The following is a 144,179-nucleotide window of genomic DNA, read 5'->3' on the forward strand; positions in this document are numbered from 1 at the left end:
GTTCACGGAGCTGCAAAAGGAGATCTCCACTTGCCATCCTTGATGCCTTGTAACCTGGACCAAGAGCCTCAGTTAGACTTCGAAACTAGAAATGGGGAGATTGTGCGTACCTGTTTATCTGACTTTTCCGAATGAATGACGTGAAATCGTCAGAAGTTGGGTCTTTGTCGTCCAAAAAACTGAAATACATCTTCGGTGCGCCCTCTTTTCTGAGGGCGATCTGGGAGGGGAGGGAAGGAACTAGCCATAGAATAATGTAATTTTCGGCAATAACGCCAGCCACCCACTGTGGAGCTCTACAAGGGGACGCTACAGGGCTGTAAAAACAGGTCCTGCAAACGGCAGCTGTACGTTATCACTATAACCAAATATGAGATAACCTAGGTTGGCTATTCACAGAAGATTAACCTTTGCTGCCTGGAAAAAGTGGAAGTAATCGGAAGCCAGGAGAAGACAGGAAAGATGGAAAGTGAGGGAAAGACGAAGGTTGGTGGGAGAGCGAGAGACAGGAAAAGGCAACTACCGATTTCCCCCATGTGGGTCAGTCCGGGGGTGCCGTCTACGTGAAGCAGAGGCCAAAGGGGGGTGTAGCCGCTGCCGAGGGGCCGTAAAGGTCCAAACACCCGGCATTGGCTCAACCCCCAGGATCCCCTTTTCCCCGGACACGGCTAAGCGGCGCACGGTTAGACGCGGGAGAGTGGAACCCTCGTGGGCTCGGGTACGTGGTGTCGCAACACACCAAACGCCTGCTGACGCAGACGCCCCTACGGGGAAGGCATGTGGCACGTATAAATAAATAATAAACTGCACGTTATAAAGCCACAGTTAGGTTCTTGGCCCTCCGTAGAAAAATCGCAGCGAACAGATGTCCTATTCTGTGGTCTCGGAATAGGACACAAATTTGGGACCCACAATTTGCTACTTACTGGAAAGGAACCTCCAAACATTAGTAGATGTGCAGAGAGGCTGACTGTCCTCCACTTCCTACTGGAGTGTCGGGAGGCCAAAACTGAGAGAACGAAATATTTTCCTCTGGCATACCACTCTTGTGTCCTATTTCACCAGGGCAATGCTTCTTGGTAAAGAACCGCTTCTTACCAGCAATGCAGTCCTAGGTTTCTTGAATTATGTTGCCCTACACGTTATCAGTTCCATACATTCGTAGCGCTTCCTCTCTTCAGAGGATGCCGCAGCAATAGCAGTGATGTATAGAACATGCCTCCAGGCTCTTCTGTCTGAAGGGCTCTAACGAGGCAGTGGTGCTCTAGTCAGTTTTAGCATCTGCGATTGTTTTTTGTATATCGTATCATTCTTTGGCAATGCACCATAAAGCTCATAGTACACCTCATTTCTCGTCGCCATAATCTTATTACACGTCGATTTTAAGCACGTTAGAGCGACCATTTTTAAAGCCCCTTTACAGCCACGCCACACCAACTTCATAGAACCCATACCTACACTGCTAACTCATTACCACGGGCATGGCGCTCTTCGGCCATACCTGGACATTGCGCCATTAAACTTCAAACGTTCATTCGTTCAAGGTTTTGAGGTTGTGGAAGTAAAGAGGGAAATGAGAAGGTGTAGTGGTTTTGAACGAGACGGGATCCACTTCAATTACAGGCTTGGACAAGAAGTGGGCTGGCGACTTGCTGGTCGCGCTGTTGCTTTTTAGGGGGCCCACGGCGCTCAGGATGCCAGAGTCGGTAGTAATGAAGAAGGTCCCCTAAGGAAACCTCAGAATAGCATCGCCCTCAACAACAGAAAAAGGAGGAAAGCAAGAAAGAGAGCTCGCCATGCAATACGACACATAGAGGTTATGTGTCGTATTATGTGTCGTAACAAATAGAGGTTATGCGGTTACGTACAGGCACCCTAGATCCTCAGGAGAGCCGCCAGTCATTGATAATTATGTTTGGGAAGGGTGCAACAGAACTAAGTCGGAAAGAAGGAAAGGAGAATCGCCAGGAGGGAGCCAAGTGGAAAAGAGTCAATTAAATATTTGAGGATTACCTTTGGTTACTTGTACAACGAATGGAAAGAATACTTGGCTGGGCGTAAAGTATTTGTGGGCCGGAATTAATTGCACAGAGAAGAATCAAGAGTTAGTAGAATGCCTAAGTGCTGAAAGCCTTCGGGAATGATGCTGAAATTATTCTATTAGGGTACATGGATGCCCACATACAGGATATAGATGGCTATGCCTACAACAACGGGAAGTCAATGCTATATATTTGTGAGCAACATAACCTCGTTATCGTGAATACAGGGCCTGAGCGTGTATGGTACACCACGTGGGAAGTGGGAAACCGGCAATCGACCATTGACTACTGTCTGATGACACAAGGAATTTATGATAAATTCAGAGCAATGGTTCTTGACGAGGAAGGGTATAGTGGCATAGGGAGTAACATAAACCCATCATTTTGACAATGGGATATGTAGTTGGGAAAGAAAGCACGGAATGCAATATGGCCAGCCCAAGTTTGAACGCTGAATGGATAACAAATATAGTCACAAGTGTCGAAGAAGAACTGGGCGAATGGCCAAGTAAAGAATGGGAATATAGTGAGCTTCTAAGTGTAATAACGACAGACATACGGAACGAGAAACAACATGTTCGTTTGACAGGAAAGAAAATAAACGGGAAAGCTGGTAGAACAGGGAGATACCACAAGCGATCGCCGAACGAGAGAAAGCATCTCGAGAGCACAGGCAGGCAAAAAAAAAAGCGCAATGTCCGCAGGATGAAGTAGCCAGAGAATGGGAAACATATCGGGAGAAAAAATATATGGAACAAATACTGGTGCAAGCAAGATAAAAGCTAAAAGCGAACATTGCTTGTCAGAAATACGTGATAAAAAGAAGGCCCCACCCATAATATTTTGGAACGACATGAAATTATTAAGCAGGAAGTCTTGAACAATACAACATATTCTAGAAGATCATGGAAAAAAATTGGAAGGGGACGCGGCATCAAATTACATCCGAAAAATAACAGCCGAGTCTTTCCAAGGCAAACACGAAGTTGTATTTGAAGAAAAAAAGAGCATGAAAGAGAAGCGGAGGGACAACGAGCTGCTGCTGGCAAATTTCAAGTGGAAGAAAGCCGAAGAGAAAATTCCTAAGCGCACAGTCACAGGACTAGACGAAGTTTCCGTTAGGCTGAATATTGAAGTAGGATCAAAAAAGTAAGGAAGCTCTGGTGAAAGCAGTGGAAAAAACTTTAAAAGATAAACAAATACCAGACAGTTGGCGACAAAATAAAATGAATTTAAGTTATAAATGTAAGGGGGGGAGAGATATAATTTACTCGTATAGACCGTTGACCATTACATCGGTAATATACAGGTTGGTAATGCAGGCAATTCAATTAAAGCTGCAAGCATGGGCAGAAAATAATGAAACTTCGGGAGAACTTCAGTATGGCTTCAGAATAGGTAGCCGTTTGGATGACAGCTTATTTGTTTTTACTATTTGTATTGAAACACGAAGAGGAGAAAGCAGACCATTATATCTGGCCTTTTTAGGCATTACAGGAGGGTATGACAACGTATACTGGAACATTTTGTAGGATAATCGGGAAGGGGAAGGCTTAGGCGACTATTGTCCACAGCTTTTGAGAGACATTTACCTGGAAAATAACATTTGCGTTGAATGGGAAGGAATCAGGATCGAGGAGAAATTTGCTATGAACAAGGGAGTGAGGCAGGGGTGTCCTTTATCCCCACTGCTGTTTATGAAGTACATGGTGAGGACAGAAAGGGCGCTAGAAGGAAGTCATATCGTGTTTAATCTCTCGTAGAAACAGTTGGGTACAGTAGTAGAGCAGCAGCTTCCAGGTTTATGTTATGCGGACGACATTGTCTTGCAAGATAACAAGCAAAGTGATTTGTAACATCTGGCTAATATCTGTGGGCAAGAAGGCGAAAACTTAGGTTTTAAATTTAGTGCCATAAAATCAGGTGTTATGGTATTCAATGAAAACCGTGAACAGACAGTTGCAATAGAGCGCCAGGAAATACCTCGGATAAAAGAATATAAATACTTTGGTATATGGATAAACGAATGCAATAGATATATGGAAACATACGGAAGCACAATCACAGTAAAGAGGAAGAGAAATGCAGCCATAATGAAACACACAGCTCTATAGGGATACAATAGGTACGAGGTTCTCCAGGGTATGTAGAAAGGTGTAACGGTTCCAGGACTTACTTTTGGAAATATGGTTGTTTGCTTAAATCAGGGGGACAATCAGGACTCGATTGCAATCAAAATTCAGTGGGACGCTTTGCATTCGGCCCTCACTGGAAGGCTATACAAATGAAGCTGTGCAGGGTGATATGGGCTGGACTAGTTTTGAAGTGATGGAACCTCACAGCAAAATTGATTATGAAAAACGACTGAGGAAAAAGGAAGAAAGTAAATGGGCTGGGAGAGTGTTGGAGAATTTTGTACAGGAAGAATATTGATTCACGTTGGAGGAAAAGGAATAGAATTTTACCAGCAAGTATGCGGTCTGTAGGGTGAGGAACATAGCAACAAACAACGTTAAGTGGAAAGTCAGAGAGGCTAAAATAATCTAATGGTTGGCGGCAATGGAAAAGAAACCTGCCATGAGTAACTAATTAAGAGAAAAAAAACGAAACCAGGAAAGAAACAATATATGGTAGCTCAAGGGGAAGCTCATTGCTTATCGAAGCGAGGTCAGGATACCTTAGAACACGCACCTATAAAGCTAGATGTACGAAGGAAAAAGAAACATGCGCTTGTTGCGGTAAAGCTAGGGAAACGATGGAGCATGTTTCATTAGAATGTGAATATATCTGAACAGCGGTCTATCTAGCCACCACTGGCCTCCTTGAAGCCCTTGGGCTCAGCAAGAGCAGTGGGAAAGTAAAGATGTCCGCAATAAAGATTAGTAAGAGGTGACTGGCCGATTGGTGGAAGAATAGTAGGCAAACGACAAGCAACAGACATGAACAAAAACAAAGGTCACAATAGGGGGTCAAAAAATTTGGTTATGAGAATTCATCGTTCTTCTTTCCTTATTTTTTTCTTCTTTAACCTAAGTAGGACATAATGCAGTATAACAGCAAGAGGTTGTTGGGGCAACCCACCGCTCCGTTCCAATGGGGACACTCACAACATACATCCATCCATCCATCCATACATCCCCATCGCGGCCCATGGAAGAGGCCGTACCAGAAAGCCCGCGTTCGTGCATGGCATTTACCGCGAGCGTTTCGCGGTAAGCGTTATGGTTACATATGATGCAGTTGCCGGTAAGCGTGAGAAGTAGTCGGGGATCTTTGTATGCTATCGCGTTCCACTCTTAAAGACGAAGCTTAAGCGTCTTACAAATCTTTTTGGTATTATTTTTTCAAAATATTTAGTTACTGGAATAGTTCTTGTGTTTCATGCTTCCATGCCGTTCAAGCGAATTCACCGACCATTTCCTTCCGATATTTCTTGCGTGTCCCTTAATGTAACTTAAAAGTAATTTCGTGAGATGGAAAAAAGTTTAATTAATTATTTTTTTATTTTATTTATGAATGGATTTGTATTCTGGGTGTTCTTTAGACCTCGTAAGGTAGGCAGACTATCGGTTAAAATTTGAAAGTGCTTGGGACCTGTTTGATTTCATGTACATCTTTCATGCGCCGAGATCTAAAAATATGCAGCTGCCACATAGCTGGACAGAACCAAGATAACAGTGTTTGCCGTCGCTTGGAGATGTTCAGATTGTTTTGCATTCCGCCTACCTACATAATTAGTGTTAATTAGTTAATCAAGTTATCATATACTATAATTAGATTAAAACCGTTAGTGATAAAACTGGAGAGCAACATGAAATTCCCGATACATATTTCTGCTGCTCAATGCGTGCTACATACAACTGTTTTTCCGGACGTGAAACAAGCCCGCAAATACACGCAAAGATGCCGCGCGACTGGCCGCTCGAGGCACTTTGTGTGTATTTGCGGGCTTCTTTCACGATCGGAAAAACACTTGATGTAGCAGGTACTGAGCACCAGAGAGCTGTATCGCGAGTTTTTGCCGTTGTTATACAATTTCCTCATTGACAATTTTCATATAATTATGACATTTGAGGTTCCTAATTGATAAAGACTTAAGTATCTAACTTGTCGGTATGCAAAAAAATATATAATTCGAGTATCTACAAACAACGGCAACAAACATTACCATGGTTCTTTCCAGCTGCGTGCTATTTTGCACATTTTAAAATCTTTTTGCATGATAGTCGGGACACCCTGTATATTTTACTGCTTTTGATATAGTCGTGGTCTCTCTTTCGCGGTTGCTCGAATATTCCGGAACGGAGAAAAGTTCCTGATCTAGAATTTCGCCTTCTTTATTGATAAGTACGAGTAAGAATTGCTGCTCCCGTTTTTTCCCCTAAGCACGCATGCTCCTGTATGCTGCAGCTCTATATATTTCTTGCACGGAGCAGCGATTTCCGCGGTGCCAACCACAGGCGTGTCAGCAGCCGCTGTGTCCCATTGAGAAACTACGTTTCACCAACCCAGCGACTCTGACGATTTACACACAGAAAAACCTGTTCCAGAACAACACAAACGTGAAAGGAAGAGTTCCCGCGAAGCTTCTTCATAAGTGCCCGAGGGTGAGCAAGTAAGCTGCCGCGCTACCAGGTCGTACGTTTTGAGTTTTGCCTGCTGTGCGATGGTGGGAAAAGCCTCTCTATTTTTTGCGTACACGTAAAAATGTATACTGATGTTTTCCGCGCAATAATATGAGCAGATGTGTGAGACAACTCTACTCACAGCACGGTTATCAGCAATATTTATTTGTGATAAGCTGATTCCAAGATATGCGATGCTCTTGTTGGGCGTTCTGTCCGTCGCTGTTGTGCCAATCTGTCATTTATATTTAGTACGAGAGTATGCGTAGAATATCTTCATTCCCTGTTAATACTGTGAAATGATTTGTAGCAGGAATTCCTTTCTCTACTCTTAGCGTTCTTTTTTGCAAGAGCTTCGTTTGTAGATACTATTTCTGAAGAGCTTAGCCAATGGTGTATCTCCAATGCACGTGATTTCGCCTCCTCGCTTCCACTGGGAAACCTGAAAATAAGGCAGCAATTTTCTACGTTAGACAAAAACAACCATTATAATCTACACCAAATCCTTGTGTCGTGGTACTTGAGAAATGTCTCAAGTCACGTAACTAAAGAGAACATGTTTGCAGTTCGGGTTTTATGGGTCAGCGCCCGTACATAGAAAGATGGGTTACGTGGTTCGACCTCAGTAAAAACAATCATGCGCATATTTACCACAAATATTTGCCTATTTGCAATCAGTGCCCAGCTCGATGCCTGAATGCCGCAAGTCAAAAGATTTTTGCAGCTTGACCAAATGGTAGCGCTACTCGTGCTACTGGTACAGGCGTTTGGCAATGGGCAATTTGCCTTTTGTTACTTTTGTCGTTCATTATATATTTATGATTTATTTGTGAAAGCATTTAATTATATCATGTAGTATATTACTGTTTTCCGAGCTTAATAAATTTATATCGGAGCGACATACGCAAATAAATTTATTTTTAGCGATAACGGCTGCAACATGTTGCAACTGAAATAACCTGTCACTTGTCTCATAAAATGTGGTTTTCTGCAAAGATCTGCGTTAATAGTTCTTGCATTTCGTGCATATAACAACAGGTTGCCAGTTTTAAATACACAGAGCAAATACAATCGGCAAGACCCATCTACTCTGAAAATTACCTGAACAATTAGGCACGGGCTGATGTATGGCTTATGAAACCAATATTTGCAAGTGTAAATCACCAAGGATCACACGGGTGATTGAGGTACCTGTTCGTGGTCCAAATTCTTGTAAAACCAAGTGTGCCGTTCTAGCCCATTAAGTACATTGACGTTCAGATAATCGATATTTTTCACTGAAACGCGCACAAGTATGCATGTCACAGGCAATGCAAACTTTTTCTCGTATAAGCTTTTCTGTTGCTCCTACTGCGTGGAGGCTATTGTAGTAAGAAAGCCTCGTCCAGCGAAGCAAATTATTTTAGTGTGTACGATTGAAAGACCAACGAAAGCAACACAAAGCACTTATTCTGGGCCTCAGTGTATTAAATGGCGTTCTCCTTCATTATTCTGTACATGTGAATTTCTACAAACCACTCTTAATGAATGAGAAGTCAAATCTTCCGAACCATGGCAAACGAGACCTTATATCTAGCCAATCTGCTTTTCAAAAGATGTGCTACCCAAATGACAACATGAAAAGGAATATTGGTCTCTGCATCAATATACTTTTACAATTTGTACCTTGAATTAAAAGAACATATTAAATAGTGGTTAGTGGATCTGTAATTTGAACTAATTTGTGTCGAAAGGGGCAACAGACTTTAGTCACCTGTCTTCCGTCGTGTCTATGACGGATGCAAAAGTACTATTACGGATCACTTATTGTAATGAGTACGTAAATGACGGTTATAATTCCTTATAATTTTACTATGTATAATCCACCCTGTATAAAACGTGTGATAGTTACCGTTCGAAAAAAAATAGATTAAAATTAATTCCCTTTATTCAGTGCCAGCTTTGGTAGTCGAAGAAGGTGCAGCTTCGCCCATAATGCGAAGTCGTCACATAGCAGCGGAAGCGATGTTATGGGGAGTAAGTCTTGCGTTGTTCTGTACGATATTGTTCCAAGTTTTTGATTTCAAAATATTTTACGTTTAAAAGTGTTCGGCGTGCATGGCGCACAGCAAGTGTTATTCTAGCGCTAAGTTTGAGCCCAGTGCTAGAATAACAGAATATCTAGTTTTTGGTTTATGTGAGAATTTCCGTTCTCGACTGCCCACGTTTGTGCTGCATTCGGCCACCGTCGCCATGCCTTTCATCAAGCGGTACATTTAAAGCTCGCGACCGTGAGCTGCGTGGGATTCCTCTTCACCGCAACTGCGGGGCAAGAATTCTGCTGTCGTCATGCTGTTTATGCAATGAAGCCGTCGTCACATCATGGCTGTCACGCCGTCATCCTCGTCGTCATCATTCCATGGTTGCCACACCGTCTTCGTTACGCTGTCGCCCTTACTTTGTCGTCATGCCGTCGTCATCCCACCGTCTCCGCTGTGAAATCGCCGCGACGCCTCTGTCGTCGTCATTCCATCACCGTCACACCGTCGTTGTCGCTCCGCGGCCGTCATTCCATTGTCGTCATGCTATCTTCGTCAAGCTGCAGAGGTCACATTGCCATCGTCAATCCGTCGCAATAATTTCTGCTTCTTGATATTGCAGTGGTCACACTGTCATCTTCATTCCATCATCGTCACACCGCCGTCGCCAAGTCTTAGTAGTAGCCGTATTCTTGTTGTCATTGCGTACATGATCGCATCACGCACAACTTGACGTCTGGGCAGGTTTGCTCCACGAGGCTATCTCTTTGCATAAGCGATACTCCTGCTATGGTAAGTAGGTAATATCATTATTTCACCACAGTTTAATTCGGAAGCGTAGTGAATAGACTTGGGTCTGTTCATGACGGTGGCCTTACCAGTGGACGGTTTGGCAGCGGGCAGTATTAGGGTAGCGGTAGTTTCACAGTAATTGCTTAATTGAGATGTCTTTCTGCTTCTTGAATTACTTTGAAAAATAAGTTCAATGTTCCGAAGCTTCCAACTGACGAATTATTCGCCCTCGCTCTACAATCTGCTAGCCTCCTAGTTAGCTCAGGCGATGAGCGACCACGCTGGAGAAGTGGTGGTCACGGATTAACTGCCCGGACCCGTGGAAATTTTAATCATTTCCAAAGGTGTCTTTCTGAAGCAAGCGAATACCTTAGCTTCATTGTATTCTTGGGCGGATGAAAACACAACCGTTTTCTTGAGCTCTTACTTCTAAAAGATGAGATCCGCTGAAACCCAATCGAAATGCGCATGTTAACCCTTCAACTGGCAGATGAACGATATTTTTGATTAAGAGAAATTTCAGCACGAGCAAGACGAATCTAGATACTAGTCTGTACCTCAAAATTTGCCTTGATTTTGTCACCTCCTCCCGCATTCGTGTTAACAGAAATGCTTATAGTGAGCGCCAGCAGATGTTTTGGGAAAATTTGCCGGTTTCGTCGCTCTCCTGAGCGCACGTGGTGGCCACGTTCTCGCCGCTGTGAAAGTTGTTTCGCTTGTTTAAGCAAGCTCCCAATTCTCTGTATAGAGGTGCCGCCGGAGCAAACACACTGACTGTGCCGAGGAAACCATATGCCGCCTTGAGGAAGACAAATCCACTTGTCTAAACCTTGGTTCCCGATTTCCCCTCGTTCTCGTTTTGCTCGATCATCGTGAATTTCCATCTCCCGCCTTCCCCGTGTTGTTCCTGACCATCTCAAAGCACTTCTGGTGTTAGGGATCTTGTAGGCGATGTTCGGAGACGCTCAATAAAATTGTTGAGCTGCGAATTAAAGCTTGAGGAAGGCTTTTCGTTCTCTGCACCTGATGTACCACCTTCGGTGGCCTTTATGAATTACAAGCAGAAATTATTGAATGAAGATTGCATTTAAATGAAATAGAGGGCTTGAACCGCATGTTTGAAATCTTGTTTTGTGCGAACCACATAAAATATTTCGGGCAGCTTGCGCAATACTATGAAAACGTCGGTTTGGGACCTTGTAGTAACTGTGACATTGTCGCGCTCACCGAGCGGTGAACAAAACGGTAATCTACTGTTCAACGAGAGGGCAGGGAAACGCAGCGCAATATTTTCAGTTTTCCCTAGCCACTAAGAGCCTCATTTAAATTGCGATAATGAACACTATCTTATAAATGATACTACGTAGAATGTGCACCTTAAAACGTCAAAGCGTTCAGTAGGCAGGAAAAATGTCTTTTTGCTGGCTTTGTAGGGATACCTAGTCTATAGCATTAAAGCCATTACTGTAGGCTAAGCTAACTCACGCTTCTTCGACCACCACGAAGTTTTGTATCGATCCCCGTTATTAAAAAGCCATGGCGTACTGTCAGCGAAAAAAAAATAAACAAGAAATAAACAGACCACGGCTTAGGTGGCCGGAGTGGCTGCGGGGCCACACCGGGACTCTGCTATCTCGCTCCGCGCGCTGACGGCGAGAGTGCCTCGACTGACGCCAGACTTTGCCCTAACTTTCACGCGGGGCCTAGTCACGCTTGAGAAATTTCTAGTGCGCCGTTCGGTTGCTCTGGTGCTGACGATAGTGACGAAGGGGACTGCCGGTTAGTCTAGTAGATGGCGCTGTCGCACAGTAGCGGATTAGTAGCGGATGGCAGCCGCCAATCAAACCGTGGCACTGAGAAGGAACGAAGACCCGTTCTAATTGTTGTTTTGCTTATATTCACCTTATTTTTCATATTAGTGCATGTCGCCGGCGTCCACCACTGCTAGATTTTATGCAACGTAACGCAAGTAGCCACGACGGCGGCTACGGTGACGCGCGCTCTTTCACGCCGGCGCGATAGGTTACAGGCGCCAAGCTTTACTGAGGGCACGCCTGTCGAGATTACTTTTCCGACATTAACTCCAGCAGTGGGTTTAATATTTATGTCAGCGACGCCTCTGAAAACTGCTTCAATTAGTTACTACAATGCGTACGCCGTTATGAAACTTTACAGAAGTACGGCCAGGAACAGGTAATTGGGAAGACGAATCGGAAAGTGGTCAGTTATAAAAGTTTTTTCACGGGAACATTCCATGGCTCGAAGGGGTCCTCAGTCCCATGAAAAGTTGCTGTCGACCGCGATGGCTTGGCTTACTCGCCTTCCCATCGAGAGCACCGCTACTACAGCTTCGGACGTCCGCGCAGCGCTTCCCACTCTTGTCGCCAGCGCGCAAAGCGAGATAGGAGCGCCCCGCTGTGGCCCCGCAGCTGCTCTGGCCACCTAAGCACTGGTCCGTTTACTTTTTTGGTCCATATTACATACGAGAAAAAGGTGAAAGACTTTTATGTGCCCAAATCTAGAACATGAAACAAATGTAATGTTATTATTATTATTATTATTATTATTATTATTATTATTGCTCGAACACATGATTTAAGTATCACTATGTTCATACATCCTAAGCGATGCCACTTCGCATTCGTGACTATATCAGCAACGTTCCGTCTTGCTCGAAGTGTTTGGATGGCTTGGTATTTAAATAGGAAAGCAGTTTTCGCGAAGAACGAGCGGGAAACCAGATCTTACCATGCGGTTAAGGCTGGAAAAGCAGAAAACGCCCTTATTCGATGTGACTGACCACTTGCTGTGGTCCTCGCGGCTTGAAAATATTAGGGATCCGAACTGGGTTTGCACTTTGACGACTTGTACATCAGTGACACTGCGCTTGTGTGCGCAATACATGTCCTGGGCGCCACCGGCGCCATTTTTCCAAGACTGAACGGTAATGCTGTCGCCCACTTTGTCACTGAGCTCTTGCGTATAGATGTCTGCAAAACGTGTAGTAGAAAGTTATTAATAACTACTACAAAATACATTCTTACACACACACACACACACACACACACACACACACACACACACACACACATATATATATATATATATATATATATATATATATATATACATATATATATATATATATATATATATATATATATATATATATATATATATATATATATATATATATATATATATATATATATATATAAGAGAGACAGCGAGAGAGCCAGTAATAACGGAGCGAGATTATATTTGCAGCGCAAATGCAAAAGGAAGCATTTACCTTTAGTGTTCATGAGGAAACAACGTTCTCTAATTCAGCCAGATTTTGTACACTTAATTTCTTCGGCTCTATTAGAATTATACATGACAATCAGTGCGGGCACAGAAAGCTGCCTGAAACTCAAGCTCCACCATTTCAGATGAAATAACGTAGTGCAGTGGTAAAGAATTGAGTACTACGAAAGAACCACCTGTAAAAATTCACCTGCTATTTGAGAACATTCACATGTAGTCATGCGCAGGACCTGGGCATGACCTGGGCCCCACCCGCCCCGCGGGCCAGGCTTGGTAAAGAACTACTTGGCGGACCTGGGCCTGGGCCTGTCTCTGATTTGACGCCATAGGCCAGGGACAGTTTACTGATAAACCTATAGGCCGGGTCTTCGAATACGTGCGGGCACTCTACATAGATCCGAGGTATGGTGTGAAAATTTAAAGGGACAATTTAGAAAAAACTGGCTGTTAATTACCTTAAAAACGAGATGAAAAAGAGCTTTAATTCTGTTTTGTTTGATTTTCTTATGTAAAAGGTATTCTAACTATATTTCTTGCTCTCTTACTAAGAACAAGCTCTGTTATCGCGAAAGAGAGAGATTGAACTTTAATAACCGAAGGCGAGTTGTTCGGTCGCCTTCCTTGCGCATGGCCTCCTCAGTCCACGAAGCCATGTAAGGAGTGCCTGCCTTGCTTTGTGCACAAACTGGTACTGGTCGCCATGGTTGAGGCTGGTGAGCTGCTGGGTCGCCGACTGCTCTGGTCTGGAGCGCGGGATAAGGGCGATGTTGGTGTTTCGTTTGCGTTCCCATATACAGGGTGTTTGACGTGCGTCAGTACTTGCAGTCCTAAGTGTAGAATAACTGAGGTTGTATTTATTGCCCCGTTAGAAAGTGTTCTTTGGTACTGCCATTTGCTAGGCATTGTTATGCTTTCCAAGTTCGCTTGACGTTGTCTGAGTTATGGCGTCCACTTTCGAGAGCTTCGGGTGTCGCGGGATATAGATTCTTTTCTACAGTCTGTGGTGTGCGAGTATGTCCGTGTATTCGCGCGGCACAGGTTCGCCTGAAGAATTCGCTGTTCTGTCTTCTAGCGAGGTTGCCCGGTTAGTATGTTCTCCAGCTGCAGCATGAGCTGCCTTGTTGCATGCTAGGGACGGGTGTCCTGGCGTCCAGCCTTTGTAGAGTTCGGGTAAGGGATTAGTGTGTTCGAGGATGCGTAAGGCGGCTGTCGATATTCTGCCAATCGTATAATTGTTACACGCTATTTGCGAGTAGGTCAAGATCGTGACGTAATCGGCTGAGTTATCCATGATGGCTAACCTCTTCCTGGTTGTCTGTGCCTGCTGCAGCGTGTACCATGGCCGCTCCATGTTCTTCCTTTAGTATGTTAACTATACTAAACCAGTATGCCTGCCTGCCTCATTACTTGGTTGAGTCGGTGTACCTGGCCGTTTCGTCTTTCCCGTTGGAGCGCTGCAGAGCGCGCACTCCTCCCTCTCTTCTTGCTACGTAGCGTTCAGGGTGCAAGCTTCGTGGGACAAGAGACGCTTCTATTTGGTTCCTGATTTGCAGTGTCGCTGCTCTCGACAGGGCCTGGCTGTTCCCTTACGAAAATGCCTATTGACATTATTTAGAACACCTACCCACTTTCTATTTACTTGACTGACAGTCTATTTACATTTACATTCTAGTAACATTTGTTCATACACTGTCAAAATACTTCATTCTTACTTTTGTATAAAGAATATTTTAAGTACACTGTTAAAAAATTTCCTTATTAGTTTTCTATAAAGAATATTTTAACTACACTGTTAAAATACTTCCTTCTTACTTTCTATAAATAATTTTTTAAGTACACCGTTAAAAGACTTCCTTTTTACTTTTTTATAAAGAATATTTTTAATACACCGTTAAAAGACTGCCTTCTCACTTTTGTATAAAGAATATTTTCAGTACACCCTTAAAAGGCTTCTTTCTTACTTTTGTATGTAGAATATTTTGAGTGCCCCGTTAACTTATCTTCTAGCTTTCGTCTAAATAGCAACTTTAGTACTCCGTCAAAAGGCTCGTTACTTTTATGTAAAGAGCGTTTTACTATACATCACCAAAATATTTTTCTGAAGGACACGTATCCTCAGTACGTCCACAGCTCGTACGGTTTGCCAAAAAATATTTAGAATGGGAAGTAACTTGGAGAGTTTTGATAAATTTTCCTAACACACATTATTGCCGATATATGACATACTGAGGAATCAAGTTCTTTGTATTGTATTGACACGTGTACTTGGTTGTCTTTCTCGGGCGACAGGTTTCACCGCCTAACAAATGTTATCGTACAACGCAGGACGCGCCTGCATGTAGCGGAAGTTTCTGGAATGTTATCGATGCTTCCATCCGCTGTCTGTGACCGAACCTTGTTTAATCTGATTGCATGTGTGCGCGACGCGAATAATGTAGAACATTGTGGAAGGCACGCGGGTCCCAGCGATTACTCTGGAACATTCGACCACTGATGTGTAAAAGCCGACGTGCTTGACCCGCTGACCAGATTTTCGACGACTGCCCACCGTGTTCGCCGCTATCGTTGTGCTATAAGTGTAGCCTGTCTTTGTGGGCACAGGTTCGCCCAATAAAAGTTAGTTTCGTATTTTGCAGTATTCCTGCTGTGTTCTTTATACGTCACTCCACGTGACATTTGGTGGAGGTGCTTTTCGTTCATGTACCAGGGGCCCCGGACAAGCCGTAACCCAAGCGCGGACCTCAAAGAGAACACCAACGTAGTCCCGGACCATCGAGTAAGCCGCCGCCTTCAACAGCTGCCCCCGGAGCACGGACTTCTACCTGACAAGACCAAGAAAATTGTGGCCAAGGCAACCCCAATGGTAGCCGCAGCGTCCCCCATCGTGCTGAAGCAGCCCAGGGAGCCTACGACGTCCCGCAGTTCAACATTCGAGGACCCGGAAACCTGGCTTGAGACGTATGAGAGGGTTTCTGCATTTAACAACGGGAACAGCGACGACAAACTGCGACATGTCTTCTTTGCATTGGAAGACGCTGCCAGGACGTGATTCGAGAACCGAGAAGCCACCTTAACGACCTGGGACGTTTTCTGAAGCGGCTTCCTGCAGACATTCACAAGCGTCGTACGCCGAGAACGAGCCCAAGCACTACTAGAAACCCGAGTGCAGCTGCCTAATGAGACCACCGCGATTTTTACAGAAGAAATGAGCCGCCTATTCTGCCACGCCGACCCGGAAATGTCCGAGGAAAAGAAAGGCCGCCTACTGATGCGTGGTGTAAAGAAGTAACTTTTTGCCGGAATGGTAAGGAGCCCACCTAAGACCGTCGAAGAGTTTCTTCGAGAGGCCACCAGCATCGAGAAGACACTGGAAATGCGGAACCGGCAATTCGTCCGCCGCACGAACTCGACAGACTACGCCAGAGTTCAGTCACTGGCCACCGACGACCTGCGCGAGACTATCCAAGCGGTTGTGCGGGAGGAACTACAAAAGATGTTCCCTTCATCACAGCTTTAAGTGGCTTCAATTGCCGACGCCGTCCGTGAGGAGCTCCAACAACTCAGAGTAGCCCCTGAATCACCGCAGCCGATGACATACGCCGCTGTAGCCTGCCGTCACGTACACACTCCGCGCCCACGGCAGGGCCCAGTGACGACACAGTTCCGTCGTCCGCCAGCACGCCAACCCATCGCCCCACGCAGCATTCCAAGGAAGACTGACGCTTGGCGAGCCCCCGACCACCGTCCGCTTTGCTGTCACTACGGAGAAGCCGGGCACATCTACCTTCGATGCCCATACCGGGAGATGGGACTCCGAGGGTTCACCGTTAACGCTCCGCGACCAAAGATTGGCGAACGACCTCGCGATATCGCCGACTACCTCGCCGCCACTCAGTGGAGCCCTCGACGAGCGTCCCTCCCGTTCGCCGTCATCAGGCCGCTACCTGTCGCCGCAGCGCCGACCATAGACCGGATCAGCCCGCGGCCGCTCTGCGAGCCCATATCCGCAAAACTAAAAGCAGCAACCGATGGAGGTGCGGTAGCTGTTCGTCGTACTAACGAAGATCCTCCGCCGCCCACGAAGACGAGGAAGAGACCATCTCGACGACATAATGACGAGACGCCGCTGTCCCGACCAAGTCAGGATGCCAAGACTACACCGACGAAAGACGACGATGCGACGTTCCAACTTCAGTTCAACACGACGCAGCCGTGATCCGTCGCCAAGACCTAACTGCAACGCCAGACAAAGAACCACCCACCTCGAAGTACTTCTCGACGGCCACGCACTGACCGCCTTAGTGGACACAGTGACACAGGGGCACATCGCCGCCCAGTTGAAGAAAGTTAAGACTGCATGGGAGGCCCTCAAATTAGGACCGCTGGAGTACACCTCATAACGCCGACTGGAATTTGCACGGCAACAGTTACCATTCACGACGGGACTTACCCTGCCACCTTCGTTAGCCTCCAACAGTGTTCACGAGACGTCATTCTCGGCATGGACTTGCGGAACCAACACGGCGCAATCATCGACCTGAAGTCGAAGTCAATAACACTGTCAGAAGATCAAGCGATACCGCCGGAAAGCCTTCCTAATCTCCGCGCCTTGAGTGTGCTCGAAGATCAAGTGAGCATCCCGCCTCGCTCCAGCATTGTTATTTTGGTCAGCACCGAAACGCCCGCTCACGTAGAATGCGTCATTCAAGGTGACCAACGTCTTCTGCTCGATCGCAAAATTTGCGTCGCAAGAGAAATCGCTCAACTGCACGGAGGAAACACGAAACCGTTGCTGACAAACTTCATCCAGGTGTTCAAGCACATGAACAAGGGCACGACGATCGCATACATCGAGGAAATTCCGGAAAACAGCAATGCGTTTGTCCTCTCGGATTCCGCCGCATCTACCCCGACGACCTTAGTTCCCGAGCCAGACTTCGACATAAATCCAAATCTTCCCGCGATTAAGCAACAACAGCTCAGAAGTCTACTTCGACGATACGACGAGTGCTTTTCGACGTCATCAAGGATTCGACGAACCCCAGTCGTAAAGCATCGCATAATAAGTGAAGAGGGCGCTCGACCTCTCCGCCAGAGCCCATACCGAGTTTCGACGCGAGAACGCGAAGCTATAAGGCACCAAGTCGACGAAATGCTGCGCGACGACATCATCCAGCCATGCAAAAGCCCGTGCGCATCTCCTGTAGTCTCGGTGAAAAAAAAAGGACGGAACCCTGCGTTTCTGCGTCGATTATCGTCGTCTGAACAAGATCACGAAGAAGGACGTATACCCCCTCCCACGGATAGACGACGCACTGAATCGGCTCTGCAACGCTAAATACTTCTCGTCAATGGACCTCAAGTCTGGCTATTGGCAAATAGAAGTCGACGAAAGAGATCGCGAAAAGACGGCCTTCATCACCCCAGACGGCCTCTACGAGTTCAAGGTTATGCCATTCGGACTGTGCTAGGCGCCTGCAACGTTCCAGCGCGTGATGCACACGGTTTTAGCAGGATTGAAGTGGCAGACCTGTCTCGTTTACTTGGATGACGTCGTCGTCTTCGCCGGAAATTTCGACGATCACCTGAGGCGGCTTGCAACAGTACTAGAGGCCATCAAGTCATTAGGGCTCACTCTGAAGGCGGAAAAGTGCCGATTCGCTTACGATGAGCTTTTGTTTCTAGGCCACGTCATCAGCAAATCAGGAGTACGCCCCGACCCACAGAAGACAGCTGCCATCGCAAAGTTCCCGCAGCCAACCGACAAGAAGGCAGTGCGCAGATTCCTTGGCATGTGTGCCTACTATAGGCGCTTTGTCAAGGACTTCTCACGCATCGCGGAGCTGCTAACACATCTAACCAGATGTGATGTCGAGTTCAAGTGGGAAACGCCGCAGGCCAATGCATTTCAAGAACTCAAACGACGCATGCAGACACCGCCGGTACATGCACACTTCGACGAGCACGCCGATACCGAAATCCACACTGACGCCAGTAGCCTAGGCCTCGGTGCCGTCCTAGTCCAGAGGAAAGGCGGACTTGAACGCGTGATATCTTATGCTAGCCGGTCGCTGTCAAAAGCGGAAGGCAATTATTCTGCGACTGAAAAGGAATGCCTCGCCATCATTCGGGCTACATCAAAATTCCGCCCTTGCCTATATGGGAGGCCATTCAATGTGGTCAGCGACCATCACGCGTTGTGTTGGCTAGCTAACTTAGAGGACCCTTCAGGATTGCTGGCGCGAAAACATTCAGATGCCGATTGCCTATCACGCGCCCCCATTGACCTGCCGCCGCAAGATGACGAGGATGTCGATGCCTTCCTTGAAATTATAAGCGCGGAAGACTTCGCTGAGCAGCAACGAGCGGACCCGGAGCTAAAAGGCCTCGTCAATTATTTGGAAGGGCACACCGATGTTGTCCCTAGGGCATTTAAGCGCGGATTGTCTTCGTTCACGCCTAAAACAACCTACTAGTTTCTTGTTTCTTCTTCTTCCTCTTCTTCTTGTTTCGTCGGCGCTGCGTCCAGAAGTACTGCTCACCCTACATGACGATCCGACCGCTGGGCACCTCGGTTTCTCCCGGACGCTATCGAGGATACAAGAAAGGTATTACTGGCCACGCCTAACCGCCGATGTCGCCCGTTACGTCAAGACATGTCGAGACTGTCAGCGACGCAAGACACCACCGACAAGGCCAACGGGATTACTACAGCCGATCAAGCCTCCTTATCGACCTTTTCAGCAGATCGGGATGGACGTGTTGGGAGCGTTTCCGACATGAACTTCCGGAAATAAGTTGATCGTCGTGGGGACGGGCTATCTCGCCCGCTTCGCTGATACAAAAGCTCTACCGAAAGGCAGCGCAGCCGAAGTGGGGAAATTTTTCGTCGAGAACATCCTGCTGCGACATGGTGCTCCAGAAGTCCTCATCACCGACAGAGGAACGGCTTTTACAGCAGAGCTCACGCAAGCCATTCTGCAATACAGCCAGCCAAGCCACAGGAGAACAACTGCCTACCACCCGCAGACGAATGGACTCATGGAGCGCCTGACCCTCGGCGACATGCTAGAAATGTACGTCAACGTCGAACACAAGACCTGGCATGCCGTCCTTCCCTACGTAACATTCGCTTACGACACGGCGGTGCAAGAAACAACATACCGTATTTTCGCGATTGTAACCACCCCCCGATTCTAAGCACCCCCCCCCCCCCCCCTCTATTTTCGTTGGGAATAATTGGGAAAAAAGTTTGCATGTGAATCGAAGCACCCCCCTATTTGTTAGGAAGAGCGTGTAGCCAAGGCCGCCAAGCGCACTTGCTCACTCTGTCGTCGAGCCGTCGGAGTCCCGAGGTGGCACGGCGTCCGGAGCGCGAGTACGCCGTACAGCCGGACTGTACGGCGAAAGCTGCAGAAAGCGTTCCCATCAATCATTGCAAAGAGGATTTCGGACGCGTGGAAGCGGGTCCAAGTGGACGGTGTGGTCAAATCATTTAAGAAGTGCTCGATCCCAAACCACTTCGACTGAAAGGAAGAAGACCTGAGGTGGGATACCGAGAGCAGCGGTTCAAGCGGTGCGACGAACTCGAGTGGCAGTGATAGTATCTGAGCATCCGACACAATCGGTGGGTTCACTGTCTGCACCAATTTTTCTCTTGAATCTTTGCAAAACAAAATGTTATTTTCTCGCACCCGTCTAGTCGTGATGTCGCAGCGGAAAGAGGGAGGGGGTGGAGGGTCATTCTAGATTTTTCGAATCTAAGCACCCCCCTCACTTTGGGCATCGCGATCATGAAAAAAAGGGGGTGCTTAGAATCGAGCAAATACGGTAGATCACGCCGTTTAAGCCGGTTTACGGCAGCAACCCGACGACGACGCTCGACGCCATGCTGCCGCACGTCACTGACGCAGAGAATCTTGACGTCGCTACCTTTCTCCAGCGCGCCGAAGAATCCGGACAGCTGGCGCGCCTACGGATCAAGAACCAGCAGCGTGCCGACACTACAATCTCCGACTACGCTTTGTCGAGTACGAGCCCGGCGACCATATTTGGGTAAGGACCCCAATACGCCGACGAGGACTCAGTGAGAAACTATTGCGACGCTACTTCGGACCCTACAAGGTCATCCAACGTATTGGCGGACTGGACTATGAGGTCATGCCAGACGGCATTTGGCATTCGCAGCGGCGCCGCACACGATGTAATGTGGTCCAAGTGGTGCGTCGTAAACCCTTTTACGGACGCTAATTAACTTTCCTTATTTTGTTGTTTTCTTTGGTACAAGTGACTTTCTTTATTGCTTTCGTTTGCAGCATCGGGTCGATGCTTTTTAAGAGGAGGGTATTTACACGTGTACTTGTTTGCCTTTATCGGGCGACACGTTTCACCGCCTAACAAATGTTATCGTACAGCGCAGGACGCGCCTGCATGTATCGGAAGTTTCTGGAATGTTATCGATGCTTCCATTCGCTGTCTGTGACCGAACCTTGTGTAAGTAACTTTATTTCGGTCCAGAGAAGACGCAGGGGAGACCCCGCGCCACCCGGCTAGTCCCGCTTAGGAACCGCCAAGGCGAGCTGGACGGCCCGATCGCGGGCACACTTGACGGCCAGGGTTTCGTCATTGAGTTCGGGGCTGCCCAAGAGCGCTGCCCAAGAGCGCAGCCCATCTATCGTAATCTGGTTGCATGTGTGCGCGACGCGAATAATGTAGAACTTTGTGGAAGGCACGCGGGTCTCAGCGATTACTCTAGAACATTCGACCACTGATGTATAAAAGCCGACGAACTTGACCCGCTGATCAGATTTTTGACGATTGCCGACAGTGTTCGCCGCTATCGTTGTGCGATAAGTGCAGCCTGTCTTTGTGGGCACAGGTTGGTCCAATAAAAGTTAGCTTTGTCTTTCACAGTATCCCTACTGTGTTCTTCATACGTCACTCCACGTGGCGATATCACAGTTCCAACCCAAGTCGGTAGAGGGTTCTTGACAGAGTGCCACAAAAATCGTTAAAGAATGGTGTTGGTAAACTGTTAGAACTAATCTTTTAAAGGTTCTACTCGACAACGTGAGCGTGCGGTGACGTCAGCACACTTTGAGAAAACATGCTTGCGCTGCACCACATGACCGGTGTTATAACGTAGTACTGTGCAGGCCGCGCACCAGTTGCACAGGTTTATCCTGGCTTAAGGCTTGTTAATTAAATGCGAATTTAGGCTTGAGCAGTGACCCCTCCCGCTTGCCGCAAGCATGCGGTCGTGCGGAAAACTGCACATTTCGCACAATGGTTCACAAATTTTGTAATACACTAGGCTCGCACATGCAGTGTAAACCGAAATGTGTGTGCCACTCCGAGAAAATTGCAAATTTTCACCCGACCAAGTGTGTGCGGGCAGGCGGGTGGTGTGGCGTGGGGCACGATCGTAAATCGGCCCTTACCATGCACTCCTATTTCAAGGCCACCAAACAGCTTTACAACGAGATAATCAGATCAGTGCACTCCGCGATATAAGTAGTACGCCCTAATCTGGTACGTGTCCGCACAGTAGCTCGACGATATTTGTTTAAAAGAAGAATAAGAGCCGAAACTCAGGGTAAGACGGAGCTAGAACGTTGCCGCTCAAACATCCAAAAGGCTGCAAAATACAGCTGCTGCTGAGTGAGAGCGAGTGTTGACCTGAGTAAGCGCACAGGTCGAATTTAAAGAAAAGCTGCTCTTTTCAAGTGAGTCCTTTCCGTGAAAAAAGAATTAAATTATCCTTACTGCATAAAAAATGTAGCTTTGTTCGCGTCCCTATTCGCGAGCTTTCGTCCCTGCCTCCTACCGACGGCTTTTGCACAATAAAGGGAACAAATATGACGTTGCATCAAAGTTAAGGCAACGTAACTATGTCAACTGATCTGCTTTACTGTGATGGTAGCTTGCTGTGTGAGAAAACAGAACGAAAAGGAATAATTACGCACTCTTAATATTCAGGGATTTCCATTCATAACACGGCGACAAAATTATGAGCTCCGACAAGGTGTTGCGGTGCCCTTATGACATAGGTAATTACGGCATTCCGGATACCAAGAGCCAAGACAACAAAGGCCATGCTTTTGCCGTGCTTCTGGCGTCAGAAAACCGGTAAGTCATAGCCGCCACGCTTCGGACGTATATTTGACTATGCAAATGCTACTACAATATTCTTCAGATTTATTTTGCGCTCGGCGCCATGAAACAAATTTTTCTCTTTGAAAGCGGCAAGTGCTAAAGGATGTTTTGCGCAAAATAGGATAACCTCCTAATTTACCCCATATGATTTCATTTTTCTCTTTTTATTACGTTTGGAGAAAAAAGTCGGTTTTCAGAACAGTCTCTGTCTTGAAAGATAAAACTATACAACCCCTAAATGCGCAACAAAATTGAGCCGGCGGTCTTGTCAGGTTCCTTTTCAACATCGGCAGTAAGGAGCATTCCTCGCTATAAATGCAGTTTCCAGAAAGAGTTGCGCACACAAATGCCCGCCACATCTTTCACCGAGAGGCGATGATTGTCTAGGTTCCAGTCAACCCTCGAAAGGTAAGGGGGGGGGGGGAGGCATGGCTCCGCGTAAAGAGCGTCTTTAGTTTCGTGGTGGTCAAGGCGAAGCGGGTGGATGGAAAGAATGTCACATGCCTCTTTCGCGCATGCGCACAAATTTGACAGTGGTCCGAGTTAAGGCAAAGAGGGAGACCATTGCAATGGCCATCATTTCCTCTGCGACGCCGGCGTGGTATGGTCGGAGCGATGTAGATACGTGTTTGGTCGCGTATTGTAGCAGAAATCTGGCTTTTTTTGCTGCTGTTTATGCTTATGCTGTGTTGTAGCTGATTCGTCCATGCACGCCAACCGGCAACGTGTTTGCGGAGCCCTCGTCGCTTTCTCTGTTCCGTGATGTGAACGTTTCTGCAGCTGCCTTGGCAGCTGTGGTGCAGTGTCGTATGAAGTGATGGTGATATAATATCGGCACTGTCCGTGTTTTTACCTGCACACTACACCAGTATCGAACAGCTGCTCCTCAAGACGGAACTGCGCCGAAGTCTTGTCTGTCTCCAACTTATAATAAAGGTATGTTCTTTGCAATCGTTTTCATCAAGATATTATTTTGATGCTATCTTGATTTCAGTTTCTTATGCCGCATTTTGGCAAGTTACTTTAGCGCGAACTGTAATGACGTGAAATGTTTTCATAACGATTTTTTTACACACTTGAATAACACCGCGTCATGCGGTTCACTTAAAGTTGCTTTAAACACGAAGCGTATAGACATTACGTTTTCACAGCGGTCGTGATGACTTAATCAAACAATCAAATATCACACGCGTGTGATATTTGATTGTTTGAACGAGGCGCGTGGGCGCCATCACTCTAGGAAAGAGGAGTAAGAACGAACCGGGCTCGCGCTGTGTATGTAACCGGTCAGTGCTGCAACCGCTGTTGTAAGTATAACCTGTAAATAGTTGCTCGTCTTACTGACTTGTCCTTCGCGTAACAATCTGAAATTGGTAGGAAGTCTAAAGACGTCCTATGAACACGTTTCTATGGGGAGTTGGTGGCCGATGGATTCTGGGGTGTTACAAGTGCATCATTAGGATGTATAAAAACAGTTGGCAGGAGTTCAACTGAGTGTTGGTAGGCTCTAGTAACAATAGTCTAAAGACAGACTAAGAAATTTTACTTGGAAATTTTTATAAGTGTTAGCGCTTTTTTGCGATTGCACTATTTCATGGCACTCGAGAGAATTGTTGCGATTGTGCCATTTTGCCGCTTTTATTGCATCGCAATGACGACTGCTTCATAGAGGCCACAGAACATACAGATAGATTTCGCCTTAACAGCAGTCACGGTGCCCTTCACGAGCTCTATGCTGTTCGTGCGCTGGTGCGATGGGCTGGTATGGCAGTGCATTTCCCACATTAAGTTATTTTGTGCCCAAGTTTGAATGCGCGCGTTTGAGCATTCAGTTGTGCTTCCACCTAAGCCTGCTCTAAAAACTATCTACAAGAGCCATTTCATTGTGATAGCAATTAGGATACCGAAGGGGCGTTCGTGCCGCCGAGGTTGAGCTGCCTCGATCGTGACGCGCGCGAGCAGCCCGCGCATGGAGAGGTTCGCTTTGCTGCAAAAGCGGCGAAGCCAAGTCCCCCTCACGCAAAGTATGATACCGGGCTGGCTAGTTGTTCATCGTGCTTAACGTTGCGTAAACAAAATGAATCATCGTCCCAATTCGCTTAATTGACTATGCCGTAGCTAGGACAGCGCTCTGGCTTCTATACAGCTGCCATTAGCGGTGTGCGTTTACACATGATCTTTCATACTAAGAAGCTGTGTGCATACGACACCGTGCGGCATACACTGGTCTGGCCGGAAAGAACAGTAAACGTCAAGCTAAACCTAGCGCTGCCAAACGCCAAAAGGTTTACTAGGTTTCCGTCTTTCTCGTCTCGTGCACGATAGAGGTGCGTCGTCAGTGACGCCGTTGTCAACATTATCGCGCTACGGCGTAGTGAAACTACATGTAGCTGTTAGAGCGTTGTTTCTGCTGCGCAGCAGCAGTAGTCTCGCGTTTTGGGCACCGCCATGTTGCCTACGCGTATTGTTAAAACAGCGTACTAGGAGCTAAGGTGCAGCGCTAAGCCTCGTTACAGCTGCCAACGCTTCGTCTTCTGACGAAACTGTTACATATTGAACGAATGTGCGCAATTATTGGAGTTAACAACACAAAACGTACGCAAGAGTTCTGCACACTTGCGTACAATAACATGCATTGGTAGAAATTTTAAACCCAGGTTTTGCTTCTGTCGGCTCTTTCAGTTTAACTGTTCCTGTGCTTTGTAGGAACAAGTTGTTCCCAATGTTTTATTGCCACTGCATGTAGTTTTACTGCAATGGCTTAAAATCGACCGCCGAGGCAAAGGTAACCTTAAGGCATGTACAGACCAAGATTATCCGGTGAATCCAGGCTAGGCCTGTTCATATAGTCCGAGGCCCGGGCCGGGTCTGCTCGTGTATACATGGGCCCGGGCTTCATGTGGTGCGATAGGGCAGGGCCAGGGTCGCGAAATTCGGCCCGTGCACTGCTCTAGTCGTACATGCGTACGGTCTCATCCTTCTTTATATTGCTCCCCGCGCTGTCCCTACCCTACCGCGCTTTTCTGACGCGCGCACTGATAGTGGTTGTGCAGATTCACCGTGCAGAATAGTATCCCTTTCGGAAGGCTACTAGCATAGTTCCTGTGACGGTGCTTACAGCCTGCATATGGCCTTCCGGTTGGAATGCTGTCCCCCGCAGACGGCGACGCGTGCGGTGCGACTCACGCGTAGTCCTTAAAAGCTGATTGTGCCTCTCTAAGTGAGTGAACGAGAATACCTTCATAGATTTCTAAAGAGTTCGTGGCAAATAACCGCTCGAGGTACCGATTGCAGAAAAATGATGCTCCGGTACGGCGTTTGCGCTGGAACGATAACATGATATCATTGATCATTCGCTGAAAACGACCACCAGATTAAGTTAGCCTGCACTGTAATTATGTAAAATATGTAAATTACCTAGAGTCGTGCGAACCTCTCACTAGAAGCGAATGAAACCTAGGCCCCCTGTCTCTGTGGGCGCAGTTCACCTAGTCTTCCCAGTGCGGCTACGCCACCTATTATTTGAAGGCCGTGTGAGAACTCTTGAAGGTATATGTGTTCAGTTTTGCCTGAGTTGTGCGAGTAGGGGCTTTAAATAGACTTGGTTGTGGCGTATTGCCTGGACAGCAGTGTTGCAGTGGATGTTTAGTGCACCAGATTTTGAATTTCCGTTTTGCGTGAGCTGGACGGTAAACCTACTTAAATCTATATTGTCTTGTAATACCCACTCTGTCAATCCAAGTATACTGTATGGCCCAGTACGCTGACTTAACCATCACGATTGATTTACACTCGGCCTCCTTTATCGTTCAGTTGATGACGCAACTGTGCTGTTTATCTTTATGTTTGATCAAATTTTCCCCTCTTCCATGCTGGCAATACTAGTTTTACTCTTCGATAATACAATGCACTCCTTAATATTTTCGTAAACTCCACATTTCACATATAAAATCTTTGGCTGTTTTTCACTTTCACCCGCTAGGGAGAACCACCGTCCGGGTGGTCTGCTTCCCTGGTCATGCACGCTTGCTGGCCGGAGCGTTAGTATACTCTGCTAGCTTCTTCGTGCGCATTCTTGTAATGTGCAGTATTCTCCGAGTCAAGCCGGTTTTCTGTATCTGCTTCTCTACGTTGAAGGAACAGGGCCTCGATGCGATCTCTCTCCGCTCAGAGAAGAAGAGTGCATTGGGGTGACAAAGCTAAAGGCGTGGATATACGTAGTCCGGCGGAAGGAAAGCGCGGTTCACTGCGTGGAGCAGTTACGCTACATCGGCGAAAATTGGACGTTCTACAGTCTAGCGTGGCTGTCGCGGGGATGTAGCATGTCCTATCTCACGCCGGAGCCGCTGGAGCAGAGTGCGTCACGCACTATTTTGGCTGACCAGCCCCATGGTGGCCTGTATATAGTTCGAGTTCACAGGAGCGATCTTGTTGAGTTTGCGCCTTCGACAAACAACAAAACGCTCGCTCGCCGCGCACTTGCGCGTTTGCACTGCGGCCGGTCACGTTTACCATGCAGGGTTACGTTTTTGCGACTTTAGCGTCTCCGACACGACGGTTCCGACTTCACCGGCAGCTGCCTGGTACTCTGGGAGCGCTGGACTTGTCGACCGAGCCGACAACTACCGCCATCTGTAGGAAACGATGAGGTAGCTGAGGCTCGGCACGGCCTGACTAGAGGGGCATACCTTCTTGGCCGGCCGTGTCATCGGCGTAAAGGGCGCGTAAAGTTACGGCCAGACAGGCCGAAATCCTGCCGTGGTAATGTTTCGTCCATTTCGTCCTGGTGGCATCGCATTCTTACATGGCTTGCCACAGCATCTGCATCATGGCCAACGCGTCGCGTCTCCTTCGTGACAAATGCAGCATGCGGTTCCTGCTGACAGCACTTCTGGCCCTGTGTCGCAACGGCTTTGGTTCATCTACTTCGACGGGTCCAATGTAGAAACATGCGAAATGTCTGTAAGATGATGCACAATTGGATATGATCGATTGAGAATATCGCCCCTGAATACAACTTACATTAGCTTTTTGTGCACCATCACGGCTTATAATACTTATAGCTTCACGAGAAAGCGTTTCAAAACTAGATCCTGCATAGGAAAATGAGTGTGCTCGCTAAATGTAGCTTACGTAGCTTCATCAAATGCAGCTTTCATGCTTTTGTGCGCGTAGGTTTCAGGCGTGGTGCAGGTTTGCGTTCTGAAAGGCGGGATAGGAAATGTGTTCGACATTCCGCTACGCAGCGTCAGGTACTGCACAGGCATCGCTCGTATTCCAGTAAGTGCTCGATCACCCGACAGCCAGGCAACGCGTCGTCATTCTTGCAACAGCTCAAATCACGTTTCACTCCATCAACTTGCATATCACCCATCACCTTGCATATGTTGAGCGACCGACGCGCGTGAGCGCCTAGGCGCAACTGACAGGTCATTATTCGTGTACGTTTCCAAAACGTTCGCCTTAGCCGCATCATTGCCGCTCACCGCCAGATGCACGCGTTGCCTGCTTAGGCGCTATTTAAAGGCTGCCGATAAAAAAATTATCCAATTATCAGTGCTGCCGCTTCGCCAAGAATACATTGATAGTATTTGCTAAGCATTCATGTGGACTTTAACCCAAGTGAAATTTCGTTGCAGTTGGCCTTTAAGCACATGTAGGGAATGCACTGACCAGAGAAAAACTTTGGATGCACAGGGGTAACATAGCAAAAGATTGACGCCTCTGTTAATGTACGGCGTAAGATTGCTACTAGCCAAAATATATGCCAAATATTAGTGTTGCGTCAAGTAATGGCTGTAGTTAGTCCGGCAAGCTACGTTTACAGTTGCATGAATACAATTTCTTGAACTATTGGATAAGTATGTGTATTTTTTAAACAAGTTAATCGAAATTGAAAGAGCGGTTTGTATGATAGCTCCACATTTTATCGCTGATTTCACTGATACCTTCCTTTGTATGTTGTTTTTTTTATCGGAAGGAACTGCTTATGCAAGTTACGCGTATTTTCTTTGCCGTATTTTAGGCGAGCATTTTTGAACAACGTCACCGTAATCATACGAGACTTTCTATACTAGTAAACTTTACTTTCTCAACTGAGATTCGACGTGCACCACTAAAACGTTATGAAAACCAAAGAGACACTTATGTCCCACGGCGTATTGTACCTTTATTCCATTTCGGCGACTTCGCAATGGCCAAAACGGGTCTCTTCTTTCGGGTTAGAAGAATGTCGACTTGTAGGTCGTGAAACTTCCTCATGTAATTCCTCTTCAGTAACCCAGAAAATGTCGGGAATGCGTCCGTCCACGGCAGGTAGCGTGTCTGGTACACGTTGGCACCCTGGACTTGAAGGTGGTATGCTGCGAAATGTGTTTTTATAATACAATGTTGTACAACTGTCAGTCGGCCTAACAATTCAAAAATTCATATTTTCTAAGTTTATTCTCGCATGGCCGGACACGTAAGAGGAACCTGCCTTAACATTATTTGAGTCACGGTATGAAAGTGTGCGCAATTTATTTATTTACCTATGGCGCACGCAGAATGAATATGCCTATAGCATGACCACGCATTGAATAAAGGGAGCCTTTATAAGTAAAGATCGTAGGTTATCTGTAAGCTCCTATGGAAATATAGCATCACCATCAGCCTATTTTATGTCCACTGCATAACGAAGGCCTCTCCCTGCGATCTCCAAATACCCCTGTCCTGCGACAACCGATTCCAACTTGCGCCTGCGAATTTCCTAATTTAATCACCAAGCCATGTTTCCTGTTGTCTTTGACTGCACTTCCCCTCTCTTGAAACCCATTCTTTAACTTTACTGGTCCACTGGTTATCTGGTCCACTGGTTACTGGTTATCTATCGTACGCATCACCTGGCCTGCCCAGCTCCATTTTTTTCTTTTAATGTCAATTAGAATATCCGATATTACCGTTTTCTGTGTGATCCATACCGCTCTCTTCCTGTCTCTTAACGCTAGGCCTAAGATTCTTCGTTCCATCGCTCTTCGCGCGGTCCCAAACTTGTTCTCGAGCAAAGTTGTTGCCCCATATATAAGCACCGGCAGAATACATTTATTGTATACACTTATTTTCAATGATAGTGGCAAGCTTCGAGTCAGGATCTGGCGATGTCCGCCGTATGCACACCAAGACATTTTTATTATTCTATAAATGTCCTTCTCATGATCAGGGCTCTCTGTGACTAATTGACCTTCGTAAAAGTAAACCTTCATAGACTCTAAAGGCTGATTGGAGATACCGAACTCTTGTTCCCTTGCCAGGCTACTAATAATTATCTTTGTCTTCTGCGTATTAATCTTCAACCCCACTCTTATACTTTCTCTCTTAAGGTCCTCAATCATTTTTTGTGATTTGACCCCAGTGTTGCTGAACAGGATGATTTCATCTGCAAACCGAAGGTTGCCGAGATATTCGGTGTTGATCCTCCCGCTAAGCCTTCCCAGTTTAATAGCTTGAATACTTTTTCAGAGCATGCCGTGAATAGTGTTGGAGAAATTGTGTCTCCCTGCCTGACCCCTTTCTCTTTAGGTATCTTTCTACTTTTCTTGTGGATAATTAAGGCAGCTGTGGAATCTTTGTACATATTTTCTAAGATATTTACTTATGAATCCTGTACTCCTCCATTACCTAATGCCTCTATGACTGCTGGTATTTATCCTCCTGAGACCCCGCTATGGGGATTTGTCCAATATATTGGACATTCAGATATGAGACAGTACTCCTGTGACAAGGCTTTCATCCTCATAAAACCGCACTGTACAACTTATTGGACACCTGCTTGCGCCATCTATGCAGCATTGATGAAAATACATTGTTCAAATTCTCGCCGAAACAGTTTCACAATGGCGGCATTAAGCGGCGCGGCGTTTTACGGCAGCTGCCGGAGAAGTAAGCACTGTTTCTCGTATTTCGACCTGCGTTTAGGGCATATCTTTGATTTTATATTAAAGTTAATACAACAGCGTACGCGCAGAATACAAAATTTTAACTGTTGGCGCGCTTACCTCTTTTTACTCTTCCTTTGATTTCGCGTGTCCATTACGTTGGACACTAGGACTCAACCCGGTTATTTTGACCGCGCTTTTGCGATGGCCTTGTTATGAACAGCAGGCGAGTACTGTTGGCGTTTGGCGGCTTGTGGACGAAATCGCGTCGCTTTTTTTCTTCGGGGGACCGGCCTCGCGTGTCTGATGAATTAAGCCAATAACGTTTCTTTTTTCAATCCATGGCTTGGACCCGCAAGCCACCTACTGTCGCAGGTGGTCTCATAAGGGAAAAACATATCAATGTCCCTCTACCAGATATTGTTCGCATGTACAACTTCAACATGGGCGGTGTTGACAAGGCAGACCGAATGATAAGTTACTACATGATAAAAGCAGGCGTCAACAAGTGGACAATCAGAGCCATCTTTCACCTCTTCGACATTGCCCTCAACAACTTCCGGGTGCAGAACAGGCAGGACATACGCTCCCTAAAGAAACAGCGGAAAGAAATTCTCAAATATATGCAGTTGCACCAATCTGTTGCTGAGACTCTCATGGCTCAAGGGAAAAAGCAGGATGAAACGGAGAGTGAGAACGAAGCCGAGTCGCACCCGCCATCAAAGCTGGCTCGGCTGTCTCCTCGAGAACGCCAAGAGCACTACCCACTACTCAATACTGGCAGACACTGCAAAAGCTGCCCGTTGCAGACTACAGGGCTGCGACATGAAAACAAAGTTCTTTTGCACCAAATGTCGCCTCTTCTTCTGCATCACCAAGGACAAACGTGTTTTGAAATTGCCCACGGGAAGTGAACACAAGAGCAAAATTTTTTTTAAGCAGAGGAATGCTCTTCTTATGTACTTTATTGACTACTTTGCCTTTTGAGTTACTAAAATATTTTTGCACACGAGTTTTGCGTAATATCTGCGGTACGTCATTACGTGCGCGCTGGGTGAAGAAAGACCGGGTAGCATCCCAGTGTCCAATATATTGGACATCGCGCTGAGCTGAAATTATCACGGCTATTGAAAAAACATTTAACACTTTTCACCTTCATAACCATACTTATTTATTCTGAAAGTTTGGGAAAAATCTGTGCACCCAAATGCATCCCGGGTCTCAGGAGGTTATACTGATTCAAATGCATGTTCGCAATCTATGAAAGCCATATAGAGGTTTATTGTACTCTGCATATTTCTCGATGGCCTAATTGATGACATGGATGTGATCCATTGTAGAGTATCCCTTTCTGAAACCTGCCTAAAACCTTGGTTGACTAAAGTCCAGTGTTGCCCTAAGTCTATTTGAAATTATCTTGTCGATTATTTTATGGAATACTGGACGGAAGCTAATGTGCCTATACTTTTCAATTCTTTAACGTCTCCCTTTTTGTGGATTAGTATAATGGTAAAATTCTTACAGTTCTCTGGAACCCTGGAACTGGTGAGACATTTTGTATAAAGGACCACAAGCTGTTCAAGGATGATATCTCCTCCATATTTGATTAAATCGACTGTTATTCCATCTTCTCCTATCGCTTTTCACTGGTTCATGTCTTGCAAGACCCGTCTAACTTCATCGCTAGTTATAGGAGGGACCTTTGTATCCTGTTCATTAGTACTTCGAATGGAGGTAGCGTGGCTGCTCTGGGTACTGTACACGTTGGTATAGAAATCTTCTGTTGCTTTTCCTATATCGTCGAAATAGCTCTAGCCCCTTCTTTTCTTTCAGTGCATACACCTTGGTTTGTTCGATGCTAAGTTTCCTTTTTACTGTTTTTATACTGTGTCCATTTTTTACTGCTTCATCAGTCTTTGTCACGTTTTAATGTCGAATATTACTTACTTTCTTCTTGTTGATCAGTTTTGCCAGTACCGAGAATTTTATCTGATCTATTGAGTTGGACACTTTCATTCTTTGTCATTTCTTTATGAGGTCCATCGTTGCTTGGCCGAGCTTACCTACTGGTTGCCTTGGTTCCTTAGCTCCTACGTCAACTGCTCCTTCTTAAGCCAGTCTAGTTACGGTTTCGTCCATTACCTCTATGTCATTTTCATCCCTCTGTTCTAAGGCTGAATATTTTTTGCAAGCACTAGCCAGAATTCGTCTTCTCTTACCATCACTGCATTTAGGTTGCCCTGTTTCTTCTTGACTAATTTCATTTTCTCTCTTCAAATGGCGAGAAACTCTAGACCTCACTAACCTATGGTCACTGCCCTCTACTCTACCTAACACTTCTATATACTACACTATGCTGGAATAGGCAGACAGTATGAGGTGTATTTAATTTCTTGTTTCACTATTACGGCTTTTCCAGGTGCACTTTCTGTTGCTATGCTACCTGAAGAAGGTGTTCATTATTCGCAGCTGATTCCTCTTCCGCGAATTCTACCAGCATCTCTCCTCTAGTGTTTCTAGAATCGATGCCGTGGTTACGAACTGCTTGTTCACCAGCCTGTTTTTTGCCCACGTTTGCGTTGAAGTCGCCAATGACTAGAGTATATACTGAGTTTGCACTTCTCTCATCAGTAATTCAACATCTTCATAAAACTGTCCTTTTTTTTCATCCTCATGAGCGGAGGTTGGAGCGTAGGCTTGTAATACCTTTACCCTATACCTCCTATTTAGCTTCGTTACGACTACTGCTACCCTTTCATTGATAGTGTAGAATTCGTCAACGTTGCCCGCTATTTCCTTATGGATTAGGAATCCTACCCCGTATTCCTTCTTATGTGAGATTCCTCTATAGCAGAGGACGTGACCGTTATTCACTACTGAATAAGCGTCACCAGTTCTGACCTCACTAATGCCAATAATATCCCACATAATGCCTGACAGTTCCTCAAAGACTCCTACTAAGCTAGCTTCACTCAAAAGGGTTCGTGTGTTGAACGTTGCCAGGTTCAGTTTCCAGAGGCGGCTAGTCCAAGTCCAGAGATTCTTAGCACCCTCTGCTGCGCTGTATTTCTGGCGGCCGCCTTCGTCGGATGCACCGCAGCTGCTGGGAACTGAGGGCCGTGGGTTGATTGAAGAACTCGTTCGGGAGGTAGTGGCTGAATACTGCACCAGGGAGGCCAACTCCTCGTCTGGTCAGGGAGTGTCTGTTGTTGAAGCTCAGTGGACCTTCTTAATATGGTTGCACCTGTACTAGCATAGCCCCACTGGCTGTCGGCATTTTATGCCTGTGTCAGGCGCCATTCCAAGCCTGGATATGCAGTGCACTGGAATAGGAAAATATGGCCAAAGCGAATATTCTTTTTTTTTACTTGATGTGGGAAATATCAATGTGAACCTTCGCAGTCTATGGCAAATGCTTAAGTGTAGAGTAAGAAAAATCCAATGAAGTGCTGCTGAAATTATGCAAGTAAAAAAAATTTCCGACAATAGCACAAATATAGGCAGAGCTCTTCTATTTATTATAGGATTTTGTTTTACTTGCATAACTTCGGCAGCACTTCGTTGGATTCTTTTTTATTCTACGCTTAAGCATTTGTCATAAACTTAGAAGGCTGACATTGATATTTACCACATCAAGCAAAAAAAGAAGATTAGCAAATCACTAAAGGCACAACTTTAGCAGCACTTTGTCCTAAAACAATAGCTTGCTTTCGTTGTTCACAGTAAGTATGGCTTAGATCACGAGCCTAGTACAACGTTTAGAAATATTCATAGAACTGACCGGTTCGAATACTGTTGATATCTCGCGTGGACACTGACTCTTGCGCTGCTGAGGATAATATGGTTGCGTTCTAATATAGGAACGGTTATGTATCCCAAGCATGATCATGAGCTCTTATTGAATGTCGCCGATAGCCAGGCAGCCACCTACAGATCTCTCGAATTGGCTCTTCCTTACGGTAACTATTGGCGTTTCATTGTATCACACCGTGGTATGGTCGGCTGTTAGTTGCGCTTCTCTGATAATGTCGACCGTCTCTTTCAAATGCTCTCCCTGCCCTGCATATTTTCGACTGCATATCGATGTTTCGGCAGAATCTTTCCGGTATTGCCTACGTCTACTGAACCGCCATTCCTTTCACATGTCTAAAGATACCATATTACTCAACAAAGCGCGGACAATACTGGTAAGAAAACATGTCAGGCGATGTGGTGCAAACTCTTCCCTGTTACACACATCAAGTTTGTATCTGTTAATGATGTTAAATTGGAAAACAAATTAAGCTTAAGGCTCCACAAGAACTATACCTCAGCGGCCTACGGTTCCGATAGGATATTGTTCTCTTCAGCAACGTTGGGGATCATTTCATCAAATAATTGATGACTAACTTAAATAGCCAACCCCTTTGTGCATAGTTACAAGTGAAATGTTAAGTTATTTATTTTTCAAGCTATTCAAAAGTGTATTTTGCTAGCACGAGGATTCGAATGGAACCATTGGCATGAGCAGAAAACTTCCAGATGAAATAAAAAGGCCTAAACCACGTATGGCAAGCAATATTGAGTCACTAAGACGTCTTACCGTAATTCATATAAGTAAAGGTATGCAGCCTGAGCATTCTGCTAGGGCTAACCAATAGGGACGCAACTCGGAGGATAACAGAACCGGCTGCGAAAGATCTCGCGCGGCTAGTCTTGCTACGGGTGCTCAGTGAGACAGTTCTCAACAAAAGATGCCGTTTTGCCACAGTGGATGCACTCAGTTTCTTGCACGATGCAAGAATAGGACGCGCAGGCCACCTCGAGTCGTAAGCGGTGTAGGAGCGCTTCTGATGTGCTGTACATGTTCGTGCTTACATAGAAGCAAAATAAAAAGGGGCAAATGCTACACGATAAAGACGACTTCCCACGAGCACCAAGCCACATTGCACAGCATAACTTGCATCGAATGCGGCAAAGACGGCGCCTAGCGTCCGATAGCTATAGGCCAACAGATGTCCGCGTGTGTATTTGCCTCGTAATGTAGCAATCGTGAAACAAAGCACTGTGGGGCTACCATAAATACGAAATGGCGCGACGAATTTGGAAAATTGTAATGGTGCCACCTATAACGTTTGTGCAATTCTGCGCTATATATCAGAAATCTTGTCGGGGTTCGAGATGTACCAAAAGCGGTGGGCCGACTGGCTCTAGAGGCCCACGGCAAAACCTCAGTTGAGGGAGTGCAAAGTTACATGCATTGGGCTTCTTTTGAAATGTGAGACTTGCAGAGCAAGATTAGTTTTGAAGAAAGACTAAGGAACATGGATGAAAACAAATGGCTGACTAAAGTGCACAAATATATGTCCCTCCATAGCGTGGACGCGGCATGCAGGAATAGGTGAACAGAGTTGGCAACCAAGCACAAAGTCTATTAAAGCGCCAACAGACAAGCTGAACTCCTTAAAAAGGAAGTGACAGAAAGAGAGATGGTAAATTGCATGCAAACCATGGAAAGAAAAGAGCCATGTATATATGCAAAAATGGCACAAAAAAAATCACGAGGGAAAGTAAGTGTAGTAGCGCAAAGGGGAGTGGCCTTGCTCTTTGAAGCCCGAGCTGGCTGGAATCCACTGTAAATGACCTAACCACATGATAAAATGAGAGTATTAGTGTTTTAGTAATTTCATACGACAGTGAGAAAGAGCAGCACTGAAAAAAATGCGTTAGTGCCACTACGACTCTATTACAACCAAAGAACATGCACAAGATTTGTACAGCATCACATCTTCAACAAACTCCACAGCTTCAAGAAGCTGCCATTGTACAGCTGTCACTGTGGATGACGTGGGACAGTCAAGAATGTTCTCCGTCTCATGCGCCGGAATGTGGAAAAGCAGCCGTCGAACTGGTATTTCTTCATTTATTAAGTTTAAAAGTGAAACTTTCTTATAACTCATTTAAGCCGGCTATATTACAGTTACCAGTCACATTGGCAGATGGATCATGCAGAAATACTAGTTGACCCTGCACTATGTTTTTTTAGCGAATGTTCTTTTTCTGTTCGCATGTGCTATACAGCCAGAAATTAGGCCTTTGGATGTTATGGAGTTGACATCGTTTCAGGACCTGGAAAACGCAACTCACAGAGAAGCTAGTCAAGGTGTCAAATATAGGTTGAATTCAGTTGGACGACGTTATGCAAGCACGACCCCCGCAAGTGACGTACGTCCCACGCGCACGCAGGTGTGAGGGAACAAAGCATACAACTTTATTCTCCAAGGCCGTCCGCCAAGCGCAAGTCCATTATTCAACTAAAAAAATGTTTAAAGATAACTTGCGTCAGAAAATGTGTAAAGGACGACTTAAAAACAAGCAGAAGACACTATAGCTTGGTATTGTTATCCGAAAGTACGAGAAAACATAATTCTGTTACGCGGAAACTAAAACAGAGTCCCCCCTTCGAGCTGCCGCCTTTTGGTGAACACGCCACTAAAGATCCAGACCAACTAGAGACTAACAGTTCTTCTGTAAAACAATTTAATGAATTACCTAGTAATAGGATGTCTGACTGAACACTACTGCAAGATGATCAAAGTGGCAGACGGGCTGAAAATATTTTACGGTCCACCAACTTTGATAAAAAAAAAAGAACAGCTTGTGCACTAATAGCAAAGCGCATACAAATTCAATTGCTGACAGAAGAGCCCATGGCTTTGAAAACGAAAGTCGGGAGAAGCGGTGAACGCTACGCAGGCAAGATGTAATATTTGTCGCTTCTGTTGCAACACGAAAACAGACGTATTGAAGTAGAGGCGGTGGGATCCTGCTAAAGAATATCAACATCACGGAGCTTGAACTTCAGTGGTGCGCTCACACACCGATGCGAAAGCAGCTGATAAAACTCAGCAATCTGATATGACATCAACATAGCATATGGAAACAGATTCATTGGTGGAATCACAGTAAAAATTGGCTGCATGCTCGCTGTCGGCTTGCTCTTGCGATATGTAGGAAGGAGGTGTTTTTTGGCGAATGATTGCTTGTATTGCTCACTGGGGCAGTATTTGATTTAATAATATTTCGGCTCTGATACAACTGCCCTTTTCACCATCAAATTATAGCGAAAAGAGTGCGTTTGCGTATCAGTAGGTGATGAGACGAGCGAGCATATTTCATCGAAAGCCTATCAAGACGTCCATGGTAGACATTTCACGCGCTGGGCAACACAAGTAGGGCGTCCGAGAGCTGCAGGGGAACGTAGGTGCCCTTCCTCAATTCGGCGAACGTGCAGGCTACGAGAGCGACAGTGTAAATGTGGTGTGCTAAATACGAAAAAGAGACAAGCGTCAAGCCTGCACTTAGCCTCCCTTCACGTAAGATAGAACGGCGTACGCACTCGTCGGAAAGAACAGGATGTTTTGCTAAAGCTAAGCTGTCTGACTGCGATACGTAGGCGTATTTAAGCGAGCTCTTTTTCCAGAGCGATAGCGCAGAACTTTGTGAGTGGTGCAAATCGCTGAATGAATGTCGCACCTCCGAATAGCTAACGAGGTGAGAAGCGCCGGGAGAGAAGCTTTTGACTACCTCGAGCGCATGTAGTTCCTAGTTACTAGAACATCTACGTTGCAATCGTACTGCAATACGTTTTCGCACATATGCGGACGCAGTGACCTCGTATTGTAATCTGTGAGGTGTAAAATTTTCCTTGCCTACTAGCTATAGTTAAAGACACTATTCATTGCCTGTTCTATCTATCAGCGCCTCTGGAGTGACCTATCTTCTCAGCTTATGATTCCGCTCTCTTCCTCGTTGTCGGGTTTTGGATTGAATTCTGATATAAGTGACCATTCACGGTTGCTTTTGATCGCTGACGCATTCGTCAAAAGTGCTTTCATCAGAACTCCAATTACTCACGCCGTCCTAAGCGATGCGCATCTTTTGCTTGCTCAGCTACAAAATTGCCTGTCTGTGGCACACTCCAAATGATTGTAACTGAGACGCCCATAAAAACAAAACAAAGTATGGCATGAACTAGGTTATGTGCGTTCACACACATTCTATATTGACATGCTAATTCCCATTTAGTCTCGTTAAGCACAGCTGAAACGAGAAATGCGCACCTCGTTCCTTTTTCGCTTACTTATTCATTGCATAGACAAGGCCAAATAAGAGAAAGTGAAAGTGGCGCGGGTGCACAAAATGCTATCTCTGAATGTTCTTTGCATAACTGCATGCATGTTGTCCTTTTGTGTGTTACTACTTGTGTGTGGGCAAAGTCCGAATTATGCACCCAGTATATTTAGGAAGGCAGCAAAATACAAACGTTGACAGCATACATATTTTTTCCACCGTTCCCAGAGGAAACGTGATGCACAGGAACAGCTGGCCATTCTCTCGACCGTTGGCAGGATATTCATAACCGTTGTTCACGTCATCCACGAACCTTGGAACGCTATGCTGAAGCCACACTGCGCCCATGTCCAATCCTTTACCTGCCAAGAGCACGCCTGCAACATAATCAGGAATGCTAGTGGCTTATTTTTTTTCTTTGCTGAGCTCCAAAGACATATCTGTGGTAGACTATGAAAAAAAATCGCATAAGGTCTCTAATTTGCATAAATAGTCTATAATTTTCCTCACTTGGCTTCCAAGTTACCTTGAGAGATGGGCACAACAACATAAGTGAATAAAATTCAAACTCGCATGCAAAACACTGGCGAACATGGTCGACATTCTGTACCTGGTGCTGTTGCTAGCAAGCAAAAGTAGCCTTTAGTTAAAAAGCTCAAGAGATGCCGCCTACCGACAGTTGCGGCGATCCATTTCTATTTCAAAGGAGATTGTGCCACGACTACGAACTTGGACAATCGTCTACAAAAAATTGGCAGTCACATTAGCCTACGCTAAAGAGGATGAAGGCGAAAGCCTGCACGCTCCCGAGATATTCATTACATTAGTTGACATTTTTATTCTAATGCGTTGTTGCTTTTTGTTTTTCCCGCCGAAGGTTGTAGGTTCGAGTGCCCTAATTACCTCCCCCAAATTAACTGTGTTTTAATGAACTTCGTCCTAATTACCACCAACGGTCGTGGGTTCGACTCCCAATTTTGGTGCCATAACACCAGACGGCCTAGTTTTCGCAACGCCGGACGGTGAAATTTCTGTCCCATGGGCCCTATCTAAGGATTTCGCCTTACAACAAAACACAGCTCCGCCGGTGGGTTCAAACGATTGCAACAACTGAAACGACCGTACCTACGAGACACTGTGTGTTGTACACGGGCGCGGCGGCTAACTCAGAAGGAGGACAAATAGCCCTCTCAAGTCCGACCCACGCTGAGATCCAAGCTACTCGCAGCTATCAAACGGAATTTACAGACCCTTCATTATTTGAGCTGCAGGTTACACACGATGCGACAGAGATCCTTGTCAACTTACTTAACATATACGGAACCCCCATCTATACTAAGAGCCTCGGCGTAGTTAATCATCTGAAACAAGTAACAAAAACGTTGTGTATTTGAGGAGATACACGAAATTCACAAAGCCTACAAGTGTCAACATTGCTGTCCGCTGAGTGCAGACGCATGGTCTTGACCACCACAATGACCTTGTAGGCCGCATTGCTCACTCTTTCTTGACACCCGTAACTCTTCCTCTTTTCCTTCCCTCTGACCCCCGTTGTGTTCTCATTGCCCGAAAATTCATCCTACACGCGTGTCCTCAACCTCCCTCGTGTCTGCTCCTTTCCCCACAATGTTTATCGTGCGGAGGAAATCTCTCTCCGGAGGCTTCGGGCCGGGGCGGCCCTTACACCAGCCATCACTTGTGCTTGGGGTCAACCATACGAAGGCATTGTCCAGTGACCGGCGTGCAGTTCCCTCGTGTCTGCAGCGGATGCCGGCACCTACTTAGGACGTCCTCTGGGACAAAGACTATTCGTGAAAGTGTTCTTATATGTGTGAAATCGCACAGTGATCACGTCGAAGACTACGGAAGATGGATAACCGACAACAGATTTTCTAAGTCACTGTTGCAGTATCTCTGTGAAACGGGCCTCCATGCATATGTTCAGATTCATGATGACGTTGTTGCGCGTGGCAACCCAAGCGAAATATCTCCAAATATTGTTTCTTAATGTCAGCTTAAAGTAATGTTTAAGGTATTGTGTACGATTGCCCTCCAAAATATTATTTCGCTATCATTTTCGATCACGTACACTTGATTCAAATTAACGTTAATGTTTGTGCCATAAATTCATGAATGCCTATTTAGCCTACAAAATGTAGCTAATATTTTTTTTTACTGCAGAGGCACTATTCTTTTATAACTGAATTTAATTTTCTTATGTTTCCTTTTTTCTCACTTGCCTGCCTTTGACGCGAACTCAGGCCAGAGGCACTTGCTTATTGGAAAAGACCAGCAAGTTCTCGGTAAGTCCTAATTTTTTGCAAATGACCTCGGACGCGTAAATTTTGACCAGCGCATGCTGGCTGCGGGAAGCTGAGGAAGTGCTATTTTCTCGGACTTCTGGCATGCCTTACCGCTAAAATACAGTCACATGCTCTATAAAGTGGCCCTATAGCACATAACTTTCTATATATGCGATAGCTAACTCGAATTTACCTCTAACTACTCCATTGAACGGTTTTGGGCAGGAGCACGTAGGACTTCAAAAAGCAATGCACAACTACACTTTCTTTTTTTTATTAATAACATACATGCAGGTACACCGGAGCACCTGGTACCACTTAAATGTCAGACAGCTGAGAAGAAGGGGAGGAAAGCCGCTGCTGTGCAGCTTGACACTGCTCCTATTCCCCAAATAAGTCCATCAACAGCGGCGGAAAACACACGAAATAATAAATGGAGCAAAGCGCCACATATTTCTTACAGACGTGTTGACAAACAACATGCCAGTGCCGGCATCAACCTAGAAAAAGTAAACCAAATGTCGTAACAAAGAAAGCAAGAAATAAAGAGACGGCAATGGTTCGAACACTACAAGGAAAGTATGTCGCAAAAATGCTGTTCTACCATCGCTATACGATATATTTTTTATAACTCAGGTTAAAAAAAAAACCTGTTCAGAGTTTTTGGCAGTGCTAGAATATGTGTATATTCAGGATGTCTCGTTTTTGTAATGAGTGAAATTTACCACTAGATGTGCATTCTCACATAGGAATACCATTCTGTGATGTACTTGCGACTTATGCAACTGAAGAAGAACCGTTTCATAAATGCACGTAATTTTTATGACCCTGAAGCCTTTGAAAAGTTGTTCGAGGCTGACGAGAATGATACATTAGCTACTATTCTGAGTGCACCTTCTTGCAATATTGCTAGCCTAATATTTGTTGTTGTCGTAGTCGGCCATAATAAATGAGAGTAGTTAATGTTTGAGTCAAAATGAGGATAGTATATCAACAGCTAAGTTTATTTGGGCAACATAAAGTGCAATTTTGTCAACACACCTACAGTTCGAGAAAGCTTGGTTTCTAGATGTTGAATATGCATGTTGCATAGCATGGCTTGGTTAAAGAAGATTCCCATCGTGTTTACATCCCATATTTCGATTATATTATTAGAAAGAGAACGACAATTGTTCATTGAGCAGCTAACATTCCTTGCCCGGAATGATATGGCTTTCGTTTTCTTTTGTAAATTTGTAATTGTAAAGAAATTTGTAACGCCCAAAATCGGCATTGTGATGCCGCCGCCAAATTCACGTCTGCCTCTCAGTTCTTGGGATTGCTAAGAAGGCAAACACGTCAGCGCTAGCCCTGAAGCAGTTGTCTCTGCTTCACCTGCACGAGTATTATTTTGGCCGCACACATATGTACGCGCTTGGCTCCACCGATTCCAACAGCTCCACCGGAACAGTGGTTGTTCTATCGGATGTTCCATCGGATTGTTCCATCTTTGCAGTTTAAATACTCTCACAATGCCATGTCGATAGCAGCAGAACTTGCGGATTCTCAAGGTGCACTTATTACGTGCTCCAGCAGCCACTAATCATCAGCGGGTGCCTATGCCACTCTCAGGAACAGATTCTGCGCGGCAACTTCAATCACTTGCTCGACACATCGCACTTCCACGATGGAATTCACCGGGTTTCGCGACCTCACGCTTGCACTCTCTTTACCCTAAATTACGACTTCGCCTGCCTACCGTCGCGGACAACTTTACAACTAGCGGACTCTACCGTCGCGAAACAACTTTACTGTGTCGCATGTGGTTGGGCGTCATATTTACAAATTCCTATTCATTCCGAATAGGAATGGCCAACAGTGCGACGTGCAATTTGTGCGGGCGCGATGAGACTCTCTAGAACACCGTCTGGTTCAGTGCTCATTTTTTGACGCCCAACGACGTAATTTAATGGTAAACTCAGCCGATTAGATAATAGAGTGCTCTTTGGACGAAAAGAATCTGGGACCATGGCCTATGTATTCTTGCATGCGGAAAGCTACAAAAACACTTCTGCAGTTCTTGAAGGCTATTGGACTGTACGAGCACTTACAACAGTAGACATTCCTCTGCGACTGACTCTGTGAATGACTGACTCCTCCCTCCTTTTTATCTATTCCCCTTTCCCCACCTCCAAGCGCAGGGTAGCCAACCGGACGTCCTTGGTTAAATTCCCTACCTATCCCTTTTCGTTTCTATGTTTCTTCTTAATATAGCGTTCCTTTTATGACCGTGCGATTTAAGAAGCGAGAAATCATCTACATCCACGGTGTCTAAATTTTTGATGCAATTTGTTTTTTAGAGAACATTTCTCTAAAACTCTCAGCAGTCGGATAAGTGAAGCGTTTTTCCTTCTGAGAAATGTAATACGAACCCTTTGAGTGTCCTTGTCTTGTGCCGTTAAACTTGTGTGGCAGCTGGTCATTGTAAGCCAAGTATGCAACGTTCTGCAAAAATAAAATTATGATGAGTACTTCAGTATGAAAATTTCATCAGGCAGATTATATGTGCACTTTGTTAGTCATTTAGAGGTACCTTGTCTGTAGTTTCACAAAAGGCTAACCCCTGATGTCTGCGTGTGGGTGCATTCAGAAGATGAGACAATGATTCTTTCACCGTACCTATTACCTTTGTAGAGAAAAATATAAAGATATATGCATATTTGTTGCACACGGTCAAGTCTATGTGAAGCGAAGCTTAAGTAAAGCGGCTAACGGAATGCTCTACAACTAAGCGCGACGTGAACAAATTTCTTTACTTTCCGCCTATGCAGCATGTAATCGCAAGGAATGATTATATTTTTCCAGACTGAAGCTGACAACTTTATCGTTATGCAATGTTTATGTTATGTGCTCCAACATACCCATTCTGGAGGATTATCCAAAAACATGCAGGCACCCAGTGGCATGTACATACCGAATGGTGAAATAAAGAAAAAGTAAACCGAATAATATTTACCATTCTTTGAATAGCTGAATATGCTTCAGAGATATCTGCGAGCCAAAAATATGTGTTTGGCTTTTGCGTAGAAATCGTAGTGGGGCATGCCTATTCTGGACGATTGGCTAAGAACGCGCACAAACTCAGTGTCACGTGCTGAGTGGCTAATTGTAACAAAAATATATTATATGAAAGAATAGATTCAATGTAAAAGACCAGTCCTTTAACAGATGTCTGCTTTGCGATGCCTGTGAGCAGACATTACACCGTACCTTTCTTCCTCGATTTCTGGTGTCTTTCTTAAACTATATAGAACATTAATGATTCGTGGCAAGTAGCATGTCTCTAGACCTTGAGCTAGACAACGTGAAGAGGTTCACATTAATTGCAAAAGAAATCGGAATACATAACCGACTAAATACAAGAATGGACAAATGTACTAATTGCCATTCTGTTAACTATCTTACGGCACATATTGTGATTGATGAAATATGATATGAAATATGAAATTATGAAATATGATGAAAAATTATACATGGGCGTGCTACTTACTTTTGGGCTTAAGTGCATAAGACTATATTGTTTAAAAAGTAAGAGGAGCAAGAGTGCACGTTTAGTGCAGTTATATGCGCTTGATATATGCGCCTATATATCTCGAAACCCGTGCCATTCTCAAAATTACTTCCAAGTAGATATGCCACGCAATCTCGATGGTTGCAATTCGTAATTTGCAATATGTGCAATAAATTAATTATTTAAAACAAAAGTAGTGAGTATTTGTTAATAAGTGCATTATGGCATCTCGATTTCTCGTGAAGGTAATGTCCGCTGCTCCGGGTAATCCAGCTCAAGGAATGTAAATACGCTTTCTCTCGCTGGCGATTTCAAAAAGTGCTGTATATTTAGAAAATAAACGCTCCGGGTGTTAAGGGTGTATATAGGAAGGAATTTTTGCTACACTGATCAGGGGTGCGCATCCTTTGTTATCATCATCAGCAGCAGCCTGGTTATGCCCACTGCAGGGTAAAGGCCTCTCCTATACCTCTCCAACTGCCCCGGTCATGTACTAATTGTGGCCATGTTATCCCTGCAAACTTCTTATCTCATCCGCCCACCTAACTTCTGCCGCCCCCTGCTATGCTTTCCTTCCCTTGGAATCCAGTCCGTAAGAGAGAGAAGTGGTTCTTGTGGGGAAGGAGAAAAGGCTAGCGCTATTTTCTGCAACCCATGCGGGAGCACGGCTCAGCAGGGTAGAGGGGATGGGGTTAAAAGAGAGAGGAAGTAGGATGGAGAAAGGGGTCCGTAACCCTTAATGACATCTTAGTTGAAACCAAGAAAAAGAAATGGGCATGGGCCGGACATATAATGAGGAGGGAAGGTAACCGATAGTCCGTAACCCCTAATGACCATGGGTTACCTTCCCTCCTCATGACATGTCCGGCCCATGCCGCATTTCTTTTTCTTGGTTTCAACTAAGATGTCATTACCTCACGTTCGTTCCCTTACCAAATCTCCTCTTTTCTTATTCCTTAACATTACACCTATCATTCTGCTTTCTATAGCTCGTTGCGTCGTCCTCAATTTAAGTGGAAGCCTTTTCGTAAGCCTCCAGGTTTCTGCCCCGTAAGTGAGTACTGGTAAGACACAGCTGTTATATACTTTTCTCTTGAGGGATAATGGCAACCTGCTGTTCATTATCTCAGAATGCCGGCCAAACGCACCCCAGCCCATTCTTATTCTTCTGATTATTTGAGACTCATGATCCGGATCAAAGGTCACTACCTGCCCTAAGTAGATGTATTCCATTACCACTTCCAGTGCCTCGCTACCTATCGTAAACTGCTGTTCCCTTCCGAGACTGCTAAAAATTATTTTAGTTTTCTACAGATTAATTTTTAGACCCACCCTTCTGCTTTGCCTCTCCAGGTCAGTGAGCATGTATTGCAGTTGGTCCCCTGAGTTACTAAGAAAGGCAATAAAATCAGAGAATCGCAAGTTACTAAGGCATTCTCCATTAACTCTTATTCCCAATTCTTCCCAATACATGTCTATGAACACTTCCTATAAACACGCTGAGAAACACGCTGCGCTGCACTACAAGTTTTGCATTACCTTTCCAGCTGAATACGTCTCCACCAGCTAGGAGCCTAACGGAAGACCTCGTGCTCATCGGCAGGACATAGCCACTAATCTACAGCCACGGCTACTTGTTACCTCCGGCATGCTGCGCCAAAAAAAATTCACAGCCATCAACGACGTGGGAGTTCTTGCAAGTGAACTCGCACACAGCAGCTGGGACGAGGCCAGCGAGATCTGTGACGCCTTTCGCAAACTGGACGCTGCAAAACTTTGTTAAACAAAGAAAGAACCACAACACGGACGATGGAACATCGAGTTGAACACGTCATTGACCGAAGTGCTTTGTTGCCAAGCTATCCGAAAGTCCCCTGCAGGGGCGTCTGCGTCATCAGACGTTTCTGCAATGCGACACCACGTACTCGAGCACGTGAGGGTTGGATCCTCCCGCGTGTAGCCGTGCCCGGCTTATCCGTGTCCGGGGAAAAGGGGATGTTGGGCATTTAGCCGAAGCCGGGTGTCTGGGCCTTTACGGCCCCTCTGCGGAAACACGCCTTTTTGGCCTCGGCTTCACGTAAACGGCACCCCCGGACTGACTGACCGGAGGAAACTCGGTAGTTGCATGTTCCCGTCCTCCTCTCAAATCTTCGCCTGTCTCTCATATTTTCAACATTTTCTGCCTTCTTTTCTCTTCTTTTACTTAGAATTCTACAGGGAGCAAGGGTTAACCTTGTGGGACATAACCAAGGTAGGGAAAACACCAGGAAGGCGGGACACGATGAGCAAGACGAGAATGATGATGTGTGGTGTTTTATGGCGCAAGGGCCAGGCATGGCCAAAGAGCGCCATGAAAAAGGTGATGTTAACGGTGTATTGTGAATGGCATAGACAATGAATTAGATAATGAATTTCTCATGGTATATGTGACTTGGCTGTAAAAATGCCTAAAATTGGTTGCTGTGGATGGCGTAAAATATATAGTTACTAAAATAATGACACTGACTAAGTAGTGCTGTCAGCTATGGTAATGGGGTTTTGTTAAAAGCATGATGCAATAAAAGATAACATTGATACTTTAGCTTCTAGAAAGCCTTTGAGTACAGGAGCTGTTATCCGTGCGCTAAAAATTCCCTGGCCAAATGATTTCCAGAGTGTCTGTTTCAGCTAAAAACTCTAAGACAAGTTTCGGATTAAAAAGCGGTTCATTGCTAAGAAAAAATTTCGGGTGAAGAGGAATATTTTCGCGATATGCAGTAATGAAATACCTTTTTCTCTGTGCTTCTACTGCAGGGTATTGAATAAGAACGTGCAGGACTGTGAGATTTTAGCCGCACTTACTACAAGCCGGAGGATACCCCTCAGTCAAGAGGTAAGAGTGTAAGTGTAAGAGCCGTAAGTGTGTCCTATTAATTGGCAAAGAGCGCTTCGTGATATCGTGATGTTCTCTCCGATACCCAATATCCTAATTTGAGTTTTATAAAGTGCAGTTTATTTGATATCTGAGAATTCCACTGTTGCTGCCAGTGTATTTTCATCTTGTGACGCAAGTATGCTTTAAGATCTGTGGCTGGGATGGGTGTGTTTATGTCCGTGTCACTAAAAGCTACTGAAGTAGCTTTCTCGTCAGCAGCTTCGTTGCCTTTTATGCCACAGTGACCAGGTACCCAGCCTAGGATGATCGTTTGTTTAGCACTATAAGCTGAGCACAGCAATGTATACAGTTCATTAAAGACAGTGTTTTTATGTATACGTACATTCATTAGGGCTCGGACTACACTCAATGAGTCTGTGAACACAATAGCCCTAGTCAGATTCGTTTGCTTGATGTGCTTTACTGCAGAGAGTATTGCATACGCTTCCGCTGTAAGAATATATGTATGTGGGTTCAATGTACCGGTTATTAAAATGCTGGTCCTAGTGCTGTGTAAGCAACACCACAAGGAGACTTAGATGCATCCGTGTAAAATTCAGCACAAGAATACTTCTCCTGAAGCTCAAGAAAATGTGAGCGTATGTGTGCCTCAGGTGCTCGTTTTGATATTTCTGCAAACGACACGTCACATTCGATAGTCTTCCACTCCCAAGGCTGTGGAAGCCGCGTAGTTGCCATTATGACATTCTCTACAATCGACGCGCCCGTTTCTTCGGACAACGCCTCCAACCGAAGGGACAGAGGAGGTCTAGTGCCTGGGCGGTTACGGAAAAGCCTAGCCGTAGACAGGTCGTGAATAACTGAATGACATGGATGATGGAAATCTGATTCCACTTTGAGGGCGTAAGAAAGACTTAAATATGTTCTTTGAAGATGTAGGGACCATTCGTTAGATTCATCATACAGACTTTCTACGGGGCTAGTCCTGAACGCAGCAGTAGCGAGACGGATACCCAAGTGGTGGACGGAATCAAGCATCTTCAAAGCACTAGGTGTGGCAGAGTTATACACAATGGCTCGGTAGACAAGGCGTGAGCGCATAAGGCTTTTGTACAAGCTCAAGAGGCATTGATTTTATTCACTCTGTTCCAGGCTTTTCGTTCGTCAGTATAAGAGTTTATGCTAGTAATATATCTTTGCCAGCTCTCCCTTCGGGCACGGCGCCGCGTTCTTCTACCCTCATACTTTATTTTCTTGAAAATGATCAAATTCTCCGTAGTTGGAGAGTCTCGAAGGTTGTTCCAAGTTTTATTTTGATTTCTACGCGCTTTTTTGCAGTCATCGTTCCACCGTGGAACACGTCGCTTACAGGACGATCGATTTGTTACGGGGATACATATTGACGCCGCTGCAACAATGAACGCCGTGAAATGTGCCACTGCATCTTCGATAGAAAGATTACAGATATAATTCCAAGTCAAATGTGTCAGCTCCCTGTATCGTGTCCAGTCGGCACAATCGACTTTCCACCGGGAGACATGTGGAGAGCACTCATCACCTTTTGTTAGTTTTATGACAATGGGGAAATGATCGCTCCCGTAGGGATTCTTAATTACGTTCCACTCCAGATGCGGCAAGAGTAAAGTCGATGCAATGCTTAAATCGATAGATGAGAATGTTTTGTTTGCGACACTGTAAAATGTAGGTTCTTTCCCATTAAGCAAGCAAGTATCTGTAGTGAGGAGGAAGTTTTCAACTAAGCGTCCTCTGGCATCACAACGACGGCATCCCCAAAGGGTGTTGTGTGCATTAAAATCTCCAACGACTATGTACGGTTCGGGCAGTTCATAGATAAAGGTGTGAAATTCTGTTTTTGAAACTTGGTAGTTCGGGGGGATGTATGCACAGGTAATTGTGATCAGCTTATTAAACAGTTGTGCACGGGCTGCAACTGCCTCTAGAGTTGTTTTAAGCTGTAGTTGCCGACAAGCAACACCCTTATCTACTATTATTGCCACACCGACAGACGACGTGAGCGCGTCGTTGCGGTCTTTTCAATAAACGGTATACTGCCGGAGAAAGTTCGTGCTTGAAGAATTAAGATGTGTTTCTTGGACACACAGCACCTTTGGACTGTACTTATGTAAGAGTTCCTTAATGTCGTCTAGGTTGTGGAGTAAACCCCTGACGTTCCATTGTATTATCTGTGTATCCATAATGTATGTGTTTTGTGCTGTGTGTCTAAGAAATATAGATTAGATTATCTCACGAGACCTTTCCAGGCCCCGTCAAACGAAATCTCTCTACCTTCCGGACGCGCTCGAGGGAGCTGCGCCGTTCCTTTGGCGTCTGAGACGCCGGATTTCTGCTCGTATCCATCACCTCGTCTGAGGCGGTGGATTTGCTAAGTCTTTAGTAAAATGTGTGTGGGGTGGTATATATTGTGAGCAAATGGTGATGGTTTTGTAGGATAGAATAGTGACAGCTAACTGATCTGCTAGATTTGCTAAGTCTTTAGTAAAATGTGTGTGGGGTGGTATATATTGTGAGCAAATGGTGATGGTTTTGTAGGATAGAATAGTGACAGCTACGGCCTCTAAAGATGTATTTAATTGGACATTTCAGTTAGGTGTGCCGCCCTGCACGACTATAGCCACTCCACCTGACAAACGGCTGGAACATTCGCGGTCCCTTCGGACAGCGGTGAAGCCTCTAAGAAATTGACTGTGTTTAGGGCCTAAGTTTGTTTCCTGTAGGCAAAATGCGACTGGCGAAAACTTATTAGTTATGTCTTTAATGTCACCCAAATTGTGAATCAGTTCTCTACAATTCCAATGCACGATAAAAGCCATAGTGGCAGAAGTGAGAATGTTAATTTATATATGTGTACTAAGTAACTGTAGGTGACATTTATTAGCGGAAATGTACTATTGGAAGAACGGTAACCGTTCAGGTTACCGGACCCTTTGTTCGCGTAGTTATTGTGATCTTGTCTTTCTTAGTGCGCTCCAAAGGGCGCTGATCTTTTGGAGTCGATGACGCCGGAGTTTTTTTGTCAACCTCTATAGCCTTCTCCGAGGCGCTGGATGATTGAGAACCAGGCGCTGAGACGCGCGTCTCAGGCCTGGGTGTTCGATTTATCCTGGGGCCCTGTGGAACCGGGGTCTGCCCGCCGGTCTGTGATGATGATGATGGAGCAGCACTGGCTGCTGCCACGAAGGGGACGGATGGAGTTGCTACTGGGCCACTGTCTGCGGTCCCTGTAGACTCCTGAGACCACTGCGGTGCTGTCCCCTGTCGCACCGCACTGGCGTAGGTTGTTTGAGGTAAGTGTGCTAGTTTCTTTCTTGCTTCATAGAAAGAAATCTTCTGTTTCACCGTAAGTGCAATTATCTCTTTTTCTTTCTTCCAGGAAGGACAAGATCGTGAATATACTGGATGATCTGCTTTGCAGTTTGCACAGTGCGGAGCAGCATTGCAGTTCTGCGACTGATGGTAATTGGCGCTACACTTTGCACATGTTGATTTACCTCTGCATGATTGCGATGCAAGTCCGAACCTCTTGCACTTGAAACACCGCCTCGGGTTTGGGATATGTGGTCTTACGTTAATCTTCAGATAGCCTGCTTGAAGTGTAGTAGGCACAATACTGGTACCACAGGTAAGTATAACGTGTTTGGTCGGGATTTTTTCGTTATTTCTTCGGAGAGTTATTCTTTGACCCTTGATTACATTCTGTTCTTGGAAACTTTCCAGGAGTTCTTCATTGCTCAGGTTCAAGAAATCTTCTTCTGATATTGCGCCCCTGCTTGTTTTAGGCGAACGGTCTGCTGAAATTGTTACTTTGGTGTCACCGACACTGGCAAGATCAGCGAGCTTTTCTACTTGGTCTTTGGTTTTGAGTTCAAGGAAGAGGTCCCCACTTGACATCTTTGAAACCTTGTATTGCTTTCCAATTTCTTCTGCTAGGCAGTTTGCTGCTAGGAATGGGGATATTTTTCTCATTGGCAGAGGTCCTTCACTGTGGATCACATGGTAGCGTGGGAATGTTTCTACGTTGGTTTTTAAGTGAACTAAAATATTGCTTCGGTGCGCCCTCTTTTGCTAGGACGAACTGGAAGGGGGGGAGGAATGCATTTGCCATGTCATTCTTAGAATATTCTGCGGCGATGGTAGCCACCCACCACCGAGCCCAACAAGGGGACGCTACGAGGTTAGGAATATACCTGTATACGCCAGCTATACAACGCCGCTCTAACCTAATATATGTACCCAAGTTTGCGTAGATACACACGGTTAACCCTTGCTGCCTGGAAAATGAGAAGTAAAATGGAGTGAGTAGAAGACAGGAAAGATTCAAAGTGGGAGAAAAGGACGAAGAGTGGAGAAGGGGACAGGAAGAGGCAGCTACCGATTTCCCCCGGGTCGGTCAGTCCGGGGGTGCCGTCTACGTGAAGCCGAGGCCAAAGGGATGTGTTGCCTCCGCCGAGGGGCCTTAAAGGTCCTGACACCCAGCATCGGCTCAACCCCCAAGATCCCCTTTTCCCCTGGTACGGCTAAGCCACGCACGGTTAGACGCGGAAGGGTCCAACCCCCATGTGCTCGGGTACGTGGTGTCGCAACACACCAAACGCCTGCTGACGCAGATGCCCCTGCGGGGAGGATGAAAAGGCTAGAGAGAAAGACGAAGATTGAAGAGGAGGACAGGAAAAGGCGACTGCCGATTTCCTACAGGTGGGTCAGTTTGGAGGTGCCGTCTATGCGAAGCCGAGGCCGAAGAGGTGTGTTGCCTCCGCCGGGGGGCGTTAACGGTCCGAACACCCAGCATCGGCTCAACCCCCAGGATCGCTTTTTCCCCAGACACGGCTAAGCCGCGCACTGCTACACGCGGGAGGGTCCAACCCTCGTATACTCGGGTACGTGGTGTCGCAACACACCGAACGCCTGCTGACGCAGACGCCCCTGCGGGGAAGATGAGAACAAGGTTATATAAACTACGTTATATTATATTGGGCTATACTAGTGTCGTACAGCTGGTGCTTGCAGGGCCTTTGTATCGTATGTTTTCAAGCGTCCCCTTGTTGTGTTCCTGGTCGGTGGCTGGCGTTGTTACCGAATGAAGAGTAGAACGAAGCTGTATATGGCTAGCCGATTCGTCCGTTCGTCCGCCCAACGCCTTTACGCCGAAAACTCCTCCGGCACAACGCCATGCACATGCGCGAAAAAGAAAAGGGAAAGGTGCGCGATTTGCTGTGCCAGTAGTGACGTCTTTGTTCTCCGTCGCAGCCGAGTGCTCCGAAATGTGTAGGCCACGCGTCATACGTACTCCTGAGGAGTAGGCAGCTTTCGATCAGCAACGCCGCGAGCAAAACCGGGAACGAGCTCGATTACGACGTGCCGATGCTGCTGCATCCCGGGAACAATAACAGGCTCGTGCAGCCAAGTCAAGCTGCAACTGCGTACCGAGGATCCGCCATCCTACGAAGCCGTCGTTTAACGAACCGTGGAGATTACACCAGTGATAAAGGCAGGGGCCCCACGTTGCAGCTTCGCTGGTTAACTGTCTGTACAGAGTTCAAGAGCGGTGACTTATTATGGCGTTATCTTTCCTCGCGCTTCCTGATCGCCTCCAGAAGAAGAGGCGCACTGAAGAAGTATTCAAATTTTCTGGCAAACGAATAGAGAACTTTCTACGCTACCATGTGATCCACAGCGAGAAGCAGGAAAAAGAAAATGAAAGTCATATTTCTTTTTCTTGTTTCAAAGTGCTTGAAGGTAACTATTGGCACAGGCTATAAAGCTACGAAGGTGGTGAGCAGTGACCACCTCTTGGAGCTCCGCGATAATTAACAGCACGATAAACTAAAAAGTTTAGTAGCCTTTAGAGACGTACCAGTGACTAACCCCTTACAGTGCAATGAACACCATCCGTGGCGTAATCTCAGATGACGACTTGATCGAACTGACTGAGATTTAAATATTAGAAAATCGGATTGACGACAACCTCATAAATGTCAGCTGAATCAAAATTTAGTGCTACGGCAAGGAAATCCAAACGAAACACTTTTTCCTCGCATTGGATTCAAGTGTGTTTCCCGACACCATCGAAGCAGGTTGTGTAAAGATCTGGGTCAGGCCGTACATTCCCACCTCTCTCGGATGCTTTAGAAGCCACAGATTCGGCCATAGTTCACAGAACTGTCGGGGACGACTGGCAAGTGGTAAATGCAGCGTGAATGAATATTCAAACTGAATCTTGCAAAAGTACCATACATTGTGTGCACTGCAATGGGGAGCCCATCGCTTACTAACGATCTTGTCCGTCATGGAGAAGAGAAGGAAATCCTCCCAATTAAAGCCACGACTTCCAGCGGCTGTCCGGCTCACATACAGTGAGCCCGCAGTGACGCCATCCGCCCCCTCGCCGGCTGAAGCTAGCGCTGTTCCGCCGTCTGAGAAGGGGCCACCTACCTCCGGTATGGTGGCCTCAAGGGTCTCGTACCTCGACATAAGGCCTTCCAGGCGAACACACCGCTCCAAAGAGTGGGTGTCCAGCGCTTCCCTAGATTCGATGGACACACGTCCTGTGCAGACAGTGCAGCCAGCACTGAGGAAGGGCGCGAGTCTTAGGACGGTGCTAAAAGAGACAAACTCCGCATCACAGGGCCTGGAAAGCGCTCGGGGAGCTAATTGTCTGTTTCATTTCCTTGAACACACAGCGTAAAACTCTATTAAAACAGACAAATTCTAGAATGAAATGTGAGAGCCATTCTCCACAATCTTCACAGCGTTAAAGAACTACTACACAACTTTCGTTCAAAAGTACTGCGTGTTCAAGGAACACATTTAAAGCCTACACAAGAAACCTTCTACGGCAATATGCCATATTTCGGAAAGACTGTGACTAGACTAACGCCTGATCGGGTGTTGTAACAATAATGTCTATAGACAAGTCTGTAGCAGAAGTGTTGAAATCTGGGCCAGTTGGTACATAGCTGAAGGAAAAAACCAATCAAAAAGTCGTGGTGTGAACCTCTCCTCTTGTCCTTTGTGTTCCTTACTGTTTTTTTTCCCATGAAGTCCGTACCTTTTCAGCATTTATCCCTAGAGACGCCTTTGGAGGCAGTACCAGTACGGGCAATTCTTTTGAATAGGCTGATTACAGTCTGCTTTTTAAATATTAGTCCTCATTACAAACTCAGTAAGAAATATTTCTCTTGTCTCATTCACCAGCTGCGAGAGCCCTACGTACATGCGGAAGATTTCAACGCTCACAACACCTAAAGTCCCTGCATCTACGCGCCACCGCCGCTTTCTTAAGTAGCGACAACCTTTGTGGTGCGCCGCCTTCTTCCCTCACACCAAATCCGGTTCCGGTATTTCCGGTTCCGGCATTTCTGGTTTAAAAATTTCCGGTTCCGGCGTTTCCGTTTCCTGGAGTTGCGCTGCGGGAATTTCCGCTTTGACTGCTGTTAGACGATGGTGAGACGCCCGCGCGTGCTTAGCAGAGCTGTGGCAGTCACCATAAGAAGAATGCAAAGGGGACAGGCTGTTTTATTCCGCTGAAGTAGTAGCTCGCGGTCACTGTTGTCCAAATGCACGAAAAACGGCAGTGATCTCCAAGCGCCCTGGCACTACATTCCACTGTATGTTGTCGCTCGTGCCACAACCCGTCGCAGGTTGACGCGAAGCAGCGAACACGAGCAGATCGCTGGTTACAATAGGCGGTGGTTCTTGAATGGAATCGCATTCACAGTTTCAACCGCAACTCGTGCAAGTAAAGCCTCTCCAGCGGCGCGAAACTAAACAACGCTAAAAAACAAAGTGTCACTTCCACTCGGAACAGGAAGCTGCAGCTACGTAAGTTCCGCTTGACGCCGGAAGCTAAGGGGGTGAGTGGGAGAGGAGCGTGGAGGAGGAGGGCAGGTTGGCGGTACTTAACCTGGTCGGCGGAAACGTGTATGGAGGGGCTTTAACAACACCCTTTAGGGAGACTCCCTGTGCAGGGCGAGAGGTCGCCTTATAGAAAATTTTCATGTACACTCTGGCTCATGTCTCTTTAATAAAAAAGAAAACACCTGATACAATCTCCATCACATTAACCACTCACCTAGTGACTTACCGCTTGGATCTTCTAAACATTTTGCCAGCATGGTATGAACTGCTATCGCTAACCCTTTGGCAGCAACCATTTTTCTATGATACTGAGCCTTATAAAGCAACAAGACTGTCCTCCGCATGCCCCTCAATGGAAGCTGGCCTCCACCGATTGGGATAATTTTACAGAATTCACTTATCACGAGACTTTAAGCACGATTTTATCGTGATGACCCGATGACATATTTTACCGCTTTTATTATAGCTGCAGCAGAAAAGTTCATTCCACAAACAAACGATCATTTATGTACGACTCGTGTTCCTTGGCGGAATGAAGACCGCAAGGATGCGCGAAAGAGACAAAATAAGACATGGGGTAAACTGTGTCGATACACTAATGTGGAAAATCTAATCGAGCCTAAACAGATTAAATCACAGAGGCGAAGACGCGGCGACAAGCGAAGAGGGCCAGTTGGGAGAAGATTTTTTCAGAAATTAAATCCTCTACACAGGAAACGAAAGTGTGAGATGGGCTTGGAAGGTTATTTATTTATTTATTTATTTATTTATTTATTTATTTATTTATTTCGGATACTTTCCTGGCCCGAAGGCATTACAAAATGGAGTGGTAAGATAAAAAAACAGTACATAATTTACACAATAAGAGGTATTACGAAACGGCAGAAAATACAGCAGTCTTGAAATTGCCAACGTCAGAAATGGCAGCGATAAAAAAAATAAAAGCGATAAAAGGGCAATCAACCCAATCTTTGCCTCTGCTAATGGACAATGAAAATAGCTCGGAAGACCAGCGTAAGGCTTTCTGGGAGCACTTCAAGCATGTATCCAGCTTAATGAATTATACACTGTCACTCCGTAAACCCAAGGAACAAATAGAACGCATGCCATTAAATCGTAACTGCAGACTGATCGAACCTTAAATCGCCCTTTCACCATTTCCGAGTTAAGAACATCTTTAATGAAATTGCTTTGAACGATCGAAATAAGGACCACTAGTTCACAATTCGAGCGTGTTCACAGGCTTGGCAAGTTCACCGAAGGAAAGAACAGGCCGATTATTGCAAAACTAACCTTCAAAGACAAGCAGCAGATTTTGTCTTCGGCACGAAAGTTAAAAGGAACGGCATTTTGCATCAGCGAAGATTTTTCTCCTCCAGCGACACGACAAGCAAGGCGAAAATTGGTGGGCTTTGCCAAAGTCCAAAACAAGCCTTTCAAAGTATCAGTCAACCGTCTGCGTATTAACAAAAACACCTACATATATGATATCAACACTGACTCAGTTGTTCTAGCTAGCAGATAGCTAAAGTTTAACACGTGCATGCAAGATCTGAATAAAGCTGAGTCACACCAAGCCATTTGCTCATTATCGATATCACTTGTAACATCCGCAGCCTACTACCGAAACGCGATTCGGTCTGTTCTTTCCTTGACGACAGTGACTGCTACATGCTTGCCCTTACCGAAACGTGGCTATACCCTGACATCACCGATAGCGAAATTCTGCCTGACCGTAAGAATTTTCACATATACCGAAATGACCGCACAAATAGGCAAGGCGGAGGTGTTCTTCTTGCAATAAGAAATACTCTACAATCATGCGTAATCAATGCACACTCTAACATAGAAATTGTCTGGGTAGCCTGCAAAACCAAGTTTTCCGCTCTGCTCGTCGGCAATTGTTACCGACCTCCTGACTGTAGCCATTCATTTGTGAACGAACTGCGCAGTAGCATCACTGAGGCTATGAAGATATGTCGCACCGATGCCATTTACATTTTCGGCGACTTTAATTTTCCTACAATGGACTGGAACCAGTTGTCTTCCCCCTGCCGCATGTCCACAGAATTTATCTACCTAACCTTAGATTTTAACTCGTTTCAAATAGTGAAACAACCCACACGCGGTTCAAATATCCTCGACCTAATCCTTACGACGGCTCCTGAAACACTAGGTGCCCTACTACACATGGATGGTTTTAGTGATCACAAACTCCTTCAAGTTTCCCTTAACATTCCGCCACCATTCTCCGGCACCGACAGCAAAAAAAAAAATCGCGATTACAGTAAAGCCAACTACGGCAAAATTAACGACGAACTCGAAACCTTCTACACTGACACATTCCTACCATCCTTCGACAGTCGTCCCATCGAAGACAACTGGGTGCTTTACCGAGACAAATTGTGTGCGCTAGCAAATCAGTACGTCCCGCTAATGACAGTAAAAAATGATAAATCAAACCCCTAGCTTACAAAATCCCTCATGCAGCTTAGAAACAAAAAGAAACGTTTATACCGCTCAGCTAAACGACATAGCACGCCTTCCGCGTGGAAAGCATACAAAGGTTTTATGATAACTTACTGTTCCACAGTAGAATCTGCTAAGCAAAAATATTTTTCTAGTGATTTACCTTCCCTTCTGAAATCTAACTCTAAGAAGTTTTGGAAACTTGTATCCCCCGAACACGATCCGCAACAGGTATCTTTGCTAGACGACAATCATGTTCCGCTTTCAGACAGTCATTGCACCTCGGCATTTAACACATTCTTTTCATCTGTTTTCACCCGGGAAGACCATTTTGACGTTCCATACGTACCCGATTTTGAATTACCATATATGGAACCGATCGAAATAACCGCAGAGGGCATAATACTTCTAATTAAAAACCTTAAATTATTTACTTCAGCCGGAATTGACAATATTAACTCTAAAATTCTTAAGCACACTGTTTCCGTTTCTGCTAACATTTTATACCACCTTTTCAGGCAATCTTTAGCGACAGGCTAACTTACCTCCGAATGGAAAATCGCTAAAATAGTGCCTTTGTTTAAAGCCGGTGATAAACATACTCCCGAAAGCTATCGTCCAATTTCTTTAACTTGCATCTGGTGCAAACTTCTTGAACACATAATCGCTTCTCATGTTTACCGACACCTAGAATCTAACAATTTCTTTTTTAACAACCAACACGGATTCAGGAAAGGTTTCCCTTGCGGAACCCAGCTGCTAGAATTAAGTACAGAACTACATTGCAACATGAACAATAACCTCCAGACTGACTGCATTTTTCTTGATTTCTCAAAAGCCTTTGATCGCGTCGTCCATTGCCGTCTGATTTCTAAATTATCTGCCCTTCGATTAGACTCACTAACCTTATCTTGGCTCCGTAACTTCATTTCACTCCGCCAGCAGTTCACGGTTATTAACAATTTCCAATCCTCCCTTTCTCACGTAACTTCGGGTGTACCACAGGGGTGCGTCCTCGGGCCCCCTATTGTTTTTAATTTACATAAGCGACTTGCCAGAAAACATTTCTTCCTGCATGCGAATCTTCGCTGACGATTGCATCATATATCGTCCAATAACCTGTGCCGATGACCACTTAACGCTGCAAAAAGACCTTTACCGCATTAACAACTGGTGTAAAAAATGGCTTATGTCGCTGAATACAGAAACATGCAAAATAATCTCCTTAACACGCAAGCAAAACATTTCCAACTACTACTACACCATTAACAATTACCAACTGTCGCAGGCATCATCTTATAAGTACCTTGGTATTCATTTCATACCGAACTTCTCCTGGTCTCACTATATTACCACCACATGCGCAAGAGCTTCAAAATCTTTAGGATATTTACGTCGTAATTTACATAACTGTTCCACTCATGTTCGTCATCTAGCTTATCAGACCTTCGTTCGCCCACAGCTTGAATTCGCCGCGTCTGTCTGGTGCCCCTACCAAAATTATTTAATTAACAAGCTTTAAGCGGTTCAGAATAGGGCTGCCCGGTTCATTTCACGCAATTATGACAACCATAACAGCATAACGCAAATTAAGCTCAATCTTTCACTTGAACCCCTTAGTGCTCGTCACGGCATTGCCCTTTTATGCCTTTTTCACAAATACACGAACACAACAGACCATTCCCACTTCTCCTTGATGCTCCTTTCATCACGTCACGTCGGTTACATCACCATTTAAGTTTCACGCGATTATATGGGTCAACTCACACCTTCAACTCATCTGCTCTTCCTCGCGCCATACGTTTGTGGAATGGCCTTCCAGACAACATCGCATCCGAACCAGACTACGATAATTTCCGTCAACTCCTGCACTGTTTGTTTTCGCAATAAAAACTTGCCATTAGTTTTTCCAATTTTGTTTTACTTCCGGTGCCACGTTCTGTATACACCGATGTATTTATTTATTTGTTATTTTGACAGCTTTAAGACCAAAGACATCCGTGATTTTTTGTACCACTGCACGTTTTTTTTTCAGTATCCCACTTTTTGCCCGACTGCATTTCTTACATTGATAAATGTTTTTACTGTGCACGCCATTAGTTCCTGCGTTTTTATCATGCCCTACCATTGTGCGTATTTTAAACCCTGCCAGCTAGCTGTTCATGCGCATAGATTCCGCATATTTGTCAGTCTATCTTTGGTTGTAGTTTCTTTTCTTGTTAATGTTGTCATTGTAATCTGTATACTTTATAGTTCTTGTGTGCAGTTTTGCCATATGTATAATGCCAGCCAATATTTTTTTTCTCTTCGTGTTATCCTTCTTCCCGCCCAACCTTGTATTTGCCGTCATACCACATTATCATCGATTCCTCTCCTTAGTGTTAAACTGCAAATTTCAGCCGTACGTTGTACACTGACAAGTTACTTTGTACTTTTTATTACGCCCCTTACTCAATGCCCTGTCAAGGGGCCTGTAACGTATGTTCAATAAATAAATAAATAAATAAATAAATAAAATGTCAGAGCTCTGTTCTGGGTGCTGAAAAAGTAATGTGAGTTTTGGTTAAAAACCTCCGCACAAACAACCAAATGACTCTACTCACACTTTTTAATAGAATACGGGCTGCTGGGTACCTTCCATCTACATGGAAACAAGCAATTGCCGTTCCCATTCTGAAGCAGGGAAAGGACCCTTCTTCAGTTAGAAGCTATCGCCCAATAGCGCTTGCAAGTTGTCTGTGCAAGCTATTCGAAAAAATGATGAACTGCCGCCTCCTACATTTTCTCGAATCATACAAATTGCTGAATCCATGTCAGTTTGTTTTTAGCGAACGCCGGTCAGCAACCGACCATCTGGTACGCATTGAAGGAAATATCCGTAACGCTTTTGTTTATAAGCAGTTTTTCTTTTCTGTATTGCTCGACATGGAAAAGGCATACGACACGACGATGAGCTTTCGAATATTGCGGGACCTGTCCGAGATGGTGTATTCGAGGAAACATGCTTAGTGTTATAGAAAGCTATCTGTCTAACCGCAGTTCTCGATTTAGGATTGGCAATGCTCTGTCCAGACCATTTATCCAGGAAAGGGGTTCTGCAGGGTAGAGTGCTTAGCTGTACGCTTTTCATTGTAAAGATCATTTACACGCATTCATCCATTCCACGCAGTATGTTTTGGTTTACGCATATGACCTACAGATAGGATTCAGGTCGTGCAACCTGGCAATCTTTGAGCGATAGGCTTGGATTTGTCTCAACAAAGTCTCTAAATGGGCTGATGAAACTGGCTTTAAGCTGAACCCGAACAAAAGCTCTTGCTTTATTTTTACACGAAAGAGAGGATTCAACTCTGAGGCTGACGTAGAACTGCATGGACAGCGCGTACCTGTAAGCACCGAATAGAAATGTTTAGACAGTATACTAGACCCATAGCTCACCTTCATCCGACAATTAAAGTATCGTAAGTACAAATGCTTAAATACAATGAACATTCTAAAAATTTCGTTGCACACAACGTGGGGTAATAATAGGCTATGCCTCGTGAACCTCAATAACAGCCTTATTCGTGCACGATTACACTACGGTGCCATAGTGTTCTAGTCTGCTACGCCCAGCGCCCTAAAGATGCTGGATCCCTTCCACTATCTAGGCATCCGCTCGGTCACAGATGCTTTTAGGACAAGTCCGGTAGGATGCCTCTATGCCAAGCGAGTGCTCACTCCATCTAAAAGAGGACATATTCCAGGTCGATTTATTTCCTAAAAATAAATGGCAACTCTAAACATCTGTCATATTTGACCACAAATTACATGACCAGTGCCCCACTCATAATCGCTCTACAGCGAGAGAGCCTTACTTGTTCCGTGTGAGCAGTGTCAGCAAAGAAGTGGGTGTACCACTCCTTGAACAACGTCTGATGCCTCCAGCAAAGTTGTGGTCGCTAAGCACGCCTCAGAAGCACATAATAAGGTGCACTTCTCAGAGCTTCATGCGAGATACTCATGCCTTGCGTACTACACTAAGGAATCAAGATCACATCCTGGTGTGTCTTATGCAGTACTCAGCCCATCTTTCTCCGAATCACATGTTCTGCACATTGAAACAAGCATCTTTACGGCTGAGGCATACGCAGTACTGTCGGCTGTTAAACGCATTAAGAAGACAAGGATTCAATGAGCCATTATATACACTGATCCTTTAAGTCTTTTAAGATGCTTAAGTTCATTTCATAAAACTAATAATCCGGTACTAAATGACCTTTTCTCTCTCCTGTGCGCAACATAATTACATAATCAACCAGTCATAATACGCTGGGTCGTTGCACGCAGAGGCATCGAAGGAACTATATTCGCTCACGAAACCGTTACATCAACAGCAGGAAAAGGCACAAACTCTATAGATGTCCCTGCCACAGACTTAAAACATTCCTTACAAAAATACCTACGTAACTATTAGTTGCGCTCATGGGACAATGAAACATCTGACAATTTGCGTGTCTTTAAACGACAGTTAGGAAACTTGCCACCCATATAAAATATAGGCAAACGAAGGACATGATCTGTCCGCTTAGAATACGCCGCACTTATGGCATACATTCGTACCTGCAAAATGATTACGAGCCACTGATCTATGGCAAACGTTGCGCCACTTCAACTGTCCTTCAGTTATTGCTGGAATGTTGTTGTTGTTGTTGCCTATCACGCGTGCCTCCTATACACAATAGGGTATCGACCAAGAAATGGGTGGACTATTTTAAATTATTATAGAGCATAACTTTCCGAATATCTAAGGAATTGCTAGAATGTCGTGCATAAGAGGCTGGCAAGAAAAAAACGTTTTCGTTTACCATACGATCAGCAAGTCCCACTACACCCAACAATGTTCCTAGGTAATGACCCACTCTTTGACAGTGTATCTGTCTTAGCTTTTACAAACGACGTTGGTGTACTACATGTTGTACACCCAAGACATTCGTAGCACATCCTCTCAATGGAGGCTGCCATTACAGTAATAGACTTTTGTAGAGCATGTGCTTGTAGGCTCTTGCGTTCAAGGGTACTGCTTAGGGATTAGTGCTACTGACACCCAAGTATTCTGTATATCATTTGCCTCATTGCATATCTTTTATGACGGTGGCAGGTCTCAAACCTCTAATGTCATTCTGAGTGTTTTAATGCATATGTATTCTACGAGCTTATATTTTTAGGCCTCTATACAGCTGTATGACATCGACGCTTCAAAATTCACAGTTCATGCTTCATTAAAAACTAATTATCATTGCCTGGCGTTCTTTGGCCACACAAGGCCCTTGTTCCAATAACATGCAATAACATCCAATGATGACCATCATCATACCCGAAAATTGCGAGCCTAGCAATGTTTGAGCAATAGGTGCAACTAAAGGTAAAATATTTATAGGCTGCCGATTCTCTATGCATGAGCTCTGACACTTGCATGACGCAATAATATTGTTACGTGTGGAAAGACACAGACGAAAGATGCTATTTACACGCTATTTACACTGGAGCCAGGCAGCCAGGCTGATACTTGCTCGTGCCAAGGGCACCGACCAACTTCGTCGTTCTCGCGGCGGCTCGTCTCTTGAGCATCGCTCAATGATATCGTAATATTACCCCTGGCGGCAAAAGCACCGTCACGGTGCTGTTAAATATCCAAGGTGCATGGAAAGTTGTAGGGCTTGAGTCGGGCAACGTGGACAATGTCACTGGTTGTCACAGCGGAGGACGTAGTGGGCGTGGCTAGAACGATTTCATAGGTTACATCGGTCCCTTTGCGTATCACGTTATATGGGCCTGTGTAACAGGAAAGCAGTTTTTCAGAAAGGTCGACTTTACGCGATGGTGACCAAAGCAACACGAGGGCGCCGGGCACAAAATGGACATCACGGTGACGGAGGTTGTAGCGTTGTTTCTGCTTGTCTTGAGACACTTTAGACGAGCGGGCGCAAGTTGGCGAGCATGGTCAGCATGGGCAATTGCATCATGGGCATAATAGCTAGTAGAAGCTGTGGCGGACGGAAGCACAGTGTCCAGTGGTAGCGTCGTCGGTTCGCGGCCATACAAGAGGTAAAACGGGGAAAAGCCAGCAGTTTCGAGACGGGAAGATTTGTATGCAAAGGTAATGTAAGGTAGAGCCAGGTCCCAGTCACGGTGGTCGTCTGAAACGTATTTGGATGGCATATCTGTAAGGGTGCGGTTCAAACGCTCAGTGAGGCCGTTCATTTGGGGGTGGTAGGAGGTGGTAAATTTATGCTGTATTGAGCAGGCACACATGATGTCGTCAATGACTTTGGCCAAAAAGGTGCGGCCGCGGTCTGTAGGCAATTGACGCGGAGCACCATGCATCAAAAGTATATCATATAGGAGGAATTCCGCAACATCAGTTGCACAACTGGTCGGAAGAGCACGGGTTACGGCGTAGCGGGTCGCGTAGTCCGCCGCGACTGCAACCCACTTGTTTCCTGATGTAAATTCCGGAAATGGGCCGAGAAGGTCCAAGCCGTCACGATGGAAGGGCTCGGCAGGGATGTCGAGCGGCTGCAGGTAACCAGCGGGGAGCTGGGATGGCTTCTTCCGTCGTTGGCAAAGTTCACAAACGGGCAAGGCCCGGCCAGAAAAAAACGGAGGCGTACACGGTCATAGGTTCGAGATACGCCGAGGTGTCCTGCCGTTGGTGCGTCGTGAAGCTCTTCTGGAACGGTGGAGCGGAGGTGTTTAGGTACTACAAGCAGGAACTCAGAGCCGTCCGGATGAAGGTTACGACGGTACAGAGTACCGTCGCGGAGGACGAAGAGGCGTAGAGCATCGTCGGCCGGAGAGTGTTCAAAACAGTCTGATGTAGGGATCACGGCGTTGCTCGTCAGCGAAATGAAGCAGCTGGGATACAGAGAATGCGCAAGAAGCACTGGAAATATTGGAGGAGTGAGAGTCGTCAACAGGATAACGCGACAAACTGTCAGCGTCTTGGTGCAGGCGGCCAGACTTGTACACCACGGAATATGAAAATTCCTGTAGCCTCAAAGCCCATCGACCAAGCCGGCCTGTAGGATCTTTTAGCGATGAGAGCCAGCAGAGAGCACGATGGTCAGTGACTACGGAAAAAGGGCGGCCGTAAAGGTAAGGACGGAACTTCGCAACCGCCCGGACAACAGCAAGGCATTCGCGTTCCGTAATGGAATAGTTGTGCTCCGATGGTGCTAGGAGGCGGCTCGCATAAGCAATAGCGCGATCCTTGCCACGCTGACGCTGAGCTAAGACGGCACCTACGCCTTGACCCCTGGCATCTGTACGTAATTCTGTAGGGGCATCAGGGTCGAAGTGGGCGAGAATGGGTGGTGAGGTTAGAAGAGTGACGTGACGAGAGAAGGCGGCGGCTTCTGCACTACCCCACGAGAATTGTACCCCTTTCTTCAAGAGATTAGTTAGGGGCCTAGCAATTGTCGCAAAATCTGCAACAAAACGACGAAAGTACGGGCACAGCCCTACAAAACTTCCAACGTCTGCGGCTGTCTTCGGAACCGGAAACTCTCGGACAGCGCGAGTTTTGTCGGCATCAGGCTGTACTCCCGAAGCGTCAACGAGATGGCCCAGAAGAGTATTTTGACGGTGGCCAAAACGACATTTTGACGAGTTAAGTTGCAGCTTCGCCTTTCGAAATACATCAAGTATAGTTGTGAGACGCTCAAGGTGAGTGTCGAACGTTGGCGAGAAGACGATGACGTCGTTGAGGTAGCAGAGGCATGTGGACCATTTGAAACCTTGGAGCAAGGAGTCCATCATACGCTCAAAGGTGGCATGGGCGTTGCATAATCCAAACGGCATGACTTTAAGTTGGTATAGGCCTTCAGGTGTAATGAACGCGGTTTTTTCTCTGTCCGTATCGTCAACAGCAATCTGCCAATATCCCGAAAGAAGATCAATAGACGAGAAATAGCTGGAACCGTGCAGGCAGTCAAGGGCGTCGTCTATACGTGGGAGCGGGTAGACGTCCTTCTTTGTAATGCTGTTCAGATGACGGTAGTCTACACAGAAGCGCCACGTGCCGTCCTTCTTCTTAACCAACACCACAGGTGACGCCCAGGGACTCCATGAAGGCTCTATGATGTTTTTATCGAGCATTTTGTTCACTTCATCTTGAATTACTCGGCGTTCCGACGCAGAAACTCGATACGGTCGTCGGTGAATAGGCGCAGCATCGCCAGTAAGAATGCGATGCTTGACCGCGAGCGTCTGGCCTAAAGGGCGATCGTCGAAGTCGAAAATATCAGGGTAGGACGATAATATTTCTCAAAGGTCTTCAGCCTGCGTAGAGGACAGGTCCGTCGGCACCATTTTCTTTATGTTGGGATCGACGCCCGAGGCAGGCGCGAGGGGCATGCTAAGCTCGCGAGAACCATCGGTCGGTAACGCTGCCACGTATTGGTCGCCGAGACAATTAAAGGTTGTTAAGGCAAATACCTTGCGGTAGAATTTGCTTTGTCAATGCAAAGTTACAGACAGGCATGCGTGTGTGGTTCGCAGTAATAGTAAGTATACTGTGAGGCACGGTGACGTCATACTGTATTGTGATGTCGGGCAGAGGAGTGACGAGGTGCTCGCCATCAGGAACTGGTGGGAAAGACAACAGTTCAATGTAGGCTATGGAGTTTGGCGGCAGGCGAAGAAAGCCGGTGGAGCGTAAGCGGCAGTGGGGTGCGTCAGAAGGTTCTGCGAACATCGGCAACTAAAGGCGAAGGGTACTGGAAGAGCATACAATAAGAGCAAAATGGGCGGAGAGAAAATCGAGGCCGAGAATAAGGTCGTGGGGGCAATGAGTAATTACGGTTAAGAGGACAGGAGTGTGGCGGCCGGCGATGCTGACACGTGCCGTACACATGCCGATGATAGGCACAGTACCGCCATCCGCAACGCGGACGACGCGTGCCGACGCTGGGGCGAGGAGCTTGTTCAGTCGTCGTCGGAAGGCAGCACTCATAATAGAAAGATGTGCTCCTGTATCGATGAGTGCCGTGACAGGATAGCCGTCAACGTCAAGAAGGTTTCGGTTAGTAGGCAACGTGAGCAGAGGATTTGAAGGCAGGGTCGACAACGCAGCTTCACCTCCAGAAGCTGCAGTGCCTAGTTTTCCGGCTGGGTCCGGGAGGCGACAGGCGGCGAAGAAGAGCGGCGGGGTTGGGGTGAACAAGACTGGTGGTGTCGAGGTGAGGGCGAGAGGTTGTAGCGAATGTTCGGAGTAGGGGCCTCAGCGGTAGTGGGTTCATGGCGGGTGGCATAGGATACAGAAGGTCCAAAGGTGCGGGATTAAGTGGTGGCGTAAGTCCGAGGAGGTGGTGGCCATCGGTTGCGGCAGTGACAGGCGACGTGGCCGATGCGGCAGCAGTGGAAGCAGATCGGTCTGTCATCAGGGGTACGCCATTAGGACGGGTTGCGGCGAGATGTGGCAGAAAAGGACTGCCGGGGACGAGGAGGGCCGCTAGATAACTGGGGAACGCTGGGTCGAGATGTGGAACACACGGTGTTCAGACCCATGTTTCAAATTCCTGTCTGGCCGACGGTCTGAATCATCGCAATGGTGGTTGCTGGCGGATCGGGAGGCGTCGTGGAGTAGGCTGGCGAACAGGCGGCCTCGAGTTCGCGGCGAACAATACGGGTGACGTCGTCACAGGTGTTGGTCTGACGCGGTCGACACTCATATGTCGATGTAGCAGCACTGTTGGGTAGCCGCGCAATGTGGTGTGAGATACGGCGGCTCTTAGCCTGTTCAAAGCGACGGCATTCATTTATAATGGCGTCGATAGTCGAGACGTTGCCGAAAACAAGCAAATTGAAGGCGTCGTCGGCGATGCCTTTAAGCACATGTGCCACTTTATCTGCTTCGGACATATTATCGTCAGCTTTACGGCATAGAGCCAAGACGTCGAGGATGTAGGAAACGTATGGCTCTGTAGATGACTGAACACGAGACGCAAGAGCCTTTCTCGCGGCAGCCTTGCGCCCAATGAGGTCGCCGAACAGTTCCCGTAGCTTTTCTTTGAAACTGTCCTAACTGGTTATTTCGTCATCATGCGTTTGGTGCCACACGCGTGGGGTGCCGCCGAGATAAAAGATGACATTGGCGCGCATAATCGTTGGGTCCCACCTATTATTAGCGCTGGCATGTTCATAGAGCTTGATCCAGTCGTCGACATCTGGTCCATCCAGGCCAGAGAACACACCTGGGTCACGATGTGAGGCAACCGTGACGATTGGAGCAGTCGGACAAGCCGAAGCCGTTGCAGAGGCGGGCTCGTCACCGGGAGGCATAGTGACAAGCTCGGTGTGCCGACCACTTCGGAGTTCCGTGGCGAGGACGGGGATCGCTGACCTCCACCAGAAATGTTACGCGTGGAAAGACACAAACGAAAGATGCTATTTACACGCTATTTACACTGGAGCCAGGCAGCCAGGCTGACACTCGCTCGTGCCAAGGGCACCGACCAACTTTTTCGTCGTTCTCGCGGCGGCTCGTCTCTTGAGCATCGCTCAATGATATCGTAATAATATAAAGGGAACTGATTACAAATCAGTGCAGCGTTCGGCTAGTTGGTTCAACTTAGAAGTTGGAAAAAGCGAGAATAGAGACAAAGGCACCATACGAGCACTGTGTGGTGTCGGTTTTGTTTCTTCCTCAGGCACGGCACAGCACAGAAAACTGTTGCCACATAGACGCGATCCATGCGCGAAGCCTCTCAAAGCACTAGGTTGCACGAAGAAAGATGGGTATCGTAGGATGATTTCGCGTGATGCACGCGTCTGAGGTCTAATTCGTGTACTACTTGTAATGTGACCCAACTTCTAATAATAAATTCTGATTTTGAATTCTGATACTGTGCTCAGGGAATCTGGTGCAACTCGGAAAATCCAAAACATTTTTTATTGAACCTTAACTGATGTTAAACACCCGCTAGCCTGTCTGGTCAGTCAGAAAACGACGCATGAACCCCGGCGAGGTAGGGAGACTGCTTAGAAAAGACGGTCACACCTTCTATACCCACGGGCGGAAGAAACGCTGTCATGCAGTAACATAAATGTAGGCATATGTAGCGCCTACTACTGGCCATGGCGGCCGCATTTCGATGGGGGCGAAATGCGAAAACACCCGTGTGCTTAGATTTAGGTGCACGTTAAAGAACCCCAGGTGGTCAAAATTTCCGGAGTCCTCCGCTACGGCGTGCCTCATAATCAGAAAGTGGTTTTGGCATGTAAAGCCCCAAATATTATTATTAATTAGCGCCTACTAGCTTACTGCGACAAGAAGATGTGTTATCTCAAAACTAATATGTCCAGCATCTCTGGCGCAGCTGACATGCCCGTCATTCAATCGCGCCGCAAAGAAGGAATTGAACATATGCTTCTGACATTATTTTCCGACGTCAAACCTAGCGCGCCATCTCGCGCAAAAAAGTTTACGATGGCAACAGATTTCTTGCAGATAAGGTTGGCAGACTTCTTAGCTTGTATTATATTATCCTAAGCAATTTAATTTCAGCAACAGGTAACTCACTGATGTCTTTTGATATATGGGGGCCAGGGTCTCGGCGATTGGGTTATCTTTTTTGACGCCAATATCACTCTGCAACAAGGTCCACCTTGAATTTTTCGATTTGCTGTCATAGTACGCCATTTCTCCACCATTGGGTTGCATAAAGCTTTCGGCGTTAGGCTTTGTTTTTGGTATCTTGTAGACAACGAACCTGCGGAAAACAAATAAATGCGGAAATCACGTCAGAGATGAGCGACAGCTACGGAAATCTTGAGAATGGTATATATGGAAAAAGTTGGCCCTAGCAATACTGCGTGCCGTATCACTCGTAGAATAAAAGAAATCGGACGCCTTGTCTTAACCTGAAAAATAAACTGCTACAGGCGACAACGGTGCGCTTAGTGACATTCTCACTATCTGTCGTTATTGACATAATTACTAATCTAACCTGCGCTCGAATCATCCGCAACCACAGGTAGGCACAGTAGGCGTATACTCACTCACCACTATCTTAGAGCGCACCTCTCAGGCGGTCGTTCCTGCGGTGAGCGTCGGCGTTCCTGGCATAACGAGCGAACGAGCACAGCCAATACATGAAAGCGAACGCGCCGCGCAGCGGGGACTGAAAAAAGCTGGGAGAGAGAAGTGCTTGCAAGAAAGCGGATAGGCGGGTGTAGTAAGACCCTTAAACGTCGTAATATAGCGACATTCTCCACCTCCGCCTTTAATCCTCCTCGTTTCTCCTCTTGTTCACGCTCCATCCTCGACCGTGGCGCCACCTTTACCGCTCGAGCGTAGCAGACGACCTTTCCCAGAGCGTATGCACGCTATTAGATCTTGCCCTTGAGCGCGGGAGTTGGCCGACATTGAGGAGGATATTGAGAACTGAAGGTTTATTTGCATTATTTACAGAAGTAAGACAGAGTAATGAACACTCATAAAGTCATCGACGGCCGGCAGCAAATCGGACGCTGCGGCCGAAGAACGAAAAAAGAGACTCTTCTCCCTGCCCTTCGCTTTTAACCCCTTCGGTCTCGCGGGGTCACGTCATTTTCGGCCAATCGTCGAGCCAGCTCACGTGTCATCATTTTCCGCCAATGGTGGGCCCCGGTGCAAGTGCCGTCATATTCGACCAATGGGGACGCTCCAAAGGCTCCATTGTCCGAGGGTTGTCGAGCCTCCGGCGTCGCCTCCTTGCCTGGAAGCGCTCAGCTGGAAGAGACGGGTTGTTCTCGAACGACCTCCCAGAGCCGTGAAACAGCTTTCCTCGGGACCAAGATCAGCTACCTGGAACCGTGCAAGCCTCCCGTTGCACTTTCGGGAAGAAACAAGCAGGGGTGAGACAAGCTATAGCTCGACGTGCGGCGCATGAGGTCGGCAAGCTGTCTGACGGGTCCGGTAAAGAGGTAGACGCGCCCCGGCGCACCATAATTGGAATGCAACGGCGATTGGGTGTGGTCGGGGAGCTTGAGTGATGCCAGGAAAAGGGTCCGTATCCAACAACGCATTGCAAGTCGGTTCGCTTTAAGCGTTTGCGTTGGCTTTGCAGCTCCGAGTAATTCCGTGTACAACATAGAATTTATATATGGATGGTTACACAAATTGCATGACCGCAGCTTTTCTTTTCCTCTTTTGATAACTATTTCTTCAGAAAGTATCTGAACGAGCGCTAACACTGTGCCATGACGACTGCAAATGTATCGAGTGCGCTATAATTAGGTACTCAACATTTGTCAAGAGCGTGGCGCAAGATCTTGTTGCGAATAGCTGTTAATAACAAATTTACGATCGAATACCAACATAATACTTTAGATGAAATTGCTGAGGCTCAACGTACCGCACAGAGGGAGCGGTTGCTAGGTACACCAGCGGGTAGGTATATATTACAGTCAATTGAAGAATCGGTGGCTGTGTCGCATGATAGGGCGCCCCTACACGAGTTGAACGTGAACCTTAGGGCAAATATCATGGTTCGTCCATTTCCGCGGAATGTGCACCCCGTGCACAATGTAGGGAGGCGGGTCGCGAGAGCTAGGGCTTTGTTGCGAGAGGCAAAGGATCAGGAGGAGGAGTCTGCGTTTGTTGACGCCGCATGGATTAATGGTAAAAATGCTTATTCGGTGGTGGTAGTAGATGGCAAAGGGAGCGTTAGAAATGCTGCTTGCATTTATACCAAAGACCCGGGGGTTGCTGAAGAGGTGGCTATTGATCTAGCACTAATTGATTCTAGAAGAGTTTTGGGGTTTAGCGACTCACGATCTGCGATTACAGCCTTCTCGAGAGGACTTGTTGCGGAACCGGCTAACAGACTGCTGCAGGGTCGGGATATCACTTCGCATACCGTTACTTGGTTCCCGGCGCACATGGGGACAGTGGAGGGAGCCCCGCGTAACCTCAACGAGGTGGCGCACAGGGAGGCACGAGGATTAGTGTGCCGTGTACTCCCTGAAGGGGCTGGATCTCCCGCTCCTGAGTACAGGGACCAACTGTTAACCTACAACGAAATCACCAAGCACTATTACTTAGGGCGCAGGGCATTCCCGTTGCCACATCCTAAATTAAGTAGGCCGCAGGCGGTTACATTAAGGCTTCTGCAGACACGGACGTACCCTAACCCGGTCATCATGAATAAAATTAATCCGGACTGCGGGGTTTCAGTCTATTGTAGTAAGTGTGGGGGTTTACTCGATTTACAACACATGCTGTGGCGCTGCTTGGCGTTGGCCGGTGATGGTTCTCGAGGTGAACAGTGGTGGCAGCGAATGCTGCACAGTGAAGTGCTGGCGGACCAACTCAGGGCTGTCCAGAGGGCCCGTGTGATGGCAGAGGGGCTCGGCCTCTCTGTACCGACGTGGGAGTGGCCCGCATCAGTCCCAGACTGATCCCTCAGGACCTAAATAAAGTTCTTCATACCATACCATACCATACCAACATACTCACCTCCAGCAAGCTACCCTACCATGTGAATTCACGGCGCGTATTAGCTATGACGTACAAAGGCCGACAGAAGGCATGAATTATCGCTGCTCTGAAGGTTAGAAAGAGTATTACAAGCTACAGTGCCGCCAACGTGCATGCTTCCCAAGCACGCGTGAAGGCTCAGAGGTGGCCGCTGCTGCTATTATGTTTGTTGTGCCTTAAAGTCGACAGAAATACGCGCGACCAATGATTGAGTCGGGATTCTGTGTATACAGAAAACGAAATCACGCAATGCGTCTTTTTTAGTATTAGTTAGCGGTATTACGGTAGCAGCGCTGCAATCAGGCTCGAACAAGTGTATTATTTTTTCAGTTTGGTGACTCATCACGAATAGCATTTCATCGTGCGTTAGCTCGTCCGTTCATGAAATGACGTACTTGTAGCCAACCGAGTTGCACTAAGGTGTATGCATTGAGGACGGTTGCGCTGGCTCCGAAATAACAATTGCGAGATATGACCTTCGTGAAATTATGCCCACTCGAAAAATTGCCGCGATGCGACGCGGTCGAAATTGCGGGAAATGAAATAAGGCAGTCGTTCATATTGAGGCATCATTTGTTGTCACATTGCGTGTGCCTCAGAGACACAGTGGTCGAACAAGCTCACAGTTGAACGAACGACTAAACGAACGACGGCTGAACAAGCCAGTGAACGAGCGGACGACCGCACGTTTTTCTTTTTTTTTTTTGCGAGTGTTCCACCACTGCATCTTTACCTACACACACTTTAGAGCTGACACGAATTAACACGTACGTCTCAAAGACTTATGATGCTGTCGTTCAACGACGATCGCGGTTTCAAGAGAGCAGGCACACTTTTTCTTTGTATCGCAAATAGAGTGGGCGAACGCCATTGAAGAACAGGAACAAAAGTAGCAAAAAAAAGCTATTCGCTCAAAGGCAGGCACATTAATAACCAAAAATGAAGAGAGTTGCTTTCCTAAGATGAGCTTTCCCGCTCGAGCCTCGAATTTTATCACAAGGAATGCGCTGGGTCCTAAAGGTTTCGCAATCACGTTTTCGCACGCAGCCTCTCGTGCCCGCGACTTCAAGCCTGGTGGCGTCCATTCAGATTAAACGCACCGAATACGACCACGTACTGCTTATATAAGCAAAGTACACGTCACGTAGGACTATACTGTGAGAGAATCGTGACTGCCTCCTGTAGTCGAGTGGAGAATGTTGGTCTGAAGTTCTCCCTCCCAATTCGATGAAACCATGGGTCCGATAACGTAAAGCTATTCCAATATCTTTTTATTTCAATCTCCTGACGTCAAACTTGCGTAACCGCCGACGCAAGCATCGGGCGTTCACCCGCAGGGTTGTCTGAACAGACCAATCAAACGCTCTCCTCGTTCATAAGAGGTAACTTTTGTTTGCTTGAAAAACTAATAACATTGCCTAGACTGAGTGGCTTGTCTTACCTAATTGGGTCACAAGAGGCAAAGAGCACGCTCAAGTGGAGAGGGATTCGATGGGGCCGAGCCACTGCACTAAAAATCGATAACCGGATGAAGAGGGTGGTGCCAGCGTCTGCGATTGGTCCGCTTTCTCTTACTTAGCTTGCGGTGGCTCGTCGACAATCGCGGCGGCATGCAACGGAAGCTTAAGAATGACGCTAATACGGATCCTCAGCAAAGAAGACTTGGCAGAACGAGGTCGTACACGCGTCGAAAGTGCTCGAAAACGTTACACGGCCACGCAAAAAGTTTTAGTACACGCAAATAAACCCATGCTCTCCGACAGGTGCGAGTAGCCAGTGCCTGAACGATCGGCGGCAGCCATCTTTTATTCCTTTCGGAACGGGGCAGCCTGCGGCTATTCGGAAGAAAATTCAGTATTGTTCGGCATATTAATGCTCTTTAACGCGTATACGTCACTTCAACGCGGTGAATTTTTGCGGTTTTGTGACGCCGCGTGAGAGGCAGGTGAAGTGGGCGCAGCCCGAAAACTTTTGATCACAAGCCGAGGCCTAATGGCGAAGAGGCGTTTAATCAGAAATAACCATTTTTCTTTTGTTCGGTCAAATGATGCATAATCTATGTGTATACGTTATATCAGATGGGGAGCTATCGTGGTTTTCGTGACGTCGCGTGACAGACAGGTGAAATGGGGGTGGTCCAAAAAGTTTTTGACCAATCGCGGAGGGCTGATTGCAGAATTGGAATAGAAAAGTTTGGAATAGTTTTACGTTATAGCGCCCCATGTCTTTCTTCCTAAGCCGTAGCGCTCACCTGACGGCATCGAGAAGAGCTTGTCTTTGCTGAAACTATTTTGGCATACTAAGCCGCAGCAGGTTATGGTGATAGGAAATGCCGTCAAGGGACGGTGCAGTTGCTACAAAACTTAGTTTAAGGTGTTCGCAACACAACACACAAGGGCAACGGCGCCAACATGCGCTCCTCGCTACTCCGTAGACGCTTCTCAAGCGAAAATGGCGCTGAAGCGCGACTGTAAACGAACGAAGCCGGCGCGAGGGCCCACGTGATCACATTAGCCCAAGCGACCCGGCGTGGGCCTCGGCCAGAACGCGCGAGGAGGCGGTGGCATCCTTCAAAGCGTGGCGCTACTTTACGAAGTTTAAGGCTTGAGATGGTGGAACCACGAGGAAGAAAGCGGCTTAGGATATGGCGAAAGCGCGAGACGAAAAGCGCAATGCGGCGACGATGGCCAGGTAATGTCACCAGACATGCGCGCATCGTCTGGGAGGTTTGTCGGCGGCGGCTTCTGTGACTCGCGCCCACACGTCCCCAACGCCCTGGGCCCACGCGCTGGCTCTCGCGATGACCAGATTAGCGAGGCAGTGGCGCCACACTTCGCTCCGTTTGCGAAGTGTCGCACGAGACCGATTGTCCACGCCAGCCAATATGTAGCGAAATGAAAACGCGTATAGAGCTGGGCTCAAATTTCACATTATGGAGTATCGCAATTGTCGGTGAATTTTTGGAGGGGCTATGTGCTCACTCAAACCCACGTCTACTCACATTCGCCGACTGTCACTCACGTCCGTATATACTCTCCTCGGCTTAAAATCACCGCCAACGACATTCGCACGTACTTAGTTTGCCAGCACTCACTCTTGCTCGTACACGCTATTGTTTATGCTCTCGCCCACTCGCGACTTTTCTTCATTTGGCACTTGTGGAATGAGTGTGGAGCGAGGTCAGGGACGGAGAGGGGTGGTGCTCGTGAATGAACATGACGACATATGTGCTCAATGGTTGTTCTTGCGTCAGGGCCAGGTATTCGACAACAGTCTGCGCACGTCAGCTGCTATGTGAAATTTGGTGGCGTTGTTAAGCATGGCTAGGGCACATTGTTAACCGATTTACCTTTTTAATGGTGCCTCTGCTGTGTCTGTAACTAACAATCTTACACCATAAAACGGCCCTTCCACAAAACATCCACACAACGCGTGCTTTCAGTTGCCATAACACCATGTTATCTAAAGTGGGCAAGATATGCGATTACACCCATTGCTGAAAACCATGCATGAACGCGCAATTCATTCCTGCAACTAGCCATTTCCGCTAATTATCGCTAGGCTTACATACAGCCACCTTTATGCGCTATGTGACCTCAACACTGCGATTCACTCGAAAGGAACAAAATAGTGGACCCTGCTCTAGTTCGAGAGAAACGGCCATATATCTTAATTTTGTCCTTAAACAGAGTAAATTTCGACCCTCATGCATTGTAGGAATGACTTCTCCCTCTCGAAAACCAGCATAGCCGACGCCAGGCATGCGAAACCATAGATGTGTTATATCTTACGCATTGCGCTCGTTCTAGGATAAGAAAAAAAACGTTCGACGCAAGTTTACTGTAGATAATTGATAATTGCGAAGAAACAGTCCCGCTTAGATTTTGTTCGCACATAAAATGATACACCGGATGCAAATGAAACGCCGATAACTTACAAGACTTGAGGATCCTTCATACGTACAATGCATTCTTCGCACACACACGCACACATCAACACTCAACGTTAACAATGTGCTTTCCGTCACCTGGATTCACATTATGTATGACAAGACAACAATCACAATGCACCCGCACAATACGAACACATCCAATTGGCTGCGAGCTCGAGCGGAGTCGCTGCCTGGCGGACACGCTCAACCACGCATAGTTTAGATGACGCATCGCGTCGTCTCCTAGCCACTACGTGTTTGCGTACACGCGTACGGCGGGCATACACTTTTTTCCTTGGTTGCAGCGTAGTAAATTCTAGTGTGCATTTTCTGACGATGTAAAGGAACATTTGGCCTTGCGCTGGTGCCTTTGCACTGTAATAATATTTGAGACATCACGTGTGGAGCGCGCGATACCTGATTGTCACACCGTCCGTTGTGCTCATGTTATATCAATTTTGTTGCCATTTTGTGTTTGAAGCAGATTACAAAATAACTGTAAACATTAGAATTTATTGTAAACCAATCAATTTATTTTTTTATATATTTTTTAATTTATTAAACCCTCAGGGTCAAAGGCATTACAGAGGGGATTGGATAGTATAGGTTACAAAGACAATCAATACAATACAATGAATTTTGTCAGAACATAATTTCAACATTCCCCAAAATAAACAAAGGTTGTTAGTGCATCGCAAAGTCGTTGATTATCTTCGATGGCTGCAATATCGGGAAACTACTATCCTTAGTTTTTATATAAATCTGTACTAATTGCTATCGCAATCGATTCTTCGCCTTTCGAGCGAAACTGCGACATTTTAATGTCCCGCTGTTAGCCTAACGCTATAGACAGCGGCTGTTATATTCCTAAGTACATACATTGTTTAAAGTATTTAGTAACTGTTTCGAACTTAGACGGAGGAAAAAGAAGGCGAGGCACACAAATGCTGAAGTAGAATGCGCATTAATAGGTGGCAAAACAACACACTTATCTTGTTTTTGAGCCAGTGCGAAATTAGCAGAAAATTCTGCGTTAGTTGAGCCGCACATAATATCTAGGTAAATGGGCAGAATAGAAACGAATTACAAAGGGCAGCAGGGAACTGCCGAAACACCAAGTGCATGGCTGCGTGCTAGCCCCCGTTGATTGACAGTTTGCACGTCTTTCAAGTAATATACATGACCGTTCTGCACGTTGTGTACAAAAATGTGGCACTAGAGGGCAACATATCAATTCACCGCAGTCAGTGCTTTCTAGTAGCCAACAATCGGCTGCAAAATCTAGCTGCGAAGCGCAGCGCTGCACATTTCTGTCCGGGGCACCGACCACACATATACACTATACGGCGATGTTGCTGTCACCAACAGTTCAATTTCGTGGGCAATGCACACAACCATGGCCTTCGAGATTACACACCCTGTGCAGCAGGAGGATAGCATTTGAAGTGCGCGGGTGACGAAATCAGTGCTTGTGTCGGTGTGTGGGGCCGAAAAGCGCGTGTGCGCGTGATTGGTGCGCAGGTCTCGTCAGGTCGGTTCGCGCAACGCGGCCGAGAAGCTTAGCGGAGCGGGATAGCAGGAGAAGCTCTAGCCGGGCACTCCGTGCGGATCGAGCGGCAGGTCTCGTCGCGACGTCCCCGATCGCCCGGGCTTACAGCGCTGTCCTCGGAGGCCTCATGGCGGATCCGTCTGTCTCGGCTGCTCACGCTTCCGAGACAGGCTATGCTGCGGCGATCATCGCCGCTGCTCAACCGCCTAGGCCAGGCTGTGCGCCGGCTTCCGTCAGTGTCGTAACGACGTGTGGCTAATCTACGCCCCAGCCAACGCTACCCCAGCGTTGCGGCTCCAGTCTACTACCATAGGAACTGTGAGTGGAGCAGAACATGAACTGAGATTAGTGACAATAGCGCGGCACCCTTCTTTAATGTACTATCTGTATTTAGTTTGTGTATGCTCTCATGTTTACTGACCGTGTATAAATTCGTTCCTCTCTGCCTTGGGTGATTTTTTAGTGCGTCTGGCTGACTTGCGCCCACATATTTGCCCACAATTTTGGTGAGCCTGCCAGGATCAGTTTTACCATATTCCCGACAGCTAGCCGTACGGGAAGAGCCCATGGATAATGAGAGGCTACACGCGACTGGCAAGGACGCGGGCTTGGCGGGTGCCGCTCTCCACGAGTAGGTTGGCGCGGAACGCGCAATAGAAAGGGACCTCCGCGCGCAAGCTCGTCACGAGCAGGGCGAGAAATTGGAGGTGGAGGAAAAATTGTGCGCAGAATCTCCTCAGGGAGTCATCTTAATGATGTGTAAGCATTTCGTAGTAACGACGTGGTGTTGAGTGGTCGTGTCAAAAGAACGATCGTCAAAGAATCGCGAAGCGGAGAAGCGCGGTTTCAACACCGAACTATTAAGTGAGACCTGCACGAGACAGCGTAGAACAGGGGAGTAGAAGCAATGTTCACTCGTGCTATAGCGAGCCCGCAGCGTATGTGGATCTGTGGTGAAAGGACGGGAGACATGTAGGAAAGGAAAGAAATCTATGCTGCGTTCCCTGGAACGTCGGTATCGGGCGGCGTCGGCGTGGCTTCGTCGCTTTTGTTTTTCGCGTTCGGCAGCGTGTTGCTGTAGTTCCGCGCTCTGCGGAGCTTCGTGCATCTGGTTCTGGCGTAATCTGTATTCACGTTAATATTCTGCATTCCTGCGTTTCCGTTCTTCTTCACTAAGCGGCTGCGGTAGTCTCGGCGCCATTACGGTTAATGCGACAGCACTGCGGCGACACGAACTGCTGCGGAAGGAGGCGCAACGTGAACTGATGGGGCAAGCAATACTCCAGGTACGCGGCGCCAGGTGCACTGATGACGTTCCGATTCGAAGCCACAGCTGCTCCACAGTTCTAGTGCGTGTCTAATTGTACACGTCACATTGTCAGAGCGACGCGCTCGCGTCACTGCTCGCACGATCGTCATCGTCTTCTTCCACAGGTGGCTGGCTCTATCTTGAAAGCGATCGTCTTACGCGAAGGTGGGACGGACGGACAGTGTTCTCGTTGGGTAACCACAGAAATGCTTACGCATGGAAAACGACTACAAACCGAGGAACGTGTTCTGCAGCTGAAGCTTCAAGAATGGGCAGGCAGTTCAAACGCGGACGATAGTGGTCGTTCAGCAAGCGACCACGCGATTTCACGGGCTCTGCTGGAACGGCGTGGTCCGCACAAGTTATTGCAACCCTTTGATGAGACGCGGGATGACCTCGACGCTTGCCCGAGCTGACCGTTAGCCGCTCGTGTGTGGGCTGGCCCGGGTGTGTTCGATGAACAGGCAGGCACCAAGGCGCACCCGTAGCCGTGTCGATTCCCACTAGAGTGTGTCCCACCAGGTCCACGCCGGTCCGAGCTCTTTCTACCGAGCCTTCTGAAATCGAATGCCGGCACGCGTGCCCCCTCGCGAGCCACGCCCCCGCGCACCATCGCGCATACTTCTTTTCCTTCGGCGTCCACTCGCCCCGCGCAATCGCTCCACTCGTCACAGCAATAAAGAATCTGAGAAGCGACCAGTCAAGGCGTACAATCAGTGCATTTTGTGTCATCAGCCAATCCATCGTGCTTCTTAGTGTTGAACATGGACGAGAAATAGCTCTGGTCCTGGCTGGTCCAGTGGTAAAACCAGTTGATCTGGCGAAGCATCGAGGATGCGAAAAAAACAAGTGTCCTGTATGCTGTCGACTGATGGGAGTACCCACAGGACGCTGCCCGAAATTGGGTACGTCCTGGTGCAAGACATGGAGGACGTTCAAGTCGTGAATACGACATTGACAATTATTCCTACTGTCTTTGATGTGGATACTTTGCCCGTGGCCACAGGTTGTCTCGAGGGTAAGGCCGTAACTGTGCTCAAAGATATTGGCTGCAATACTGTAATTGTTCGACAAGGACTCGTTCCAGAGGAAAAGCTTACAGGAACAAAAAGCCTAGTATTTCTGTTAGACTGGATAATTTGCCAGAGGCAGTAGACTTTCTAGACACGGCCTCCTTCAAAGGCATGGTGAGTGCCAAGGGCACGTAGAACCCCCTTTATGACGTGGTGTTGGGGACGTCGGAGGTGTTAAGCCGGTTGCTCAAGTAAACGCACATCAGCCACAACTTCATGGAGCGGGCCGACCAGATAGCACCGCAAGAGACATGAACAACCCGGCCATTTCGGCGGTACGTCCTGCAGCGGTGGACCCGCACCACTTTCTTGGAAGTCATGGGAAGTGTCCTCAGACTTGAACTTGCCGTTCTGCCAAGTAGAAGACCAAAATAACTTTCTGAGTGATAACGCTGCAGCTGCAAAGGGAGCAGCTCCAGCACGCCCCATGACGAATCTGCCGGTACTAAACTTTCAGCCTCCGATATAGACTCTCAAGAACTTGCAAAGAAATTACGTGTCCTTAGGACGTTGCTATCAGAATATCGGTAAAACTATTGTGACAATCATGAGACTCGTTTTACTTATCTGAAGGAGTCCTATATCGAAGACACAATCTGTAATGTGGGAAGGAGTTAGAACAGCTTGTTGTACCCGAACAGCTGAAGGAGAATGTCCTGAAGATGGCGCACAAGGGAATTCTCGCTGGCCATCGAGGAATATCCAGGACAACTGAACGCATTGTCGCCGAGTTTTACTGACCAGGTGTACAGTCTGAAGCGAAGCAGTTCGTGAAGTCCTGCAATGTCTGCCAACCGACTTGTCCTCGTCACCTAGTCGGCGGTACCACAGGTGGCACTTTGCCTGTCCGCCCTGAAAGACTTTTGTCCCGCGTCGGCATTGACATCGCTGGCACCGTCGCAACTCGGCCCTGTCGGCTCCATTGGCATCGTGGGAGAAAATAACTCAAGTGAAACGGACCTGACCACTACAAAGAACCACAAGGAAGGCACTGTGTGTGCCGTATAAACTCGCACCTATGGCGATGCTATAAAAACTTGCACGTGTAGCCTGACGAACGCCGCACTCTGTGTTATCTGTTACGAGTGTTTATTCGCCGCGCCCTACCTCACCGCCGCGTCGCTCTTGAAGTCGCGGAAGTGTACTAGGAAGGCAGCATTTGAAGTGTGCGCTGGTAGCGAAATCAGTGCATGAGTCGGTGTGCGGGGCTGAAAAGCGCGAGTGTGCGCGTGATTAGTTTCTGGGACCCGCCTGATCGGCTCGAGCGACGGGGCCGAAAAGCTCAGCGGAGCGAGACAATAGCAGAAGCTCTCGCCGGCCACTGCGGATCGAACAGTGCGCCACCTCCCGACGTCCCCGGTCCTGCCCCTGCTGAACCGGGCTTTGACTCAGCTTACAGCGCTGTCCTCGGAGGCTACCTGGCGGATCCTGCCGTGGCCGAACTTCGCCCCGGTTGCTGACGCTTCCTAAAGAGGCTGTGTTGCGGCGTCCACCGCCGTGCTGATCTATTGAGGCCCGGTTGCGCGCCGGCTCCTGTGTAGCCGAGATAGGCCGCACTACGGCTTTCATCACCGTTCCTAACCCGCCTAGGCCAGGCATCGCCCCGGCTCCTGTCACTGTCGTAGCGACTGGCGGCTGAGCTGCGCTCCAGACAACGCTACCCCACCACTGCGGCTCGAATCTACTGCCATTGGAACTGCGAGTGCACGCGAAGAACCTGAACTGAAATTAGTCACAAAGCGTTGCACCCCTTTCTAATGTAGTACCTGTATTTAGTCTGTGCCTAGTCCCATGTCTGCTGTCCGTGGATAAATTTGTTCCTCTGTCTCCCGGGTGATTCATTAGAACGTATTGCTGACCAGCGCCCGCACCTTTGCCCACACCCTAGCGGATTTTACTCCGGCCGTTCCATTCGGTGCGCTCCCTATCGGAAAAGTACCTAACAGAATGCCATGGAATTCACCCAATGAGACCCACAGGGAGCGTTCAACTTCCAGGAGCGTTGGAATTCAAGGAAGATGAAAAATTAATGTATATGTAGATGTAGACACTTGTGATCTACTGACGCGTATCTACTCTGGGGAATTGGCCAAGAATCGGGTAGATTGTAGTGAAGTGTAAGATAAGTCAAAATTTTATAATAGGTCAGCTATAATCGAAAGGTAGATATTGTAGAGCCTGCACGATTTTATGAAACTAAGAATTCTATCATTACCGTAAAGTAAAAATAATTCAAGTTCAATTTTGGTGAAAGAGAACTGGTCAGTAGTCGACATTAGTAAACGACGATAAGAGTATTGGTGGAAAGAAAGCAAAGAGATTGGTAGAGCCGGAGTCATTGCAACTATAACTAATGGTGCAATATATTGATAGACAATTTCAATATGGAAGTTAGGATCGAGGCTGATCTGAAAAGGCTAAATAATTATATAGTAACACATCATTAAGTTAAGATGGTTAGGTGACTATTTGCCCCATCTGGTTTCAATGGCGATGCAAATAAAGATCATCATCAAAATAGACGACGAACAGATTGATAGAACGTAAGTCATTGCGAGTGTAGATATCTCTGCTCTATCACGGTTTTCTTGAGGTTTTCTTGATAGGTTTTCTTGAGGAGAGTAAAAATCTAGATCAGATAGGTAAACTGCTAGACGGTGATAGATGTAATAAAGGGTGATTAGATAACCCAGGCTATGTGACAAGTTGTCACCACCCAATTTCTAAGGGGATGCCAATAAACCTAATTATTATCATGATTATCAAGAACATCTGCCACTCCAGCAAACCTGCTGCAGACGGACTGATCGCTTTCCAGGCGCTTTCCAGTCTCTCGTTTTTCGCTCTCGCCTGCTCCGGCCGTAATGAATGCGGTGACCACGGCACGCTGGCAGAGATACCGTGCTCCGAGATCGCCTGATGCGTTCTGTAGGCGTGGGAACTCCAAAACATTCTAGCTGTGGGTGATCCCACCTGCTTTCCAGTGTGCCTTGGAACACGTACGCCCAATCCTCACCCCACTTTTTGGCAACGGTGTGCCTACCTACGCTTCTGCGATGAATGTTGCAATGAATGAGGTGAACGGCTAAATAAGCATGACAAAATGAGTGCGCAATTTATGGAATGACTAAAGCGTAACCGTTTAACATGTTGTAGATGAGCGTGCTCCAAACAATTTTAAATTGAGGCGTCAGTTACACGAATGAAATTTCCACGAGAACGGGGAATTGGTCTAGTTGGTATTGATTCATCATTTCTACTACGCTAGCGAAGAAGCCCAAGGGGAGCCACAAAACAACAGGACATTTCATAGAAAGCGCATGGTCCTGTCGTTTCGTGTTGCCGCTTCGTCTTTGTTGATTGGGCTGTAGTCATTATGAAAACGTCCAGACTAAATGCCACGTAAGCACGACAGAATAAGCAAAGCAGCAGAGCCGACTCGTAAGGTTGGGATGTGCGATTTTTACGGTTCAGTGCATTATCTTTACTCTCAAAGGCCATTGCTCTTGAATGGGGAACAATGCTGCGCAAGCATATGAATTCATTTTTCCCCGCCACGCCTCTGCGCTTCTATTAGCAACTCATGCACGTTCATGAGTTGAGAAAGAGAAATCTGGGCTTTTGCTTCTCCACGATTACCCGAATAAAAGAACATTTATGGGGAACCAGCCTAGGCCAGGAGGCGCTATTGCAGCTTGAGTGTGTAAATAAACTATGCTGACACCGTCCGGTAGGGACGCCATGAAGAGTGCATGGCATATTTAACGATAACAGGTGCGCGCCCGTACTAACGTTTGCTTAGGCTGATGCGTATAGCCATGTTCTGTAAATAACCATAAGGGTTCCGATGAGCACATGCGCTGCTACATTCTAGCACGTCCGTGCCAACACAGGTCAGAAGCTGATCACATGTGCTTCACCATGTGCGGTGAATTTGCTGATGCATAATCTTAGCATGTGTTACCCTAAACTGTATCCACCGCTCGTTAGGCAGTGTGTGACAGCGCTGCTGTTGGCACGCGAAGCTTGAGCGACGGTAGCCCATTCCCTTGTCATTGGAAACTCGCCGCGTGACCACTCTTCTATGTCCATCTTAGAGGCACAGGGGTGCTAAAATTTGCAGGGTGATTAAGCTTCGACTTGAAGAGTGGAACACGATAGCGCCCAAATATCCCTGAGTGCTTCTCACGCTTCCCGTCAATTGCAGCGTATGTAACCGTAATGTTTACCCGGAAACGCTGGCGTCGAACGCTTTGCACGACGGCGGGCTTTGTGGTGGAAAAGCGACCTCTTGCGTGGGTCGCGATGGCTGGATGGATGCATGCTATGAGCGTGCTCTTTGGAACGGAGCAGTGGGTTGCGCCACCCAGCTCTTGTTATTATATTGCCTAATGTCCTACCTATGTGAAAGAAGAAAACAAATCGCTCGCCTCTGCCGCGATGCGGCGGAGGCGAGCGCCTTCTGGAGGTGTTGCAAGGAACCAGGCGCGCCGCTCCCTGACCTCCAATATATTCGTGGGCAGGCGCGCGCAAATTGCGGACGCCATGGCCGGTGTACGAAGGGGTTTGAGTATTTGCGTAACAGAACTATGTTTCCTCGTATATTCAAATTGCAATCCGAGGCCATTATTTGTGTAGGTTGTGCGTAAGTCGTACTTTACGATTTGTCGACGTATTTTAGATTGAGAAATTCCATTATTTCAGTCAATTCTTTGCGTCACGTGCAAGGCCTGGGTATATGTAGTTCGAAAATCTTTTTGTCGAAACGACACCCGACGCCGGACACCAACGCGGGACGCCGACGCCAGATTTTCTGCGAGACAGGGCCCTTAAAGGGACACTAAAGCGAAACAATAAATCAGTTTAGACTAATGAAGCATTGTTTGAGAACCCTGCAGGCAGTCATGTAAAAAATAAAGTTTGATTATTAGATGAGAAAATGAAGGTCCATGTATGAGTATTTGAATTTCGTGCCGAAATCCCAGCGCCGGTGCGTCAGCGTGACGTCAGGGATTCCAAAGTATGTTTTCGAATTTGGGCCGCGCTGGCTGAATAAGGGTTCTCAAAACTTGCCATGTTTAATATTTGGTTCCTTTAGAACTCGATGTAGTCAATCTGTAGCGCTACATATAATTTGTAGGCCCTAGAAGATGCCATCGAAATCTAAGACGTCACAGCCCCCAGGTGCGGGAACATAAGTAGGCGTCGCCACCCGTATTTCGTTCTTGCGCTTTTTCTGGCTTGCCAAACGTCTTATCGTTGTAAGAGTGGTATTTTTGGTGTTGTATAACGGTAATTTACTGATGCAGAAGAAATCATTTTTCACTTTAGAGTCCCTTTAACGATATCGCAATAAATGTTCTCAGGCCGCGTCGCCCGGCCGAGGAGCGGCAGCTGGTCGCTAGCGCGGCGCTGTCACCGTCAGCCCGCTTTGGCGCGCGCTGCCTTTGAGCATGTGCGTGGAGGAGGGTGCATCCCTTTCTCTTTCTCGCTTCCCTTGGTAACAAAGCGAGGATTAAGATAGTGCGGCATTTGTCCTCACTGTTCCGACGCTGCGCCATGCTCCCAAATGGGCTGCAGAATCAAGCGTGCTGTTCCCTCACTGTTCACGCTTCGAATTCTACTGCTGTGCAGTGCGTGGCATAGGAGGCGGCAGTGTTCCGGAATGTGATGCGCCATGCTTGCGGCCATATTTAGTCAGACAAAACACCATATACTCGTCCTTAGTTTTCGGCTTCTTGAAGAGCAATATTGTGTGTTTAAATTACCATGGGCACCGCTGTGGCTTTCTCAGCCGTCTGCGCAAGGAAATTCACTGCATAAAACTTGGGCGGAACCCAAAATGTCTGCTTGTGTTACCGAATTGTTCTTGTTCGCTGCGATCTTGCTAGCGCGCTCTCCTGAGTAGCGTGCTACTGAGCGGGTCTGCAGCCTTCTCGAATGCAACGCTAATGAAGACGCTCGTAGGTTGGAGCAGCTAGAACGTTATGGTACGCTTTTCAGAATTGTTCGGTGCGCTCTTATGCAGCACCTTCCATCTATCAATGCTACGTTTGGGGTGCTGACACTCGTCCGTATGTGCTCATGAAACGGAGAAGAGGACTAATGTGCTCTAATGCTAGAAAATAAATGCTTTATGTATATGAGTTTCACGATTCACCGTCATATGTCTGTTTAATGCGTTGAAGCCATGCGCGATGGTCTTGAAACTGCATGTTACGTCGATTTTCCTTCGTCCTCTGTTCGTGTGACGTACAGATAGATTCGTCATGGGAGGGGAGATAAATAGTTGGTGCGCTGCAAATACCTTCCTCGCCTTTGCTGTGTTTGCGGTTAATGTTGCTCTCGTTCGATCGAATTCTTGGTGATCAAGCATGTCGCTCTTCACTGGGGACAAGGAGCGAATATTTCGCACTCCTGGTGCCATTCTTGCTCATCTGCGGTAGCGGATGACAGGTCGTAAACACACGCTCGATGTCGCTGCAAGAGACTCGCTGCCAACTGGGCGTTGGTGCACTTGTATTGCCCAGCAAAAGATATAAAATCGCCGCAAGCATGTCACGTCACTTTGCGAAACATCGCCGCATCCCATGCCACGCGCTGCACAGCAGTGGAGTTGGAAAAGCAACAGTGGGTGGTGGTTGCAACCCAGGCAAGGAGAAAATACTCTTGATTCCGCAGCCCATTTGTGAGCACGGCGCAGCGTCGGAACAGTGAGAGCAAATGCCGCACTATCTTTATCCTCAGTTTGTGATGGTAGTGCAAGGACCCAATTTGGCATAATTTATGTGAGCGTGGACTTTTTGAGAACTCCTGAGGGTTTACAATTTCGTGCCATAAAGATCGAAGAAAAAAGAAGCAGAAGAAGGCTAGCCAGGGACAGCTTCTTTTTTCTCTCAAACACAAAACGTCTACTTTTAAACTCCAATGTTCAAATTGTTAACTCCCGTATTATTATTTTTTACACCTGATTTAACCACCCAATTCATGGCCAATTCCCCACTGTGGGTATGTGCCACGGCCACACAGGACAAAAACAACAACAAGGACAGCTTGCACGCTTGGCAGCACCCAGAAAATTGAAGAAGGGAAAAGGTGGAAGAGAGGCGGATGCCGATCGGGCAGGCGAGGGTTTCGTGACTTGGCAGACGCAGGACCAGTGCGTTTTTCCAGCAGCTCCTGCTGCGGTATTTGAGGTGGCCCTGAGGACGTGCCTGCCTCTTCGTGAAGAGGCGGAGTGGCGCCTGGTGTGACGCCGTTTGGAGCAGGCCTGACTGTTGCCTGCTCCTAGCCGCCTGTCGGAGAACCCCGTGACTGGGACGAGGCCTAATTGAGGCCTAACCAATACCTTTGCTGTGATGCCGCCTCTTGCTCGAGGCGGCACCTGCAGTTGTGGCGGTGGAAGCCACCCGCCTGATACCCTTTCGAGCGCGCTGGCCGTGGTAGTGCAGACGGGGGCCATCGCCTGCCTCATCTGATGACCAGCACCTTCATCGTGCCTTCGCTCGCCTACCACTATGGTTATCGGGCCTTAAGGATCACCTCGAACGAGAATTGTCGTGACAGCTCAGGCGATCTACCGCCGCTCGTCGTCACCATTGCAAGTGAACCTGTGAGACGTTTGTACTCCTTTCTTGAAGGCTGCGCATAGGACATAATGTAAACATGTGCTTGCTTTAGTAACTGTCGTTCCGTACTCTTTGTTTATTGCTTGTTTCGATTTACTTCTACCATCTTGGATAAACGTTGGTTAACATCTGTCCGCGCGTCTCTGACGTTCGTTACCGCTTGACTGCATACAGACATACGTGACGAACAACTGTCTCAGTTATCAAGGAGAGCAAGAAAGGGGGAGGGATGCACTCCCCACGCATACGCTCGAAGCCAGCGCGCACCACGGCAGCCTTGCGATTACAGCGCCGCGCCAATGGCGAGCTGCCGCTCCTAGGTACGGCGGGGCAGCCAGGGAAATTTTAACCACCCCTGTACATTAGTTTATATCAGTAAAGCTCGCCGTATGCGGATTCATGCACCTGTGAGCACTTCACGGCGCCTTCATAACGCACTCACTTTCATGCACGTACATTGTCAAACGCAGTCATTTAACTCATCATCACTGCCTCGATTTATTGCACATTGGAATTATCTTCCAAACCGCATCGTATCCGTGTCAAGCCACGAAACCTTCCTTGATAACCTGAATACCCGCTCTTGGATAATATTAAATAATCATGTTCTACTGTACTATTTGTAACCTTTGTTCTGTGACATTTTTATGTGGTGCTAAATTCTGTTCAGATTCAGATTCAGATTTATTCGTTCCAAAAAAAAAAAAGAAGTAATTACATGAGAAATATACAGACGAGGGTCCCAAAGTGAAAGAACTGTAGTGGGACCCTCGGTTAATAATAACAACATTGATGGTGATATCAATAGTCAGCAAATTAGCGTATTATAAACAACATCTACAGATCAAATACATCATTATACATGTCATTTACAATCAAACACGAAAAAGCACGTTATAACAGAAAGTCGGAAAAAAGCGTGAATGAAATACAACAAATGACATGTGAGATAAATGTCAAAGGTACACCGCCAGATCGTAGTTAAGTTATCGCAGTAAATGATGCTTAAGGTGATTTTTAAAAATTGCAAGAGAAGTACAGGATTTTATGGTTGATGGTAATTCATTCCAAAGAGAAATTGCAGAGAAGGAAGATGTTTTTTTGCCGTAATTGGTATGAACCATGGGTAACAAGAAATTGTTGTTAGCCGCAAATCTGGTCATATTTTTATTCTGCAAAAGGTCAGTTGCAATGAACTGATACATAAGGTTATTATGAAGCAACTTGTGGAGTAAGACGAGTATGTTAAACTGGAACAAATTATTAATAGACAAGATATTATACGCGCGAAGTAACAAAGAGGCATTGGATTGCATGGAGCTAGAAGTGATAATGCGTATTGACTGATTTTGGATATGTTGAATTGATGATAAGTGACAAGCGTACGTGTTGCCCCATGAAACAATGCCGTAATTAATGTGACTATGAATGAACGCATAATACAACGCTAGCAGAGCCTCACGAGAAAAAAAAGGGCGAGCTTTAATTAATGCACGTATACCAAACGCAGTCTTGTGCTTGAGATGTTGGAAGTGAGAGCGAAATGTAAGGTTAGGGTCCAGATGTATGACAAGAAAAGTGACATCGGTGCTAACGGGAATTGAATGACTTCCAAGCTTTACTTCAGGAATTTAAGTTAAGGCCCTTTGAGCGCTTTTGAATAACATAAATTTAGTTTTTAAAGGATTAAGAACTAAGTAATTGTTGCTACACCACTTTATAATGTTACTTAATGCAATATTTAACTTAGAAGTAAGAGTAGTAACAGATTTGTCAGATGAAGCTATGGTTGTGTCATCTGCGTATAAAATGCAATGAACGCAGTTGGTGGAGTTAAGAGAATCCGGAAGATCATTAATATATAAAACAAAAAGCAAAGGACCCAGAACTGATCCCTGTGGTACACCTTGGTTAATACATTTTGTTACTGAGAAAGTATTTGCTGCATGTACTGTGTATGGTCGGTCACGTAAATAATTTTTTAAGAATGTTAGCGCAGGACCGGTTATACCATAAGAGTCAAGTTTATTAAACAGGGCTTCATGGTTAACCGTGTCATAAGCTTTACTGAAGTCTAAAAATACAGATCCGACTAAGTTTCCCGAGTCAATACATTTTTTTATGTAGTCAGAGATAGAACAGCTAGATTCGTGGAACTTCCTGGGCGGAAACCAAATTGATTGTTCTTTAGCAATTTAAACTTTGTTAAGTAGTTATTAAGACGTTTAACAAATAATTTCTCAATGAGTTTACTAAGGCAGGAAAGAATTGCAATTGGTCGGTAATTATTAACTGTACGTTTGTCGCCTTTTTTAAAAACAGGAATAATCTTGGCATTTTTTAAAAATGAAGGGAATGCACCTTCTTTGAACATAAGGTTGATAATATTACAGAGCGTGTCGCAAACTAAATGCGCAACCAGTTTTAAATGCCTGACACAAATATTGTCTAAGCCAGGCCCTGTATTTTTAAGGTTAGCAATCGTGGAGCACACTTCATTTGGTGTAGCTGGTAACAAGAAGAATGATTGTGTCGTACGGCTCAAAGTATTATGAAACTGCGCATGTACGTTGTTATTAGTGTAAACAGAAGAAAAGTAGTCCGAAAACGCGTTAGCAATTTCGTTGGGCTCAGAAAGAGTGAGACCATTGTAATTTATTTTGGTTATAGAGGCATCAACAGACGATTTGTTTAGAAAAGAGTTCAATAACTGCCATTGCTTTTTGGGGTTGTCCTTATTCTAATCAAATTTATTTTCATAGTACTTTTTTTTGCCTGTTTAAGTAAAACATTCAGCAATTTACAGTACCTACTATAGCGTCTAGCTAGTCTAGTATTAAAGGGCTGACGTTTAGTTTTCTTGTACATGTTTTCCTTCTTTCTTAAGCTTTCCAGAAGACCGTCCGTCATCCATGGGTTGCACGGATATTTATACTTTTTCCCACATTTAACAGTGCGTGTGTTAGTTGAAACGGCCAATAAAAATGAAGTGCAGAATTTGTTTAGTGCTTCTTCGGGATCAGACATAGAATTAATTGGCGACCAATCAGTTTTACTGATGGCTTCAATAAAGGTATCTGCACTAAATACGGAAGTAAAGTAGCTATTATCGTTCTCATGTATTTCATTGTTAAATGTGAGAAAAACAGGAAAATGATCGGTTATGTCAGTATTAATAACCCCGGAGCAAGGCGGGGGTGATATGTTAGATAACACGTGATCAATAAGCGTACTGCTCCCACGAGAGGCTACCCTAGTTGGGCAGTCAATGAGTCATTCAAAACCGAATCCAGCAAAACAATCTGTGTAAGTTGTGTACGAGGTAGCTTCAGTGTCAAGTAAGTTAATATTAATATCACCTACAATCACCACATCCTTATTTTCAAACGCTAACTTGGACAATACTGCATCAAGAGAAAGCAAGAAATCGTTAAGCGAAGATGACGGTGAGCGATAAATGCAACCAAGGATCAAGTTCTTATTGTTATTAAGGAATGACCGATCGACTTCAATCCACACAGACTCACAATGATTCACGTTAACTGCCAGATCAAATCTGCGAGCGTAGGTGACAGCTTGTGAAACAAAAATGGCGGCGCCACCATGACTGTTAGATTGACCATGACAATACTCCGGCTGTAGAAACTCTTAGCTCCGTTACTCTATGCGCTTCAATGGTTCTGTGGAGTATTGTGAATAAATCAATAAATGATCTTGCGCACGCTACGTAGGGCGCTACAGCCGACGGTGGTTATACACCTTCGGGGGATGAATTTTCACTAATATATTCGCTCGCTGAGTTCCTTAGCACCGCGCAGGAGCATTGCACTCCTGACTGCGCGGTCACCGACTCGGCTCGCAGGTTCGATATAGTTTTTCTATTCTTTGAAATATTGCTGCGACTTTGGCAGTGGCAGTAGTGCCGCAGGCAATATAGTGAGATGCGCCGAAGGCACCTTACGAAGCGCGAATGCTTATTTACGTGTGCCTCAGTCAAATGAGACAACCACTGAAGACAAAAAACTGCAGCTTTGCCATTGCGGAGGAGGGGACGCTGCAGACGTCGCATCGTGCGGACGCATGAAACATCGGCTCCAGCTTCCAAGAATAGTTGCGGCCGGAAACTTTCGAATTCAGTGGTAATTTTTGCACCATCAGAGAGATCAAGTGATTATTAGCTGGCCGTAAATATCAAATTTATTTTGGTGAGTCCATTTTTTTGCCCACAATCACTTTTTTCCGACCCCGCCTAGTGGAGAGGCGCCGCGAAGCCTCGCCAAGACTACGGCACCTGCGCAGGTGGCCGCGCGCCTCCGCCGGCTCCCCGACGGCTGCGGCGGCAACGGGAGCTTGTATACAGTCGTCCACTAGAGATCCGACCCCTTTTTACTGCTGTGAACGCCATCGGACTGGACCTTTCGGACAATGGAGGCGGTGTGTGGTGGAAACAGCGACCCCCGTTAAGTTACTACGGAAAACGGTTGGCAGACAATACGTCAGTTGTCAAAAAAATCAAGCGAGAAGGACTCCGCCGTGCCAATAACGGTTGGTTTCGCAGGTGAGAAACATTGTCTTACCAAATCCAAGCTCGCGGGCAAAATCAAGCATATAGCCAGGCAAAGCAGGGTGCCCCACCTGCCGCAGTATGAATTTAAGGTCATAATAAGGCCACGTGATGGGTTAAACCTTAACAAGCACGATGGCCACAAGCTCAAGAGAAGCGTGTCTATCGGAGCCAATATAGACTGGGACACAGGAAATCTAGAAACGGTTGTTCGGAACCCAAAACGGAACCTTATAGTATACAGCACCCCAAGTTAGACAGCAGCCCTGAAGGCCCTAGCAATAGGGGCAAAACCACGAAATCAGTGCATAGCACTCATATCGTGAGAACACTTCTGAGGGAGTGATCAAGGGCATTGCGCTCGGATATACGCAAATGCCTAAACGATCTGATCACCAATGACAGGAACACCAGCGTGGTAGCCGCCAAACGCATGGGGAGTATGAAGAACGTGATCGTTCTGTTTTCGGAACTCAAAGTCCCCCGACTGGTCCGCTTCGGCCGTACGTTCCAACAGTCTCATCTGTATAAGAAACACATAGACATTTGCTACGAATGCGGTAGAATTGGGCACCGAACCGACGTCTGCCCCTACCCAAGCAACAAGATGTATCGCGGTCGCGAGACAGTCAAACCCGCACCGCACCACAAGTGTAAGAGGGTGTGTTTCCTCTGCGGAAAAGACAACTTGACCATTCAAAGACCATTCAAGACGCCATATTTCGTGAGAAGACGACGCCTCCAACGGAAAGTCGAGCAGCAGTTTGAGAGCCACTACGAGAACACTGGCGCCAATCACAGGAAGACAACACCATCCAGGGACGGGAGGGGCCGCTCAAGGACCAGAACCAACTCACTTGCGAGCTCGAGATCAAGAACCAAAAGTCTAGGACCCCCGGAGAGGAAGATACTGCCTGGCAAAAAGAACAACCCCACCTGATGACAGGTGAGCCACGCCGCGTTGGCCTCCGGTGATAAAAAGAGTAAAAGGGGCAAAATAAAAACAATGGCATTGAGGGAAGCAAGATAAAAGCGATGCTGTGAAAAATAAGAAATGAAAACAAGGAGCTAAGAGCAGCTAATATAAAACTGCAGCAAGAGGTCCGTAACTAACGGCCGCCATAAGTGTTCTTTTTGCGCGGGAAAACAGACTCAGTCGCGCGAACCTAGCACACAAAAGTCAGGGGGACAAACCGTCTTGGAAAAGAGCGGCAGAAACAAGTGCCAACGTTTGCGACACCCAGGTGGGTGAGAGCTCGTCACAAGTGACGTCAGCTCTAATGTCACCGGTTCTAGATATAATCAAAGGGTAGTTGCAAAAAGACAGGAAAGCCACGCAGCAGTGGACGCAGGTGCAGGAACAGTCGCTACGCAGCATAACAGATATAAAAGGAGCAACGGACCAAAGGTCAAGTCGTTCAAGCTGCGACACATCCCCGCTCGTATAACATAATCACTGAAGACGGCACATTCTTGCGGCGCAATCGGCGACATCTGCTGCCTACAAGAGAAGCTTTTCGACAAAGAGGCCTTTGTGACTCCGAGGAAGACCTCCGCCAAGGGGCTGACGGAAGACCTTCACCATACAGCAGCAACAGTGCCGCCGAGTCACCGGCCACAACTGGCCACATTCCCGCCTCATCCAACGCTCCTGCATGCTTGCAGCAGAACCAAGAACCTGCGTTCAGAAGGTCAACCCGAGAGCGAAGGCCCCCACAGAGGCTTACTTATAATCGAAGCTTTATGCAAGTTCCCTAAATCGCGTTCTCAATGTTCGTTTCTACTTATGTTCTTTCCTGTGTTTCTTTTTTTTTCCTCCTTTGAAAGAAAAGGGGATGTATCGTATCTGGCGCAGCGCTGGCTTCGCATCTATGGCACCTGTGACGTGACAGCTATCGGTATCGCCCATGACACATTGTGGTGAGGGAACACACCCTCTCCCACTTAGTGTATATATACACGGCTGTTGAATAAACGGGGACGCTTTCCGCTCCCCTTGCTTGGAGCCTCTGGTCATGTCTTGCCTGCAGCACCGCACGATACAATAGTCAATAACCTTGCAGACGTAATAAAAAGACTGCGTGTTCTGCAGGCAGCACAGATCCCAAACGCTGTTGGATAACATGGATAAAGATAAACACATACGAATATGGCAATGAAACTGTAGAGGCTTCCGCTGGAAAAGCGGCAGCCTACAATTGACAACTAATTGTGTGGGGAAAGAAGAAAAGCCAAATATAATAGCTGTCCAAGCAACCGGTGAGGAAGTCAAACTGCCGGGTTACAGGTCCTACGGCCGAAGATACGACAAAGCAATTTTTGCGAAGTTAGTAACCAGAGAAGTCGCGGCTGTTCAGCACGACCTCGGCCGTAAAGAGGTGGAAAACGGCTTTGTCGAACTGGTCCCTCTGGCCAAGAGAGAAGACAGTCTCTTTATTCTCAACGTGTACAGCCATGCAAAAAGCAATGCCACTTGGGTGTCGTCCTCCTCAAAGCGGTGCACACTGGCCGTACATCCCCACTGGAGGTCATCGGAGACATCAATGCACACCACGGGGCGGGGGGATACAAATACGACAGAAGAAAAGGGCAACAGCTATGGATTGCGATGCAGCAATGCCAAGTGACATTAATTAACAACCTCGAAACCCTGACGCGAGAAGGGAACATGTTGGTCGAGACACCAGCCCCGACCTGGCAATAACCAGAAATACGAAAATGGCTAAGTGTACTAATACACAAAGAACGCTGGGTAGCGACTACTGCATAATCCGAACAGTGGTGGCAAAACATAAAATAAAAAGAAGGGGTGCGAAGAAAATGGCACACCGACTGGGACCTCGTCAAAGAAAGAAGAGGAGCAGAGGGATTCGAGGTGATTTACAATATCGCCACCTGGCTGGAGGCGCTCAAAGGAGACGCGAGAGCAGCCAGCAGCAGAGCGCCAGAAGGCATCCCGAATATGACTGCGTAAATAGCAAACACATACACCGGCGGGAGGCAAGAGAAAGCCTCAACCGCTGATGGAAAATGCAGAAACTAAATAAAAATTGAAAGAAAAAGTTAGGGAGGTGGGCAAAAAGAGGACAAGCTATGTACCGAGATGGATAAGCAATTTAGAACGCCCGTAACCTGGAACATCCTCAGGCAGCTCCTAGACCCCGAAGAGACCAAAGGGGCAAGAAACCAGAGCGTCATGAAACTCATACAGCAAATCAGCATAAACTGTGAAGGAATTATAAAAATCTAAAGGAAAAAATAGTTTAAGAAACCGAACAAGAGCCCCCCACTAAATATCGGGGGACTCCGAACGAAAAGTTGTACTCCCTTTTCACTGAGGCGGAACTAAGATATGAGATCTGGAAACTCAACCCAAAGTCCGCGCCCGGGGGAGGTGGAGTCATGAACAAAATGCTAAGGGATTTTGATGACGGCTCAATCACAGTGCTCACAAACGACATGAATGATTGCTGGGTAGGAAGGGACATACCACACGATTGGAAGAAAGCTAAAACAGTATTCATCTCCAAACCCGGTAATAGAATATCATTGGGTAACTTAAGGCCCATCTCCTTAACCTCGTATGCAGGGAAGTTGATGGAGCACGTGGTAATCACGACGATCAGTAGACACATGGAGCAAAAAGGATTGTACCCAAACACCATGCTGGGCCTCAGACCAAAGCTCTCTATACAAGACCTGCTGCTGCAGCTAAAATAACAAACATTAGGCCCAGGAACCAAAACAATGGGCACAAGCACCATAATGGGATTAGACCTAAAGAAAGCCATCCATAACGTCACGCATGCGGCGATACTCTAGGGCATTTAGGACCTAGGTCTCGGTGAGAGAATCTTCGAGTACATCAGTGACTTCCTCAGAGAAAAGACGGAAAGCCTAGACCGAGGATAGTTCCACTCTGAGGAAACAGAGCTGTGCGCTAGAGGAACGCCACAAGGAGCAGTACTTTTCCCCTTTTTATTCAAAGCAGTTATCACTAGCCCGTCAAAAGAATTAAATGAGTTAAGCGACGTAAAGTACAGTCTGTATGCCGACATCACCCCTTCGGTGACGAAAGGCAGCGACGGAGGTACTGAGGCCACGTTCTAAAAAGCGGCAACCACAATAGAACGCTGAGCCAAAACTAAAAGTCTGGAATGCTTTCCAGAAAAATAAAAAAAAAAATTCTTTTACGCGTCCACTTCTAGGGGTCGAAAGAGTCTCAAAGACAGACCGGTATACAGATTAAAATTGACGAAGGCAACATGCCCACAGTTAAAGAAATCCTGGTTTTGGATCTACACATTCGAGAAAAGGGCCATAACAGGCCATTAAGAAAACTGAAGCGAAAATGACACAAACCAAAAGAATGGTTAAGAGAGTGTTAAATAAACACTGGGGCATGAAAGAGAGGAACGCATTGAGCCTGATCCAGTCTTTCGCAATGAGCCGAATAGTTTACGAAGCTCCGTACATCAAATGGCACAAATATGAACAAGATGAATGCACTCACGCAAAAACTCTACAAGCAAGTACTTGGCCTTGCGGTAGCCACTAGCAGCGCGAAATATTATTGGCGCTGGGGTTACACAACGATTTAGAAGAGCTCATACAAGGACATATCACAGCTAAATACGCAAGACTAAAATAGTCGGACACAGGTACATATATCCTCGAGAAACTACAGATCAACCTGCCCATAGCGGGGAAAGGAGAACGGGACGTCATCCCGAATGAAATCAGGGACAGACTCATCATTCTCCCACTCCCTAAAAACATGCATCCGACATATCACCCGGAACGAAGAAGAGACAGAGCAAAAACCCTTCACAGAACATTCAAAGATGATAGACGGGCATTATACGCGGACGCTGCCTGGTACAATGGCAGAAAAGCGGCAGTGGCAGTGGCCACCAATTTGCCCGAGGACGCCCGTTTCACAGCTACCATTCCGTACGATTCCACAGAAGAGGCGAAGGAATGCGCAATAGCCCTAGCCTTCAATATAGAAGGTGAAAGAGCAATCATCAGTGATTCAAAGACGCCATTATTAGTTACGCAAGCGGCATAATATCCAAAAAACGAACTTATACTGCTAAATTCAATGCCCCAAAAAGAAACTTCTGAACTGCGGCCCCGTACATTCAACTCTCCCCGGCAACGAATCTGCCCAAGATATTTAATTAAGGTACGCGAACCCTCGGCCTTCGGTAGGAGTGGAACCACGATCTTTGGTGTAAGGGGAATTAAATTAAGATATAGTTAATTAAGGTACTCGAAATTACGACCTTTGGTGTTAAGGCGAATTTAATTCAGACATATTTGAATAAGATGCTCGAACCCTCGACCTTTGGTGTTAAGGCGAATTTAGTTAAGACAAAGTTAATCAAGTTAATGAAGCCATTGACCTTCGATGGGAGTCGAAACCGCGACCTTTGTTGCTAAGGCGACTTTAATTAAGATAGAGTTAATTAAGGCATTCGAACCCTCGACATTTGGTGACAGTCGCACCCATGACTTTTGGTGGCGACAAATTTCAAAGGCACTAACACTGATGGTGTCACCATTGACGATCGAACCGACGACCATTCGTAGGAGTCAAACCCACCACCTTTGGAGTTTTCAGCTCAGTGGTAAACACTGCACTCATGTGCGAGTTGAGTTAGTAGGCTTTTACGCCTCGTAGGCTTTCGTGTTGTCGGCGCGGAGCGCACGGTGCAGATGTGTTGTCGCTTACCCCTGTTTTACCAAGGTTTGCTTCATGCTCACAGGGTTCGACGGGATTTGCATGGCGCGGGCTCCTTTCCCAGAGCGATTCACCCCTGAAGAAAGCCGAGTGTCGGGCTGGGGGTCGTCTGTGCCCATTTTGGATAACCGGTGGATACCCGGCGGCCGCGTGGTTTTGAACCCACGTCCTCCCGCAGCCGAGGCGGACACTCAGCGACGAGGCCACGGCTGCGGTTTTCATTAAGGCAAATGCACTCGAACGCACGACCATTTGGGTGTCGATACCTCCAGTTTTAGTGGGACCAATATCGGCAGCAATATTATTGATGTCATCCACGATCAATGTCCGGACGCGAACCCACAACCTTTGGTGGGAGTCCAACCCGCGACCTTTGATGGTATTGAAGGCGAAGATTCCCACCACCTCCGGGCACCCACTGGTGTTCAAACGGGCAAAAGTGTACCCGGGCTTTCTGCAAGGGTGATACGCTTGGGAAAGAAGCCTGCGCTCTAAAATTCCAATCAAAACTTTCGCGAGCACTAGAGAGAAGTGATGTTCGGGAAGCTCCCATGGCGACCATTTCACATGCGGCGACCGAGATGTATTTATTGAGGTGGGTACGCCTTCGGGCTGGAGACGAAGACCCCTTTCCAAGCGTTGAGGTCCCATAATGGCCGAGCACCAGGCCTGGAGCGCGCTTGTACCTATTTAACCTGCAGGTTCCCGGCGGCGGCACTTGCATCTCACAGTCGGCGGATGCCCTTCAACAGGACCGTCTGTGGTTAGACAATCAGGTGCCGAGCGACAACCCGTAAATCTCTATTTGGTCCCTATTCCAGATGTGAACCCCCACAGAAGCCGAGCACCAAGCCAGGGAGCATCACTACACATTAAAAAAAAACTCTGGGTTTCTGGCGGAAGCTGGATTTGAGTTCCGTCGGTACCTCCCACATACGAGGCGGTTTCTCTACCGCCACGCCACCGCTGCGGTGGCTTAGTTCTTGAACCCACGACCTTTGGTAGAAGTCGTACCCTCCACCTTTGGTACATAGTTAATCAACATATAGTTAATTAACGAACCTGAGCCCACGACCTGTGATGTTAATTAAGGCAAAATTAAACCACTGACCTTTGCTAGGACCAAATAGTAATGGAACCAAAATTGATGGGGCCACCATTGATGATGGCACCCAGGACATTCCGTGTAAAGGCGAAGTTAACTAAGGCATAGGGTTCATTAATATGTGGTTATTTAATGCACTCGAAACGCGACCTTTGGTCGGAGAAAACAAGTAATAGGAAGTGACAATGCATACGAATGAGAATATCAAGTCGTTTAATGAATGTCACGTGAGAGCGCCGGCTTTCGCCTTCATTCTCTTTAGCGTATGCTAAAGTGACTCAATTTTAGTTTTGTCTCGCCCACAACTGTCGCAAGCAATTTGTTCTGTGGAATGATCATTGATATATATGTGTGTGGGTACCTTGGATGAACGAAACGAGGAGCTCCTTACAGTGGCACGGCTGATGGGGATGGCGCAATTGTCTGAGATGGCGGCCGCGTGAGAGCCTCGACATAGCTGAGTGGTGCGTTCACCTCTGTATAGGCAACGGGAGTCGGCAGCAGCGCATTCTCGCGGGCCGAAGGCACAGCTGCGCCAACTTGCTCCTGTATGACCTGACGAGGCTTGGCATTCAAAAGCGATGGTGGTTGCCCGGCAGCAGACAGCAGCGAAAGCTGACGAACGACCTGAGCACGGACGAACTCGTTTACCTAGCAAAGCAGCGAAACAATGTCAGGAGCGGTGGCCTTGCTCTAGAGGCTTTCGTCGGACTAAGGTGGGCGCCGCGTAAGGAAACGCTGTAGGCTGACCGCGTCGAAACCCTGGCCAAGTTCAATGAAGTGAGAAACAGTGCAAGGGTTTTTCGACAGCAGCATATGAGAGGCATTGTCGGAAATGCCCTTCATGGTGCGACGAACCTTGTACGCCATCGTTGGGTTGAGACGGCGCCACAGGTCGACGACGTCCTATATGTAGCTGGTGAACGGTGGACATGATAGGCATTGTTCACCGCGAAGCTTGCGCACGCTAGGGCGGCCGAAAACTTCTTTGATGCTGGTTTTGAAGCTAGCCCACGTCAGGAAATTAGTTTCATGATTTTTAAACCACTACTTGGCGATTACCGGTAAATAAAACATCGTGTTGTTGAGCTGCAGGGGATCGTCCCATTTGTTGGTCGTGCTCGCTCTTTCATATGCTTCCAGTTAATCTTCAACGTCTTCGCCATCGGTGCCGCAGCAGATGTCAGGATCTCGCTGACACTGGTCACCGGTACGTACGATGGCTGGCGAAACTGGTGGGTTTGTCTGTCTCGCGTCGTGAGGCATGACGGACGGCAGAGTGCGGATGCGTAACTCCAGGGTGATCGAAAACGGTAGCAAACTCCACCAAAATCCAAAGCAGCCTGAAGAGTTGGCAGCTTTCTTCCACCAGAGCAGCCAAGGCAGTCTCGAGATCGCACCTCTCCGTAGGATTGGCGATCTGGCTGCAGCGCCGAGCATTCCTCTTGACTATTAGAACGTGAAAGCCTTAGTTCCATTCACGGCTGCTTGGCTGGGCCGAACGGCACTAGTTGTGTGGGACATAACACGTCAGGCGATGGCGTTCCAAGCGCGCTCCTGACGCATTTTCTACGCCGATGCCAGGCAAACAGTCTCAGGCTGTTGGTGACGCGGCGCACAGCGTTTCTGATGCGCGCGACAGGCCGTGTATGTATGTATGTATGTATGTGTGTATGTATGTATGTATGCATGCATGCATGCATATATATATATATATATATATATATATATATATATATATATATATATATATACACCCAACACAATGCTATCATAAACCCATGCCTCCTGGCCACGTGGGTCTTTCCCTTGTGTTTGTTTAGGCCAACATGAAAGCCCAGCTTGCAATTATGAAAACTGCTATGTGGCATCAGCCTGCTTTACCCCGAATCACGCGTGATAGGACCCTGCGTGTCCTTACAGTAAGCCGACAACCAACGCGCCGCTAGGTTTGGCAGTTTGTATGCTGTCTCTATGCGGTTCTGGAAGCTCAACACAATGACAAGGAAGTAAGCTGCGGAATTACTTGTCCATTTGTTAGAAATGTGGAAATTATACATAAATGCACGGGAAAGCTGTGGGACAAAGAAAGAACTGGCCGCAGGTATCATACGGAATAAGGTCTTCGCATTGCGCATGTGATGCTCTTCATACCAATGGATCCACCACGACAAAGTTTTGCCGTTAACTTGCTGGGGTATTTACGTTTATGTACCAGAGTTAGCCACCAGTGCCACCACTGACGGCTTTGGCGGCGCTTGTAGAACATTCTTTCTGCCGCAAGGCGTCACGTACGCTACGTGAACTTGGGAGAGGGCAACTTGGCCTATAAACCTTCGTATGCTTCCCTGAAGGCACCAGGGCTGTCGGAGACGAGACCTTCGCGATGTAATGAATGCGGTCAGTTGTATTTTCGTCCACTTTCGTCCAATTTTCACCTGTATTTATAATAACTAAACAAGTAATTCCCCCTAAGTTTTACTTGTTGTCATTTTCTGTTGTCTTCATGCAGTTGTGACTTACGAAAAACGGCCCCCTCTGTTCCCCTGCTTCTCATTTCAGATTCGAGGACATACCAGACAATGCTCCTTCAATTAGTCCTGCGAGCACGAATAAAACGCGTGGAGACAATGGCCCCGCGAATCGCACAGCGATGAGTCCTGAATACCGCTGCCTCGATAAGGGGTGCGGGGCGTTTACAATTTCTGCTGCGTTCGTACTTGGGAAGCAGCAAGACAGTGAAACTTGCCTTGCCTTGAGTCTTGCCTTTGTCTCCCGTCCCTTATCGTGCGGTAAAAATCTCAAAGTTATGGAGTACCAACGCGCCCTAATCCACGCTCTTTCAAGTGAAACTGCGAAAGCGGGCGACAATTATTTGTCGCGCATCTCCAAGATTTTCTCATTTGTTTTGCGACCACTGCCGCCACTTTCGCCGCGTCTACCTATTGTAGGCACATTTGCCTGCGTGATGGCGTCCTGTCATCACGAACTTTTAAGCAGTACATATTCATTGGTGCATTAGGGATCAAAAGAAGTCATTAAGTGTTACTTCGCCTGTCATCTGCGCCTTTCATCGGCACCGAATTTCAGAGATGAATATAGAAGAGGAAAACGTTGACAGTCACTTAACCTACGATGAAGAGTATAAAGGTGAAAGCCTGCCCGATCACGAGAGAGAGAGAATCAACTTTTGTGCTGAGCCCTTAGTGACAGTTGGTGCGCGCTGGCACCAGATGGGGTGGAACCTTCTTCTCAGGTCCCATACGCGTCCAGCAGTTCCTGGTCCCTAGCCGCCAGCGCGAGCTGGGTCGGTAGGTCGGGGCTGGACAACAAGGTCTCCCATCGCTCGGGGGGGGGGGAGGGGGGGGGGAGGGATGAGACATTCATTACACCAGTCAACATTTTTCTTCTAATGCGTGTTTGCTTTCCATTACTTGTTTTAACCCACCAGAGGTCGTGAGTTCGAGTGCCTTCATTAAATATATGTTAATTAACCATGCTTAAAATAATTTTGCCCAAATTAAATGAAAGGTCGTGGGTATGACTCTCGATCTACACGATGTCATTTGGAATCGCCTTAATTGGCTTTCGCTTTAATAAATACTAGGCATAATTTTACCATGTTTTTGGAACATCCACCAAGACTACCTTTAGAAACGGGCACTCCGGGAGCGGCAGTGGTGGATTCGCCAGGCTCTTTTAAAGCGGGAAAATTTCGGACAGTGCAATGCTTTGCTGCTTCACCTTCTGCTAAAACCCAGCTCCTGGACAACCTTCTTCCGAATCTCGCTCTAGTAGAACGTATCCTTGTAAAGGCTGTGAGTTTTATCGTACAACACAGGGTAATTTCTGTACAGTGCCGATGAGCTTCGTTGCTGACAATTTGGTCGCCATGTTCAATTTATGAACGGATGTGAACATGCTGGTTAAGTGTCTAGTGAAGCGGAAATGCTTTCAAATTTCATCATGGCGAAAAAACCGATGCGAGAGCGGTCTGGCTCGCCGCATGGATCCGCTTCTGCGTAGGTCTTACAGCGAGGGGATTTCTTTAAAGTTTTGACTCTTGACTTTTTTGACTGTGACTCTTTTTCGAGGCCAAGTGTGAACGTAGACGAAGTTCACCGTAGAGCAGATATGGCGTCCTCTGGTTTGGTTCAATATGAGCTGTGATGTAGAGATTTACATAAGGGTAAATTTAGTTGGACAGTCGTACTCGCTCACGGAACCCCAAAAACCATTCGTAAAACCCAGTTTCGGAACCCTTGGACCGACGGGGAGCGACGGGCGAGCTACGGTTCCTACTCATAATACAGGCGAAATAGGTATGTACCACCTCCGATAAAGAGGATTATAGAAAACAACCGAATGCATCGTTATAAATCCTGCCTTTGTGGTGTCATTCCGTTGATAAAAGTTCGGGCTCAAGTAAAGAAGTTCCTATACCTTAGATTACCACCTTTACCAAGTCGTTACTTCAAGGAAAATGCGCGGGCAATCATAATTCTTGTTTCATTAACATGCAGAGCAGCTCAAAATTACGAAAAAGATAAGAACGATGTAGGCTTGTGAATACGGGTTTTAAAATCTTCCTTAACAGTATTGTTAGATGCAGTGTCTGGTCGGTAGGTTTAAAATCATTTGAAAGCCTTTAAATGAAAGATGTCCTTTTCCCTACATTCGATGCTGCGCTTTTGTCTAGGTTGCCTTTGTCAACTAGTCCAATGAGCTATACAGTTGACCAAACAGCCTTCCTCAGCTAGCACGCTCGCCTCATCGTCTGTTGGAAAAATATACTTCAACAAAGGCTCTGTGCATTTGTCACCAGCCGCCGTACAAAAACATGTTGCTCTAAGACGAAAAGCTTGCCGTTTCTGTGATTACTAAGTTAAATAAATCACCGCCCAAGCAATCCGTACAGATTGTAAAGCAGCGAAGCAGAAATGTGCGGCCACTGCGTTTGTCACTGGTTTAATCCCGACGGTTCGTTAATCGACAGCTTGGTAGGCTGCCGGATCCTCGATACGCAGTTGGTGCTTGTGCTCGGCTGCACGAGCGTAATATTGCGCCCTGGCTACAGCATCGGCACAGCGTAGACGAGCTCGTTCCCGATTCTGCTCGCGGCGTTTCTGATCGAAAGCTGCCTGCTCTTCAGGAGTACATATGACGCGTGCCCTACCCATTTCGGAGTCGGAAAGAAACTGCTGCGCGCGCGCTGAGCTGTGAGGGAAAGCAAAAGCGTCACTACTGGCGCAGCCAATCACGCGCCTCTTTTTCTCTTTTTTTTTCTCGCGCATGCGCATGTCGTTGCGCGGGAGCAGTTTTCGACGTAGAGGTGATAGACGGCCGGACGAATTGTCTAGCCGTACAGAGCTTCGCTGTAAATGAGTGCGAATTGTTTACAGCAACAAAGATTTGGTTCCTGTTGAAATCGTCAAGTGAATTGATGACGCTGTTGGCAGCATTACGGCTCTTGCACTTATTTCATATAATGCACATTTAATTATTACACTAGCCACTAGTAATTTGTGAGCCCAGCTGGTGGAAAAAGGTAAATATAGTTAGTTAGTTAAATGGGGTTTAATGGCGCAAAAGCGGCTAAGGCTATGCTGCGCCAAACACGAGGTGTTTTAAAATCCAGTGAATGAAGGAAGATGCTTTGTTAATAATCTATATTTTATGTAAAAGTCCAGTGCCGTCTAGAAATTTACGGATGTCACATAATGTGACTAGCGGATCATCACCTAAAATTAGAGCAGGGTGTGGAGGTATGTGTAGTTGATATAATTTGTGCAAAAGTTCGTCTGTGTGTTTCAGTCTGGGTACATGTGAGTAATATGAGCATAACTGTTAGTGGCTGTTGACATTTCTCGCATGTTGGTGTGTCTTCTTTCGTAAGTAAGTAATTGTGTGTGAAGTGTGTGTGCCCAATGCGTAGTCGGCGTAAAACTACTTCGATGAACCGCTCCTGATGATAGCATGACTTCCACTCGCCAACTATGGGTTTGATGATGATGATATGTGGTTTTTATTGGCACAAGGGCCAGTTATGGCCAAAGAGCGCCATGTCCATGTTAATGAGTTTGCAATGAAATCATGAGTTCGATGAAGTTGGTGTGACGTGGCTGTAGAGGGGCCTTAAAAATGTTCGCGCTAAAGTGCGCAAAATCTGTACAATAAGATTATGGCGATGTCTTATGACGTGTACTATGAGCATTTAAGGTACATTTAAAAAGAATGATACGATGTGTAAAAATATTGTCACAGTCGGTAATGTGGAAAGAAGACGACGCTGATGGTGGTCTTAGAGACGACGAAGAAGAGTTTAGCATCATCGCTGCTCTACGCTTGTTGGCTCAGCCATTAAAAGCCACTTATAAATAGACGAACGCTTCTTCCTTCCCGTAACATAATTGGTGGACGTGCGGGGTAATCACTTGAGCAAGACGGAGCTCCACAGCGGACGTAACCTGGCCGCCATGTCATCCGAAGGAGAGAGTTCCACCGCGGCCCCGGCGTCGCCACCGACGGTCATCCTGGCTCAGCCTCGCGACCCAGGCATGTTTTCCGGGATTGACAACGTTGACGTTGACGACTGGTTGCAGAATTATGAACGGGTCAGCGCACACAACAGGTGGGATCACACGCTTATGCTGGCTAATATAATATTCTACCTTAAGAAAACAGCACGGGTCTGGTTCGAAACACATGAAGAAGAGATTACGAGTTGGGACCAGTGTAAACAGAAGCTTAGAGATTTGTTCGGCAAACCCGTCGGCCGCCAACGTGCTGCGAAGAAGGACCTTGGGACCCGTGTACAGACGTCCACTGAATCTTACGTGGCGTATATCCAGGACGTCCTCGCTCTTTGCCGCAAAGTAGATAACAATATGGCAGAGGCAGACAAGGTCAGCCACGTCTTAAAGGGCATCGCGGACGACGCGTTTAACCTGCTTGTTTATAAGAACATCACAACGGTCAATGAGATAATTCACGAATGTCGCCGCTTTGAAGACGCGAAGAGTCGCCGCATAGTTCGACAGTTTACTCGTCTACCTAATACCGCAGCTTCGTCGACGTGCGAAGACATTGGTCCACCGCGTGAGTCCACCTCCAGCGAGAACGTCGTACGTATCGTTCGGCGAGAAATCGAAGCAGCGTCTCCTTCCACACCAGTCACGCAGTGCTTTGACGATTCCCGGCCGCTTGTGTCCCTCATTCAGTCGGTCATTCGCCAAGAACTTGCCAATGTAGGTCTTCCATCCATCTGCTCCGCCAGCCGTCCTGACTTTGCTTCGTCTACTGCCTCTGCCCCTGTTCACCGGAGCCAATACGGTTCATATCCGAGCTATCGCAACCCGGCCGAATTGCGCACCCATGACGATAGACCCATCTGCTTTTCCTGTGGACGTGTGGGCCACATCTCTCGCCACTGTCGAAGTTACTGGCCAGCCCACTCACGACCAAGCTTTCCCGCCTACCGCCGCTCCCCACTGAATCCTCGCCCGCCATCACTCTCCACCGAGGTTGAAGACGCACCTGACAACGCTCGAGCCACCGCGACCAGCCGATCGCCATCACCACATAGTCGCCGCTCCCGTTCGCCCCAGCTGCGTCGCTCTCCATCCCCAGCTTACCGTCGCCGCTCTCCGACGGGAAACTAACTGGGGCAGCTCCTGGAGGTGACGCTGCTCTAGAACACCGGCCTGAAATTCCTCTGCTGACCCTGCCTACTAATCGGAACCTTCTGGACGTGGACGTGGATGGTTTGCCCGTTACAGCACTCATCGACACTGGAGCCCAAATTTCCATCATGAGTGCGGAGCTTCGAACGCGCTTGAAAAAAGTACTTACCCCTGCTCCGACTCGACTGCTCCAGGTCGCCGATGGTGGTACTCCGGCTGTGCTTGGAATGTGTACTGCTCGTGTCAGTGTCGCCGATCGCCACACGTCCGTTTTGTTTAGTGTGCTTGAACATTGCCCTCATAATGTGATCCTCGGACTCGACTTTTTGTCTGCCCATTCTGCTCTGATTGACTGTTCCGCCGGTGTTGTACAACTTGACCTACCCCTACCTGTTCCCATTGACCTTCCGGCTCAAGCTCCAGCTCAACTTTGTTCCGCGGATTTTATACGCCTGCCATCTCTTGCAGCAACCTTCATCCCTGTTTTAGCCAGCCCACCTGTACCTGACGGAGGCTATGTTCTTACTCCCTCGACGTCAGTCCTGCTTTCTTACAATGTCTCCTTCGCACACACCATCGTTTCTGTTGCGGCCAATCAGACATGTCTTCCCATCCTAAATTTCGGACAGAGCCCACAAGTAGTTCCTCGAGGCATGTCTCTTGCCACGTTGTCTCCAACGCACGAGTGCCACATTTCTGCTCTATCTGTTGCGCCGTCTTCGACCACTGCTCATTCTGCGCCTTCTGCATCAGTACCGACCGATGAATTCACAAAGATGATTGCACCGGACCTCTCAACCCAAGAAGCCGCACAGCTCCGTGGCCTCCTCGAGTCCTACTCCGACATTTTCGATCTGAACGATCGCCCTTTGCGTCAAACTACGGTCGTGACACATCGGATAAATACCGGCGATGCAGCACCTGTTCGCAGACGCCCATACCGGGTGTCGCCCTCTGAGCGACAAGTTATCCAGAGCGAGATTGACAAGATGCTTGCCAAAGGGATTATTGAAAACTCTTCCAGCCCGTGGGCGTCCCCTGTTGTTCTCGTCAAAAAGAAGGATAACAGCTGGCGATTCTGCGTTGACTATCGTCATCTAAACACGATCACCAAGAAAGATGTGTATCCACTTCCCCGCATTGACGATGCTCTGGATTGTCTCCATGGTGCCACTTATTTTTCATCTATAGACCTTCCCTCTGGATATTGGCAAATTGCCGTGGACGAAATGGACCGTGAAAAGACCGCATTCGTCACACCAGACGGCCTATATCAGTTCCGGGTAATGCCTTTTGGCTTGTGCAATGCCCCGGCGACCTTTGAACGGATGATGGACATGCTCTTGCGTGGTTTGAAATGGTCCATCTGTTTGTGCTACCTGGATGACGTCATCGTATTCTCTTCAACTTTTGCAACTCATCTTGAAAGACTTTCATCTGTTCTTTCTGTTTTTCGCACCGCTGGCTTGCAGCTCAACTCGTCCAAGTGTCACTTCGGTCACCGCCAAATAACTATGCTCGGACACCTCGTCGATTCATCAGGCATTCGCCCCGACCCCGCTAAAGTTCACGCTGTGCAGAATTTCCCCGTACCAACTTGTGCCAAAGATGTTCGCAGCTTTATTGGCCTATGCTCGTACTTCCGCAGGTTTGTGGAAAATTTCGCCCATGTTGCCCGTCGCCTGACTGACCTCCTGAAGAAAGACGTTCCTTTCTCTTGGGGCTCTCAACAAGCGTCTTCTTTCTCGCAGCTCATCACGCTGCTCACCACACCTCCTGTTCTCGCCCATTTTGACGCCTCCGCTCCGACAGAAATCCGCACTGACGCTAGTGGCTACGGCATCGGCGCAGTTTTAGCTCAACGCCAATGTGGGTACGACCGCGTCATCGCCTACGCCAGCCGCCTCCTCTCTCCCGCAGAGCGCAATTACTCGATTACTGAGCGCGAGTGTCTCGCCCTCATTTGGGCGGTGGGCAAGTTCAGACCCTGTATATATGGTCGGCCATTTACAGTTACCACCGACCACCACGCCCTTTGTTGGCTTTCCTCCCTTAAGGATCCCACCGGACGCCTCGGTCGCTGGGCCCTACGGCTGCAGGAATACACATACACTGTGGTCTACAAGTCGGGTCGTCTACATCAGGACGCCGACTGCCTGTCTCGAAATCCTGTCGATGTACCGGACGGCTTAGTGGACGTCGCACCGATCTGCGTTCTTTCGCTCTCTGCCTTGCAAGACATTGGCGCTGAACAACGACGAGATGAGTCGTTACACCCAATTATCGAACGCCTGCTCTCTGATCCGTCTGACCCATCCCTCCACATGTTCCTGCTACAAAATGGCATCCTGTATCGCCGCAACATGCACCCCGACGGGCCCGAGCTCCTGACCGTCATTCCGTCTCATCTGCGACAGACTGTACTGCAGCAGCTGCACGACGTTCCCACCGCTGGACACCTTGGCGTTACGCGGACCTATGACCGAATTCGGCGACGGTTCTTCTGGCCCCGTCTCAACCGCTCCGTTCGCCGCTATGTTGCCGCGTGTGAGTCGTGTCAACGCCGGAAAAGACCAGCTGTGCCTCCTGCCGGACTGTTGCAGCCTTTGGATATACCGGCCGACCCTTTTTTTCGCGTTGGCGTTGATCTTCTCGTACCATTCCCTATGTCGACTGCCGGACATAGGTGGATTGCCGTCGTTACGGACTATACAACTCGCTATGCCATTACTAGAGCCCTACCGACCAGCTGCGCTACAGACGTCGCTGATTTCTTGCTTCACGACGTCATCTTGCACCACGGTGCACCTCGTCAACTTCTCACCGATCGCGGCAGATACTTTCTTTCCAAAGTCATAGACGAGCTACTTCGATCATGTGCTACTAAACACAAACTTACTACCGCTTACCATCCTCAAACTAACGGTCTTACCGAACGCCTGAACCGCACATTAACTGACATGCTCGCAATGTATGTCTCCTCCGATCATAGCGACTGGGACATTGCTCTACCATTTGTCACGTTCGCCTACAATTCCTCGCGCCACGACACAGCTGGCTATTCACCCTTCTATCTCCTCTTCGGCCGTGAGCCAACTTTGCCTTTCGAGACCCTCCTCTCGACCACGCTCGTTTCGCCGACAGAGTACACTCGGGATGTCATAACCACAGCGACCCAAGCACGCCAGATTGCCCACATTCGTCTTTCTGCTTCACAGACACGCCAGAAGAGCCGTTACGACCAGCGCCATCACGACGTGCATTATGAACCAGGTGCCCTTGTGCTAGTCTGGTATCCAACTCGGCATGTTGGTCTTTCGGAGAAATTCCTCTCGCGATACCATGGCCCTTACCGCATCCTTCGCTAGGTGACCCCTGTCACGTATGAAGTGTCTCCGTTGGATGCCACGATGCCTTCACCTCTCTCTGACATCATCCACGTCAGCCGTCTCAAACCTTACCTTTCTCGGACAGCTGAGCCGCACCAATCAGGTGCTTTTTCCGACGGGGGTGATGTCACAGTCGGTAATGTGGAAAGAAGACGACGCTGATGGTGGTCTTAGAGACGACGAAGAAGAGTTTAGCATCATCGCTGCTCTACGCTTGTTGGCTCAGCCATTAAAAGCCACTTATAAATAGACGAACGCTTCTTCCTTCCCGTAACAATATATATGGTTATAAGATATGCTAGAGCACTGTTGCCTCCTTAGAGCCCTTGAAGAACAAGGGCCTGGAGGCATGTGCTATGCAAAACTGTTATCGCAGTGGCATCCTCTGGAGCGAGGATGCTCTACGAATTTAATGGGCATATAACGTGTAGTACGACATCATTTAAATAGTTGAGGATTGCCTTGGTGTCAAAAAGCGGTTCCTTGCCGAGAAACATAGCCGGGTGTAGAGGGATGTTATAATGGTAAGCAAGCGGAAAATGTTTCTTTTTCTCCGTTTCGGCTTCCCGACAGTCCAGGAGCACGTGGAGGACGGTAAGCCTCTCACCGCATCTGCCACAGGTTGGAGGTTCACTTTCAGTAAGCCGGTAACTATGGGTGCCAAATGTGTGTCCTATTTTGAGGCGACAGAATAGGACATCTGTTCGCCGAGATTTTGTTGGGGAGGGCCAAAAACCTAACTGGGGCTTTATAACGTGCAGTTTGTTATTTGTTTGCGCGTCCCACGTGCACTGCCAGTGATGTCGCAGTTTATTTCGTAAGAAAGGCCTCAGATCTGTGACAGGCACATCAGCGGTAGGGTTAACAGCTTGCGATGTGATTGACGTGGCCATCTCGTCCGCGAGAACGTTACCTTCGATTCCCCTATGGCCAGGGACCCAGCATAATGTAAATATAGTGCTGTTGAAATACGAGACGAACGCTCCGTTGCATGATTGTTGCTGGAGTTCGAAAAGAACATCTGTGACTGAAATACAGTTTTGTTTTCAAACGTAATGTTTAGCCCTAACTTGAGTCGTTAGAGCTGTATTACCGAAGCAATATATGTCATTTATGTATTGTTGAAGGACTGCACAGCCAAGTTAGGAGTCCTGTTAGGCTTTCGCGAGGGCACATTGGAATTTCGCTATTCTGTCCGCTCGCTAGTAACCAGCACGATGATGCAACATGCTCGTTTAATTGAAACTAAGGTGCGCTTAAAGGTCAGCGGTAAAACTAGTTTATCTTTTTGCAACACGCATCGTTTTCTGGGCCGTGAAAAAGAAGCTGTGTCGTCCATGCCTTCAATGAAATAGATTTATTTTAAAAGATGCAATAACTTAAAAGGTCCTTCTCTTGATTATTGGATTGACAGCTTTTTAGATATTCCCAACTTCACTCCGCATAAAAAGTAGACAAATCGGAAGTACCTGCAGTCATGGCACAGACCCCGGAAGCTTAAGAAAAATTTATAAAATTTTGTTTTCCGATATGCTGACAAACACGAATATCTGGCAAAGATTCAAAACCGCCTAAATTGTCTCATATCGCAAATTATCTCTTAAGCTCTTAAAGATCGTTTTGTGAGGGAATAAAATAACGTCGAGTTTGCGCTCAAGATCGCAGTTCATGACGCACCCTAGTTCAGGATGACGGCGCACCTGGCGCGCCACAGACGAGACACAGCTAGAACAGCGATATGAGAACAGTGCCCTTAACATCACACAAATGTCGACAGCCGCGAGTTGACTGTCCTGATAGGAGCAGGTCGCAGTACCTCGAAGAGTTTCAATATGTTAAACATATCTATGAACGTTGTCTCTGCTCCTCATCTCAAAAGCAAAAAGAGACACAATAATAAATTAATCTTTAAAATGGCTTGCACTATACTTAATTTCGTTTGCAGGATATTACAAATGATCTACGTGGCACGAAAGTTGAAGATTGTCTCCGTTTTGTAAGGTTTTTGAAGAAGTAGTCTTAGCCCGACTAGATAAGTTTTTGGCTGTGCAGAACGTTTACGCTGAAGAGCAATACCGACATATAAAAAGAAATTCAGCTGAGACGGTGTTAAGTAACATTTTAGCATTACGGAAAAAACTAAAATAAACTTAGAAAATAGATTACTAACCGTGAGTATCTTCATGGACCTAACCAATGCTTTTGATCTTGTTAACCACGACACTTTACTAAAGTAACTTGAAAAGTATGGTATTCGGGGAGCACCTTTAAGCCTAATTAGTAGATATTGGAAAACCGGCAGCAGCACTTAGTGGTTAACAATATCTCGTCATCCTAAATGATAGCTAACAACGGAATTCCCCAGGGATCCATATTTGGCCCTTTTCTTTTTCTGGCATTCATCAACGGTTTACGGGGCTATCTCTCAGAAGACTGTATTTTACACGCAGACGATACCAATATATCTCCTGACAGCTGGTACGGAAACAGATCTTTACAAAAAAAGGCAATGATGTCCTGCTAAAGCTATCAAGCCGGCTTCAATCTAACTGTCATCTGTAAAACAAAAAGAAAAGTAATTATATAATTCTCGCCGCAAAAAAACCAGACTAAGGAACGATAAATAATTAAACTTCAACAACTCTCCTTTACAAAGGGTTAACGGGACGAAATTTTTAGGCATCTACCTCGAAAGTCAACCAAAGTGGCATAAACATATCCATGTAAGTACACTAACCATATATAATAAAATTCGGATGCTGTATAAACTACGGTAAATTTTCCCGTGAAGACACTCCGTACTCTTTATGTCAGTTTATACATTCGTATAATACGTATGCTATTACCATAAACGCATTCAATCACATTTGCGTACCCATTACTTAATATACTACCCGTGCAATATTGCATTGGTTACCGCGTTCTTATTCTGCTTTACAAAATAAGGCAGAAAATTATACCGTGTCCTTCTGTAAAACTTGTTTTCCAATATACAACATACCCATTACGATCAGTCACCTCGGAAACGCTAACTGTTTTAAAATCTCGCACTAATTATTGATCATATAGATTCTCGCAGGCCGCATCGCGGCGCTGGAATAAATTACCAACAGATCTAACAACACAACAGCCATTAATCAGCAACAAAACTAAACTTCGCTCTTTAATGCGCGCGTCACTTGCTAAATGAGTATGCACCATATGTGTGCTGTCTCATGTAGTTTTTTTTTTTTCTCACGCGCTCTAGTGCTTATATAACAGCGTATAACATAGGGACCCCTTCACAACTCCGAAAGTTATAGGGTCCCACCTTTATACCATACTCAGTGTACTCATCCTTATCTGATCAATAAAAGAACTTGAACTTGATCTGCCGTGGTTGTCGTGGTGCCAGTTTGGCGCTTGATATTAGACGTGTATCATCATCTTGCCACACAGGTTATAGGATTCTGGTCTGCAGTGGGGTGACCCGGTGTTTAGCGATGATTATGCATACATCTCATAATAGTGCACTCTGGTTAAACTACACCGATGATTTTAGTGTGACGGGCCTAGGCACTTCATTTTTGGCAATATAAAGGTCCAAAATAAGGCACAAGCTGAATCTGCATCTGACCTCGGAGTAGCCACGCGACAACTCCTTGATGCTTGAAAACCCAGAAGATTAAGTCAACCCATATTGCAGATTCCTTGAATAAATTAAACAACTCCCTGGCGAATATGACTGTACACACAAAGGAAGAAAATGTAAGCGTAGGAGGAAACTCGAGCAAAAGAAGAGACATACGCTCCTCTCGAGTTCCCCTTAAAACATTCCTCCAAATAAGGTGACAGAAAATGGATACCGCGCAAGTACGTATGCCGACCACCTATGTTTCTAAGGATTGGTCGCCTGCCTAAAGGAGTTGAGACTGAAGGGAAAGGTCAAATGCCATCGAGAATCTATAACTGAAATTTCACTAGGACTTCTGAGGGTGTCTTTTTAATTTCCTCAATGATGGGGATTAATGCATAAAGCTTCTAAGTGTTCTTGACATTCTCCTGCCATATTTTTTATTATTAAGTCGAATATGATGATTGGCTGAAGTGTTCTCTTACGAACAGTTTTAGCAGAAGAACAGCTTTGTGTATACAGACCATGTTTTTTGTTTAATTTGGTAGCAGACAATAGCAGAACTACAACAGACTCCCGTTCAGATTACCAGGAAGGTGCCCTGGAAACCTGGTTATCAAACCTGGTGTCATCAAACTTCATGTTAATACAAGTGAATCGCAAAATTCAAACGTGTATAATGCTGGTGGAACCAAATATGTGCGGTACAGAAAAACAAATGAAGCAGTATTAAAAGTTCAAGGAACGTAACCGCTTGAAGTTGCGTCATACAAATTACTGCATCAGGCACTCTTGCTTAAGCTGGTAATTGTTGCTTGGTAATGCTGCCCGAACGTCTGCGCTGCCGGGAAGTCCAACATTCTACCTAGCTTGGTTGGCAAACTTCCCGCTAGAGGAGAATTCATAAATTGTCGAGAAACTTGAGAATTAGTCATAGACGGCACAAGCACGTGCAGCCAAGCACGTGCAGCCAAGACCGTCTGCGCCGCCGCATTTAAATAGGGCGACTACTGACATGAAAATGAACAATAAAATATTCCAACGCAACTGGTGAACGTGTGCCTCCTCTGTACTGCTTTAGACGGGCATGAACAAACCTTGATTTAAAAATGCACTGTTCTAATTTAGCACCTTGGGCAGGCCCGAGTACCTTAAGCGATGCCACCATGAATGTGCCAATGTGATAGACGGAGTACTAATATGTGCCATGCCTGTGTTTTCTTGCAGCTCATTGTAATGAAACTATCGATAAATCACAAACGCTTTGTGCGGCATTTGTACCGTGACCTTATGAAGGGATCCTTAATGAAAGAAAGTCAACCCGGGCCACAGGGGAGAGTGGCGGCAGTGAGCTTACCGCCTTGAAAACATCGTAAACTATTGTAAAACGTTACAAGATTGTAATTCGTAAGGATGCATGAGGAATGTATGTCGGGGTTTGATCCCCCGGATAAGGATGAAATTTGCGATTGCGCTGCTTCCTTTCTGATGTACCTGCATGGGTTGCGTCTGTAGCTACGTTTCCATTGTCGTGCATGACAATTTTTACCTTCCATAAAACTTTCTCCACCTTTAAAAATTCAGCAGAACCGATTTCTTTATTCAGTGCTCCTACGCTTCCAGTTGTGGAATAATTCGGCTTCTTGCAATATGCTAGCTTCCTGCCTAGATCAGATGCTTGAGTGATCGCCCAGAAAAAATCTTTCATCCGTGCTCCGAATCGTGTACCAAAACGTACACCTCTTCAAGTGCGAAGTTTTCTTTTTGTAAGATACACTTACACGTTTGCCTTGTGCACTCTTGCGGAGTTGCATTGAATGGTGATGTTTCTATTTAATAAACTTCCTATATATTGCTGATAGTGCTGTAGCGTATGTGCTCATCTAGTTGCACTACAGACTCACTGTAGCCTCATAAAAAGAATGACTGGTTGACTAACTGACCAACTTATTTCTTCAATAATTCGGTTGAACGACACTTTAGGAATAAAAGGCAGGGGGTGGTCCAGTGGCAGACGATAGCAGGTAAATTTCAACCGCTTGATCTTGAACTTGCACCCAATGCTTAATAAATGATAATTTTCGGATGCTACCCCATTAAAATGAGGCTGCCACGCACCGCCTGTGTATGAATCATCCACATGACGTTCTGCTTCAGGACGCCATAGCCACTGATAGACAACCGCGGCTATCCGCGGAGAGACAAACTGTAGCAAACAATGATATATGATAGAGACATTGAGCAACATAGGTGCCTGAACTGAGCGTGTACATACTGCAATGTATGCCACGAAATTTATACGTTCTGCTGACTGCACTGCCTCTCATTGAAAGTCTTCCGCGGGCATCCAGCCCCATGCAGCCTAAAACAAAAGGCTTTTCATTTTGAGAAAAAAAAAACGTAAAAGATACCTTACCAGTCAACATCTTTTCCTTTGGCATTCTTGCAAGAGACTTTTGCATTCACAAATGCACCGTAAAAGCTCACGCATGTCCCAATGAAAACGAGCTGCGCAAGGATGTCGAAGGTAGCCATTACACTTTTCCTAAGATGGGCTACACAGGACGGCGGAATCAGATCCCCCGTAACTTCGCAAAGCTTCGTAAAACCGCTTCCTTCAATTTCTTTTTTCACTGTACTGCGGTCGCTGTAGTTGGGCTTGTAAACTTCATGCGCGGTATACGCCGAAGCTTTCTGGAAGTAGCGCTTTATGTACTTCTGATGATGAAGTATATTTGCACCGTGGAAAGTGCAGAGCAGGCGGGTAAAAGGGGAGAGGAAAATACCATTCACTCTGACGACAAGCCCGACATCTGCGCTCTCCATGAACTACTTTTTCTACTGTTTTCTTGGGATGGTTTCTTCAAAAAAACTGACACTTAGCGTCTTGGATTCTTGTCATTACGCTAGCCTTCAAACCGCGAAAGAAATCACAAAGTTAAAAGGCGATTGAGGCATACGACTAATGAGTCACAGAAGGTTGTCGACCAACTGTAGCTATGAATTTTTCAAACGTTCGTATCTTTCAGGCTTGAGAGCGGGGAGTTAGAAGGCTGCGTAAACAGAATTAATTTTCTGGCTGCCCTCTTTTATGCTGTGACGGAGGATTCGACCTGATGACGTCCATGGATGAGTAGAAAAACGATTCTAAAAGGTTGAACGACGACTACCCAAAACTTGAGGTTATGCGATAACCTTTGAATGGAAATAGCATTACAGACCAGACAGAAACTTTCACTGCTTCTACCTGAAGCGAAGCGGAATATACTCTTAGACATACGTCGTGTCATCCACTCTTTAGTTGAAAGTAAAACTTTTCTTTGATAACTAGCAAATCAGCGCGGATGAGTTCAGAATAATTCCTGAAGTCTTTCCTTTGCTCATCGTGTGTGAAGGTTTCTTAGAAGTTGAAGTAGTCTCCAAAAAGTGTACCATTTTTTGTCATTTCTTTTGAGGCTCCACCCATAGTTGCTGACGCTCGTAGTTGTGCACTATGAGTCCAGAAAGAATGCATATTGATGCTGTGCACTTGAAACGGCCCGAGCGCGCCGTACATATCGGGGTAATATTTAAATTTATGGTAATATGCCGAGTCATAGCAAATACCTTATGTGTCGCTTTTCCACATGTTTTTCGGCACCATGTATACATTGCAAGGTCGAACGATACCTTGCCTGCGACTGCAAGGTATTGAATGCTTTGTGATGATTTTGCACTTTTTTTCCTGTAACGCAAATAGCACAATGACGTAAAGAGAAAACAGACGTCCTTGTGTTACTTGCGCTACAGGAAAAAACTGCAAAATGTTGCACCAACAAGCCCAAATGCCTACACTGATGCACTCTGTAATGAGCTCTACCTGCTTGTTCTGGCTAAGTCCTCACCAAACATTTGTTTTTCTTTGGTTTTGAAATTGACATTGTATGGCGTCGGTAGGAAGATGACGTCCATGTAGGCATTGTACTTCAGATTATTTTTTACACCTAAGATGCATCATGTGTCCATTCGGGGCAAAGTTTCATGTTGCTTTCTTTCACAATATATATATATGTGTCGGGTGTGGACAACGCCGAAGCGTTACGCATGTTCTTTTCCTCAGATTGATGGTGCTCAGATAATGCTCTTTCCAATGCCGTCGTCGGCGTCTTTCTTTTTTAAATTTCTGAGCTCAGAACGGCCTCGAGTTATTTTCGGAATCGCGGCACTGATATTCAGCGGTTTCATTTTCTTTTTCTTCTATTTTCTGTACCACTTGAAACTACAGCGCAAAACCTGACTGGACATCCCTCGGCTATCCGGCTTGCCGTGTTTTCCGCGCGCGCTGCCACTTCACCTCGCGTGAAAGCGGCCCGATTGGGACTTCCTTTTATTTGGAACACTTTTAGTACGGCAATAATATGGCTACGGAATATTAATCGGAACCTGGAGCAAGACAATCGGCGCTGTTGTGTAGGCGCGTCAGGCGATCGGTCTTCAAGTCTTGTTTTGTTGTAGCTCAAGCTTGACACGGACAACAGAAGGCACATCTGACACACACACAGCGCTAACTTTCAACAACAGCCTGTGTGTGTCAGATGCGCCTTCTGTTGTCCGTGTCAAGCTTGCGCTTTAACAAAATAGGATATTCCGTACCAACAAGCCCCTATTGATATCCTCATTGTCTTCAATCTCGCGCCGTGGATCACCACGTAATTGGTGAATGGCTTTGCCGTGTTCGATTGTGGCGAGAGCATTTCTGTTGAGCTACCTGTCCAAAAACCGCGGTGGGTGACATCAAACGGAGGATGACGCAATTCTCCACAACAGTGAAAAAGACGTCAGCTTTCATCCTTTCACTTTATTTTGCGACTGCAGTTCGCAGTAATGATTGACAGAGCCCCGCGGGCATCCGCTTTTCTGTTCGTTGCCTGTTTCTTTGCGGTATGTTATCGCGGTATAATCGTAAAATATGTATATTTTCTTTTTGCGCAAGCCCGAAAGTCCCCCCTCCGGTAATAATTGTGGTACTTTTTCTTACGTGCAGATGCTGTATTCAGTCCCCCTTGCAGTGCTACCAGCTTGCATTTCCTATTTGCAGTACTGCAGTGGCTCTTTAGTAACCTGGGGCTGACATCCCAGACGTGTGTGACCTTTAGAATAACTCAATGAAAAAAAATCACACGCGTTTTGGTCTAACTGCGTGCGAAGCCTTATTATGGGCCTGAAACGAGCGCACAAGCGCTGCAAAAGCAAAAGGGACAATAGAGTGCTCCGGAAAGGGGAAACCACAAGAATAATGACACAATATGGTCTTGCCAGCCGTGCTGTGCTCGCAAGATTCGCAAGGGCTTCGCACAACAATGAGCACTAGAAGTTTTTGTTAGTCCAGCAACCATCGTTATCTTCCTCGGCCCACTTTCTACATGGCGCGCTCCGGCGTGCGTGTCTCGTGCCTTGTGGTGCGAGCTGCGAAATGAGATGAAAAAAAGGGAAGTAACCCCAGCGATTCCTGACGTCCCCTTTAGTTCCCTGTTTCTACAACACGTGACCTACCGACCATCAAGACTGGAGGTTCGCGAGATCACGCACGCAGTTTTATGGACGAAAACACGATGCACCTAAAAAAAAGATAACAGAGCCACTCCATCAACTTTTCTCGCGAAGGGCTGATATGATAACCGCAGCGCGTTATACGAGCGGCCGGCTAGTCGACTGCGAATCAGCAGCTTTATTGCAATTGTTGCAATATTGCAATTATTGCAAGTTGCGCTTCGAGAAAGCGGGCGCAGAATCTCAAAGAAAAGAAACGCCCTCCTTCACCTCCGTTTATCTTATGCCTAGTCCAACTTGTTTTCTCTGATCGGATTATCGTGCGCCTTCTGCGGCTGCCTTATAAAAGCAAAGAGGTCATTTGGTTACTGCAGTTCTCGTGAATTGAAAAGCTTATTTTCAAAGAATAATGCAAGCTTCTTAACTGGTTGTGAAGGGTGCATGTTTCAGGATATGCAGACGCACGATTGACGTTCCCAACTTAGTCCTTAATCTCGGTTGGCCTCAGTTCACAAGTCTACTTGTGTATTTGCATGCAGGTGCAGAAAGTACAGATCTCGGAGTACAGAAGTGCATTCGGAACGCCAGCGTGAACGTGAACCTTCATCGTCGGATGGGCGAATCAAAGCAGTGCTTGCACAGTTGATTCGTTCCTTGCGAATGCTGCTCATAGGAGTTAAGACGCCCGTTGCCGATGCTGTCGTGCAAATTCTAAATGCACTAGCATCAGTGTTTGCTGCTGTATAAAAGCTAGCCAACGCCATGGCATCATCAACTTCAAGGTTGTCACCACAGGAAAGGATAAGCGGTTTCGTATTATTCCAGTGGAACGCACGAGGTCTACGGGGTCGCCTGGGAGATTTTAAACAGAGAGCGCTCAAGCATCCACTTCCAGTTATCGTAATATGCGAGCCGAATATGGCATCGCCATTTGGACTCTCTGGATACGAACAATTCGCGTCGGGGACAAGTGGAAGTCCTAGCAAAGTTTTACTATGTGTGCGATGTTACCTCGCGTATTCGCTAAACCAAGTTGAGGTGCATAACAGCAACGAGTACGTCTCTATAACACTGACGCTAAAGCGCCGGATAATGTCGATCATCGGTGGCTATATTTCTCCCTGGGGAAGATTTGCCTCTGCACACCTGAAACTTGTTCTTGACTCCTGCCAAGGACCTCATATTATTGTAGGTGATTTCAACGCGCACCACCATCTTTGGGGTTGTAGGATTACAAATCTTCGAGGAAGACAACTTCTTAACTTCACAAGCAGCAACGGTGTTCACATCCTGAACGACCCCGCAGGGGCATCTGCGTCAGCAGGCGTTTGGTGTGTTGCGACACCACGTACCCGAGCACACGAGGGTTGGACCCTCCCGCGTGTAGCCGTGCGCGGCTTAGCCGTGTCCGGGGAAAGGGGGATCCTGGAGGTTGAGCCGATGCCGGGCGTTCGGACCTTTAAGGCCCCTCGGCGGAGGCAACACACCTCTTTGGCCTCTGCTTCACGTAGACGGCACCCCCGGACTGACCCACCCGGGGGAACTCGGCAGTCGCCTCTTCCTGTCTCTCTCTCCCCAAACCTTCGCCTTTATCTCTTACTTTTCGATCTTTCCTGTCTTCTTCTCTCTTCCATTTACTTCCTTTCTCCACGGTGGCAAGGGTTAACCTTGTGTGGATATCCTGCCTTGGGTACACCATATTTGGTTATAGCGACTGCGTACGGCTGGCGTCGTGCAGGCTTGTACACAAGCTCTGCCGCATCCCCTCGTTGGGCTCCGTGGTGGGCGGTCGGCGCTGTTGCCGAACATACTCAGTTTCTATGGCAGCACAAACCTCTCTCGTCTATGATCGGCGTCTGAAAAGATGCCGCACCGAAGTACCATTCCATTTCTCCTTTCGGAGCAACGCTCCATCCTTCCCCAAGTACTATGTAGTACATAGCGAAAGCAACATGCCAGTAAGAAAATTCTCACCATTCCTTGTAGCCAAATGCTTGAAAGAAAAAATCGGACCGACGTACAAAGCCTCCAAAATGTCTAGCGGGGACCTCCTCCTAGAATTGAATAGTAAAGATCAAGCAGATAAGCTCTCTGAACTTACCAGTATTGGCGAGGCGACAGTGACTGTTTCAGCCCACAGAACACTCAACACAAGCAGGGGAGTAATATCTGAAGAAGATTTTATTGGATTAAGCGACGAGGAACTGCTGGAAGGTTTCCAGGAACAAAATGTTACCAAAGTACAGAGAATAGTAATCCGCAGAAACGATCAAGAAATCCCCACCAAACACGCTATACTCACCTTCGGAACAAGCGTAATGCCTACTTCACTCGATGCAGGTTATGTCAAAGTCAATGTGAGACCGTATATCCCAAACCCCAGACGATGCTTCAAATGCCAAAGATTCGGACATGCTTCACATGCATGCCGAGGACAAACAACTTGTGATAAATGCAGCTCCAACGATCACCAATCTGAGCATTGCACCTCTCCACCATTTTGTGTTAACTGTAAAGGAGACCATCCAGCCTATTCGCGTTCGTGCCCATGCTGGAAAAAGGAAAAGGAGATCATTGCACTAACTGTAAAAGAAAAAATCTCGTTCTTCGAAGCCAGAAAACGACTGTCGTACCTTTCGCGACGCAGTTATGCCGACGTGACGCAGGCGGGGGCAGCGTCACAGAGGCCTCCGGAGTCCTCCGAGCCCACGCGCAGTGGTGCCGCAGTGACTCCTCCCGCCCCCGTGGTGGAAGCAGTCAGTACTGCTCCGCCCTCTTCAACGGCCCTGCAGACAGCAGTCCCGCAGGGCCCTAAGATCAAGCGAACTCCAAGGCCCGAGACACGTGTCTCGGCGCCAAACTCTCGGTCCTCCAGCGCCTCAGAGAGAGCAATGGAGGTCGAAACAAAAACCCCGGTGTCCTCGACACCAAAGGACACGCGCTCTCTCGAGCGCGGTAAGAGGGACAAAATCCCAATAACAACTCTAAATAAGAAGGCGATAACCTAAGGGTTATCGCTCTGTTGTATCCGCCTTATTCAGATCCATGTCACCTAACATCTTTCTTACCTCCCATTCACTCGTTAATATCATTTTTTACCTTTCAATTTTACAATGGCTTTTATGATCCAATGGAATTGTAGAGGTCTCTTACGTAACTTAGGTGACATGAAAGACCTGTTAATAAACTTCTCTCCTGTGGCCCTGTGCTTACAGGAAACCAACCTAGGCGATAAACACAAAAACATCTTAAAAGGCTTCACCGTTGTACGGCGCGACCGTACTCAGGCGAATCGGCTGTCAGGTGGTGTAGCCATTGTTCTTCCAGGTGGTACAGCAGCCAGAGAAGTTCCCATTAACACTCACATAGAAGCCGTTGCTGTCACCGTTTTAGCTCACAAAACCATCACCATTTGTTCAGTATACATTCCGCCGCATTCACATTTTACCGTAAGAGACCTAGAGTTAATTTTAAACCAGCTACCTGAGCCATTTTTAATAGGCGGTGATTTTAATTCGCATAACACGTTATGGGGTAGTAAAACTACTGACAACAGGGGTCAAACGCTTGAAGATTTTATCCTAACAAATGACATATGCCTTTTAAACACAGGTGCGGCTACTTACTACTCCCCAAGCACAGGAGCTATGAATTGCTTAGATCTAGCACTGTGCTCTCCATCTCTTTTTTGCGATTTTCAGTGGAATGTTATTCAGAACCCCCTATGGTAGTGACCATGTGCCCGCTATCATTAAAAGAACATCTGCTTTTCCTACCATCCCACTGAGGCCACCCCGTTGGAAACTCCATCTAGCAGACTGGCCCCTCTTTACCGAAAAGGCCACTCTGGATAACATATCAGATGAGCTAACCATAGATGAAATGAACGATCAGATCACCGCCTGTATACTTGCTGCAGCAGCAGAAACAATCCCACAATCGTCAGGCTTCCTAAGAAAAAACCTAAAACCCTGGTGGACGAAAGAATGTACGCAAACAAAAAAACTACAAAACAAAGCTTGGGGTATCTTTCGGCGATACCCATCACAAGATAATCTACTCTCTTTCAAAAAAGCAAAAGCGAAACCAGGTACACATGCAGACAAGCAGAAAGACAGTCATGGAAAAATTATGTATCGTCTGTAAATAGTTCAATAACATCCAAACAAATGTGGGATCAGCTTCGCAAGTTTAGAGGCGATTACGCTTCTTACACTATCCCCATACTGTCACCTCCAGGCACACAAACAAATATAGAAGAACAAGCAGACATATTAGGGCAACATTTCCATGATATATCAAGCTCGAAAAACTACTCTGCTGCATTCCTGAAACATAAACAATTAGCAGAAAAACTAAAGCTTCCGACCACAGGAAGTTCAGAAAGACTGTATAATGGCCCTCTAACACTTCCAGAAATCAACAGAGTCCTTACTAGTGGCAAAAAAACAGCACCCGGTCCGGACAGGGTACACTATGCAATGCTAGCTCACCTATCCCCTAAAGCAGTTGAGACCCTGCTTCATTTCTTCAACATAATCTGGGAAACGGGGAAAATGCCCAAAGAGTGGAAGAAAGCTATTATAATCCCGTTCGTGAAAGCCGGAAAGTCTCCCACAACAGCAACCAGTTATAGACCCATAGCACTCACAAGTTGTCTTGCAAAGTCCTATGAGGCCATCATCAACATAAGATTGACATACGTCCTTGACACAGAAAACATGCTAGATAACCATCAGTGTGGATACAAGAAAGGTTGCTCCACAACAGATCACCTAGTCCGGCTAGAAGACGAGATACGTGCGGCCTTCCTACACAAACAATATTGTCTCACTGTTTTCTTTGACTTAGAAAAGGCGTACGACACAACATGGAGGTTTGGTATATTAAGGGACTTAGCAGATTTAGGAATCCGAGGTAGAATGCTGAAATGTCTAGCCGATTTCATGTCGGACCGAACATTCCAGGTGCGTTTAGGAATGGTGCTGTCACGTGTATTCATTCAGGAAAATGGTGTGCCACAAGGATGCGTACTAAGCACAACACTCTTTATAGTAAAAATGAACTCTGTTAACAAAGTCATTCCCCCCTCTATCATGCACTCCATATACGTCGATGATCTGCAAATAGCGTGCCGCGCCTCAAACTTACATACATGTGAAAGGCAGCTCCAGATAACAATTAATAAACTAATGGAGCGGGCTGAAAAAAAATGGCTTCCGTTTCTCTACTCAAAAAACCGCTACAGTGCTATTCTCGCAAAAACGAGGATTGTACTTAGACCCGCTTCTAAAATTGAATGATGTCGCACTGCCGGCAAAACAAGAATGTAAATTCTTGGGAGTAATGTTTGATAAAAAACTAAACTTCCTAGCCCACATTAAAACACTAAAAATTAAGGCAAATAACGCATTGAATATCCTAAAAGTTTTGTCTCATAAGCACTGGGGTTCCGACCGAACCTGTCTTTTACGTATTTACCGGTCTCTTGTGCGTAGCCTTTTAGACTACGGCTCCGTGGTTTATGGTTCAGCCAGGCAGTCCTACATCCAACTACTTGATCCAGTACATAACCTTGGATTGCGACTGGCAAGTGGTGCCTACAGAGCGTCACCCATTCAAAGTTTATATGTTGAGTGTAATGAACCCTCCTTACAGCAGCGCAGAGCATTACTCACTTTTTCCTACGTACTCAGAATTCAGTCCCCCGCAGGGGCGTCTGCGTCAGCAGGCGTTTGGTGTGTTGCGACACCACGTACCCGAGCACACGAGGGTTGGACCCTCCCGCGTGTAGCCGTGCGCGGCTTAGCCGTGTCTGGGGAAAAGGGGATCCTGGGGGTTGAGCCGAAGCTGGGTATTTGGACCTTTAAGGCCCCCCGGCGGAGACAACACACCTCTTCGGCCTCGGCTTCACATAGACGGCACCCCCGGACTGACCCACCCGGGGGAAATCGGCAGTCGCCTTTTCCTGTCCTCCTCTCCAATCTTCGTCTTTCTCTCTCGCCTTTTTCATCTTTCCTGTCTTCTCATCACTTCTCCTCACTTCCTAGTTTCCCGGCGGCAAGGGTTAACCTTGTGTAGCTAGCCAGCCTTGGTTATGCTGTATTTGGTTATAGCAGCGATGTACGGCTGGCGTTGGCAGGGTTTCTCTAGCAGGAACTCCTGTCACGTCCCCCTGTTGGGCTCCATGGTGGGTGGTCGGCATCGCGGCCGAAAACCCTACTGTACTCATGGAAAACGCTTTTCCTAAACTCCCTGATCGCCCTCACAAACGAGGGCGCACCGAAGCTCTCTTTCAGTTTTTGGGACGACAAGTACAGAACTTTCCTAGATATCATGTGATCCACTCAGAAAACCCAGACAAACTAGTGCGTAACATTTCACCGTTCCTTGTTTCGAAGTCTTTAAGTGAAGTTTTTGGAAAAGGATATAAGGCGTCGAGAATGACAAGTGGTGATCTTCTCTTGGAGCTCCACGATAAGAAGCAGTACGAGAAACTGCCGAAACTTGTCTCATTTGGCGAGACCCAAATAACAGTAACACCGCACCGTACCATGAACACCACCCGCGGCGTTGTCTCGGACGATGACATGCTAGAGCTCACTCAGGCTGAACTCTTGGAGGGCTTCAGTGAACAGAATGTCATAAATGTTAAGCGAATTAAGATCAGGCGAGACGGTAAAGAGATCAATACGAAACACCTGATACTCACTTTCGGTTCAAGTGTCCTCCCCGAGTCCTGTAATGGACTATCCCTGTAATGGACCTCAAGCCCTCAATAAGAAAAAACCTAAGAGATTTCTGGCAGCGCTTGTGGGATAAAGAAACAGCAAATAAATTACATGTTATCAAGCCTTATCTTGGCAACTGGCCGCCGGTATCGAAGAACCGCCACACAGAAGTAACACTTTGCAGACTCAGGATAGGACACACATACAGCACACACGCATACCTCTTGTCCGGTGGCGATCCGCCCATGTGTGATAAATGTGGTGAGCCACTTACCATGCTTCACATCCTGCTGCAATGCACTGAATTAGACGCTAATAGGAAAAAGCATTTTCCATTACCACACCGTCAACAAATTCCCCTTCATCCTCTAATGATCATAGGTATGGAACCGCTCTTTAAATATCAATCCTTGTTCGCATTTTTAAAAGATGTACATAGTTTTCATGTCATATCACCAGGAAATCCGTAGCACGGCCTCTTAACTGAGGTTTCTGCTGCGATAACTGCACTAAAAGAAAGCACCTGCCTCCCAGCCTTTGGGCTCAAAGGCCCCCCGGAGGCATTAGTGCTATTTACATATTCTCGCATTTTAGCTCCATGATCACATATCACGTGTACTATATCCACAGACCACTACATGTATCACTGTCATAATTTTATGCTATATACTATTTTACGTTTCCATGACACTGATTGATTTTAGGCCACTTTACAGCCATGTTACATCCCACCATCGCCACTCACAAATCAGCGCTTAACACAACATTATCAGTCATGGCGCTCTTTGGCCATACCTGGCCCTTGCGCCACTAAACAACACACATCCACATCCCGAGTCCATCGAGGCCAGTTATATCAAACTTCGTGTTAGGCCATACGTGCCCAATCCTCTCAGATGCTTTAAGTGCCAAAGGTTCGGCCACAGTTCACAGAACTGTCGAGGCCGGCTGACATGTGCCAAGTGTAGTGACACTGAACATTCCTCCAAAACATGCCAGAAGACTCCACATTGTGTCAACTGTGATGGCGAGCACGCCGCATACTCGCGCGCCTGCCCGTCCTGGAAAAGAGAAAAAGAGATTGTGACAATGTAAGTCAAAGAAAATATATCTTTCAAGGAGCCACGTAGGCGGGTGTCATACCTGTCTAAGAGCAGCTTTGCCGATGTGGCGCGTAAGGGGGCAGCGTCACAACGGCCTCCGGCGGCTGTCCGACCCACAGGCAGTGAGTCGGCAGTTACGCCATCTGCCCCCGCGTCGGTTGCAGCTAGCGCTGCTCCGTCAACCGAGGAGAAGGGACCATCCACCACGAAAGTGGGTGCAGCCGAGGCTGCCCCAACCTCAGAGGCCCCTTCCAGCGCTGGCAACGGCCAGCGCAGCCAAATCCCTCAGGGAGCCCCATCGACCTCCGGGCTGGTGGGCGCAGGGGTCTTGCCTTCCGGGGCAGGACTCTCTCGGAAAACCTCTCGCTCGCAAGAGCGCTTGTCCGGCGTCTCACAGGAGGCAATGGACACTACACCTGTCCCCAAGGCGCACCAAACGCCTAAGGAGCGTCGAGAATCGCTCGAACGCTTCAGAAAGAACAAAACACCAATTACAGGGCCTCGAAAGGGCTCGGTAATATAAGGCATCCACTCCGTTTCCGTAAACACAGCACCAATTTACCTTAAACATGGATACACAAATAATTCAATGGAACATCAGAGGTCTCCTTAGAAACCTTGATGATTTGCAAGAACTCATCCACAAACATAATCCAAAAGTGCTGTGTTTACAGGAAACACACTTAAAATCTAAAGACACAAACTTTCTCCGTACGTATGTTACGTTTCGCAAAGATCGCGATGATGCCGTCGCATCATCGGGTGGTGTTGCGATTCTTACTCATAGAAGTATTGCGTGTCAACCTTTACAGCTACAAACGCCCCTTGAAGCAGTGGCGGTTCGAATTGTCCTACTAAACAAACTCATCACCATTTGCTCCCTTTACATACCCCCGCATTGCCAACTGAACAAACATGAATTTCACTCCTTGATCGATCAATTGCCAGAACCTTATGCTGTTCTTGGCGATTTCAATGCGCACTGCTCCCTGTTGGGCGACTCTCGTATAGATGCGCGAGGTCGCCTTGTTGAACAGTTCCTTTTTTCTTCTGGAGCGTGCCTTCTCAATAAGAAAGAACCCACATATTACTCTCTTGCAAACCGATCCTATTCGTCAATAGATCTTAGTATAGTCTCCCCCCGTCTGTACTGCCTGAACTTGAATGGGAAGTTACCGACAACCCTTACGGTAGCGACCACTTCCCTGTACTGCTAAGATCATATAAAGAAAACGAATATCCACCATACGCTCCAAGGTGGAAGATTGAGACAGCTGATTGGGAGAAATTTCGATCTCTAACTAGTATCTCATGGGCTGACCTGTCTTCGTTAGCAATTGACGCTGCAGTCGAGTTTTTTACAGCATTCATAATAGATGTCGCATTTAAATGCATATCAGAAGTAAAAGGCTTGGCCTGCAAACGGCGTGTCCCATGGTGGAACGACGATTGTAGGATCGCTCGTAAAAAACAACAGGGCGTGGGGGTTGCTACGCGCTTCTCCCACTGCAGAGAATCTAGTTAACATTAAAAAAGTAAAATCCGAAGGCAGGCGAACCCGCCGACAGGCCAGACGAGAAAGTTGGCAGAAGTTTCTATCGAGTATTAACTCGTTCAGAGATGAGGCGAAAGCCTGGAACAGGGTCAATAGGATAAGAGAGCGACAAGCACATGCACTCCCTTTGGTAAACACAGAAGGCGATACCCTACAAGATCAGGCGGACTCACTTGGGGAGCACTTTGAGAGCGTGTCAAGTGCCAACCATTACTCGCCATCCTTTCTGAAACATAAACAAATAGAAGAATGTAAGCCACTCATAAGAAATGTCAACAGAATGAACTGTATAACTGTCCTTTTAGCATTGCCGAGTTGAGAGCTGCCTTGAGCGCATGCAAGAGCTCTGCACCGGGATCTGACAGAATCATGTATGAAATGATCAAAAACTTACATAAAGACACCCAAGTTACAGTAGTCATAATTTTCAACACGATTTGGGCTGCGGGATACTTCCCGACTACATGGAAAGAAGCCATTGTGATCCCGGTTTTGAAACAAGGCAAAGATCCTTCCTCAGTGGCAAGTTACCGCCCGATAGCCCTGACAAGTTGCCTTTGTAAGGTATTTAAAAAAATGATCAATCGCCGTCTCGTGCATCTCCTAGAGTCCAGTAAAATGCTTGACCCATTTCAATGTGGTTTTCGGGAAGGGCGATCTACAACCGACCATCTTGTGCGCATCGAAGCGAGCATTCGCGATGCCTTCGTGCACAAGCAATCTTTCTTATCTGTATTTTTGGATATGGAAAAAGTGTACGACACAACCTGGCGGTACGGAATCCTGCGCGATCTTTCCGCGCTAGGTATCCGCGGCAATATGCTAAATACTATAGAGAGCTACCTAGAGAACCGTACATTTCGAGTGAAAATAGGTCCTGCACTGTCGCGTACATTTATACAGGAAACTGGGGTACCCCAGGGTGGCGTACTCAGCTGCATGCTCTTTGTCGTAAAGATGAACACGCTTCGTGCATCTTTACCACCAGCTATTTTCTACTCCGTCTACGTAGACGATATACAAATAGGTTTTAAATCGTGCAACCTCACAGTCTGCGAGAGACAGGTACAGCATGGTTTGAACAAGGTGTCAGGGTGGGCAGAGAAAAATGGATTTAAAATCAATCCTCACAAGAGTTCTTGTGTTCTGTATACAAGAAAGAGAGGCCTGGTCCCGGATCCTTGCTTAGAACTGTGTGGACAACAGATACCTGTAAACAAAGAACACAAATTTCTAGGTGTTATACTTGACAATAGACTCACTTTCATCCCACACATAAAACATCTTAAAGAAAAATGTCTGAAAACAATGAACCTATTGAAACTTCTATCGCAGACTACATGGGGTAGTGACAGGATGTGCCTAATGAATCTCTATAAGAGCCTGATTCGGTCACGATTACATTATGGTGCCGTGATCTATCATTCTGCCGCCCCGAGCGCGCTAAAGATGCTAGATCCGGTCCACCATCTAGGAATCCGCTTAGCCACGGGCGCTTTCAGAACGAGCCCCATACAAAGTTTATATGCAGAATCGAATGAGTGGAGACTTCATATCCAGAGAACATACATCAGCCAAACATATTTTTTGAAAGTCCACTCTAATCCTCAACATCCGTGTTATAATACCGTTAACGAGATGACATACGCTACACTCTTTCGCAATCGTCCCTCCGTAAGACAGCCTTTCTCGCTGCGTGTGAGGGAGCTTAGTGAAGAAATGCATGTTCCACTCCTCGAGCTTCGCCTCATGCATCCAGCCAAGCTCCTACCTCCTTGGGAGTGGCAGCTGATACAATGCGACACATCTTTCGTTCAAGTTACAAAGCACGCTTCAGACATTGAAATCCAAATGCATTTCCGGGAACTCCAACACAAACACTCCTGCACGGAGTTCTACACAGACGCATCGAAGTCGCACGACGGGGTGTCCTATACAGCCGTCGGTCCATCCTTCTCGGAATCCGGCGTACTGCATCCGGAAACTAGTATCTTTACGGCTGAAGCCTACGCAATATTATCGACCATGAAGCATATAAGGAAATCAAAACTCAAAAGATCAGTTATATATACGGACTCCCTAAGTGTTGTGAAGGCTTTGATATCGTTCTGTAAGCACAAAAATCCTGTTATAATTGAACTCTATTCCATCTTATGTAACGCATATATATCTAACCAGCATGTGATTATATGCTGGGTGCCAGGACATAGAGCCATCGAAGGTAATGTTCTGGCGGACCAGATGGCCACGTCAGTTGCATGGCATTCTGTTAATCCCACCGCTGCAGTTCCTGTCACAGATCTGAAGCCCTTCTTGGGGAGGAAACTACGAAATCACTGGCAACGCCTATGGGACGCGGAAACAAATAATAAGCTCCACGTGATAAAGCCACAGTTAGGATTCTGGCCCTCTGTAACAAAATCACGCCGCACAGATGTCCTATTCTGTCGTCTCAGAATAGGACACACATTTGGCACGCATAACTATTTACTGACTGAAAATGATCCTCCAAACTGCGGTAGATGCGGGGAGAGGCTGACCGTCCTCCACGTCCTCCTGGAGTGTCGGGAAGCCGAATATGAAAGAAAGAAAACATTTTCCCTTAGCATACCGGCATCACATCCCCCTTCATCCCGCAATGCTACTCGGCCCAGAACCTTTATTTGACACCAACGCCGTCCTAAGTTTTCTGAAAGATGTTGTCTTGCATGTTTTTAGCCCCACATGTTCGTAGCGGGTCCTGTCTTCAGAGGATGCAGCTGCGATATCTCTTTAGTATAGCACATGCCTCTAGGCCCTTGTCTTTCAAGGGCTCTGGCGAGGCAGCAGTGCTCCAAGTAATTTTAACATCCTACATATTTTTGATTTTGCATCATTCTTCTACGATGGATTTTAATGTTCATAGCATTCTTCATTAGTCATCGCCATAATTTTATAGCACGTCGATTTTACGCACTTTACTGCGACTATTTTTAGGCCACTTTACAGCCAAGTCACATCCCCCATAACACATCGTTAACACTACCACTTGTCATGGCGCTCTTTGGCCAAACCTGGCCCTTGCGCCACAAAACACCACACATCATCATCAGAATTCAGTCATCACCTCAACACATATGCTACAACATCCTTACGCAGTGCAACTCACGCTTACACTACACAAATAAACCGAATATGATTAGGCCACTTGTCCTGCGGTATGAGCAGTACTGTCGGGATTATGACATTCCCCACGAAGTCCTCCAGGTTGCCAAGAAACCACAACGGTTGGCCCCATGGTACCATTTCACACAGTTGTGTGACTGGACACTTACACATTTAAAGAAAAGAGACACTCCACACGAACACATCATACAAGAATTCCGTGCTCTTCAGGAGAAGTATCAAAATCACATGGAATTCTACACGGATGGCTCCAAAACAAAAGAACACGTGGGCGTAGGGGCCGTAACAGACAATTGGCAAACAAGTATTCGTCTACCAAAACATGCTTCGGTTTTCACTGCTGAAGTTTATGCTGTATGGGCAGTAGTTAAAAAGATTATCACTGGCAAGCACAAAAACACAGTCATATACACTGATTCCTTAAGTACACTGAAAGCTCTAAATCTGAAATCTGAGTGTGAACCCCTGTTAGGGGATATACTAAACATGGTCGCGCCTAATAAATATGGGAGATCAATCCGCTTCTGCTGGGTACCAAGTCATGTTGGGATACCGGGGAACGAAGCAGCCGATAGATGTGCATCGGTGGCAGCGAACAAAGATATAACAAACACAACACTTCCATACAAAGATAGCATCCGTGCGATTAGAAAAGCCTTAACGGCGAAATGGCAACGCGAATGGGACCGTTGTGCTGACAACAAACTACATCTCACGAAACCCATAGTTGGCGAGTGGAAGTCATGCTATCATCAGGAGCGGTTCATCGAAGTAGTTTTATGCCGACTACGCATTGGGCACACACACCTCACACACAATTACTTACTTACGAAAGAAGAAACACCAACATGCGAGAAATGCCAACAGCCACTAACAGTTATACAAATATTACTCACATGTACCCAGACTGAAACACACAGACGAACACTTTTGCACAAACTATATCAACTACACATGCCTCCACACCCTTCACTAATTTTAGGTGATGATCCACTTGTGACATTATGTGACATCCGTAAATTTCTAGACGACACTGGACTTTTACATAAAATATAGATTATTAACAAAGCATTTTCCTTCATTCACTGGATTTTAAAACACCTCGTGTTTGGCGCAGCATAGCCTTAGCCGCTTTTGCGCCATTAAACCCCATTTAACTAACTAACTAACGAAATGCGCGTCCCAACCCTCGAGCTTCGCCCAATGCATCGAGCCAAGCTGCTACCTCCTTGGGAGTGGCAGCTGATACAATGCGATATATCCTTCATGCAAGTTACAAAACACGCTCCAGAGATTGAAATCCAAATACATTTCCGAGAACTCCAGCATAAATACTCCTGTACGCAGTTCTACACAGACGCATCGAAGTCACACGACGGGGTGTCCTATGCAGCCGTCGGTCCATCCTTCTCGGAAACCGATGTACTGCATCCGGAAACTAGTATCTTTACGGCTGAGGCTTACGCATTGCTGTCGGTCGTAAAGCATATAAATAAATCAAAACTCCAGAAATCAATTATACATAAGGACTCCCTAAGTACTGTGAAGGCCTTGTGTCACCTTCTTAGCACAAAAATCCAGAAATCAATTAACTATATTCCGTCCTATGTAAAACGTATATATGTAACCAGCATACTGGGTGCCGGGTCATGGGGGCATCGAAGGCAATGTTCTGTCGGACCAGATGGCCACATTAATTGCATCGCATTCTGTAAATCCTACCGCTGCAGTCCCTAACACAGATCTTAGGCCCTTCTTGCGCAGAAAACTGCGAAACTACTGGCAACGATCGTGGGACATGGAAACAAATAATAAACTGCACGTAATAAAGCCACAATTAGGGTGCCTTCTGCAACAATATCACGCCGCACAGATGTCCTATTCTGCCGTCTAAGAATAGGACACACATTTGGTACCCACAATTTTTTACTCACTGGAAATGAGCCCCCAACCTGTGGGAGATGCGGGGAGAGGCTGACGGTCCTCCTTATCCTCGTGGAGTGTCGGAAAGCCGAATCTGACAGAAAGAAACATTTTGCGTTAGCATACCGGCAGCACATTCCCCTTAATCCTGTAATGTTACTCGGCCGAGAACCACTCTTTGACACTAACGCAGTCCCGGACTTCCTGAAAGATGTTGTGTTACACGTAATTAGCCCTATACGTTCATAACGTCTCCTCTCTCCAGAGGATGCCGCTGTGATAGCTATTTCGTATAGCACATGCCTCTTGGCCCTTGCGTTTCAAGGGCTTTGGTGAGGCAGTAGTGCTCTTAGACAATTTTAGCATCTCGCATATTTTATATAATGCATCATTCTTTTTTAAATGCATTTTAGTGATTATAGTACATGTCATTAATCATTGCCATAATTTTATTATGTGAAATGTTTATGCAATTTATACAAACTCTTTTAGGCCTCCTTACACCCACGTCACATTAAATTCACAGAGCCCATCAAACCACGACATATTCATTACCACTAGCATGGCGCTATTTGGCCATACCTGGCCCTGGCGCCATTAAACCTCAAACATCATCATCATCATCACGACGTGGCGATACGGGATCTTGCGAGACTTCTCGGGGATGGGCATCCGTGGAAATATGCTAAACATAATAGAAAACAATCTGTCCAAACGTACCTCCGGCATGAAAATCGGCAATGTAATGTCACGACGTTTTGTACAAGAAAATTGTGTACCTCAAGGAGGTGTGCACTCTTTATCGTGAAAATGAACACCCGTCGTGCTTCATTACCGCCAGCTATTTTTTTCTGTTTACGTAGAAGGTATACAAATAGGTTTCAAATCCTGCAACCTTGCAGTGTGTGAGAGGCAAGTACAACAGCGCTTGAACAAAGTATCCAAATGGGCAGACGAAAACGGATTTAAAGTGAACCCGAACAAAAGTTCTTGTGTGCTTTTCACAAGACAGAGAGGCCTCGTTGCAGATCCCAATATCGAAATGTATGGCCAGCAAATCCCTGTGAACAAAGAGCACAAACTCTTAGGTATCATACTTGACTCTAAACTAACATTTATTCCACACATAAAGTATCTCAAGGTGAAATGCTTAAAAACAATGAAGTTACTGAAAATTTTATCCCATACAACATGGGGTAGCGACAGAAGATGTTTGATGAATCTTCACAAAAGCCTCATTCGATCACGATTGGACTACGGTGCCGTGATTTATCATTTTGCAGCCCCGAGCGCGCTAAAGATGCTAGATCCGGTTCATCATTTAGGAATCCGACTGGCCACTGGCGCTTTCAGAACAAGTCCCATTGAAAGTTTGTATGTCGAATCGAATGAGTGGTCACTCCATCTCCAGAGAACATACATCAGCCAAAGATATTTCCTGAAAGTCCACTTTAATCCTGAACATCTGTGTTTTAATACCATTAACGATACGACATATGATACACTCTTTCGTAATCGTTCCTCTGTAAGACAGCCCTTCTCACTTCGTGTGAGGAAGCTTAGTGTTGAAATGCATGTCCCAATCCTCAAACATCGCCTAATGCCTCCAGCTAAGCTGCTACCACCTTGGGAGTGGCAGATGATACAATGTGATATATCTTTCATGCAAGTTACAAAACACGCTCCAGAGATTGAAATCCAAATGCATTTCCGGGAACTCCAATACAAATACTGCTGCACGGAGTTCTACACAGACGCATCGAAGTCATGCGAGGGGGTGTCCTATGCAGCCGTCGGCCCATCCTTCTCGGAATCCGATGTACTGCATCCGGAAACAAGCATCTTTACGGCTGAGGCCTACGCACTACTGTCTGCTGTAAAGCATATAAGGAAAACAAAAATCAAAAAATCTGTTTATATACGGACTCCCTAAGCGCTGTGAAGGCTTTGATGTCATTTTGTAAGCACAAAAATCCAGTAATCAATGAACTATATTCCGTCCTATGTAAAGCATATATATGTAACCAGCATGTCATAATATGCTGGGTGCCGGGTCATAGGGGCATCGAAGGTAACGTTCTGGTGGACCAGATGGCCACATCAATTGCATCGTATTCTGTTCATCCTAGTGCTGCAGTCCCTGTCACAGATCTGAGGCCCTTCTTGCGCAGGAAACTGCGAAACTACTGGCAACGCTTGTGGGACCTGGAAACAAATAATAAGCTGCATGTAATAAAGCCACAATTAGATTTCTGGCCTCCTGTAACAAAATCACGCCGGACAGATGTCCTTTTCTGTCGTCTAAGAATAGGACACACATTTGGCACACAACTTTTTTACTCACCGGAAATGACCCTCCGACCTGTGGCAGATGCTGGGAGAGGCTGACCGTGCTCTACGTCCTCCTGGAGTGTCAGAAAGCCAAATCTGAGAGAAGGAGACATTTTCCTTAGCGTACCGTCAACACATTCCTCTTCACCCTGTAATGTTTCTCGATCCAGAACCGCTTTCTAATACAAACACAGTCCTAGGTTTCCTCAGAGATGTTGTCCTACACGTTATTAATCCTATACATTCGTAGCGCTTCCTCTCTTGAGAGGATGCCGCTGTGAAAGTCATACTGTATAGCACATGGCTCCAGGCCCTTGTTTTTCAAGAGCTCTGGCGAGGCAATAGTGCTGCAGGTAATTTTACGATCTCACCTATCTTTTATAATGCGTCATTCTTTAACGATGAATTTTATTGCTCATAGAACATGTCATTATCATCGACATAATCTTATAACAGATAGATTTTACGCACTCTAGAGCGACTATTTTAAGGCCCCTTTTCAGCCACATCACATCAACCTCATTGAACTCATAACTGCATTGCGAATTCATCAACACTGGCTTGGCGCTCTTTGGCCATACCTGGCCCTTGCGCCAATAAAAACCAAACATTCATTCATTCATTATGTCAGTATTAAAACACATGTGTGTGTAAACAGCTGAGTCGTGCAGTGGCTAGAGCAATTTGTGATGCAAACCGGAACCATAACAGACACTCAAATGACAGGCTAGGAATCACAGGCAAAGCATTTGTCTATGTGGCATTCTTTGCATTTAATTTTTTGGGTCACTGCATTATGCGATGCGACTGTGATATCGTAAATATAATTGTGATATCAGAAACGCATCCTGGGGAATAACAGTAGTCATTTGTGGTTTAAGTTCCGTGCACAGCTTTCTACAAGGGTATCCAATCATGCTTGTATTTGCATTTTGTGTTACTTCACATGGGCTTCCATTGATACACTGATAAGTGCAAAGGCACCGTGTTAGATGCTCTCATTTTTTTGTCTACTGCTTATGTGGTCATGTCTGTGGGATATTTATATGATACTGTGATACTATGGTAGCCAGACAATTGCTGATCACTACAGCAGGCGTAAAAAATGGGGTTTTACGTGCCAAAACCACTTTCTGATTATGAAGCACGCCTGCAGTAGGCGTCTGTAATTTTCAGTATTTTTTTCATTTTCGGCTGTTGTTTGTTTTGTGATATAGTTGGTATGGCAACTAGCACGACTGTGTTGTGAAGACGAACAAGTGCCTCATGCAATTAAATTTTTGGCTGACTTGTGTTTTGTGAAGCAATTGTAATATGAGAATGCTATAACTGTGATATCAGAAAGTCATTCCAGGGAATGACAGTAGTCACTTGTGGTTTATAGTCCATGCCTAGGTTTCTAAATGGGTATCTAATTATGCTTGTATGTACCTTTCGTGTTAACTCACATGGGCTTCCAATGATAAGTGCAAAGATGCTTTCATTTTTTTTGTCTACTGCTTATGTGGTCATGTTTGTGGGACATTTGGCTGACATTGTGATACTATGGTATCCAGACAACTGCTGCTCATTACAGTAGGCGTCTGTAGTTATCATCTTTTTTCCATTTTCGGCTGGTGTTTGTTTTGTGATATAGTTGGTATGGCAACTAGCACGACTGCGTTGTGAAGACGAACAAGTGCCTCATGTAATTAAATTTTTGGCTGACTGTGTTTTGTGAAGCAATTGTGATGTTAGAATGCTATAACTGTGTGATCAGAAAGTCATCCCAGGGAATGGCAGTAGTCACTTGTGGTTTATGTTCCATGCCCAGCTTTCTACATGGGTATCCAATCATGCTTGTATGTACATTTCGTGTTAACTCGCATGGGCTTCCACTGATACAAGGATGATGATTGCAAAGGCACCATGTTACAAAGATGTTCTCATTTTTTGTCTACTGCTCATGTGGTTATGTTTGTGGTATATTTGGTTGTTACTGCAATACTATTAGGGCAGCCAGACAACTGTGGCACAGTACAGCAGGCATATGTAGTCTTACTGGTTTCGTTTCTGACTGTTGTTTGTTTTGTAATTGGCATTAACTGGCATTACTGTGTTGTGAAGACAAACAAGTGCCTCACCCAGTTAAATTTTTAGTGAGCTGCATACTTTAACACCACTGCGATAGTGTAAGGGATTATATCAGAATGACACCAGACAAACAGTTTCCAAGAAACAGTTGCTTTCTGGTTTGGCAATTGCTTGGCTTGCGTCTGGCACTCGGGCCGTTTCTTTCCTGTGACATATAGGGTTTCTGTTATTGTGGTAGAGAAAGAATGCAATCTGTAGGAGCACTACATTTTCTAGTTCTGATGTATTGCCGCCTATATTGTCCAGCTGTTATACTAAAACAAAGATATGCTGACAAGCACTGCTGTGATATGTAGTGATGTAACTGCATTATGAAACCGGACAACAGTGAAGAATGCAGGCACACTGTTTTGCGCATTGCACTTCTCATAAAATGTACAAATTGAGATTGGAATTATTTAAATTTAAGAGACCTGCATTTCTGGTGCACAGGAAAGCTAAAAGTGGTGCTTCTTGACAAGAAGCACAAAATCTGTTCTTCCTGTTTGCTTTACTAACCTATTAGTAGTGGGCAGTTTAGAAATAAAATTAGTTATAAGGTAGCAATCGGAAAAGGTAAAAGTAATATTCTTGCATGCATATTATTTTTCAAAGCATACACCATGAGTACTGCATTTAAAGGCCTTCAGCTGCTGAAGTAGCTTTATAGTAGCTACAAAAATTAGGTGTTCGCAAATCGAAAAGTATGCCACGAAGCAAAGGCTGAAAGGCAGTCCATGCTAGATGGTGTTTACTGTATAGTATCTTGTACACATTCTGCAAGCTCGTTGCCCATTTTGTTGACAAGAACACTGCATTATTGTATCTCCAAAACATAAGGGGAGGTTGCTACCAGAATGTGCCGTACCATGCAGTCTGTTCTACATGAACAAGTGTGCTGCTTTTTGCCATTAATGTAACTGCCCAAGGTCTTTTTACAGGTTTGACAGCGCATGTTATTGGTCCTGCTCTTCCTTTCGTGTTCTTGGCAGGGAATAAAAATATTTCCAAGCTAGCAGTAGTACTTATTTTGCCAAATTCAATGAACAACCTGAAAGCTGGTCACTTTGGTACTTATCTGTGTATATGTACTGCTACAACAACAATACAGTATGACAGACATTTCCGTGTGTGCCTGTATAAGCCTAAATAACTACAGTCTCCACAAAACTTGTGCAGAATGGCTCTCTTAAAAAAGAAATGCTTTTTTAATACTCTAAATCATACAAACTAGAACTACAGATACTGCTGATGGCATTTTGTGCATTTTTGGTGTTTGAGGACCACCACACTTGTTACAGACAGAAATTTTCCTTCCATTCAGACTATCCACAGTGGAAGTGTGCACATTGACAAAAACTTCACACTTTGAGTGGCTCCTTGGATAGATTTTTTTATTTTTAGACAATTCGTTCATCACATTTGTTAAATATCACACTTTGCCTGGCAACTCACAAAGCTAATTCGTAAGAGCTAGTAATCACTGCAGAATTACTTCGTAGAGACTTAACCTGATAAATACGCGCACCGACATTATCAGTTGAAAAGCAACTTGTTGTTACTGAACAATGGCCTTGAGAGATTCACAGTTCCAGCAATTATTTTGAATATGCTGTCAATGTATGGCACAAAGTCGAGATCAAACCGATTTCTTAAAATGCGGTACAGTTTCATCCTTTGAATGGCCCTCTCCACATGTACTCGGGCGCTTGCTATGGATTGGTTTCTCCTAGCTTCCTCTGCAGTGAGCTGTTTTTCCATGAGGAATGGAGGTCTGATCATTTTGATGTTTTTTTCTTTACAAAGTTCACCGATTAGGATGCCTTTATCTACCATCACACTGTCAACATGGGAAATACACTTGTCAAGAACTCTGCACTCCTTTGTGATGTATGTGTCAGATGCTTTCCCTCCATATTCTGTACTTACATAGCTAATTAAGCCTCCTGGTCTCTCACTCACCAGGACCTTTGCAGTGTACGTGCACTTATAGTGGCTGTATGTGAGGAGCCTTGACACTAGATCTTTTGGGCGCTCAATTTATATTTCAGTGCAGTCAAGCACCATCCTCGTGTCTTTGTATTCCTTGAAATACATTGTTAGACAGTTCACAACTGCGGTCTTCGTTGGCCAGAAAATTGCATGCTCAAGAATGCTTGCTAGAATTACAATTGAATCCTTGAATATGTTCGACACAGTTGTACGGTGGACACTGAACAACACCGCCAACAGAGAAAACGTTAAATCATGATAGAGCTTCATGTATGTGAGGAGCACAGCATCATCATCACTTAAGGATAAGCTTCGCGTTCCTTGACGCAACCGCATTTCTGTGTAAAGTTCTGTTATGTTGTAGAACAACTCGAAAGAGCCTATGCCTGTGAGGACAACAAGGCCATGCTCATCGGGCACTTTTGCAGTTGCGATAAGCTATTCTCTTGCAAATAGGTTGTTTCTAGTGTCGACCTTTCCCCGCAGGGGCGTCTGCGTGAGCAGGCGTTTGGTGTCTTGCGACACCACGTACCCGAGCACACGAGGGTTGGACCCTCCCGCGTGTAGCCGTGCGCGGCTTAGCCGTGTCTGGGGAAAGGGGGATCCTGTGGGTTGAGCTGATGCTGGGTGTCTGGACCTTTAAGGCCCCCCGGCGGAGGCAACACACCTCTTCGGCCTCGGCTTCACATAGACGGCACCCTCGGGCTGACCCACCCGGGGGAAATCGGCAGTCGCCTTTTCCTGTCCTCCTCTATAATCTTCGTCTTTCTCTTCCACTTTTGCATCTTTCCTGTCTTCTCTTCACTTCTTTTGCTTCCGTATTTCGTGGCAGCAAGGGTTAACCGTGTGTAATGTATCCAATCTTGGGTATATACATTAGGTTATAGTGGCTGTGTACTGCTGGCGCTGGCAGGCTGCATTTATACAGAATCTTGTCACGTCCCCGTGTTGGGCTCCATGGTGGGTGGCTGGCACAGCTGCCGAAATTTCAGTAATTTCTATGGCTTTTAGCTCATTCCCCAAGCTACCTGATCGACCTCTTTTGAAAAGAGGCCGCACCGATGAACCCTTCAACTTTTTCGCCAAGACCAAAGATATTTTCCCACATTTTCACGTGATCCATACCGAAACGAACCAAAGGACTGTAAGAAAGCTTTCTCCATTTGTTGTTGCGAAGTGCCTCACTGGGCCCTGGATACAAAATTACTTAAATGGCCAGTGGCGACCTTCTCCTTGAAGTTCGTGACAAAATACAACACGACAAATTGACAAATCTTGTTTCATTTGGTGAAACCCCAATTTCAATAACCCCTCACCGTTCGCTCAACAGCACAAGAGGTGTAGTTTAAGAGCAGGACCTTCTAGAACTGACTGTGGCAGAGCTCCTAGAGGGCTTGAAGGAGCAGCATGTCAGTAATGTGCAACGGATCAAAATCCGCCGAGATGAGAAGGAAATACCCACAAAACACCTGATCCTTAGCTTTTGTACCAGCACTCTGCCTGAAAGCATCGAAACAGTCTATATGAAAATTACTGTCAGACCGTACATACAAAATCCACGACGATGTTTCAAATGCCAAAGATTCGGCCACGGCTCTCAGAGCTGCCGAGGCCGTACCACCTGTGCAAAGTGCGCGTCCCATGACCACCGTGCGGACAACTGCAACGACCCACTTCCTTGTGCAAACTGTGACGGTGAACACGCCGCCTATTCTCGCTCCTGTCCTTCATGGAAGAAGGAAAAAGAAATCATAACACTTAAAATAAAAGAAAATATCTCATTCAAAGAAGCGCGCAAGCGTCCTTCTATTGCACAGGGACCTACATTTTCCGAAGTGGCACGGGTGGGGGCACGGGCACAACGGTATTCGGCGGCTGTTAGGACCACCCAGAGTGGACCGGCGCATCGCCACTCGCCCCCACTGCGGGACCAGCTAGTGCTGGCCTGCCGCCCAGCAAGATGCAGCAGCCCTCAGGGTCTGCTGTCTCTAGTTCTTTAAGGTCCTCTGCACGCGCAGAGAAGCCCGAAACACCCGCAAGCGGACACCGCGAGCGGACATCCAACGCCTCGGCGGAGGCGATGATGATGATGATGTGTGTGGGTTAGTGGCGCAAGGGCCAGATATGGCCAAAGAGCGCCATGTCAGTGTTAATTTGTTTGCAGTGAAATCATGAGTACTAAGAAGTTGGTGTGCCGTGGCTGTAGAAGGGCCTTAAAAATGGTAGCGCTAAAGTGCGTAAAATCTGTATAATAAGATTATGGCGATGACTTATGAAGTGTACTATGAACAATAAGACAATTAAAAAGAATGATATGATGTCTAAAGATATATCAGGTTATATAAGATATGCTAGAGCACTAATGCCTCCTTAGAGCCCTTGAGACACAACGGCCTGGAGGCATGTGCTATTTAAAACAATTATCGCAGCGGCATCCTCTGGAGCGAGGATGCTCTACGAATTTAATGGGCTTATGACGTGTAGAACTACATCTTTTAAGAAGTCGAGGACTGCCTTGGTATTAGAAAGCGGTTCATGACCAAGAAACATAGCCGGGTGCAGAGGGATGTAATAACGGTATGCTAGTGGAAAATGTTTCTTTCTTTCAGGTTCGGCTTTCCGACACTCCAAGAGGACATGGAGGACGGTCAGCCTCTCACCGCATCTACCACAGGTTGGAGGATTGTTTCCCGTGAGTAAAAAGTTGTGGGTCCCAAATGTGTGTCCTATTCTGAGGCGACAGAATAGGACTTCTGTTCGCCGAGATTTTGTTGGGGAGGGCCAAAAACCTAACCGGGGCTTTATAACGTGCAGTTTGTTATTTGTTTGCGCGTCCCACGTGCACTGCCAGTGACTTCGCAGTTTATTTCGTACGAAAGGCCTCAGGTCTGTGACAGGCACATCAGCGGTAGGGTTAACAGCTTGCGATGTGATTGACGTGGCCATCTCGTCCGCGAGAACGTTACCTTCGATTCCCCTATGGCCAGGGACCCAGCATATTATGATATTCTGGTTAGATGAGTACGCTTTACATAATGCCGAATACAGTTCATTGAATACGGGATTTTTATGTTTGTAGAGTGACTTTAAGGCCTTCACGACGCTTAGAGAGTCTGTATAAATCGCTGCTTTTGAAAGTTTTGATCTTCTTATATGCTTCACGGCAGAGAGTAATGCGTAGGCCTCGGCCGTAAAGATGCTTGTTTCGGGATGCAGTACGTCGGATTCCGAGAAGGATGGGCCGACTGCTGCATAGGATACCCCGGCATTTCACTTCGAAGCGTCTGTGTAGAAATCTGCGCAGGAGTGTTTGTACTGAAGTTCTAGGAAATGCATTCTGATTTCGGCCTCAGGAGCGTGCTTTGTAACTTTTATAAAGGATATGTCACATTGTATCACCTGCCACCCCCAGGGAGGTAAGAGCTTGATTGTGTGCATTAAGCGATGCTCGAGGAGTGGGACATGCATTTCATTGCTAAGCTCCCTCACTCGAAGCGAGAAAGGCTTTCTTACAGAAGGACTATTATGGAATAGTGTAGTGCAGGTCATATCGTTAACAGTGTTAAAACATGGATGTTGATGATTGGAGT

General features: G+C 46.6%; 1 protein-coding gene and 1 pseudogene across 1 annotated transcript; both read right to left on the bottom strand.

Moving 5' to 3' along the window:
* Positions 1–6,816: 6,816 nt before the first annotated feature.
* LOC142586838 (plancitoxin-1-like) lies at positions 6,817–116,863 on the bottom strand. Its single transcript, XM_075697705.1, has 7 exons — positions 116,565–116,863; positions 69,620–69,809; positions 43,678–43,750; positions 39,170–39,340; positions 29,106–29,300; positions 12,226–12,467; positions 6,817–7,109 (listed from the first exon to the last, which is right to left on the bottom strand). The coding sequence occupies exons 1-7, from the start codon at positions 116,681–116,683 to the stop codon at positions 6,999–7,001; spliced, it is 1,101 nt and encodes a 366-aa protein (XP_075553820.1). The 5' UTR covers positions 116,684–116,863; the 3' UTR covers positions 6,817–6,998.
* A 23,270-nt stretch (positions 116,864–140,133) lies between these two features.
* On the bottom strand, positions 140,134–140,874 carry LOC142588690 (uncharacterized; annotated as a pseudogene).
* Positions 140,875–144,179: the final 3,305 nt, after the last annotated feature.

This window comes from Dermacentor variabilis, chromosome 7 (genome assembly GCF_050947875.1).
Source record: "Dermacentor variabilis isolate Ectoservices chromosome 7, ASM5094787v1, whole genome shotgun sequence".
Lineage (NCBI taxonomy): Eukaryota > Metazoa > Arthropoda > Arachnida > Ixodida > Ixodidae > Dermacentor > Dermacentor variabilis.

Bases quoted from the DNA above. Each gene is read 5' to 3' on its own strand.
- LOC142586838 (XM_075697705.1), bottom strand. From the start codon at position 116,683: ATGGCTACCTTCGACATCCTTGCGCAGCTCGTTTTCATTGGGACATGC. The intron at 43,751-69,619 runs GTGAGTTACCTG...TTATTTTTGCAG, and splicing joins CCATATATCAAAAGACATCA to AACGTTGCATACTTGGCTTA. The intron at 29,301-39,169 runs GTATGCTGTCAA...CACATTTCGCAG, and splicing joins GGGAACGGTGGAAAAAATAT to CATACCACCTTCAAGTCCAG.